At 42.6% G+C, this 111,215-nt stretch overlaps 6 protein-coding genes across 14 annotated transcripts; 2 read left to right on the top strand and 4 right to left on the bottom strand.

The window, feature by feature from the left end:
• Positions 1-10,382: 10,382 nt before the first annotated feature.
• Positions 10,383-14,308, bottom strand: LOC142971928 (replication protein A 32 kDa subunit-like). Of its 3 annotated transcripts, none has more exons than XM_076112672.1 (7): positions 14,088-14,308; positions 13,886-13,987; positions 12,403-12,474; positions 12,193-12,300; positions 11,820-11,933; positions 10,984-11,081; positions 10,383-10,845 (listed from the first exon to the last, which is right to left on the bottom strand). In XM_076112672.1, the coding sequence occupies exons 1-7, from the start codon at positions 14,250-14,252 to the stop codon at positions 10,764-10,766; spliced, it is 741 nt and encodes a 246-aa protein (XP_075968787.1). In that variant the 5' UTR covers positions 14,253-14,308; the 3' UTR covers positions 10,383-10,763. The 3 variants fall into 3 exon arrangements, with proteins under 3 accessions (XP_075968787.1, XP_075968786.1, XP_075968788.1); XM_076112671.1 differs by lacking the exon at positions 14,088-14,308 and adding an exon at positions 12,584-12,697 and having other exon boundaries at positions 13,886-14,071; XM_076112673.1 differs by lacking the exons at positions 10,383-10,845; positions 10,984-11,081; positions 11,820-11,933 and adding an exon at positions 12,584-12,697 and having other exon boundaries at positions 11,957-12,300.
• Positions 14,309-14,445: 137 nt separating this feature from the next.
• On the bottom strand, positions 14,446-24,087 carry pdik1l (PDLIM1 interacting kinase 1 like). Of its 4 annotated transcripts, none has more exons than XM_076112668.1 (4): positions 23,929-24,075; positions 22,651-22,704; positions 21,509-21,804; positions 14,446-18,526 (listed from the first exon to the last, which is right to left on the bottom strand). In XM_076112668.1, the coding sequence occupies exons 2-4, from the start codon at positions 22,670-22,672 to the stop codon at positions 17,786-17,788; spliced, it is 1,059 nt and encodes a 352-aa protein (XP_075968783.1). In that variant the 5' UTR covers positions 22,673-22,704; positions 23,929-24,075; the 3' UTR covers positions 14,446-17,785. The 4 variants fall into 4 exon arrangements, with proteins under 4 accessions (XP_075968783.1, XP_075968782.1, XP_075968785.1 ...); XM_076112667.1 differs by having other exon boundaries at positions 23,822-24,061; XM_076112670.1 differs by lacking the exon at positions 22,651-22,704 and having other exon boundaries at positions 23,929-24,087.
• Positions 24,088-28,063: 3,976 nt separating this feature from the next.
• LOC142971947 (protein lin-28 homolog A-like) lies at positions 28,064-36,435 on the bottom strand. Its single transcript, XM_076112701.1, has 4 exons — positions 36,405-36,435; positions 35,233-35,390; positions 32,130-32,308; positions 28,064-28,301 (listed from the first exon to the last, which is right to left on the bottom strand). The coding sequence occupies exons 1-4, from the start codon at positions 36,433-36,435 to the stop codon at positions 28,064-28,066; spliced, it is 606 nt and encodes a 201-aa protein (XP_075968816.1).
• Positions 36,436-42,632: 6,197 nt separating this feature from the next.
• maneal (mannosidase endo-alpha like) lies at positions 42,633-50,957 on the top strand. The gene is made up of 4 exons (XM_076112912.1): positions 42,633-43,743; positions 44,182-44,291; positions 49,038-49,114; positions 49,920-50,957. Exons 1-4 carry the CDS (start codon positions 43,224-43,226, stop codon positions 50,554-50,556), a joined length of 1,344 nt encoding a protein of 447 aa, XP_075969027.1. The 5' UTR covers positions 42,633-43,223; the 3' UTR covers positions 50,557-50,957.
• A 2,115-nt stretch (positions 50,958-53,072) lies between these two features.
• On the bottom strand, positions 53,073-57,089 carry sf3a3 (splicing factor 3a, subunit 3). Its single transcript, XM_076075275.1, has 17 exons — positions 56,863-57,089; positions 56,712-56,759; positions 56,341-56,393; positions 56,065-56,170; positions 55,908-55,980; positions 55,670-55,761; positions 55,495-55,577; positions 55,174-55,312; positions 55,026-55,094; positions 54,863-54,930; positions 54,509-54,616; positions 54,335-54,404; positions 54,062-54,226; positions 53,796-53,906; positions 53,589-53,679; positions 53,429-53,484; positions 53,073-53,328 (listed from the first exon to the last, which is right to left on the bottom strand). Exons 1-17 carry the CDS (start codon positions 56,956-56,958, stop codon positions 53,251-53,253), a joined length of 1,506 nt encoding a protein of 501 aa, XP_075931390.1. The 5' UTR covers positions 56,959-57,089; the 3' UTR covers positions 53,073-53,250.
• Positions 57,090-58,324: 1,235 nt separating this feature from the next.
• On the top strand, positions 58,325-109,600 carry LOC142972005 (ubiquitin-conjugating enzyme E2 E2-like). 4 transcript variants are annotated; one of them, XR_012959429.1, is made up of 6 exons: positions 58,325-58,473; positions 61,211-61,408; positions 66,815-66,865; positions 98,591-98,723; positions 100,036-102,323; positions 103,609-103,747. XR_012959429.1 is itself a non-coding variant. In XM_076112756.1 (6 exons), the coding sequence occupies exons 2-6, from the start codon at positions 61,218-61,220 to the stop codon at positions 108,944-108,946; spliced, it is 621 nt and encodes a 206-aa protein (XP_075968871.1). In that variant the 5' UTR covers positions 58,326-58,473; positions 61,211-61,217; the 3' UTR covers positions 108,947-109,600. The 4 variants fall into 4 exon arrangements, 2 of the variants coding, with proteins under 2 accessions (XP_075968871.1, XP_075968872.1); XR_012959430.1 differs by having other exon boundaries at positions 100,075-102,323; XM_076112756.1 differs by lacking the exon at positions 100,036-102,323 and adding an exon at positions 108,849-109,600 and having other exon boundaries at positions 58,326-58,473; positions 103,609-103,756.
• Positions 109,601-111,215: the final 1,615 nt, after the last annotated feature.

Consider the following 111,215-nt stretch of genomic DNA (forward strand, 5'->3'; position numbering starts at 1 on the left):
AGTGCTATTTCTACATTGCATGAGAAGGGAAGCTTTGGAAGGCATATTTGTTATACTTTTTGACAGAGTTAGCTGCTTATGGTTGTTGTGCTGATTGACGTTAGGCTAAACACATCCCAGACCAGCACAAGACACATATGAATGACATTGATCTTTAACACGACAAAGAAGTGTATGGTATCAACTGGTTTTGGAAATTCATGGAAGCGGCATGGTAAGTGTCTAATTTGTGAAAGTTGCTGAATATAAAAAAGGGGTTCATAATGGGAAAAAGTTCAATCTTTTCAGAGAAACTAATTGATTTTTTCTTTTGTCTTGACAGTTGTTAGCATTAGGCTGATCACCAACTGGGCTCAGGGTTCACCCTTCACTATTCCACAGACCCGAACACCTTAAGAGTGAACACTAATTGCCTCTTCTCCACGGGTCTCCCTCCTTCATTTCCATGCCTTATCCAGTGAGTCAGTCAACCTGGAGGATTATTGATGTGTTTACTGTTGGAGGGGGATGCCACTCCCTGCCTTGGGAAACCTTCAGGCTTTCAACTGTTGAGTAACACTGACTGCTGCCACCGCCTCCAATCAGGAAAGTTGGGATGTTGCTCTTCTCTGCTCATAATGAGGCAAAACAGAAGGGAAGAGATGGTGGCACCCTGAGTTTTTGACTCACCTGTTTCACTTCATTTAATCATGAAGCTGAATTTCAACCATGGCCCGTGGATGTCTTCATGCCAACCCAAGACAAAGGAAATAAATCTGTCAAGACCTCGCAGCTCCCTCAAGCTGCTATAACCAGATCCATCTTTCAGAGAAAATTTGGTTAAAACTTGGGTCTAACTTTTTTAGTTTTGGCCATTAATCGTATTGTCTGATCGCTTGTTTCTTAACCCATCGGACTTTTCAGCAATCTTACCCTGCTTCCAAATCTCAGCAATTACTTTGGTCAGCACAGTGTTATCATAATCGATGGAAATCATAACCAAAAGTAAGAATACCAGACACAAGATTTGACAAAACAAGTGTGAACGTCTTAGCAGCCAGTTGCCTATTTACATATCAAGCAAAGACACAGAACAACACTAAGTTTGTGTTGTGTTTCTGGACAACATTCCAGCCAACTCTTCTTTTAGCTGTTTTGTGTTGGTCTCCACGAACTACTGAGAAAAACACCTGGCTCATTAGCTGCTAAACTATGTTCACAGCTAGTCGCCAACTTTGTCTGCCTGCTGTTTACACTACAGTACAGATACTGTGGTGTATAGTGGTTTGAGGCATTCTTTGCTAAATAACGTGCTGGAAACAAGGTTAATGAGAACGCAAGAACAAACCAAAAGTTAAAAAGTCACGGGCCATAAAACCAAAACAATGAACTAAAAGATGCTAAACCTCCGTGGAGCTGTGAGGAACTGCAAAGTTGGGTGATACATTTCAGTGTATGACTGTGAGTGAGCCCTTTCGTATTACACACTGTCATTTGATCCATTGTTAATACAAAAATACTGATCAGTGCAGCTTTAAGTCTTAAGAATTTTAGCTGCAAGCTCTAATGAGCCCTGACAGAGGCTAATACAGCTAAAACATGTTGCCTTTTACATTTTGAAGACTACAGCAGCTCAAGTCATTAGTTAGCGTGTGTTCAACCAAAGAACAAGAATGAATCACTGAAATCTCCTACTGTGGTGCTTTTTATAATGAAAACCTGCATTGTCTTTGTCCACTTTGGCCCCTAGTTGGGAATATTTGAGTTCGGCTAAACACTAGCTTTGGGCTAGTCTATTACAGTACTCAACTTTGTTTTCAATGTTCAGCCTTAAACAACCTCGCCTCTTTTTTTCCTTCTCTCCATCAGTCCATAATCCCTCCCTCCAGCCCTCCCTTTTCTTTACAACCCGAGTTACATAAGACGGAAGAAAGTGTTGTTTTCCAGCGGGACTCACTGCTGTGTGCGGAAACTGTGGGAGCGGAGGGTTGGGCATCTCAGCCCTTACACTGCCAGTGGCCATCCCAGGAATGCATCCTCTCTGTGGGTCTGGGCCGCAGCCAACCATGTGGCCTACCAATGTCACCGAGGCACTTAGGCAAAAAAGAGACTGTTTTCTATTTTCCCAAAAAAACAAAAGGCTGCATTTTCTCCCATTGGCTGTACATGTCGAGGTTGTCTAATACTGCACGCGCATCGTCTTTCTTCTGCTTTTTTTATAGGTAGAAACCACAACATTGTGTCACAGCCCTTTGATGAATACAAATACAGTTTTAGTAATATTTAAAGAATCCCCCTCAAGCGAGGTTCAATGGTGAAAGGGTTCGAGCAGACGCAGTGACAGACTTCTCTCTGGTGTACCTGACATAAAGAGGTTTAGCTAACACTACCCGACACCTACAGTTAATCCTATTTCAAATTGCACTCTCAACCATGAAATCCACTCACAAGAGGAAAAAATACACAGTGATGCAGTGCAGAGGTGTTACAAAGATAATCTTTCCCCTGCCACTTTTCCCCCACTGGCTTTAAAGCAACAAAAGCCAGCAGGTACAATTAAGGCACGGGTAGGTTGTTCTGAGCAAAAGGAGGAAGGTTGGGTTGGAATAAAAAGGGGAATGGCATCACACTGTGTCAGCGGGCGGTACCAGACATATGGCAGACATTGGTGGTAACCAAAGCTTGATTTGACCCAGTCCTATAAAGCTTGCTGATGGTGGTTGCAAAAAGTTAATCACATGAACTCTTCCAGGCCTTGCGGTCTGCTCACCGAGAACTGATCCCAGAACGCAGGCACGGGTCTGTACGGCCGTTCTTTCAGCACAACATGGCCTCCGCACGACCGTCACAAGTGAGGGTTCACAGAGAGGAGCAACGCGAACAGAACTGGGCTTCTATCGACATGTCCTCCAACGCAAACGACACATCAGGACCTTGGAAATGGAAGTCAAGAAAACAACCTCACCATTTACTAGCTGTTCTGGTCTGATCCTCGTTAACAGATGGCGCTTGCCCAGTTTTTATGGAGTTGTGGTTGTCCAAATTTAGATTTTTCGGAGCACATTAACGACCTTGTTGCTCGTGTAGGTTCAAAACCTGATGTTCAAAGTACATTCTCAACATATCCACATACAACGATTCATATGATGTTTGAGGAAAAGTGATTTTGTTATTTTTCCGTGTGTTTTCCTATAAATGTCCGGCAACACGAGGGATCGCTGTGCCTGCACCAGCCCCAGCAGTGTTGAGGCAACAAAACTACTTAGGTTAGGTTTAGGTTGCGTTATTATTAGACCCACCTGACCTCCGATGATGTCAAAGGGATGTCATCAAGGTTATGTGTGCTTGATCTTCATCCTATTAGCAAAGTCATTGTTTGAAAGAAATGGGCGTTTATGAAGTTGCATTATGGGAAATGTAGGATCCAGAATTTTGGGGGAATGGCATAGGGAGGGAAAGGCAAGATATCTCTGCCTCTGTTGCTTCCATTTGGACAAATCTTTTGTAAATATGTCTCTTGCAAGTAGTCCGATTTAAGGGAAATGTAATACTAAACCACTTCTTAAAGTACCCCTTTAAAGGTGTGGTTCAATTCAGGCAAATAATAAAAAAGCATTAAGGTTAGGGAAGGATTGTGGCGGTGGTTAAAATAAAACGCTGACATTTTGTTAGATGATGAGATGCAAACTGTGGCCTTTTATTTCTGTCTTTTGGTTTAGAAGAAAGATACCTGTGACCTGAAGTAGTTTCAGGTCAAGAAACTACATTTACTGTTTCTTCTTGATTATTCATGGCAAGGTTGCAAAAGCCATCAAAAAGACACCAGTTGGACAGTGTCCAGTGCTGGACACTTTTCACGCACAACTTCAAAACTTCTTTGAACAACTTTGCGAGGATTGCAGCCAGTGAGGGGGCCGAGGGTTGACAGGAGGCCGTAAAGAAAGGCAGCAGACAGTGCAGGAGGCCGGCTGTGACAGAGGATGGCAGGGTGGGTGTCACCAGGTACGATTCCCCCTGTCTCCCTGTATCTCAGGAGTTTCGCCTGGCTGATCAGGGACGACAGGGCCGCTGCTCCCAACCTTCAGTCAGCTGTCACACGAGGTCACCGCAGAAGACAAAGTATGCGAGTCACACACTGTACAGGCCAGACACACGTCGGCTACATGCGTCGGCATTCACTAGCATGTGCTTGTGCTGTGTGACCCCCCACCTCATTTGGTTCAGCTCGAGAACAGGTTGGGGTGGGCAGAGAGGAAATGATGTGGTGCTGAATTTAATTCCTCTATAATTTCTATTATCTTGGCCGTCACGGGCTAACACTGGGGAGTGAAAATGGAGGAATAAAAAACACAACAACTTGGATTAGAGAGAAAAAAATGAGGGAGTTCAGAGGGTCGTATATCATTAAGCAATTGAGAAAGTTAATTAGGCAGCTCTGATAATTATTGCCATGGCAACCTGAGCGCACTCATGCAGATTTGATTAACGAGGTGCCATTTATCTGTGCTGGCAAGACAGCGGGGCCTGCACAGAGCTTGAGAGACACCTAAAGGTGGAAGCTATGTAATGTGTGCTTTATTCACAGCCACGATGTACGCTTACGTTCCATTTAATGCACCCAAAATACAGATCGCAGCTTCATCTGGAGAAAGAAAACATAATGTGGCACAGTTTATTGCATCACTCATGGGGATATCTGAAGTGAAACAAAGCTTTAATTTTCTGTTTTCCCTCATTGTCTCAAACTGACGCCATATTCGAAAAAATGAGACTGTTGAGAGTGTTTCCCACAAAAATGAATGGCATTTCTAGATCCATAAGAGACTGTCAATGGCATGGTATTGGCGATGGTAATGTGATTTACAACTACAGGAGTGTGGAGTGAATGAGACATAAGGGGTGTTTGTGGATTCCAGTACGCATGTTGCCCTCTGGTGGAAAAACAACATCATTTTAAGCTTGCGTGCCTTTCTGCTGAAGGGTGTCTGGAGTCTTGTTTAGCAGCAGGCAGCGCATTGTCAGGCACAGAGACACTCCATTATGTGGTGGGGACAATCATTAATGGCTGTTAAGAGAGCACAGCACAGCGGTAATGTGAAAAATAAAGCGCTAAATAAAATACTGCATTTGAGACGACAAGCTGAGCCATTTCAAACGCAATACCTGTCACCAATCAGGACTGGATTCAAAAAGAAAGAACAGATAGGTGCTCAAAATCTTCAGAGAATATTTTCATCAACACGGCGAGAAAATGACACATTTAGCATGTGCTAGAGACATGCTATCAAAATCAGTTTGCAGGGAAAAAATCACTTAATTAGCACTCTCAAGGTTTTTTTTTTTAACCATAGATAGGACCGTTAGCAGCATGCAGACAAAAGTGAATACATGAAAGTGAAGTAAGCTCAGTGGGAGATTTCTCCAGGGACCCTCTAATCCTCCTCCACATCATTTCACACACAGCCAAGTGAGAGGTATGGATTATAGTTATTATACAAATATCAAGCATAGAGGAATTCTAATAACAGTCATATCAATTAAAGCCCTTTCACTCCAAGTGTTTCATAAATATCTGACAATGGCACTTGCTTAGAAAGCCACATTCTGGTATAAAAATAGAGAAGGAGAGAAAAAAGAACATTGATTTTGCTGTCACGAATACGGGTTTCTTTATTGAGCTCCTTTGAAGTCAATCCTCACCCGCAGTTCGTAGCCTTGTCACAGTCTATTACAGGTATGTCTACTACTCCTTTCCTGGCTTGTGACATTTTATTCTTATATTCATGAGTAAATAAGCTGCTGACCAAATATTATTCACACAAAGAGGAATTCATACAGAAAGACAAAATGTTGTCTACAGTGGCTAGTACAGTGTGTACTGCTGTAAATCCATAAAACAAACTGCAGTAAGATATCAGTTAAAGATTCAAAAGTGTAATCAGTATTTAGATATTTATTTTTCTCTTTTGCTGGATCATCACAGTAACAGTATTTGTTTGCACTCTCCAGGAGAGGGCTGAATCTCTCAATGCATCCACAAAATGCATGAAAGGTCCATATGTCTCTAATATCAGGCATGTAAGAAAAGGTCAAATGTGGTATTGTTAAAAATAAATATTAAAGCTGCAATATTAAACTTGAGTAATGTCAAGTGGGTTGCCCATAATCTGACAGAGAATAATCACCCAACTCTACACTTCTACGAAGCTTTATAGCCTTTTCAGCCCACAAACTCTGCTCTCATCAACCTCATCTTACGCAACAATCCAGCATCTCCGGGTTAGTGAAAACCAAAACAGAGCTAAAGGTGAACATTGGACTCACACTTTGTCAGGTGGCCAGAAATGGCAAACCAAATAAAACAGGAACTGGATTGATGACTTCCCTCTTCATCACTGAAGACACACAGGAGCTCCTCTGGATGTTGGCTCGGTCAGAGTCAGACCGTCTTATTCCACATGTATTGGAGGAATATATGAGCCAGAGAGGTATGAGATAATATTCAGGTTGTCCTACAAACCTGGATTCACATTTGGATCTGTAAAACCAAACCATTCTTATTTGTTGGACTTTGCTTTCTGGATCTACCTCCCTCCATCTCAAATGAAAATCAGCACAAGCTATGAATTATTAATACCTCTACAGCTGTCAATCATCTGCATTGTCAGATCCCAAGAAACGCATTTTTTTCTTTTGCAAATGCGTCTGGAGTTTGAAGCTGCTCATCATTCAGGAGTTTTGGCTTTCTTTCAGTCCAGACTTCTTTTTTTAAAACACCCTGCTGAGACCCAACAGCAGCAAACAAAGACGTCTATCTGGCTCGTCAGGCAATCCCAGCAGGCCTTTCAGCTCTTCATGCCTGCCTTCAGCTCCCCCGGTGCGGCGCTGCTTTGGGTCTGGGGTTTTTCCCTGAGAATGTAGACGCCCTGAACAACATGGTGGAGTTTAACCTGCTGAGGCTTGTGGCGTTTCAGGCGTATTTGTCCCAGGAAAGCCCTGCGTGCTGAAAAAAGACACACCAGGGCCTAAGACCGTTTTCATTCATGTCTTTATTATGAGTGGACAATAGGGAGAGATTGAGAAGAGATGACAGTAAAACATGCCAACATGATTATATCAGGGATACCAGCACCAGCAGAAAGAGGACTCAATATTACTACGATTCAACACAGAGTAAAATATAAAATGGTAAAAATATTTTGTAAATAATAGGGATCAGAGCAACAGTCCAAAAAAACAGCAAGGGTTCCCAAACACTAAGGGAAGGTAAGAGTCCAAAAAACTGAAGAATGACATAAACAACACGAGGAAAACCACACAGCTTACGGCTGAACCGCTCACTGAAACAGAAGACAAACTGGCACTGACGAAGGGGATCACGCAGACTAAATACACAATGAAAGGAGGGTGATAACGAGGGACAGGTGACAGCAGGGCTAATGAAGGACAGGTGAAAACAATCAGGGCGGGGCAGACAATCACACAGGCGGGAAACACGCAAGGGTGTGAAGTGAAAAACAGAGGAGAGCGGGACATGACAGATTGTGTCTACTTCATTTTGTTTGTTTGTCTGTGGCAAGAGAAATTACACGCAGAACCTTTCATTTCAAATTATGGGATAATTTAAGTTTTAGAGTGAAGTGAATTTAGAAATGTAAACATTACATTTTAGGAGCAGCTTACAATTTTCTGCCATCTACGCCACAACCTGAACGAGAAATATTTTTGTTTTAACGATAATACTCTTTTATGTTCAAAATGAGTATTTTCTCTATGACAAACTGAACCAAGCGTGACTACGACGGAGCGTGTCTTAGTTAGTGCTTAGCAGTCCTGCAGTGTGTTTGGCTGACAGAGCTAACATTACCGGGGCTAAACACAGCTAACAAAGCTAAACGCTAACGGAACAAAATGCACAGTGGGACGGACAGTTTCTGTTGAACACGTTGAAACGTTGAACAGTCAACACGGAAGCCGATGCAGTTTAATAAAATGAGAGCATCGGAGTGAAAAATGCATCTGATACACTTGGTCATCACTGAGGGTTTGTATGCATTCATTCAAAGATTAGAGCAGTAGTCGTTGCAGACACACCTGGTGGAGATCTGCACTCTACGGAGTGCTTTTCTGGGTCTTTATATGGTTTGATATTTCATGAAAAACTGTAAATTAAGTATGCTGTAGAGTGTAGACTGATACTCCTGATGATTTACTTTGGCCCTAGAATGCCCTCGGCACACGTCCTGCCCCGGTGAGCTCAGGTTGCTCGGTTCACGGCTGAGGTCAGCTAGGTGTTTGATGAACAAGAGATAATTGAGCTCACCTCCACCATCTTGGCTCCTTTCATCACATCCAGGTGAAGTCCTGGAGAAGCTTCCCCTGCCCTGGTTTTTCAGTTGTTTCCACATTGTTTGACAAATTACGAACAAATTCATCTGGAACTCTGACAAGACGTTAATTTTTTCCGACAACTTGCTGGCTGTTGAATTACAAAACAATGCAAATTGAAGTCGTATTGTTCCCCTAACGTACGGCATCTTTATTTAAACACATGCATCAAAAACTTCTGTACACACAAAAAGTGAAAGAAATAGTTGTTGGAGCTCAGATGGTTGTCACAGTATCCCAATTCCAACACTAAAAAGGTGTGAAGAGAGGGGGTTTCAGATGCTGTTCAACCCATAGGCTTGTATAAATATTTATATATATTTTTTTAATAGCATAGACTTGAAATGAAGTTGTTTCAATGTATTAAAAAAATAATGCAGCTTAGCTTGCTCCATTTCTCTGGGGAGTCTTCAGTGTAGTGAAGCTTCATTTAATGCAGAGTAACTGGTAGCTTAGCTCACTACACTTTCCAAGCAACTTGACCAACACTGCATACTGATGTCTTTATAATGCTAGTGGAACAAAAAAAAAAGAGATGCACACCAGTACTGGCGTATTGGAAAATAAATTGTATCTGCAAACAAACGGCTTCTCTACAGGGAGGTCAGAGGTCAGACGTCAGTGCCAGCTACAGAATCATGGCTATCTGGCTGGACTTGTTCAGCCCAGGAAGCCAGGCCTTGCTGATGAATAGTCAGTTTCCCTTTCATAGAAGAATTATAATTACTTCCAGTAAATCAGTTCACACACACACACACACACACACAACAAGCCACACCCTTTATGACCACACAGATGTGAGTGTGACTGCTTGGTGTGTGGACCATAAAGCAGCTTTGTGTCTCACATTTAGATTAAAAAAGAAAATGTAATTTCTATAATACATGACCTGTTATCCAAATTAATTAGAATTTTCTCTAAAATATCATAAATCTTTGGGACTGGGTGTAGCCCAGAGACTGTGGTGTACTGGCAGCCGTACCGCCTACAATGCTGCAAAACCTGTGTGATCAGCCAATTACAGATTTCGCATACCTGTTATTGTAATTTCTCTGTCGTGGAAATGTAATGACAAGCAGTGCCAATATCACTTGAAGCGTTATTAAGGAAGGTCTGGCAATGCCCTCTAAGACATTTATAGACACCATAAATCGCATTAGTCTTCATATAAATCATCTCCACAAGTTTTAATCTTTTCTAACAGTGGTAAACCTGACTGCCATAACTGATATAGTGGGTTACTGTTAGAACTCTATGTCCCCAATTCTGCTTAAAGCTCATTTCCGTGACCTATATTAGCTCAGTTTTCTCAATCCAGGTCTCCAGGGGAACCCGTGTGAGTTGCATAAACAGCTCGTATTAAGAAAATAAGCCATAATAAACTCCACAAACAAACAGAGTTCCAGACTCTTAAAAACCGTTGACAGTCTGTGAGTGTCCTGTCAACTGTATCGCTTGCATTAAATCACCACTCCTATAGGACAGGAAGTTATCATGTGATGGACGACACCCAAAAAATATTTAATGGGATTTCATTTGCTCCCCGTTGGGAAAATGATCCCATTAACAAAGCATTGAAATGAGGTGAAAACTGAACACTGGACTCACCAAAACGTGTCATTTTGGTGTTACCTTGATGAAGAGCAGCATTGAATGTGAGACTTGTGTAAATGATAGAATTTAAACTTCAAGTTGGCGATCCACTAAACACATTGTATTTGGTTGGGAGTCACTTGTAGGGTAAGTAAAGTTGTAATAGAATTGTAGGGAACAGGTTTTGGTGTCGTCAGGGTAGCGTGATATGGATATATGGATAGGGCCTAAGTCTCGTCGATAAGCTTGTGAATGTTTTGACAGTTCATCTTACAAGAGCTGTGTGTGTCGTTTGCTTTGCAGCCAACTTCGCCCACTTGTTTTCTACCTTAAATTCTGGGAAACTGAGGACCACAAGGAGACAGACATATGAAGACTGTAGCTCTTAAAGGAAAGCGTTGTAAATAAAAAGGGCACGAGACTTTATCTTTTTTTTTCTTTTATCTTTTATCTTCATTATTTATATACAGCATCAAAATGCAGGGTACCCACAGATTCAGAACACAAATAACGTAAGAAGTAAAAATATATACAGTATCTGGTCAAACATAAGAAGCCTGAGCAATAAATGATACACTATAAACCCTGTGACCGATTTCTAATCTGTCCTACTGTTTAAATATAGAGAGTTAAACATCTTTAGACCAAGACAGACAAAGCCATCTGCTACACTATGTCATAACTAACTAAATCTTACCAAAAAAATGAATGTTCATGTCGACATAAAAATGTGGGTACATCCTGATCGGCTGCAATCCAGGACGACGATGCCTTCGATGCTTCTCAAGCTTCCCGGTAGACCGCTAGTGTTCTGTGGACTTGAAATGATTCTCATCCATGGTACAGAAGACGTGACCGTTATTCATCAGCGAGTTCAAGGAAGATCTGTACAGAAAGAGACACAGGTCGCAGATTTAAGCATTTCATTCTACGTCCTTGTTTGTCAATCATCCATCATCACCCAACGTTTGCAGCCAAAGTTACACGTTCATCCGGCACAAGAGGCACGAGGTCAAGATGTACCTGAGGTCTCTCATACTGAGGTAGTCCAGCTGTGTCAGCAGTTCATGGAAACTGATGCCAATGTCGCCGAAAGAGTACTTCCTGACTACGGTCAACACCTTGTAAAGGGAAACAAGCAATTACTCTCCAACCCTGCGGCGCTGTCATGGCTTTTCACTTAATGCATGAAAGGTTTCATTTTTCATCTTTGTCAACAGCAATGTGACTTTGCAGAGACAACGTCGTCGTGGTTACTTAGGACAGCCTCACTGTGTACTGTGTCTTCATCATGGACCAACAGTGAAAACGGTCCACAGTGAGGACATTTCCTGGAAAGACACTACAGATTCTTCCAAGTGCAGTTTAATAATACTTTGTAGTTATTTGTGGTATTGCAATCATTTGTAAATAATGCGATATCCAATGCAAACGTGATCATTTACAGTAAGCTCCATAAAAGGAAAATCCATTCACCTCACTATACCATGAGTAACTGACTGGTTTGTCACGGAGGCAGTAATAGGCTGCTGTAATTCACTGCTGACGGACTTGTTACAACATGAGACGGATCTCGTCAAAACAAGACACCAACAACAAATTAACTAGATATTTTTCATGACCAGGACATATTTTCTTGTTATTGCTACATGCGAAACAATCTTTACAAAAAAACCTGTTGTGACAATATTGACTTCATCTTGTTATATCATAAACATCAACTATTGCAACCTTGCATATTTTCCATAAATGTCACCATTGCTAACTTTGCACTCTTAACCTCCATTGTACAGATTTGGGGAAATGAGTTGCACTAAACAACACATATCAGAGTGAACTGACCCTTTAAACCCACTCACCTGACCATGGAGGGAGGACAAACCATTCGGTAAGATGTCTTTAAGATCACCACTATGCTTGAGGACTCTTTCAGACCGCGAGGCAGCAGTGGTATTCATATTCACATCAAATTCCTGAATAAACAACATAACAAACGGAGAACAAATCCCAAATACGTGTTTTTGCATTGTTACAAGTGTTGAGGGGACAGAGAATGAAATCAGGTCAGCTGAGGCCAAAACACCTTTATCAACTCTCCAACTAAAGTATTGAGTACATGAAAATGTCAAATCTGGGTTTCAGTGTTGAATGTTTGCATCTCAGTCTGAATTCTGCTCCATAAATAAGTTTTGAGTCCGTTTGCTTGTCAAAAGCTTCCACAAGCGTGTGTACCTTTCCAAAAAGCTGCATATGGGCATGCACCACTTCCAACATGTGGGAGGTGATCTCATTCAGGTCCTCGATACATCGGCTATTTACTGCCAGCAATGACCTTTGACCCTGGCGCAACATTAAAAAAAAAAGGAATACATAAGAGATATTATCCCAAAAGCAATGCTCACATCCTTTTAATCATCTCTTTAAAGTGTTTGCATTGCTTACATTGAAACTGCGTAGACTTCCAGTAACCTTCACATATGTCCCAGGAGAGGTAAATGTCATCAGAGTGCAGTCCTGTGAGAAACAGAGTTTGAGACGTATCAAAACATTAGCAAATATTAGCAAAACAGCGCGGATTGTTTTCTAGATGCAGTCGTGAACAGATCCTGTTGATGCTACTGGCCTCTGTGTTAACCCACTGCTTCACGTTTAAAGGTGGACCAGTCATGTCATCCACAGAGAACTTGATGTTCTTCACAAAGGGAGCAAAGCCTCTGATGATGCCAACGACAGACACCTGCAGCACAGCGAGAGGAAGCACAAGCAGTTATCCTCAGACCAAACTCCATTCAAGAATGTGAATTTTGGATATTCTTTGTTTTCCTGCAAGTGAAAAAAGGCAGCGTTAACTTTTTTTTTTTTTTTTAAATGGAGTTTTGAATGACACCCTGGAAAGCATGGTTGGCACATGATTTAACGTTTCAGAATCAAAAAAAAAAATTTAACATCCATTTTTTAATAATCTGGACATTTTCACATTCTCTCTGTAGACTGTTGGAGAGTCACATAAGAACCATATGCCAGAAGTGGGACAAAGTTATTGTTTTGCAAGTCACAAGTCACTCTCCGGGTCAAGATCAACAAGTCCAAAGCCGTGTCCAGGTTTTAAACTTTGTGTTTCAAGTCATTATTTGAGTCCATTCTTGATCTTGGAAACGGCAAGTTGGCAAAACAATCTCACCTCAAGATCCATTAAGCAGTGCTCTAAAGCTTTTGATAATAATTCTCGTTTTTCTGAGCACATTAAAAGAGATCCCATCCTTGTCTTCAAAGTAGCGTTGTGTAATGTCTGCTGGGCACTGACAAACACATGTCCTTCCTCATTGCACAATATGATTGTCTGGTTTAAAATGAGACGAGGAGTTGACAAACACACTGCACACATTTAAAACACAAATTTGCGGAATATACTCAAGGTCCCCTTGGGGATAGATCTCATTCACTCAGGTCATCCCCCCCGACTTTTCATCCACCAACAGGTCAACTTTTCACCCTGTCCAATACTTTGGTTTATGATCAGAAGCATTGGCTGTGACTTGATCCTCCCAAGTCAAAAGCCTGAAGTTAGTCGACTTGCAAAGTCTTGACTCGAGTCCAAGTGATGCGACTGAAGTCAAAACCTCAGCCCTGTGCTTCATAGGCCTTTTAAACAGGAGCATTTTTGTCCCTGCAGGTAAACACAGGTGTAATTAATGACATCAATTATGGCCCTGTTCCATTTAGGTGAGTCAGGGCCTCGGCTGGGACACACTATGTAGAATGGGAACGATCATTTTCAAATTTGATCAATTACACCAGTTTCATTAAACTTGCAATGAAATGTCAAAATGGCTGCTGTGAAACAGGACTTTTAAACAGCGACGTGCATTCATGTGGCGTGAAATCCGCTTTAGATTTTTTATTTTTTTTGTATTGCTCGTCATACCTGGTTGAGTTCCCAGCCACAGATTGCAAAGGTGTCATTGACGTCTTGAGAAGCAGACAGCAGCTGAGACACTGTGCACGGCAAAATCTGAAGAGTCGTCCTCTGTGGCGAGATCAGGGTGAAGGAATGCATTACAGTCTGCGTCAACACATTTTCTTCAGATCCTCCACACATTATTTCAGTTAACAGAAGGTAGACACACCTTTAATGTCTCCGCTTTCTGGCTGCTCATCCCGTCAGCGGGCTGACTGCAAGCTGTGTAACGTGAAAAAGACGCTTTTAACCATTTTAAGACAAAAAGGAGAAAGATATTGTTCTCTTTGTTGGGGGTGACATCAACATTTGCTACCTTACCTTGGTTCCACATGACAAAATGTCTTCAGTACAAAAACTAGTCAGACTGGAGGCACTGGGAGAATACAGCTAATTTAGCTAGTGCTCTTAATGATCAGGCCATCAGGTGAACTGAATTATAGCAATTACCTGTGATGAAGTGCAGAGCCAGAAGACAATGAGCAGAGGAGGAAATGGACATTTGCATGCTCCATTTCTTCAAGCAATTCAATTATTATTTGAATCCATTTTTATTAAAAATCAATTCCAACAGTGACCGACAGGTATTCACACCACTTTTGATAAACTTCATTTAATCTCTTCAAAATATGTTACAATGACATAAGAGCAAAGATTGTTCATACAAAAGAGTGTAAGAAGACGTTGACCGATTTATTGTCTGGCGTGACTCCAGGTGGTCTCCATCCAACACATTTATTTTATGGTGGGAGTAGCCCTGATCCAGGACTAGTATTGGGCATCACAGTCCTGCGTCTATCTCCTGTAAATTAAGATATCTCAGAGGCTGAGAGGCATCAAGTTGATTAGAGGAGGAATGTTGACCATCTGATCTCACTGAATGATCGGCAATCTTCTTAGTAACCGACAAGATGCGGAAATTAGGTTACACTGGCACAAATAAACAAAAACTTGATTTTCTCCGCACCAAGAAAAGGCTGTAAAAACGAAAAAAAAAAAAAATGGCAGCAGCTGTCTTCCACTGGTGGCCATAAATTGTTACAGCAATATTACTGAAAAACTTTTACTGGGTAAGCTGCCTCTCAATTCCATGCTGCACACCAACTGTGTTCAGTATGTAGCATATATCATTAAAGTATAGTGCAGCAGTTTCATACTAAAAGCAAATGATACTACGGCTGTCCTAAAGCCATACTACACTTTACTTCTCAGCTGAGTTCAGGCAGATATCAACGCAGTGCGGTGGCGCCGTGTATGCTGGTCCTGGATCAGGGCCGGTAACGTGCTGAGGTTTGATTCATGCCCGGTACCAGGCTCTGTATACCAGCTTTGCTTACACAAATTCACAAACGATAGGCAAATTAAGAACACACAGTTATCACCAGCACACCCACAGTATTGACCTGCAAACATATATCACATCTCTTCCATGAAGGAACCAAAAGCTGAATTAAGAGCTGAAGAAAAAAAAATTGAATCCATCACAGCAATTTACAAACAAAGTCGGGCTCTTGAAAACAGAGCAGTCAAATGCACATCAACATTGTTCATCCCGTCGATCCTGTACAGTATGTACACATGTCCAAAGGAATACAACAAATCAAAGGGTGCAATCTCTAAATACCCCAGACCTAGTATTTGTTTGGCAAACGTCTCAAACCTCACACAGGAAGCCAACCACCCCCTTTCTTGTCTAGAAGGGCGGAAGGAAGAAATCTGGTCGGAAATGACTCTACCCATCATCCTCTCTGCTCTGCTCAGAGCTCCGCGGATACGGGTGACCTACTTTGAGTCCAAAACCGGTGAATTTCAGAAATAAGGCAAATCTCAATAAAAAAATTAATTTTCCTATACAGTTTGAGAGCAAAGAAGCCAGGACTGTTTGGTTTTACATGTTCCTGTAAAAATTTGTATAAGTGCACAAATTATGTATGACCTGAAAAGGCAAAAGGGGTCCCGAGCACGATCCTCTGCCAAGTGCTGCAACAACTTAATAGGCTTAGAATTAGCCTGTCGGAAGCATGAAGAAAGGGATTACTGTAAGATCCAGAGCCAAAGGAAACGAGGAGCAGTGACACAGTGAGAGCAGATCAAGTTAAACACAACAGTATTATGTCTCCCCCCCCCCCAAAGAAAAGAAAAAAAAAAGCAGAGATCCTCTGGCTCACGGAGGATTGTGTGCACTGGTGTCTTCTCTCGCTTCCTCCCTGAAGGTGAGAGACACCGCATGCATAAGTAGACTGTTGGCTGACATTGTGTTCGCTCGGTAAACACATACCGACGCAGTTTATCACACCGAGTCCAGCCTCACGGAGCTCCTCCTACAATGCAGCAGGTAGTTATGAGGAATAAATATAAACAACTCAATGAAAGTGCTTTCATTTAGACTCATTCAGGTCTAAATGGACTCGGATGTAAATATTCATGCCGCTGCAGCTCAACCTTCAGATAATTAAATTTATGCTTAAGCAACATAGAGATTTGCCACTCCGCCAAGTCTTTTGAACGTAGGCCAATGTGCTCGCGTTATTGTAGTGTGCTCGGTTGTTTGGATAATTCTGGTAAATTACAACTTTGGTTTTGTTTTCACAGTTCGGGACATTATTTCTATCGGCTGTGATAACAACGGGGCAAGAAGTGCGATCGGACAGGTTGTTTACAAGTAATCAGATTACCTCAACTGGTTTATTTGAAAAGAAGTGCACCAGAAATTTTGGTGATTACACCAACGTGTAGAGTCAGCATGTTTTCACATCTTACTCAGTGAATTAAGGTCGATGATTGTTGGAACAGTGGAAAGATTATCCAAGATGATTTTGGTTATTAATATGAAAATAAGAACCAGTACTATCATTATAGCTCTCTTCCTCAGTTACTGTGTGAAGCGCTTTGTGTTGAAGGCTCTACAGAAATAAAGGGGACCTGTCTGGATCCTTATACATTCTGCTACACTGGTTGGGGGGCGTGTCTGGGACCAGTCCACTTATCTTGAAGTCTGTAGCGAGCAGAAAGAGGAAAGATCAGACCACAAACACCTGCTGGCTGGTCACTAACTGATAAAACGTTCCCCGCCCATAAAACCAACTAAGCAGCCTGCAGAAAGAAAAAGTTATCTTCAAACCAAAGATTATTTTGTTTTTTTCCCCTCAGACTACTGAGCAAAACTCAACGGCGACAGTAGATGTTTGTCTACAAATACCACCATGCTGCATGTTTTACCTGAGCATTCAGGGCATTCCTGCATTTAATGCCAACAACAGAATCGAATCTTGACGTAGATATGAATGCTGGCTGAAATCAGTTTGCAAGTCAAGGTTCTGTCAAAGCCTTCCAACACTCAACACATGGACGTGATTGTGTCTTAATGTCGGCCCTTTGGATAACTGTACGCTGCAGTGATCACAGGATAATGTCTCATATTGCATTTAAGAACAAATTAGCACCGAGTCCAGGGTGGCATTTGTAGACAAACCGTCTCGGTTTCACTTTCGACTTTCTCTTCTCATTGAATCCAGAACTACTGGGGTCATTTTAGCTCTTCCAGCACGCTCGAGTGATTCCGTGAGGAGGAAGAGGAAGCTGTGATGTGATTAGCCTGAGACTAAGCTGCAGCTTGGAGCAGCGGCAGCAGCAGCAGCAGCGACGGTGGGTGTCACACCTCTCCCCTCCAGTATAAAAGACACAGCTAGCAGAGGACTGCATGTGCTCGGACAGTGAATGAAGTTAAGCCATGACCAACACAATGACTATTCAAATTATTGTTCCCGAGTTAAAAACAAAACAAAACGATAACCCCCTGTTACGTGATCTAGGTTAACGGTAGCTAATGAGATGTGTACAATGTCTCTGGTGCCGTGTGCTCGGCCATCACGTGTCCCAGTCCAGCTCTCTGCAGGCGATGCGGACCAGCCGGAGCTCCAGTTCAAAGGCGTCGGGCCGCTCCTGAGGGTTGGCCGACAGCATCTCCCTGATCAGCTGCTTCATGTGGCTGTTCATGCTCTTTTTCCTGGCGGGGATCAGCAGCTCCATCTTTGGGTTCTCCAACAGGGCCTCCCCTAAGGGCACGATCTCCGAGCCCTGCTGCACGTAGCTCCCCAGCAGCTCCTTCTGAGTCTCCACGTCCACGAAGGTGATGCGCTCCACCATGGCCCAGATGATCACCCCCAGGGCGAAGATGTCCGCTTTGGCCGTGTAGTGGCCCTCCCAGACCTCCGGGGCCATGTAGAAGTCCGTTCCGCACGCCGTGGACAGGAAGCACTTGTTGATGCTGGCCGGCTCCTCCGGGTTGAGCCCGGAGGTGGAGCACACCTTGCTCAGGCCGAAGTCGGCCACTTTGAGGGTGGGCTCGGACGAGCCGGCTGGCGTGCAGGCCTGGGAGATGAGGATGTTGTCCGGTTTGAGGTCGCGGTGGATGATCTGGTTGCGGTGCAGGAAGGCCAGGGCGCTGCCCAGCTGCAGCATGAAGCTGGTGTTGGTCTTGCGGCTGGGCTTGCGGGACAGCAGGTAGGCGTTCATGTCGCCGCCGTCGCAGAAGTCCATGACGAACCACAGGTAGTAGGCACAGCACGGGTCGAATGTGATCTCGCCCTTCAGAGACGTCTCCACCAGCTGCATGCAGAGAAAGAAACACTTAAAGTCAACATGACACCACTGGTGATGGTCAGCCTCTACATGCTGCACATGTTGGTTTGCTGGCATCAGAATGTTTTGCTTTGATTACTGTGGCCATAAATATTATGGTAAACAGTATTATCATTGTCAAGCTCTGCTGAAATACAACCTGTAGGAAATAGGGATGTCAGTTTCGGTTCATTTTCCTTTCGACAGCAAGAAAAAACTCAAACCACAAGAGACAACGCTGCAACAAGCAGAAGCAAATGGAAGACATCACTTAGGTCTGGTCTAGCTGACATGATTATTGATAGTGTGAACCAGCTCTGCAGGGTGAGGAGGAAATGTCACTCATAACTTAACAAGCAAGGTTGTTCTGGCTTTGTATTCATAACGTGTTTCCTCACCGTCCTTTATTAAACCAAAGCAGAGTGAGAGGCCTCTCATCTTTTATACCGGCTGCAGGAAGTCATTTAATCTCACTTTTTGACAGCGGACCACGAACCTGTGAGGCTTCATCCATCTCACGTTACATTAAGATTAAACGGGATGTGTTTCTGCAATTTAATAGACGGCGTTTTGTATTAAGACACTGAAAAGCTGCAGGTTTGTAACAGAAAGATGTAGATGATCATCGGCTGCATTTGTAGGAAAATGTCGGCGTGCTTGCAACAAAGACTTTTCATTTGGAAAGTTAAAATAATGCTAGAAGTTGACGCGGCAGTTAAAACGGAAACTCAGATGAAGAGTTAAGTTGATGGGAGTTAAAGCGCTATCCCTCCATGTTTACATTGAAAACAATGGAGGCGGCCTCGACCGATATCTGAAGGCACCTTTCAGATTATTATTTCGCACATCAATATGTATTTTAACTGTTTCCTCATGAATACTACCTCATGAACACTGGAATATTATACATTTGTTTGGTGTTTTTTCATCACTCCTCTGGTGTGTAAAGGCCTTAAGCGACGCTGAAGGTAGATGAAATATCAATTAAAGAGTAAGAGAAGAAATGAAAGGAGTTGATGTGTAACCACTGAAAGCAGTTGAAACGTACATTGTAGAGTCAGAGATGAATGCAGTTGAAATGTCAGTTGAAGAGAAAGAGAAAGACGTGTTTGCACTTTGAATAGCTGAAGTAGATGAAATGTTAACTGGAGAGTAAAAATCAGTTGAAGTGTCAGTTGAGGCTCAACCACACTGAGGCTTCCGACACCAACTGCTTCACAAATGCTCTGAATGTGTGTAATAGACCATTCCCAGTGCAAACTCTGCTGTAAACAAATGCAAATTGTTCGACATGCTCGGAGCCAAAGAATCCCCCCCCCCCCCCCAAAAAAACGAATAGATGCAAATTATCCCACAGTTGGTGCGGTCAGATAATTCCGCCCTATTATCATTTGTTCTCGTGTAAGCACGTACTGGAACATTACAGGGCAATAAAAAGGGATTCTGGGAAAGTGTCCAACGCTAGCGCTGCGGAAAACGGAGCGAGCGGTCTGACAATAGCCCCCGCGTGCCGCTGAGAGGCTATAATCAGGCACCGGCAGAGCGCCTGTGTGCCCGCCGTCAGACAGCAGGGAGGCATCGCAACATGACAGGCTGCAGACAGGTTGACTAGGGAGGGGAGGGGAACCTGACAACACGTTCATGTGACTATGGGGGACATCGAGGCCAAAGTCGACACAGATCCAACCAGAAAACTTCCAGTTCTTCTGCTAATGCTCATCGGCATCACGCAGAGGAATATATTCATTATTCCAAGCGCCAATATTTGTGCCGTCTAGATAATTGTAATCGCCACAATATGAGTTTACACAACAAACAGCATTAGCTTGCTGCTGATGACTCACTTTGAGCTACTGGGTGAATCACTGACATTTACATTTAACCTATTAGCTTTACGTTGTCACAGAAAAAAAAACATCTTTGCCAACAGCAAGATGTCAACAGCGGTGGGTGGTGGATGGACAAACAGGCTAAACACATGTCAGAGGATATCACGGTACACTTTGCCAATCAAAACGAGCTTCCAATTCATTACAAGAAATATAGCGTCGGTCTATTTTAAAGACACCAACAAGTGTTTGTCAAACGGCTGCCAACATGTCACATTACAGCAGGTTGAGCTGGATTCCTCTCCTGGCTGAGATCAGCATCTCTGTGACTTGTGGACCGGAATGTTTGGCCCTTTGTCTTGCCAACCGAGTTTCAGCACACAAGATATTAACAAGATCTGGTTTCGGCAGGCGTGTAAGCAAACAAACAGCCTTAGGTAAGGGGCCACTGTGTAAGGCGGATAGTAAGATAACATTAACTGATCTGATGCAGCCGATTTACTGTTACGGGCACTTTAAAATTGAGGTTTGTGGTTATGTTTGGGCCGCCAGCCGAGCTAAAGACAGATTCATTTTCACTAATCATGATAGACTATGTACATTGGATTCTGTCTCTGAGGTGTCATGTGGTAATGCTCAGACGCAATTCAGTATTTTTCTAAAGCATGCGTTGGCAACATGGACAGCTGCAGGAGAGATGTTTTGTCTGACACACTTATGTGGAATCCAGATCTAGCATTTCTGCTCCCTGTAACTCTCCAGTACTTGACAGTCTGGTTATTCCTCCTCATTACAGAGCAGCAACTGCTGTGCGTCTATGCAAGTGTTAGTTTGTATCCATCGTCTAACCTCGGCTTAGATTCCCTCGGTGACATTTCTTGTTGCACACGACAAGTCACGGTAAAAGTCATAATCAATTGTCTTTGCTGGAAGACTTTTACTCTGAAGAAGCAGCTGCAAGAAGTGTTGAGTATGCACTTCATCAGTACAGTAACAAAAAAAACAACATCAAAGATTCAGTACTTGTCGGGCCACATTAAGGAAGTAATCAATATCCACTCACAGCCTAAATGCTGGGTGACGTTAACAATATTATTAAGCTAGTGTGTGAACCCTGTTCCAGTGAATCCTGTCTCCTCACCTCCAGGTAGAGCGGGGAGCTGGAGCCATGGCTCATCCTCTGGGCCAGCTGGCCCCGCTGCAGGATGCACTCCTCCAGGTGGATGACGTTTGGGTGCTGGCTTTGGATGCTGCTGAGGGCCCAGAACTCCCGCAGTGCCAGCTCCACATTCTCCGGAGAGTGGCAGCGGATCTTCTTCACCGCCACCCGGGCCCCCGTGCGCTTCACTACCGCCTCATAGACCACGCCGTAACTGCCACGCCCCACCTCCTGGATCAGCTCGTACTTCGGCTGGCTGCTTACCATCCTAGTCCTCACTGTGGACAAAGGACATGGGGTTAGTTCACTATTAACTAACTGATCTCACACTGTAGGCTACGACTAGCTGATTTTACAAGACTTACAACATATTACAGTAAGTAAAATTATTTGGCATTTCCACCACGGTCTAGACTCCCCAAAACACCTTTGGAAGCAAACATTATTTTCCTTTTACTCCCTCTTGTGGACCAGTAAACCTGACATCTGTCCCCAACCACAAAATACATTTCCTTTTTTCTGAATCAGTGAATTTCTCTTAAAATTTCTGATACACGTTTCTTGGCCTTGTTATCAAACTCCTCATTACATCTAAATACTCCCCCTGAAGTTTTCATATAGGTGTTAGCTGCCAACAATGCCCACTTGATCATGTTGGTGGTACTCTGATAGATAATTGACATGTGTTCTTGCTCCCTGAAGCATAAACAATCTTTTTCCCTCAAATAAACACAACAGCATCCCTACTTGTGTCTCTTATTGTTACCTAATATGCTGGCGGAGCACATCATACAAGAACACCAGCTACAGGAATCTCTTAACCACTAACACAACACATTGAGGGAACCGACACACCACTCCTTCACCAACACTATCAGCACATTTACAGCACTGCATGTCCAACCACACCTCATTTTAGAGCCACGAAATGTACCACTGTGTTAAAGTGACACCGAGTTTCACAAACTGGCATCTGTTCCAGGGTTATTATGTGGCCTTGTCGAGGTGTTTATGACTGCATGTCACACCAACATGTGATTATCCCCCAGACATCGCTATGCCACCGAGGCCTGGTGCTGCAAAGAAGTTTACATTTAAAATGGGATTGTGTGGAAAAGGCTCACCTCCATCATCAGTGTCACTCATCCTTATTGTGTCGTTGCATAATCCTGATACACCTGTCGGAGCAGAAAATAGCACTGAGGCTGCAAATACTGGTGCTTTTATAATCAGGTATTCTAATAAATTCAGCCTTGATGAAGAGACTTAAGTACTTCTTAAAGAGTAGATGAGAGAGAAGATAGGGCCTGGCCTCTTTACATTAGGGATGTTATTTTTATAGTTAATTAGATTAAATTATTTGAATGATTAATCAATTCATAATTTAGTGCAAGGTGACAAGTACAAAGCCCAAAGACATTTAAGTTACAATGATATAATACAGAGAATAGCAGCACATATTCACGTCTGAAAGGCAGGAAATAGATCATGTTATGTTTTATAAATAGCTTAATCGCTGTCAATTTATTTCCTGATTAATGGGGATTATATATATATATATATATATATATATATATATATATATATATATATATATATATATATATATATATATCATACTGCTAGACTAAATTAATGACGAGTGGGTCATCATATTACATATAAGTAACCTTATTCAAACTATTGAAGTACTGCTTTCAATAACAAACTATAAGCAAAACAGCTGTTTACCAAACTGACGCACAACACAAGTTGGCAATGCAACAAAACTCAAAATTGCTAATCTAACATCGACAGTTCAAACTCACTCCAACACCAGCCTTCTACGTGGCTATTCAGTGGACAAAAATATCAAAACTTTAATGTTTATTAAAGATGAAAGTAAATACACTTGACACCGTCAGATTTGGTGATGAGAAACATGTCTGTCTCTGTTGACAGAGCTGTAGCCAGCTTGCTAAGTGGCTAATTAGACATCCACTTGGCTGATTGGCTAACAGGCTAACAGGCCACCGACAGCTAACGATGTTGTCGGTGAGCTAACGTTAGCTAATCACGTTTAACACCAGTTAACAAAGAGTCCAGCTCTCACCAGCACAGCCGACATATATACACGCGCTAGATGCAGACGTATAAATTCAAGCCTCATAAAAGTCTCTGACGCCTAAACTGTCCTAACGTCTGGGTCATTGGACAGCGTATTGTCCAGTGTGTGCGTGCATGTATATGTGTGTGTGTGCGTGTGTGTGTGCGCGTGTTCCGTCAAGAATTCAACCAGATTCCCTCAAAACACACCTGCGAGCCGAGCAGACGAGTAGCCACAGCAGAAGAAGACAATGGTGTAAACGTAGAAGAAGAGGCTGCTGTTGTTGTGCTGCAAGTTGTCATCTTTTCATTCTCACCTTCAAATCTTTTCCTCTGGGGTTCATTTGTTGTCTTCCTCACTCTCCCTGGCAGCCATTACCGCCACACACGTTCTCTGCTCGCACAGTCAAACCCAAGGAGGTTTGTCAAACACTGGACGATGTGAGAGCGTGCAGCTGCTGAAGCAGAGTGCGTGCAGCGCAGAGGTGGGAAACTTCCGGCTAAATTGTTTCAAAATAAAACTCCTGTGTGTGAAGGAACAATAAAACATTCTGTGATCCAGTACAAAATACATACATATTTTCATAATGCGCAAACATTAAGTAATTTGGAAATATGGACCATATAAGGTATATAGATATATATAAGTTAAGATATATATAAGTATATATATATATACTTATGTTTTAGATTTAAAATCTTTTATCAGAAATCTGAATTTCTTCAGTATCCATCTCTGGTATACATTGCACAGAAGTTAGGTTAATTATGAAATTTGTCAAAGAACTGATCAATACAACAATACACTAGTCGTCTTGGACCAAAATCAGAATCAGATTCCACGCAATATGTAGTATTTTGTTTACTGATTAATACTGAATATTACCCTTTGCTTACTGCTCAAAACAATATTTAAAACGTGAACCTGATATCAAAGTCTCTCAAAAGTATGACAGTCATTAGCATAAAGTCTAGATACAAGAAACTGGTAGATGAAACACAAATGTTCTGTTAGATCTTTAATTACCTTTGTATTGCAGCACAATATATTTCAGTTGCAGGATGAACAATCAAGCATGGTGGGGAGATGATCCAAATTAAATTCAAACTCAAACATCAAGTTAAATACAGTTTGTGGTTACAGTTTGTGTCCAGAACAACCTTGAGTATTGAGAAAAGGTGAAACTTAACCCCAAAATCAACATGAACATGCTCAATCCAAACATTCTTTATCATGCATGTTTACGGTGAGGGCCTTTGGTATTGGAGCGGAGTTCCCAGAAAGACAGAAATGGTGGGTGTGTCTGCTCTGCAAAGTAAAGATATGGGTGTTTCTTCGCAGAAGAATGCAAGTGAACATCTTATTTGTATATTTATCAGTTCTGTTGTGTCTCTCTATTTCCCGGAAAAAAGGCTAAGACGTCATTAAAAAGCACCACTTTGGATCTCTTGTTATATTGGCAGCAACAATGGGCATAAAGATACCAGAAAAGAATTGTAGAGTATGTTCTATGAGGTAGCACACATTACACTGAAAACAACATCTAAAAATACAATGTAATAAATACTTGTATGGACCACTTAATACACAAAAGATTTACAATACATACAAAACAGTTTTTTGGACATGCTGTTCTCAAGCTGTCCAAAATCACACCTGAGGTAGACTTGTATAGATTTTTGACAAGACGAGTTCTGTCTTGGTCACACATAAGAAGCAATACAAACAACAACAAAACAACAAAACACTGGGACTTAGGCTAAATTAGAGTGTTATACATGGTGGATTAGACCCCCATTGCACTGCAGCACGGTGAGCATCATGGTGAACTCAAGCACATACTATAGGCGTAATGATCATTAATGACGATCAATACTGATGCGTTAGAGCATCCTCTATGCTGTGAAATCCCTGGGCTCAGTCGCCGATCCCCTTCTACATGAAACACCTAATCTATTATTCTACTCATTATCATGCAGACACATCATGAACATTATATTAATACAGTGTGGAGAGAAAAAAACACTAGATATATACAATTTTTTTAAAAACAGCTAAGAGGATAGATGTTTCCCCCCTGAAGCTGCTAGCTACAGGAACCATTAGCCTAGCCGATTTTTTAAATACACCATACCAACATCTATAAAGTTCACTAATTTACAGAATTATGTCCTTATATAACATAATATAACATGTTAACTAATGAGTTTTATAAGTGCTGGTGGGCATTTTCTTCAACTTTGGACACAGACAAGCTGGCCGTGTCCCCCTTGCTTCCAAGCTTGATGCTAAGCTAGGCTAAACCCATCCTGGCTCCAGCTGCGTATATGCCTACTTGATGCACAGGCATGAGAACAATACTAATCTTCTCATCTCACTCTCGTGAAGAAAGCAAATCAATAAACAACTTCTTCAATGCTGTAAATGGAGAGTGCATGTGAAGACTCCCTGCATACAAACAAACTCCAAAGCCTGGAAACTAAACTATGCTGATGCCTAGTTAGCAAGCTAACTGGCTAATCTATTAGCTATGTAGCTCACTAAGGCCATGTGGATGTCATGGCGTAGGCCAGGTGGCTACATGTTAAAGCATCGTAACAGACCGTTAAACCTTTTGAAATATACTTCAGCAATCAGAAAAAAAACAGGCTACGACTTCCCTCTACAGCTGGCGGAAAAAAAGTTTCTGCCGTCCCTCTCTATTGTTGCTGAATATCTTACAAAGACATCACATTGTCCATGTTTGACCACTTTTCCATGTCAAATACAATAGCAAAAGAACAACCTCCTACTAAGAAAAGCAATGCACATCATGCTGAAAGATGCACAAAGTGTGGACACAGTACTTCCTGGTCCGTGTTGCGTATCAGAAAATGACATTAAGATAGTGCATGGCTCATTTGGCAGCGGATGCGTCGGTTCTTCCGGCACCCCAAGATAGTAAAAATCAAACATCTAGACAAATCCTAAAAGACACTAGATCAAAAAAGTTCTCCCTGAGTTGAAAATGAAGACGCTAAATAAACTGATTGCAGACTGAGGTGAATGATAAAGCATTAAATTAAACGCTAGAACGCTGTGTGTTTTCACTGTGCCAGTTAAGTTGTAGATTTGTAAAATGACGCCGTTATAAGTGCACTGTCTGCAAACAATTACACAGTAATAGAATCATCAGAATTTGCCCAAAAAAAAGTTGTGACTTACTATCACAGCATGTGTACAAAAGGAAGCCAAAAGATTTTTGAAGATATTTCTGAATCACATCACAAGTCACAAATGAAACTATTACAGCTGTCAAATGTTCAGTCTGCCCTTCAGGGAGAACAACTCTGCATAAATAGGTCATATAAAAAAGATAATATCTATACACATTCAGCCCCTTCACTAAAATAAGTGAAGACAAATTGTTTATGTGAAAACTCCCTGACATATATGTGTGAACGTTTCCTTCGGATTAATACTGTTTTACAAACAAAGTCTGCCATACAATCAATACTGGTCTTGCATATAAGTTCAAATGATGAAATGGCAACTTGGTAATTAAGACGTAAATTTCCCCACTACTGGGAAATAAAAGTTGAATTATTGTTTTTGTGTGTCGAGTATGACAGTTGAAAGCAGTTCTCATCAACCCCATTGGGAAGTGGAGGTTATGGCACTTATGTTGTAACATTCACTTTCACTATAATACCTGAAAATGTTTTCCAATAAAGGCTGACACAAATAACTTTTAGCAAAGTATTTGGCAGCCCGGGATATGTGTTCTCTCATTACATTCACATGTTGGATTGTTTACCTCATCTTTCAAAAGTAGTAATAAAAAAAAACTGTAATAATGCAATGTTTGATTATCGATTTACAACAAAGTATTGGGGATGCTTTTTTTTGAGAATTATATTTTACTTATGTTGTAAGAAGAATTAAGTCATCATTTTGAAAAGAAAATGGCTTATTTTTACGAGAAAAAAAAAAGAAGTGTAATGGTAATGTAATATTTGTCATATTACATATGGGAAAAAAATGTTAAGTATTACTACGAGATGTTTGCTACAACTTTTCACGCTATTTGTGACTTTTATATTTTTGACTTCTCAAAATTATACGATTTTTATTCCCCTCGCGGTCGGCGACCCTAATACTCTGTGGTGTCACTTGACCTGCAAACCAAACCCACATATCAGAGAGTTGTAAAGCAGCAAGATTTTAGTATTTTGTAAGTAAGTCTGATTGTTTCATTCTAAAGCTAAAACACTTATCCGAGGCAGAAAAACAACGTAGAAAGAAAAGTAAAAGTTGTCAAAGTGGACATGTCTGCCAGCGCTCTATTGAACAACGCATCACATCAGCAACACAGTGATGACTCCTACTTTGCCGCTCAATAAATATAACCTGAGGTAGCTCTTTCTATAAGCAGTGTTCCAGTGAAAAACCTCGCAGTTTCCCTCGATCGCTCACTCAGACTTTTCAGAGACGAAGTCCTGGCTCTGCTCCTCTTCCTCGTCCCTCTGTGCGGTTCCCTGAGAGCCTGGAGACGAATGCTGCAGCTGCTGCTGCTGCTGCTGCTGCTGTGCTTTGACCGGACAGCTGGCCACCATGTGGGAAACACTCTGACAAAAATGGCACTTTTTGGGCTGAGGGGGCAGCTGACACTCTTTGGCATGGTGGCCGGGTCCTCCACAGTTGTAGCATCTAAAATGAACAGAAGACAGGAAATGACCTCAGAGGGGTTTAATTTGATGAATTAACGTCATTATTCTCCAGAAATACGTTTCTTGTCATTTCTGTTTGACATTTTACTCATATTAAGGTGTTACTGTGAATAGAGGTCAAGAACTGCAACAGGCTTAAGCTGTTGAGAAAAACTGTAAACAAAAAGGATTTTACTGGATGTTAAATGTTAAATATTAGTTCCAAGAATACTGTAAGATTACATTGAACGCACATTGTAATCAATTAATAATCATTTATTTGTATTATTTCAATTATGCATGTAATAGCTATGACAAGTAGCGGATTTTGAATCTGAACAAAAATAATAAAATTCCATCTGCAGTGAAGTGATTAAATCCCACCATGAGAGGGCAGCACACCCCAACATTGGTTTCAGATCCCTCTGTCTCCATGCATCCACATTACCTGCAGTACCAGAGGTGGGCAGCTGCTAAGGGATTTGGCCAAATTGATCTTCGTGCCTCAAGGGATTGTATAAGAGATATTTTGACAACCAAACTTCAAACTGGCTTTATTGTTCTATACCAATCAAGATTAAAAAAAGGTGGAGCTTGGCACTTGTTCCTTCACTGTGATCTTTGAGCTCCACTGTGCAGGATGACGTACGTGCAGAGTTTGTGTTCACATTCACCTGCTGCAGGGGGAAGTGTATCTGTGCTCACCTGAAATCTCAGTTGAACACCTGAACTGGATTTTTTAATGTTAAGAAGGTGAACTATTTAACTGAACTTTTTGTGAAGAATCCATATCAAATACGAATTATTGTTCAAAGCAAATTATTTTACATGTCTTAAATCAGTGATTCTCAACTGGTGGGTCACACTCAAGTTTTTAATCGGCCGAGCTGCACGGCCAGAATCTGCAACTTTATTGCTCACACTGTACGGATCAATTGTTCGGCAGCGTGGAGCTCAAACAGATAATACGACGTTGCGATCCTCAATCTGCATAAAACAGCTGATCGGGCAAAAAGTCTCAACTACTAAAATGAGTCGTGTGCGACCAATTTGGGGCTGAAATCTGCACAGTGTCTGCTCATCTTCACCGAGGCACCTCAAGTAACAGAGCCATCATTAACGTGATTAATTGCACCTGTGCTTTTTCTGTCCGGTGTGTAAAAGGCACTCACTCATTTCTAATTGCAGTTTAAAGACACATTTCTTAGACAAAAACAAGATATGATCATATTCACACATTAGGATGACACTGAAAGTCAGCAGATGATAACATAAAATGACCATCCGGCCATAATTCGGCAGGTCAAAGCATGTATGAATCTCCACACACAACAAGCTGCTATGATTAAACCCAACACTCCTGCAACCATCTTGATGTGTATTGTTATCAGTAAATCAATGCTGAGAAAGCTAATGATCAGCAGCTAAGTGAAATCCTGTTGGTGAATTCATTAAGGCAGGATAAGTAAGGCGAGTGAGGCTCAAGTACTGTGTCGTGTGACACAAAGAGACACTGGCCACTTAAATAAAGGAGCAAAACCCATTGATTTTTTTTGCGGACAATCTGGTTTTACTACAGGCCCTGGCTTTTCCCCTTTTGCTCTCCATCTGCAGATGAACAAGTAATTAAAAGCAAACAGAGCAAGGGGCATTACACTGTGACAAAGTATGTCTCAGGCAAGTTTCATGTCTCTTTATATTGCTTTAATACTTGTGCAGAAATACATGGAAACTGAGCACATTTAATATAACACGCTACAGCAACCTTTGGACAGCAGCATGGACAGAAGTGTAACTTCAACAAACTGAAACTGTGGAAACTGTTAGTAAAAATGATTATATCTGATGTACTATACAGGTAAATCAAAATATCACCTCCTAGTGTACTTATAATGCTCTGATATCCTCTTCTCTTGTCTCTTCTGCTTCTCTTTTGTCAACAAATCCCATTAAGACCATGACTAACAATACTTAAATCTTTAACGCTGCATTCATTCACGCATTAGCAAACTATTGGCTGTTCCACTAATATGAGAAATAACTGTGTTTTTTGCTGCTAAACGCTCCACTATGTTCACCAGCTAACTCTAGCCCCTTTTCACACACGCACTGCTACCCCGAATCTATCTGGACATTACCCACAGGAGGTGTATGTGAGAGCGCAAATGTCCAGATCATTCGAACCGAACATCAAACGAAATTTACACTGCCAGCTTCTTAGTGCAAAGTCTGTGTTGTGTCCCATTGGTTGTGAATAGAGCTGTTCATTATCCAGAGAATTCACAGCAAGTAAATGGGCGTGTTGATGACGTTTCTGTCATGTGGCAAAACCAGAGGAAAACAAACCCATGAAGAAGATGGGTCTTTTACATGAAGTTGACAGGTTATTAATAGTTTTTATACAGGAATCAAGCTCTATTGCACAGAGGAAGAAGATATATCAAGCTTTGATGCACACAATACTTGTCAGTAGATACATTCGTTGTCGGTGTGTCTTTTAAAGTCAGTCGGTGATACAGAGTGATGAGACCCAGACCGAGCCCTGCACCATCTCACAGCTAACCACCACTTCCTTCCTCTCCTCCCCCCTCCTCCCTGCCCCCCATCAGGGCTCAGTATTGATCAGCGTGGCCACGAGGGCGGGAGAGGGAGCTCCTTTGTTTCAATACAACTGTGACCTCTGAACCCTGACCCCCTCCTCCCACCCTCCCCTCCACCTCATTTGCACACCACATCCCATTGTTGCTATGGCAATGGTGACCTCTGACCTCTCCCAGGCACCTACATCTGTTATCAATTAAATGGATAGGATTCTTTCCTCTGCTGAATACTACATTTATGTTTGGGAGAAAAGAGGAAACATGTGAATGCAATCAAACCTATAGCGGGTATTTAAGGACAGGAAGTTGTTGGGATTATTTTCATCACTGCTTACTAATGAAGTTCAACTATAAAAGATGCTATCGCATTAATAACCTTGTTGGATCTTAAGGCCTACAATCTGCAAATCAAACTATAAGCTTTAACTGACACATTTGTGTTTTGGAACCAGTGAAAAGAAGAAAGTAGGAACGTCTGAATGCAATCAAATCCGAGAGGTATTGAAAGATAGGAGGATGTGGGATTCATTTTATCACTGCCAGCCATAATTAATATGCTCTAATCTAAAAGATGCTATCAAATTAATAGCCTCGCTGGATCTTAATTACCCAAACATGCTTCAAAGACAAACAGAGCAATTGCAAATAAATGACAGTTTCCTCCAGTAGAGTTCATTTGCAGGTTCGTGAAATGAATTAGTGTTTTGTAATAAAGGAATAAACTTTGAACTGATGAAGCTACCCTGTGGCCGGCACAGAAGCCAAAAGACGGAGCGCTGAGAGGTCAAACAATCTATTGATCCAGCTCAGCCTGCTGCTGCTCAAAGAGACGACGTTTAGCCAGCAAGATACTTTCTTTGTTTTTTATTTAGCATAACTTTCAGCTCAAGATTATGAACTTTGAAGTATTTCTGAGTAATCTCTGTCTTTGCTGAATCCTGCGTGTCATTTTGGGACATCCTGTCTCATTAAAGAAGCAACCTGAATATTTTGAGACATTTTGGTTATTTGCTCTCTTTCTGAGAGTGTGATGGGAAGATTGATACCACTATTTTGGCACTTGCGTCAGGACCTGGTTAGCCTAGCTTAGCATAAAGATTGAAAGCAGGGGGAAAACAGTTCTAAAGTTCTAAATGATGTGCGGCATAGTGTAATGTAGACAGTACAAAGCAAGCATAGTTCTCAAAACGTTGACGTGTTTTGGTACCATATGCATAGACTGGACTTACCTATCACCCTTGGAACGTCGTTTCTGGGCACTCTTCGGTCTCCTCTCGCTGCCCAGACATGGAGCTCCGTTGGGCCCGGAAACCCGGAGAGACTCCAGCCCTTTAGATGATTTCTTAAAGGTGAACTCAACAGCCTCGCCTTCTCTGAGGCTGCGGAAGCCCTCCATGTGCAGTTTGCTCTGTCAACGAGAGAGAGGGAGAGGGTCAGAGTTAAACGACCTATAGAGCCCATAGGGTGGATGAGTATACAAGGGATTTAAGTCAACTCCTGAACCTCATAAACAACTATGAATAACTGGAATCAAAGCTCTCATGTCAGAATTGGGAGCGCAGGTGTGCTGAGATGAGAAAGTAGGCATTGTTTAACTTCTCACATGCTCTCCTTTTCATTCTTCACACAACTACTTCTTTCAAGTTTTGCACGTAAAATCAAGTGCAGCACCATGAATGCCTTTGTAGATGGACTGTCCCAAAGTGTGCCCCATTGTCCATCCATTTCTCTGATTATTGGGCCTCTCCCTTCTATATGACGACAGGTACAAGCAGGCTCGTACATTTATTTTGTCATCATTTACTTATAGTTTACCTGTACTGATGCAGCTTTTTGTTCGCCATTTGGCAGTTTTTTTGCAAGTTATAAGTTAACTTGTTGGGCAGTTTAAATATAAATACATTTATTTAGGGGATAGAGGTGATATTTAATCTTAAAAGAAATTCAGGTTTTGGTCCTTACAAGACAAAGAAGCAGCTTACTTAAACTGACCACACACTTAAATGTTGCATTAATAGAAACGTGTAGCCGCTGTCCGAATCCTCAGCTCTCTCGTAAAAATCCAATCCTGTTGACGGCCCTGTTTAAACATCAATGCTTTCAAACACCCCTCCTCCCCTCGCGCGTCTCCAACCCAACCTCCAAAGCTTTCCAATTGTAGTGGTAAATAGAGGGAAGGATGAACTACCACACAGTGAACATGCCAAACACCAGCAGTAATATGACTTCCTCTTCTTGAATTTGAATGTAACATCAAATATATTCAAACTCCATAAAACAATGTCTCTAAGTAAATACAGTTTTAATGTAAACATCACTTCCTTTGTTGTCTCAGTATGACCTGCTGCTATGTTGCTATATTGCTCTGTCAATTTTGAGCTCACATATTAATGTAGTTCATGTTTTCGTGCGGTATTTTCAAATGGAAGTCTCAATTTTCCTGAACAGTTTTGTGCTCGTCCTGAGATTATTTCCCATTCTGGTTCCACCTTGGTGCAAAGCACTCACTGCTGTGGTATTCCTGCGCTGCACTTCCCAGAAATCCAATGTAAATCAAACAAAGTCAGCAGCAGGGTGGTGGCAGAGAAGGCTCGAAACATTATAGAGCTTAAGAACACAAAAGCAAATCGATAAAAAAAAAAACGCCATTAAAGGAAGAAAACATTTTCTAGCATATATCCATCCACCACCGAGCAATGAAAGTAGTCTGTAGTAGTATGCAGCAGCCACAAGCCGACCAGCAATGAGCCTTAATGGTCATTTGTTGCTTAATACACATTAAAGCTGCTGCTGGAAGAGCTGGAGGAAATATAGAATGTAAACCTGCTGATCAGTATGATGACCACAGCTGTGAAAGGCTCTGCTGACTGCACTTTACATGGGAATTAGACCAAAGCTGCTTTCAGCTCAGAGGACAATATGTCTTTATTTTTTCTTTTATACATCTGCTGTGTTTCCTGAGGATAAAAAAACTACACGGAAGAAATTGTAATTAAAAAATGAATAAATAAATTTGGAAAAAAACAGAAGAACTGGATATTTAACACGAGCAGTTAAAAAGGAAATTAAATCTTGTTTTTTGCACTGTACACATGGATTCTTCTTGGCATATCAATGTAAAAAAACGTCTATTTCTGCTCAAAACAAGCAGTATAAGCCTCAGTTAGGTCAAATTGTAGTTTTTAAATATGCTGGGAGGGACGGTTATATCAGAATAACTTCAACTAAGGCCTTAAGCTTTGTCTTTTAGTTTCTGCATGTATCATTTGCTTCAAACATGCTGTGTTACCAATAAGTTGGCCATACATTTTGACTTAGAAAATTGATCACAAACTACCAATCTACCTTAATGGGATTTGTTCAAATTTGGCTTACAATACTTAAGTGCTCATAACAACAAAACCAGACAACAGTCTCCCACTAGAATAAACCTCGGCACATCAACGATTCACTGAGGCCCAAAACAAGCATGTGAAGGGCCCTTATCCCCTCTCTTTCATCGGATGATTTACAGCAACACAGGGGCAAGTAACCCGAGGAGAGGTCTCGACCAAAAGGCTCCACATGGGAGGTGGGACTGAAACTTAGGTTTGGGTGGGCTCCCTGATGCTTTCATGACTTTATAACAGGAAGCAGGGCTGGATGGGGAGAAGAATGAGCCTTATTGTTATATCTGCTTTAGCCTCTAACCCCTTTTAAATAGAAATGTTTGAGCTCAACACCTTTGAGGTTCCACAGCAGATATCCGTCTGGGAGGTGAAGGGAGCGGGGGAGTGGCAGCATTTAGTCGGGCATGGCCGACTTTAAGATGTGTTAATCTCCAGGTAATTTTACACAAAAACACATCACGTGTCTTACACTCTTCTTATGAGCTGATTTTGCGTGATAATTCCTGACTTAAATCCAGAAAGATGACACTGAAGTGCAGTTTCCAAAACAAAAGAAAAGCAGTACATATTCGCATTTAAGAAACTGTAACCAGAGAATGTTAGTTACCATGAAAATACCTTGTTATAACATGAAAATACCTTATTATAACACAACAATATCTTGTTAAAACATTAGAATATTGTTATTAGGTGAAAATCTTGGTATAACGTCAAAATATCTTGTTATTACATGAAATGTCTTGTTGTCAGTATCTTGTTATTACATGATGGTACCTTATCATAATGTGAAAATGTTATTTTGAATGTCTGAGCACCACTTCAGGGCCCAGCTTTTCTGGTTATTCTCAGGAAAATCTGAATATAAGGTGGTTTAGCCAATTATGAAATAAACCTGAAATGTGTGACACGTGAGATGTGACACGCAGCAGCAGCAGCGTCTCACCTGGTGGACGAACACGTCCAGCGGGTCCTCCAGAGGAGCTCCGTCCCTGTTGCTCATGGACAGGAAGCCGAAGCCCATCCGCAGGTTGAACCACTTGCACACGCCGCTGCCCCGGGACAGACCCGCGTCCTCCTCCTCGCTCCGCGGACAGCCCGCTGCTGCACAGAAAATACAGAGATTGTTGGTCAGAAAGCCTGATAAACGGCAGCAAAGTGAAACCCAAGAAGGGCCGCGTGCGTCTGACGTGTTGCGTAATGGCCCGAGAAAACAACACAGCAACAATGTTCTCAGATGATTACGATGGGAGATGCGTTGTAATACGGCTGCAGCTAATGTTCATTTTCATATCAATTAGTCTGCAGGTTTTTTACACAATTATTAATGAACAAGTCCATAAAATGTCAGAAAACAATGGTCAAAGGCTTAACACGATTTCCCGAAGCCCATACGCCATATTCAAATGTGTTGACCGAGTAAAAGTCCCAAAAACATTTTACTATTACAACATATTTTTCAAACATTGCCCACATAATGCATAAAAAAGGATGTAATCGATTATTTCCAGTCGATTTCTTCGCCTTTATTTTACTTTTCTTGTTCAACTTTATTACTACACCCACAATTGCTAACACATGATGAACTGGGGGTGATTAACCCACTACTGACATGGAACCAAACAGAGTAGCCTTTAAAAATATGAGGAAATCCACCATCCACCAATCATTAATCAAGTATAGTTGTTTCAGTCAAAAGTAACGATGCTGATAGTATTTTGATCGCTGTATGATATCATTTGACAAATTTCCCCTTGGGGATGAATAAAGTATATATCTAATCTAATCTAATCTAATACAATATTTATATATATTGTGAATATTCTCACTCGTTTTACAATAACAGAAAACAATATATAAAATGTCTAAATATTTTTAAATAAGCCTCGATGCACGTGCACGTATCTATACTCACCAACAGACCTTCGAAATAAAATGTATCTTCCTTCTTCTCTGACAACATTAAAATTCGTAAAAAGCCATTTCTTTATGGAAGCGAATTATTACAATCCAGCTGTTTCTATTTCTCCAAGGCTTCTCAAACAAAGAGAGAAATTAATTTCCAAACAACATTAATTAAAAGCTGGATTTCTCAGTAAACGTTTGTTTGTGGTCTACCTGTGAAACTCGGATTGGAAGCAGAGCCCATCCCGCCGCTCTCTGCTGCTTTAAAGAGCACCGAGCTGCTGTCCACTTCTTATACCTCCATTCCACCTCCACATTAGAACACGCATACCCCCACCCCCACCCTAGTCACCAAGTCTTGGCAGCACTTCTGGAGAGATGTTTCTGAATAGACAGTCCCCTTTAGAAAGGAAAGAAGAAGACAATGCAAGACGAAGAAAAGCTTCCCCTTTCATCTCCGTTCTATTCATCCTCCTTCCTTCCATCAGAGCATCCATACCTTCTGCCATGGTGGGAGGTTTCCTCGGCCTCCTGCAGAAAACAGCTCCGGCCCACAAAATATCAGACGGAATGAGTTAAATGCATGCTTGACATCCGTGCACGTTCTCTCCGTGATGATTGTGTGTGCGTGTGTCAGTGTGTGTAATCCTCCAGGAGAACGAATGCCTTCTGCCTGCTCCCTTCTTGCACAATATGCAGAAACCCCCTTGACCCTCCTACCTCCAGTAACCCCCACCACACACACACACACACACACACACACACACACACACACACACACACAACCACCTTTTCGGTCAAGTCCACGTGATTTCCAGTCGCAGATAAATCACACATGTTCAATAAGATAGGGAGGCAAAACAATTGACAAAATGACCAATCAGGGCTTTGGACGATTCAGCTTAGTGTTGCACCCTAGGGCCTAGAAAGATATTACCCCGCCCACTGCCACCCTCCATCGCACTCTTACACACACACACACACACACACACACACACACACACACACACACACACACACACACACACACTCACACACACACACACACACACACACACACACACACACACACACACACACACACACACACATATAATAAAATCCATCTGCAAAGCATTTTGCAGCTACTGTTCAGATTAAAAGATGGTGTTTCCATTCCATTTTCATAAATCTAATCCACATTTTTATCTCAAGGTATACTATTTACAAATGATGTGGCAATATAAGCACAGGAAATATAAGAACAAGCCAAAAAATAGGTTAGCCTGTTCGAAATATACAATGAGATTTTAGAGATTTTGGGAGAAGCTTCTGATTCCTGCACAACCCACACAAAATGTTGTACTTCATAAATGCAATGCATGTAATTGTAATACGTAAGACCTACAATGATGCCTTACTTATATACATTTTTATAATAATATACTGTGATGAATGAATACATTAATGGTTTGTAATATTTTAAGTTTGAAGGGCTTTTTATAACTAAAATGAAAGCCATGTGTTCTTTTACACCTGGTGAAAATTCAGGCGTGACTTTTGTCAATTTGAAGGTGTTTTTAAAGAAAACCTTAAACCGTGCAGATAGTCCATTAAACACCCATAATATATTGCCAGCCATTGAATTATGCGTTGATTGCGTAACTGAATTTGGACCTAGTTGGGAATCTTTTATTTTTTATTTTTGAGGAATGGTTTTTAGGTTTTTTTAATGCTATTTTTGTAAATCTAAAGGGGTTCCTAATCCTTAAAAAATACGTGAATTCCTGCGGGAAGCCCATTAAAAAAGCCTTAATAAATAAATAAATACCTTGAATAACACATTTCTTCTGTAAATGTAGTGGGAAGTCATGTATCAATTAAAGTCAGCTACATTTTAAGGGTTTTATTTTGGGCCTTTTGAGAACCCCAAATAACACTTTAAATTGATCATTGATGAATTAGTGAAATATTCATGTTTGAAATTCATATTTAGATTAAGGAGTCATGTACTACATGAATGTAGTTTCAGAGCTTACAATATAAGGAGTTTTAAAGAGGGTTCTCAAATACACAGACAAATGAGTGTAGTGAAGTATTCGACATATTTGTCACCCAGCTGCCATCTTCGAGGAAACTTTGGTCCTGAATGTTCTGTAGATGATCCGGATGGATTTGTTGCTGATGAAATGAAGCTTCTTGCATTGTCTCCGCTGAGGTGATTCACATCCACCTGTTACAAGCTTGTTGAAAAACATACAGTGGCCCATTGGAGTCATTCCCCCACATTCATTAATAAATAATTGGTCGCTCTCAAGTTGCTGTACAGCACCACAAACCTGATCTTATCACCTCTGAGTCATGGAACTTCCTGTAATGACACACACACCCACACACACATACACACACATCAGGAATAAAATATGTGAAGAGATAATGAGCTGAAGTCGGCAGTTTTTCTGACTTTCCTGTGGAAAGAAATGCATCTTATTGTCTGCACATTTTGCGTGTGTGCGAGGTGTTGCCTGATGAAAACAAATGACTACCTCCATTCATGCGTTAGTCTAATAGTCCAGAGGCGCTCTGAAAGTCGCCATGGAAATGGAAAGGCCCAGCGGCTGCTGCACCACAAAACAGGCCACCCTAAGGTGACCGGGGTCACCCAGAGGGGCTTGTGGGAACAAAGCCTTGGCACGCGCTTGTTCAACAGCCATCGCTGAATCAACACACACACACACACACACACAAAGTTGCCTCTCACTAACAGACAGTGAAAGTATTTGAATACATATAAAAGTACCGCTAAGACGCTGCAGTATTTATGCTGTGAATGTAATGCTGTAAGATTTAAATGACTGTGTGAGCCCCTGTGTGTTGCAGAGGGGGGAAATAAGCAGCAGCCCCACGGGAAGCCTGTCAGCTCACCTTTCACCCCTCCTCCAGAGGGAAATCAATCAATAAACCTGATCGATAACAAATCTATAACGTGCTGCCATGTTGTGACAGATATCCCTCCCACAACGAGCCTCTAGGTAGGAGAGGCTGCCGCGGGCCACCTCGGGGCAGCAATGACAGGCTGAAGCCTTCTTTGACAAAGGAACCTGTCCGTTAAAGGAGTATGACCAGATTTTTTTAGGGGCATTGTTACTTTGGTTGAATCTACTATCAAGTGAAACAGAAAACAGATTCATTTTCATCATATGTCAATGTGGAGGACATTTGCAAAGCTACAATGTGTGTGATTTTTATGTGTTTACAGCATATTTCAAATGACCGATGGCATAAATTCAAACAATTCTGATGGAAATGTGTGCAGTCTATGTGTTGCCGTCAGCTCATTTATCTCAGATCTGAGGGAACATGCATTCTCTCTTTCAGTGTCCCTTCTGACACCACCAGATGGCACCAATGTCAATTTGTTTTTTTATCATACACTTAAAACTTAAAGGGAAAAAAGGAACATTTTGAGGAAATACTGCATTTGCTGTGGACTATTTTCAGCGGTGGATTAATCCACATTTGCTGCAGCAGGACGTTGTGTGTGGGAAGTAAACTACAGTGTGTGTGTGTGTGTGTTCATGGTGATGAAAGAACATGTTCAGTGCAACAGTGTGGCTCATTAATGTGATTTTAATAGTTTTAGGACAATAATGGAGCTCTATGGCACTGAGGAATTAGATATATCAGGATTTGGGTACACAAACAAGTCATTGTTGGCTTTGTTCTTATTTGTGTTTTATTTTTTTGTGACAATAAGAAAAGTATAGAATATCTCAAGGAGTTTCAAGGAGGGTTAATATTTTACATTACGTTGAGGGGAAAATAAAGAAAGCTCCATTCTTAGTGTTTGATGCAAAAGGTTCATAAAAGCGTATGGTGACAGGGCCATGCATGAGATGACAATACATGTAAATCCTCATAAATAGCCTTCGTCACACAACGGGTAGTTAGGTTAGTTTCAGCACTAACGGCTCCACCAACAAAACAAACGTTTCCTTTTGTGACATTTTCTGCAATGTTATGCCGAACGACAAAGTCTTCACAGGATAAATCATTTACATTTTTAGGAAAGAACCATTGTTGATAAATGCCTGAAGCCATTGAATTTCCTTTGAAAGATTTGGCATGAAGCTGATTATTGATAATGGACAATTTTCCATGCAAATCTATAGGACACCTTGGAGTGGCTCACTGTCATATTCTCTTATTTCTACAAAAAGATAAAAGATATGTAAAAAATAAATTGCATATACTGTAGGTATAGTGGCCATGTCAAATGTATATATGTTATTTAAGCACGGATATGGATTAAGCATAGATTAATTGGAAAAGATAATGGCAAACCAATCTCTTAACTTAATGGCGACAACCACCAATTATTACAATAATAAATGAAATGATATTATCAGATGTCATTGGGATGCACCTGTCTTCCAAGCATTGTGCTGATGAACAATGACGCCATACACAGACTACAGATTGGTGAAGGCGAGAAGATTTATTTAGGTAATCAATGGGGGACGGTGAAGGAGTGCAGACCAGGCTGGAAGAGGGAGAGTGACGTGGGCAAGGCCGAGGTTAAACGAGGTGAACCTGAAGCACAAGAGAAAAGGCAGTTACTCAGAAAGAGTGGAGAAGCCAGAAGCAGCTGACTACCATAGTCGTGTAGAAGCAACAGTATGGCCCTGAATGGGAGAGGTGTCGGGGTAGATCTGCAGGAGGTGATGTGTTGATTGCAGCCAGGTGAGCAGAGAGCTGACGAGCAGATTGATGGCAGCCGTGTAGGGACCCATGAACCAGTGAGAGAGAACACACACACACACACACACACACACACAGAGGGAAAACGGGGTCATGGAAGACGTGTGAGGAGTGGGGAACACAAGGAAACATAAGGGTTAAGACAAGGGGTAACATAAAGTATATATTAATTCGTGGTCAACCTCTTTTCACAACCTATTCCTTTTAGAAATGATGGTTGTGTCATATGTAATTCAACTTATAACTCAATTGATTTAAAGGATAGACTGTGCCTGTTGATATATACACAATGGACCACTTAATTGTCCTGTATAAATTGCAAAGCCGCGAGATTGATGGCTGGGACTGTGTGGGTGACTGTATGTTTTCTCGTCTTTCTCATCTTTATTTTTTCCTCTTAGTTTTTTCTCACTTTATTATATTTGATAAGTGATTTTTCTTTATGCAAAAAAACATCCATGTCAGAGCAACACAGGGTCTCTCCTGTGTAATCTATTCATCTCTAGATAAATGGGTGACATGTGGACATGGATAATACTCCACTCTCAAAGACTGTTGGGAGATAATGGCCATCCGTAGTGCACTAATACACCCACAATCACGAGTGTTCTAGAAAGCACTACTTTATCTTTGCCACTAGATGTCACCTTAAGCATGTATTCTCCTAGACCAAGAATAAAAAAAAAGGTTCAAACATAATCCAAAGAAAGACTGCCTTTAGATCACCACACAAACATGAATTAAAGGTATGTTTTGCAGCGTCGACAGAGATTGAGCTCCAGTTGCTATAGTGCTTAATAGCACAGCGTTTCTTTGTTATATAACAGAAAAGTACATGATGTATTTCTTTCTATGAGATAATGAAATGGCCTATATATTATATCTATATCTATATCTATATATATATATATATATATATATATATATATATATATAGCTGTATAGAAAAGGCCTAAAAGAAGAAAATGGATTTGAAGTCCTTAAGGTTATAAGTAATGGTTGTCGTTCACTCAAAGTCACAGGAGCATCTGAGGGGTCCTTAGTGTCACAGAGGTGAAAGAAAAGCTTCATTAACAACAAAGTCACAGGTTGTTACTCGTTGTAGTGTCATGACTCATTAAGTGTCTCATCATTATATGAAAATCAAAACACACTGGATCTATTATCTCCTTGTACTTTCTTCAGAAGTGTCCTGAATTAATTAAGTTATTTTGGGTACTAATTATAGGGGAAACAGACCCCAAGGTTCTGAGACATATGCTGATTTGTATGCTTCCCTGCAGGCAAATTTCACATTTTGCATGTTTAGCTGTAACCTTCTGTGCAGTGAATAAAAGATGAGGCTGCACTACCAATTTATTTTTTTTGTTCATAACGTGGACAAGTAAAACCATGGTTTTACCAGATTATAGCGTAATAGAATTTGATCCCGCCCATTTTCAACACTTGATACATGTATTAAAAGGCTACAATTCAGTTGTTTCGGTTGCTGTACTACTAAAACTGGCATTGTATCATTTTGACACACTCTCGTGGGCCACACAGAAATGCTCGTAAGAGATGAATCCCAACAGACACGCGCGAGCTCCGCCTCCTGCTTCTCCTGTGGCATTAATCACCCCTCATACCCGTATTTCCGGTCGGGGTTAATCCCACCCTCCCTCCTTGCTTCGCACCACAAAAACAAATGTTTCACTCTCTCGTCTGACAGGAACATTCAGTAATAACAACAGTGTTCCTCCCATGCTGGGGCTGGTTCCAGCAACAGAACAAACAAAAACAAGACGCAGATGCGATCCCTTGTGATGAAGATGGGATGAACATGAAGAGATGAGAGACAGAAGCCATTGGACGGAATACAAAGGTACTTGCTTTGTTAGAGCTTTACAGAATCCTCCACTGTGACCCCTTCTGTTTTCTTTAGATGGAACTGTAGACTGATAATAATAATAAAAAAATCGATTTCTCACTTTTATCTCGGAAGAGAAAAGGATGGAGCAAAATAAAACCCGAGGTGCGCATCGCGGCGGCGAGAAGGCGAACATGGGGGCGATGTATTGAAGCGTTATAGTGCGAGATGCCTACAGGTCGTGATGATGGAAGAGAAATGAGATTGCGTTGCTTGTCGTGCGTTTAACAGGCTCGATTATGCGCCAGCCTCTGCAGTGACTGAACGCTTTTTATTTGTACCTGCTGAAACACGATGACTGCATTGGTGAGCTGTAGCTGGCGGTGAGAGGAAGGAAACCCGCGCTACTGGCTTGTTCGTCTGCAGCACCACGGACAGCGACAATGACTCGGCTCCGCAGGAAAGCTCTCGTGGCACTTTTCCTCTTCACGCTCTTCATTTTCGGGGCCATGATGGGGCTCAGGACGCTGAAGCCCAGCGACGGCTTCTCGGACCTGGCCCCGGGCATGGACTTCATCGGGGAGCGATCCGACAGGAGGCGGCTGGACGTGAAAGACGCGGTGGCGGCGGCGGTGGTGGTGTCGCCGGGCCAGTTCCACATGGGCAGCAGTGACACTAAGGTGGTTTTCACCAAGTCGGACCGAGATTACAGCATTTTCTACGACGTGCACATATTCTACTACCTGTGGTACGGCTCTCCCGGCATGGACAACAAGTACATCCACTGGGATCACGTGCTGGTGCCACACTGGGACCCCAAGATCGCTGCCAGTCATGCCCAAGGAAAGCACACACCTCCAGATGATATCGCCTCAAGTTTTTACCCTGAGCTGGGACCCTACAGCTCCAGGGACCCAACGGTGCTGGAGTCGCACATGGCCCAGATAGAGGCGGCTGCAGCAGGTAATTCTTGCAACACTGCATGGCTCTATACATGTTTCCCTTTTTGTGGACCTCCAGGGCTGTATAGCCGGTCCACCCAACGCCCCCAACTCACTCATCAACAATAGTCTAAATAAAGTTGCCATAGCTTTTATTGTTGATTTGGTTATTGCCTAGACGCCCAAAGTTCTCAAATACAAGCAGAACTATATAAATTCTTCATAATTTATCATATTGCATAATAATAACTCTAAAAAATATAGTGAGTTTCGGTTATTTTATTAAACTTTTTTGTCAATATCAATGAGGAACACTGGCTGAAAGTCATGATTTACTTTTTAACGCCACATCCCAGAAGTTGACATTTCCAGCATGTTCCTGAATCCCCCAACAAAGCGGTGCTTTAACCTCCCTGACTGTACTCAGAGCAGACTTCCTCCCCATGCTGTGGTGTTGTAGGGGTGCTGGTGTTGTCCTGGTACCCCCCCGGGTTGGCAGACGACCACGGGGAGCCCACCGAGGACCTGGTTCCCGCTGTCATGGACGCCGCCCACAGGCACAGCATCAAGGTAACTGGTGAGACAACCGGTATGTTTTTTTCCTTTCTGATGATTTACTGAATGAATGACTTGCTAGTGGCAGTTAAATGTTAAAGCTGAGGTTTTGTTTTTTTTAACCGAGTGTGACAAGTATATTTCAAACTTTTGAGGGCTTCATCCATTTACTCCTGTTTCATTACTGTCTGCACTTTATACTCCAGCAGAGCAAGGTCATGTAAAAGTGCATGGTGCAACACAGCTAATAGCTATGACCCTGTTTTGGATTCTCCAGCTCTTTGTTGCCTCAAAAGTCAGCACAGTTAAGGCATTTGCTAATGGTTAACAATGCAGATGTGAGTATTTAGCATTCATCATGAAAGTTGAACTTTAAAAGATTGGATTTTGCTTTTGAATGCTGGTGTGACGGGTCCTTAAAACCGCATTTTGTTTCCACTTGAGAAAAAGTGTGTCATGCCCTTTATTGAAAATGTCTTGCAGCTGCATTGCATTCTGGTACACCGAGGCTCCCGACAGTGAAGAAATGGGTGCCTAACCAGTGGGGCCCAGTGGCATCTCCACTTGTGATGCTCAGACCTTAATAATACCTGACATTTACAGTAATACGGAGGTTGTAGAGAGATGAAAGTGTTCTGCTTTCAGACGCCTTTCTATTCGAGCCAAATAGCTGTTTTTAAAATTTGAAGGGCTTTAGGGTAGATTGTCTTTTTCAAAGCTCCACCCCATCGAACGAAGTCTTTAGCACTTCGTGGGTCTGATACCGTAAAGCCCTAAGATGCTGAAGGTGCTTGAGACGGCGGTGGCAAAACAAGCTGAGCACAGCATTCAGCATTAAGGGGACAGAATAGCTTCCCCTCGGTCTACTTTAATGCTCCTTATATGGAAGTCTTAGACGGAGAACTGTGTCTCTCTCTGTCTCAGTCGCACTTACACAACAGTGTGTGTCTCACAGCTGACCCGAGGGCTAATGCTCCAGTGTTTCAGTGCAACAGAGCTGCCGCTGACGAAACACAGGCTGAAGTCACAGTGTTTGTGAGCAGCCATGTGTGTGTTTTCTCTGCCCACATGCCATATACTGTATGTTGTTCGTTACGGTGCTTTTGACACAGGAGGAGATCCTCTGTTATTATTCAAATGCAAAATGAGGTGTGATGAGGCACTGTTGTTCCTAATTCTATCCGAAGCGGACCACCGGTGTCACAGATATCCGTTGAGACCAGCACATATGAGAGACAGGCTGATCTATAATCCCCTCCAGCACTCCATCCTCACTAATTAAGCATAGATTGACCCTGTTTGCCCAGTGAAATGTCAGGGTGCTATAGCAGAAAACAAGCAGAGATCAAATAAAACCACAGCAGAAAAGTACCATCTTTTAACTACAACAAACCTCTCACTAAAAAAAAGTAAGCTCTCTTGTTTTAAGGATAATTGCAGTTTTGTCAGAACATAGATGGGATTTGAATATTTTGAATGAACTGATCATCCCTTTCTTCCTTTTATTTTCATCACCATCAAGTCTCGCAAATAAAAACATTAAAAGCTGCACCGATCAACATGTTTGATGTCAACGGATTATGTGCAATGTGAAAAGGTGTTGTTTTCCGTAACAAAAAGAGAATTATCGGCCAACTCCTCTCAGCTCTACAGAGCTTTTTAGCGTCTGTGGGCTCATTGTTTTCATTTTTTGGGCCACGACTTTACTGTTTTGGTTCAGTCTGGTTCGGTTCCAGCCGCACACACGCACATGATGATATAACATCATCGCCCCGGGTTAGTGTTTGTCATCATCCGAAGAAAAAGCCAAACATTGGGTGAAACACTCCAGGAGTGGTTGTGTGTCGCGGTAGCGTCGACACACCTGAGGCCTGGAATGTAAATACGAGAGTCTGTCGGCGTCGCACAACTCGAGGGGGATCCGAGCAAACAAAGCACTTTTTCATCCGCATCCATCCGTGGTTTCATACAGCCGAGCCAGGAACAGATTGAGCGGCGTCTTACCTCGCTGGCCTTTCATGATTTCCAACCGGTCGAGGCGGCTGACAAACACGAGCCTGTTCGCCAAACACCGCCGCGTTACCATGGAAACTGTTTAAGAAGACCTTGCAGCCTCTTTTGAAAGATGGAGTGGGCGTTGTGCGCTCAGTGTTCGTGGCTCTGTCAATGCTTTAGTGTTCGCTGAGCTGCAGTAGACCCTTTTCTCCCCCTTTTGTGACTGAAGCAAACAAGCGTACCACAGTTGTTCCTGGATGACAGAGGCCATCAGTCACTCAGCTTTCAGCTCAGGAAGAACATGACACAGTGTTTCCTGTCAAATCAGGCTCATGCCTCCAGTTTTAGGGTTTTATTTCATTTACTTCTTTTTTATATCTCAGCTGTACATGAACTAAAATTCCCTCCGGATGACTTGAATCTAAAAAAAAGAGATACTCTCTGAAGCTTGAATTATTACTGAGAAGTAGCTAAAAAGGCTTTCTGAGACTCTTGGGTCAGTGGAGTAGATGTCATCCTGTTTCACCTGAATGTGATGACAGATGAGACGACAATACGGGACGCGCCTGTGGGGATGGTGAGCATCTGCTTCTCTTGTTCTCTCCTCCTCCTCTCAGCTCCCTTATCAAGAGATCCTCAGCATCCTGCAGGGCTAAACTTAGCTCCCTCTTCTGTCGCCTCCTATCTTTGTACGAGAGAAAAAGGACACCGTTTGACCGCCTGTTTTCTCTTTAATGACTGATGACTCTTACAGCAAGGTGCCTTTCCAAAAGGCCGATTATTTCTACACCATTGGTGCAGCCCTGTGTCCCGAAAATGACGTTCCCATACAACAAAACCGCATTGTGAATTAGGTTTCGGGGGGAAACATTTTTTGTCGTGGATTACGTTTGCTTCTGACGTATCACAAATTAGTTTAAAATGAACTTCACCCAGCAGACAGCTGTTTGTGTCCTATGTGAAAGTACTCTTGTTGCCTAAACATTACCAAGTCATTCTGTTGCATTTTTGTTTTGTTTGTTTCTTAATAAGGCCATATCAGCCAGTATTACCCAAACCAAAAGTGGCAGCCGGGTTGCATTGTGGGTAATGGGAGCACCATGTTTTTTGACGGGGAAGATTGTTTGTATTCAAATTTAGCTGGAAAGAAACTGAAAAATACTTTTTGGGACATTACAAAAGATAGTTGAAGAATTAACAGAGAAACAACGAATGTGTTGTTTTGTTGTGTCTTTAAGCCCTTAAAGCAATGTGTTGTGACAGAGTTAAAGTCATTTGTGAACTAATGCTGTAAAGGATTTAGATTTCGGGGCCGGAACAAAGCCTTAATCCTTGAATAATACTAATCTAAAGAAGCAGCAGTTCCTAATAAGATGTCAAATGAGTCAGTCCTGAAATATTGACACTTCACAAAAGCTTAAAACAGTGTTTTATTTTGACTGCAGGTGAACTCTGTTTAAAGGCTATTTAATGCCTGTCAATCATCCAGAGGCACACACTCATCCATAAAGTCTTTGTAGGCGCTGGGCAATAATTATCAGCACAAAAGAAAACCAACGCACCAGAACACTGCCATCTCTCTTGTTCCCAGTTCTTCATTCTTTCCATATTGACATGATTGACAACATGTAATGATTTACTTTGTAGTCAAACAGTTGTCAATCATGTGTCTTGTCCAGGTTTGTTTGTGGTCAAAATGTTGTCAATCATGCCCGTGTAGAATAACAGAAGAATCAGGAATGAGAAAGAAATGTGCTTTTTTACCTCTTTATGTTCAGTGAACATTCGTGAACAAGCAATGGCTTCTAAACAAACTCCCAACTCCTCTCTCTCGACTCTCTTTACTCTCGTCACTCCTGTTACTCTGTGCTGCGACTCTGCTGCTGTACGGAGTCGACACTTTCCGTAAAACACGATTAGCATATTACTAATTAAAGTCTTTTTTATTTGATGAACATTGGTGCTGATAAGTCCCTCCCTTTCTGGTGGACCACCACGGGCCCTTTCTTCAGAAAAATGACCTGCGGTAGTCAAAAGCCAGAGGCAAACAATTCTTTGATCCCATTTGGATTTTGCCATGAATTACACATATGATGTTTGTCAATTAAAAAGACAATTTTACAAGTCAAGAAAGTCACAGTTGACGTAAAACTGTTGACGTAAAATACGTAATGAGAAAGACTGCACACCCAAAACCTTGTAGAGCCGATCCCATGAGCTAGCTCTCGTGGAGCCGACTGACTCTACTTTTGTGTAGCTGCGGTCTCAACATGGCCAGACTTTTTGTGATTTCCCAACTCTTTTAATACTTTTTTTCAGCCATGTTGGTGCTGGTAGAGACGCAGTTCACTGAGTGTTTCTCGCACAAAACTAAACGGTACCACGACAAACCTACGACAAAACCACGTCTTTCTCGACTCGCAAAAGGATCTTTTAAATTGACAAACACCACGTGTGTAATTCATGGCACAATTCAAACGGGATGAAGAAGTTATTTGTCTCTCGCTGAGACTTCGCCTCTCAGTGCCCGAACACTGTGTTACACCGGCAACAGGGACGACCACGACAGGCCTGTAGGTCAAACTAATTAAATGTTGCAGTCATATTGGCTGTCCATCAAAACAAATAATACACTGGAATAAAGAACAACTGAGTGCTCAGTTTGAAATTCACTGCATAACCCCTTATTTTTCAGGTGTTTGTGTGTTGATGTTGCGCTTTCATGATCTTTCTGTTAACATCTGTGTTCACATGTGGTTTGCACAGGTGGCCTTTCACATGCAGCCATACAAAGGACGGACGGACCAGAGCATGCATGACAACATCAAATACATTATTGACAAGTGAGTTGTTTATCTATGCTTCCACTCTCCTCTGTGCCCGTTGTGTTTCCTTTCACTGACCGAAGGGTGCGGCTCTGATTTCCATATCTGACGTTGGAAGTCTAGCCATGTGGTGAAACGTGAAGCCTGAGAAGGGAAGCTGAAGAACAGGTTGTTAAAAATAGATGTCTCCCCTGTGGTCCGGCTGTAATGGATCTGCAGTATAGCTTTTGCTATACTAGCTTTTGCTATACTGTCAAAAGGGAGCCTGACTCATAACATTTGATGGTATTCAGCTTTTCCCAGAACTCAAGCAACGTGTAAAATATGTTAGCTTTAAGACGGAGACATGGGGAAAGGCTGCGAAGCTAATTAGATGGTGTTTTATCCAATAATACATTCAGTAGTAGTCTGATTAAAAAACAAACAAAAGAAGCTCACGATCTCACGCTGTGAGTGGAAACCAGAATAAAGAGTCCAAGCGATGCCATGTTCATAATGATACGAGACTGGAGTCAAATCAAAGCCCAGCCTCGAGAGCCTCCAGTTGAATCTGATTTCTGGACTTTATTTTGCTGCCAGAATTTTCGCAAACCTACTGTGCTGGCCTTCTGTATGAAATAACACAAAAAGTGGAGGGACAGAAAAAGAAATGATGGTTTCAGTAAAGAATAAATATTTTCTGAATGTTAGACAATCTTAGCTTTATTAAAGGTGCTACATTTTAGCATCACTTAATTTGATGAGAGGTGTTACTGGTAGTTAAACATTGTTTTTCCATGCATATTGCAAGAGGTTGAAATCCTCCCTCTCTCGTGTTTCTCAGGTATGGAGAGCACGGCGCCTTCTACAGATTCAGATCCAGCACAGGGCGAGTCCTGCCTCTGTTTTACGTCTATGACTCCTACCTGATGCCACCGGAGTCCTGGGCGGAGCTCCTGACAATCAAAGGCTCCCACAGCATCAGGGGCACACCTTACGACGGCGTCTTCGTCGCCCTCATTGTGGAAGAGCGCCACAAACACGACATCCTGGCCAGCGGCTTTGATGGCATCTACACCTACTTTGCCTCCAACGGCTTCTCCTTTGGCTCGTCCCACCAGAACTGGAACGTCATCAAGGCGTTCTGCGATGGAAACAATCTTCTATTTATTCCCAGCGTTGGTCCAGGGTACGTGGACACAGCTGTTCGGCCGTGGAACAACCATAACACCAGGAACCGGGTTAACGGACGTTACTACGACACGTCCCTGCAGGCGGCTTTGTCTGTCAGACCAGAAATCGTCACCATCACTTCCTTTAACCAATGGCACGAAGGCACGCAGATAGAGAAGGCTGTACCCAAGAAAACAGTGACCCGTTTGTACCTAGACTACCAACCTAACCTGCCGGACCACTACTTGGAGCTCACGCGCCAGTGGGCCGAGAACTTCAACAAGGAGAAGGACAAGTGGCTGATGTGAGCGGGCCTTTGTTTCCCTGGTAGATGCCGAGAGCATGACCAGAAAAGACATTAAGTCAGCAAAAGACAATCCGTTTATGTTTATCTGCCTACCTTGTTTAACTCTGAGCCCCTCTGATGAGATATCCTCTAAATGTTCATTCTACCCTTACTGTTTTTAATCACTAACATGTTTCTGTACAGGTTAATAACTGATAACTGATATGTTGAAGCCGTCACAAGGACGGACAGATGATCGTCGTTTCCCGATAACAGCTCTGTTCAGTCTCTGTTTGCGACATCAAGAAAGTGCGTCTGTGTACAGCAACTCTGCTCTGCGGGCTCTTTTTCTTATTTTCCTATGATGAAAGACTGTTCTTTCCTGTATCTCTTTGAAGACAAATTAAAATGTGTGTCTGTTTACTGTTGGTGAATCAGTGGTGTCATTGCTATCAGTTATGGTAACATTGTACTCACCGAAGCTGAGATCTGGGAACACGGTGACATTGCAACGACAAATTCTGTTCCCCATCTGACAGCTTTTTGTTGCTATGTTGCCACATTCCCAGGTCCCGAGCACGAGGGGATGAAAGCAGGGTCGAATGGGGATAGATGATGGGCAAGGCAATGTCACTGCAAAGAATCACGGGACTGAGACTCAATTAGGCTCGGCCTCGGGTCAAATAGTCCTTTTTGCTTAGGAAGGTTCCAAACTGAGTGAAATGACCCGGAAGTATTTAAGTGGCCGCCATGATAAGAGCTGTACGACTTCACTAAACGCTAAGGAAAGGTGCTGGACCTTCCTTTACGAAAGGAAAGCAGATAATGCCGCCCCACAGTACCTTACAGCAGCAACATTTAAAGTGACGCACCATTCGGCCGTCCATGAAAACAAGGTTTAACAATTATACTCATACAGTCATAGTGTAATGGGATTCATGTTGATGAATATGAACAGACAGTTACAATCCTTACGTTTCAGTTCATATGTATTTATTTTACAACTAAATATAGGAACACACAACGTACACGACGCAGAGATGAGAAACAATATACGTGAGTTAAATCTTCAAAAAGGTTTAAAAAAAAAGTGTTACTGCAAATGCATTTACAGTCGAATAATTTCCCCAAATCCTTTGCATTAACATGCTGTGTTTCACAGTATTACTGTTCCTACAGTAAAATACTGTAATCATAGACAACCAACAGCCATATATTTTAATTATTTTGATCTTCTGCACTTATACAACTTTTAGATGCCCACTGTTATTCAAGGTGTTGTATCCTCTCCTTAAATTGAATAATTCAACAAAAGCTTCCGGTCTCGATGTAATGACTGAGTAAGCACACAGGGGGGTGCTCTTGGTTTTGTCTTAGCTCTGCTACAGTTGTAGGATGTAGTAGATGTAGACACTCAGCTCATGAAGCAGCACAGTCAGGAGTCACATTCATGGTTGACATTTACATAAATTTGACTTTTTGGGTGAATCCGAGCAGAAGAATTTTATGTTCAGCTCCGTCTGTTGACATCATGTGACACGGCACCCGAGCATCAGTCACGACACTCCGGGTCCAGGAGAAAGTCAAACTGGTTAAATCAGACAATCAAGGCGTCTCTTAGATTTAGCTTCAAGTGTTATTTCTGGTTTTTTTAACCTGTAAACACATTAAACATGAACTAGAGCTACCGGGAGGCTATGGGCGCAGGTGATGAGCTTTGTCTCTTTATCGTGATCAACAGTTCTGATGAGTTTGGTATTTCATGAAATATTAAGGTTTGCCACAATTTATGCTGCTATTCAATACCTCACATATTCATTCCAGATGATCCGCCTTGAAAGTCTCCTGATCTTATTTAAAAGACCTCACATTTAGAGAATGATCTCACAGATCTTTGGGACAATCATCCTCTGCATACATGACGGTATGAAGGCAGACATTAGGAGAGTCCACCCAAGAGCCGCAAGTATCAGATCAGCAGAAAATGAATGGGTGAACACTTTGATAATCCCTTACTTTTAATATTTAATGGTTCTAGCATCTTAAATGTGAGGAGTTGCTGCCTTATATTGACTAACGTGATAGTTAAGTGATTGTCTTTCTAATTTGGACTGCAGGTCGGACAAAACAAGCTATTGTTCACTGCCCTCTGTTAATGAGCAGCCTGCATGTGGCACAAAAAGAGCTTCGCTGTATTTAATAGTTTTGTCTTTTGACCATTTTCACAGACTGGCTTTACATTGAGCCTTGATGTCGGTGACAAAAAGGTTTTGGTATCTTATCTGAATCAATTACTCAGCGCCTTGTCATAACATCCTCCGAAAAACAAAGTGGTGGTATGCAACACCGCCTTCCGCAGTATGAAAAAGAATACAATAAACATTTATGGTGAAATATGTGATCTATGCCAGTAGAAAACCATGAAATGTTATATTTCTGTTTCACTATACGTAGCCTCTTTGGCTATATGTAGAAATCCTTTAAGAGGGAAGACTCGCCAGAACATTCAGAGTGAATAAACAGGAGATAACAAAGACAAACAGTTGTGACAAAAGTACTCCGTTTATTATAATCATCAATGGTTGCGACATTACAAAGTCTGTAAAACAACATTACTACTTACAAATAAAAAGAAACATGGGTGATAGAAAATACCGCAAATCTTAAAAGGACGCTTGTTACTCGTAGATTTATTTTCTGTGTGACTCTTGTTCTCCTACAGCAGGCCTTGTCTCTTCAGATCCTCGTAGGTCTTCTTGTTGACCACGTTGCCACTCGAGTCCTCGTACTCTTCCTGAAAAAATACACACGAGTCACAGAATGAGCATTACGATATGAAGCAGGAAGCGCCGTTTCCCCAACCAGTCGTCCTGATTCCATCCGTGTGGACTCACCTCTGTGTCTGGCTGCCACCGCTCTGATGCCTTCTGGGACTTCAGCTTTGCCCACACTGGAGTAACAAACAAACACATTATTGAAACAAACTTCCAAAACTCTTAAAAAAAAAAAAAAAAAAAAAAAGATGTTCATAACGAGCGAGACGAGGACTCTTACAAGAGACGGCGTCCTCGATCTGTGTGACGTTGGCGAAGTGAGCAGTGTTGGGGATTCCCAGGCAGCGCATACCGTGAGCATGTCTCCACTCCTGCAAAACACAAAATACACTTTTGTTGTTCTAGGATGCTGAGCGTGTTTGAAGATGCGCAGATTTCACACTCGCTCCGTAAACAACGAAGACGTAACGTAAAAAACCAAACGTACCGCAAAGTGCCTCTGGAAGGCTTTGGGTCCCCTGTAAGTGTAGTTTCCACAGATCTCACAGTTGTAGTTGATGTTCAGCCCGTGGAGTTTGTAGAGCCAGTATGGAATTGGCTACAGGGAATAAAACGGCAGTCAGAGAACAGGACACGCATCTTTATTCAAGAACCGTACACATGTGTAAGTAAACCCCCCCCCCCCCCCCGCTGAGCCAACAAAGACCCACAATAGTGTAAATGTGTTGGTTTCAAACAAACGCGTGGCCTCACCTTGCCGTCCCAGCCCAGCGGCAGGTTCTTGGGGTTGTAGATGATCTCGTTGTCCTCGTCTTCGCTCTCGCTCTCGCTGAGCTGCTCCTCATCCTCTTCCTCGCGCTCCTCTCCGGTCCTGGCCTGCTTCCTCTGGACGTTCTCGTGAGTCAGCTGCCTCTGCTCCTGTAGCCGCCAAGGACGATGGAAACGGTCACGTTTGAGCCTACAATGAGCCAGCTAACGCTTTTCTCCAGATGTCATGACTGCAACAGTCGATATATATTCACTCACCCCGAGGATCTCCACATATTCATAGACTTGAGCTTCCAGGAAGGCAATTTCCTTGTTACGCTCCGTGTCCCTGCAGAAGTGATGGATGGAATATGTTATGAATTATGAATTAATGAGCGCGATCATAAGACACTGTCGGCATTCGATTGGATTTTTTTTTTTACACCCGCTTACTTTTTAGGGCCTTTGGCTTTGGGATTCTTGGCGAACAGTGACGGGTCCAGCGACTCCAGTGATTTGCCTTTTGTGCTGAAGAGCCTCTGAGCTCTCTCCTCCAGAGTCCTGTCCAACACACACACACACACTCACAATCAATCAGCTGTCCTAACTTCATGCACAATGTGCACTAATAGGTGCATTGCACTTATAAATATCAAATGTCAGACAAAGTGAAGTAACTAAATGCTTCCACTTCTCACGACCTGAACTTTGAAGAACTTACGAGAGTCTTGCATTCAGTTATTCAAGACTTTTCAGATACATATCAGTTTATTGTCATTAGTTTCAGAATGCAAACGACATTCTCACCCTCCACATTTCAGCCCCAACGCCATGAGGGCAGACTTCAACCTGTCCAGACCCAAAGAAGCCAACTCCTGCGGAGAGGAATAAGAGAAACACATCAGTCGTATGAATGAGCAACGCTAGGAGAAAAAGATAGATCTCTGAATATGAGCACTTCATGTTTTACCTCCCAAGAAGAAAAGGCAGAGAGGTCCAGATGAGCTCCAGAATGTGTCAACGCACTGCTCGTCTCTTTCTACAGTTAAAAAAGCAAACGGGTCAGATGAGACGTACGCCCAAACCTCTAACCACCTCCACATGTGAACAGAACTTACCGGCCAGCCTGGGAAGGTCCCATTGTCCCATTTCTTTTCAAAGTCTATCAGCACTTTGCCGTAGAGCTCGTTCTGGTCCAGCAGAGGTTTGACCCGGTCTGTGTAGTCCTGCAGATACTCCAGCAGCATCTCCAAATACCTGCACAAACAACCACCACCACCACACGGGGTTAACACATATCCAACTCTACACACGTGTATGCAGCATTTATAATATATTGAAAAGGTCCATGATACGTCATTAAGTCAAGGTGGGATAATGACAGCTAGGTATGTTTTCTACTACAAGTTCTGTACAGCTGTTAAGTATGATGGACCTACTTTTTGTATTCAGCGTTCTTCCTGTCCTTGGGGATGTCAAACAGCTGGTCGAATGAAGACAGGTAAGAGATGTACTCGAGTTTCTGTCGGGAAAGAGCAAAGGAAGTGGTTCAAACAAACTGCTTTAGTTTGGAGGAAGAGCATGAAGTATGCAGACTTTAAAGGGGGTCTTTACGTCGGCTCCCTTCAGGTTGATGTACTTCAGGTAGCAGTCGTGGAGGTCGAGGTAGCGGCCGTATCCTTCCTCGTCAGAGAACTCCACCAGGTCTGCGGAAGACAAAGACAATCAGAGCAGTGTGTTAGCCATCAGTCTTTGCTGGTTTACAGGGTGGATCCCTACGCTGGTCGGCTGACCCTCCACAGAGCAAATCATCATAAGAAAGCCTGGAGTAAACGTGTGGATTTAGACTCACTCTGAGCCTCCTCGCTGGGGTTTTCTCTGGCCTTCATCAGCTCCTCAAACTCTACAGACATGGGAATGGAAATCTAAAAGAGGCAAATGAAAGCATTAATGTCAAAAGGTTTGCATGGTCTCAAATTAAGACTGTTCAGAAGTAAGAGGTTAAATACCTCATTTGGGTGCTTTCTGTGAAACTCCTTTATGTGTTTCAGTCTGTTGTAGAACTCTGCAAACTCATTCGGTCCGGAGATCGCAGCAAGTTCATCTTTTCTCATTCTGTCGATAAGAAGAAGAAATCCATGTTCAAGTTTACAGGTTAAGAGACTGTCTTTAAATGTTATGGTGAAAGTCCTGTTTCCAGGTTGATAAAAGGACGATATCAACACATCTGGATTAGAGTCAAGGTTTGGTGTCGTCACTTTAACTGGAGCAGGTTAGTCACTCACCCATCTTTGTCTTCATAGGAGTCTCTGAGATTTCCGCTCACTTCCATATACCTCTGTCAAAAGATACAGATTATTCAACATGACCGTAGAACTGACTCGGACCTGCATTACTCTCTGTTACATGGAGAAAACATCTCACCAAACTACTCTCTAATTACTGTCCAATGTAACAATACATTGTAAGTGTGCTTAATTATCGCAGTGCACAAATTAGAGATCCAAAAGTTTTTTAGTTATTCTTGTTGCCATATAGATGATATAAATTAGCTAAACGTACCTAAGGAAATGCTAACCTTCCTATCTAACTTATAGGCAACGTTAGCACGCTAAGTGTTTAACTTTAAACCAAATAAAACTCGTTTTTAACTCACATCCAACATTGCTCTTGTTCGATGGTCAGAGTTTATCTGATCCCGCAGCTGTCGGACAAAGACACAAAGAAAACACAAGTCAACTTACAGTTTATTTCCCATGTTTGCGGTATTGATTAGCAGTCGTTGCTAATGCTAGCATAGCTCTTACCGTGGACTTCTTATGCAACATTTCTTTAGTTTTAGCATCCATTAGCCTCTCTTTCTCCTCGTGATAGCGACGCTGTTGCTCTAAAATAGTCTCCATTGTTTATAAATGTGTCGTGACTTTTATTAAAGACGAAACAAATCCCTCTAACTCGTTGGAATGGAAATGTATCAGCCCCCCGCCGATTCTGCTACGTTTGTTTTTCAATGGCGCATGTCGGGAAGTTTAACGTCCGTCACTGAACTCGGCGTGGAGAAACATCAACCGCATAAAAGGTTCCGCGGTGGTGACTTGGTCCTTGAACAATAGCGTTAAGTATTTCTAAAATGTAAATTAATTAATTTACAAAATATAATATAGTACGTATAGTCAAGGAATTGCAACATTTGGAGGAGATAGTGGTCACTTAGTTATCTATATATACATAGTCACTTAAAATATGTACCTGTGGTGTTTTAAAGCTGTTCATTCCAACTTGTTTTAGATTAATTGATTAATGGGTCCTTTTCCTCCTCACAGGAGCAGGTTGCCAAGCACAGACACCACTAACAACTCCGAGTGTGGACCTTCTTCAACAGTCTATATGGTATGGACTGTAAATTATTATATATATTTATGGTATTTATAGTTATTATTATCTCGAATATAGTTTTTTTTTTATCCTGGCGCACACTTTTCAAGCAAGATGGATCTGTTCCTCTTTTTTGCACACTTCCTTTGTAGTCTACTATCATCAAAGCCTGCCATAACGCTTCAGAGAGCACACACAGTTTGCGCGGACTCGCGTGGGAGCGCGCACGGAGGCGGTCTGATTTGTCAAGCTGCGTCAAACAAAAGAAAAAGAAATCGGAACTGAAGGATTCTCTGCCTAAACATAAAATAATGAAAAGTCCAGTAGTCTGCTGGGTGCAGGATAATGTTATTCCTTTTGTGACAAAACGATTTCAAAATAATTAATAGTTTATTGTAACGTTTTTTCTTTGATGTGATTTTTATTTTATTTTCAAGGTACGGTTTGCCACTTTGTGTCCAAATTTTAGTTATTGTCTCTTCAAGAGCAATCACTGAAGAAGAGCAGTGCAAGGTTGTTGTTTGTTTGTTTTGGTAAATCTTTGCACTGTTGTTTAGTTAATTCATTTTATTATTATTCTATTTCATTGTATATATTGTATATTTTTATATTCAATATGTTTTACTCTGTTGTTTTTATTGCTTTACCTGTACCATAAATGCTGCTGTTGCGAAAAAGTGAGGATGAACCTGTTAGATTAAAGTATATTTATCAGATGCAGTCTGACTTTTTTGAAAGGTGTCACCTCACTTATGTTTCGCTTAAAAAAAAAAAAAAAAAAAAAAAAAAAGATGTGAGAACGTGCCCATTTAGGCTTTTACTTTGCCAGCTTAAACCCGGAAACGATGCGTGTAATTGCTGATAACTTGACCGTCGCGGGATTTTTTTTTTCTTTTTTTTTTTTTAGCACATTCTCTCGCAGTCAGTCAAAGCAACGGGCGGAAAGCAGCGGACAACCAGCGTTACAGATTTAAGGAATACACAGTGGACACATTATCACACCTTTCTCCTTCTGCCGCCGCGCGTCCAGCCTGCTCATAAAGGTCAGTATCCTCCTCTAAACGCTCAACTCTGCAGACGGAATAAAGGGTTATTATGGTGTCTTGTGGAGGGAGGGGGCGGCTGTGGTCGGGGGGTAAGAGAGAGAGAGAGAGAGAGAGAGAGAGAGAGGGGGGGGGGGGGGGATTCATTCCGTCTATTGTGCAGGCAGATTTGGGCAGCGGTCAGCTCGAGCCCCGATCTTGGATCGGGTTTTGTATTAATCGGATGGAGCGTGCTTGTTGGTCTTCTTCTACCTCCATCGAGACGTCTCCTAACGAGGCTGTCTTTGCTGCTCACTCCTCGGGGGCTCCTGCAACATGAGCCCGGTAGAAACGTGCCTTCCTCTGCGTGAATGGAGAGAACGTCTCTCTGCACGGAACTCCGTGCAAAATATCAACCATCTAAAACCTGCTCCCCTGTAACCGGGCGTATGGACTCCATGGGGGATGCCGTAAAAGACAGTTTTTTTTTAAATCGTTAACAGCCACTGTTTTATTCGGTGTACACCCATTGCACCAAACAGCACGAGCAATATAAATTAAACTTCTGTAATAGGTAGTCCCGAAACCCTTTCCAACTGAAATATGTTGGCTTTACAGTGAGAACCAAATGTCAAAGTTTAAATGTTTTTAAATAAAGAACTGGTTTGTTTAGGGTACTACAACATATTTTAATTTAAATAAGGTTTAAAGCAAAATAATCAATTTTTTGTCTTTTAAAATGAGGGGACTGAATGTATTGGGACTGTCGGTTCTCTCTGGGGTGTGATTATTATTGTTTTGTTTTTTGTAGGCCTGCTCAATAACACACACCTTGGTTGATAGTTATGGTTGAGGTGTTTTGACAGTTTCACACCTGAAGGGGAAACAACAACAGCAACAAACATCTGCCCAATAGATGTGCTGCTTTGTCTGCAACTTTTCCTCTCAGTGTGTTTTGTCCTCACCTGACATCTTCCACATTATAACAACAGCTCATCCTGAGAGGATCCAATTCACCAGAGCATGTAAACGTTATCACCTTTTAAATGACGCCCCTCCGTATCACCCTAACCCGTATAATCCCCCAATTATCTCCCATATCGGCTCACCACCAAATGCAGTTAATTGCATCAGATAGCCCGTGTGTGTGCAGTGGCTGTTTGTCAAATGTCAGACGCGGAGTCGGCCTGCCAAAGCTCGCTGTCGTCTTTATTGAACAATCTGTCCTTACTTCTGTCCAATTTGATATTCATTTCGGCTCAACGGCACGCAGCGGAGACGCAGCCGTTCATCTCGTATCATACATCTTTCATGGCAGACGTGGGAATGTAAATAGAGGCGTTCACCTTGACGTTCACACACACACACGCAGAGTGGTGGAGGATTCAGTGAACATGACCTTGTAGGTGTCTTTTTATTATTGAGACTCGAGGCTTGTGACCAGCGGACGTTCAACTCGACTGATTCTGGATGAGTGGTGAAAGACCTGTGGTCTGTAAATGTACTTCTTTACCCTCTGTAGCTAAAAGCATACCTCTGTAGGCGGGTACAAGATTACCCTCTCATGCTTATAATAGTAAACTAATAATCCAGGCAGTGTTGAAATTAGTGCCACTATTAAAAAGATGCACTTTTCTCAAATAAGCGTTTTGCTGAGAGCCGTTGAGAGGCACTTGAGATCCTCCCAATCTTGCATATAGCATTTTAAATATTACATTCTAATTGAGCTTTAAGATATTTAACTTTAATATTGACACATTTGCTCTCCCAAAAGAAAAAACAGCAACATATAAGTCAGTCTCTCCAAAGCAAGATGTTCTTTTAGAAACGGTGCAATTATTCTCTGCAGAGTCAACTTCTTTAACAATTGCAAGGCTCGCATTGAACAAACCTCTTCTCATTAACACAGAACTAATGCACCTCAGTGCATTTAACACAACGTGTGATGGCTCCATCTTCTCAAGGGGGAGACTTGTCTGCTTTCTCTCGGCTTTCCAAAGTGAACTGAATATCTTTGGTGGTCGAACAAACCAAGCAAAAGGAAGTCGGGATCGACATATTTCACACTTGTGATCAATTAATCAAGAAAATAAGCAGCTTGATAACAATAATCATTAGTTGCAGTTCAGTTTTAATTAATGACTTTTCCTCATTCATAAAGAAACTCAACACTATCTAAATATGATGAGATAAGTCTAAGATATGTGCACGATATTACCGACAAACTACACTACTGACTCAGCGATAAACCCTGAATATGATATGGTAATAAAAAGTTGATGGACAGAAAGTTTGCTAACACTTTCTATGACGCCCATGTTTATAATGCATCATAAACATACTTATAATGCATACTCTTTACTTAAAGCACCCATTAGTGTCATTTATAATCACATAATGCATTATATTAGTGATTATAATGCATTAAATGTATCACGACCATGGTCATTATAATACACTCATCCTTGAGTCAGTGAGTGGATTATTATGATACTTGACCTTATGTCAATATAAAATGCCTTATAATATGTTGTTATTGTTATGAAGCATTATGCATATGTATGAGTGCCTATAAATATACGGCGCTTTAAGCTAATTCTAAGGCATCTGAATGTTTGTACTGCATTATAGAAATGGGCAGTTGTTCAGACGGGTCATTTGAAGTTGTTACTGGTAAATCGTGATGAGCATTTTTAAATGCATGCTGTCTTTGTGGCTTCGGTATCCATAACTCTGCATATGTGTTTGTGTGTGTCAGTGTCAGCATGTCCAGTGAGGTGCAGCCGAGGCCGGACGACAGCCCCAACACCAGTGGGGGAAGCTCGGACGCCGAGCAGAGGGAGGCGGCTCCACCGGAGCAGCCGGGCCCCGAGCAGCGGGACCAGACCCAGCCCAAGAAGAAGGAGGCCAAAATCTCCAGCAAGACCGCCGCCAAGCTCTCCACCAGCGCCAAGAGGTAGACGTGCCGCTCTTTCTTCTACGTTACGTTACTGGGTTTCCCCTGAGAAGCAGTGCAGGCTGTCACCTTCTGTGGACAATTAGTTGATCCACAGAAAGTTAACAATTCAATCGGGATGAATGGTTTGAGTCGTTAATCAGGCTGAAGTAGAGACGGTTCTCCGGTTCATGTGAGGATGTGCTGCTTCTCTTTGTGTTGAATTCTTTGTGTGTTGGTTGGACCAAAACAAAAGATTTGAAAGTGTCACCTTGGGCTCTGTGAAATCAATCCCCTTTGTCCCCTTGATTTAAAAAGCTAATGAAGAAATCAATCGATAATGAAAATAGTCATTAGTTACTATGCTAATGACACGGTTTTCTTTGTCCGCTCAGCCGCCGACTCGTATTTAATTCTCCCAAACAAACGAGTGGACGTAAACGCATCACTTCCAGACACCTGTGCCACTTAGTCGCAGCGAGGAAATCTTTGTTTTTTTGTTTAATGAACGTCTTGTTGTCCAGTCATAGTATTAGTTACGACTACAGCGAAGGAACACAGTTCTATATGTGTCCTCTTTGAGCTATTATAAGAGAGCACTGAGCACAAGGTTTAAATAGATTATGATTATGATACAATCTGCTCCATTATGTGTTAATGGCTGTCTGGTGATCACCTGTACTGTAAAGCGCCCGGTCGCACCATAACGTGACATTAACGTGTCTCTGTGACGGAGGTGTTGCTGGACGTTTGGCGGTGTGCTGTTTACTTGTGCTCTCGGTTGCTTACTCGACAGTAATTTAAAGGGATTTCATTTCATCGTTAAAATATGGGGGAATGAACAAAGGTTTTCAGACATTCATATTCATGTTGCGCTCAGTTGTTCACTCATAAAGGGACAGAAATAGTCGTGTAAAGAATGGGGGGGAGAGAAAAGGAGAGAAATTGAAACCCGTGGCTCCTTTTTCTCCTCCACACAGCTGACGAATCATGATTGAGAAAAGTGTTAATTAACTCATAAAAGGCAGGTTGAGACACAATAATCATTCAAACAGAAATAACTGCGCACACACAATCTTTCCCTCACAGGCATACAAGTATACACGATTGTTCTTTGTCTGTATTGAGATCACGATCACACAGGGGCATAAAATGAGAGAATGAATGAATCCGTGGCCCCCAGTGCATGCTGGGACGGTTCTTAACACACCTACCTCGTGCAACCACATGGTTTCAACTCATTCTGCCCTTTTTTTCAAAATAAGAGCGCTAAATTAGGATTGTCGGATTATCAGCTACGGAAACCTGACAGTGCCCCTGAGCGGGCAGGTTTTCACTCGCTGTTTGACCATCAAACGAGCACTTTGGTTGAAGCATGGTGATGTCTGAAGGGTCACACGTGAAAGAAAAATGAGTGCCTTCACGCCACAGTATAATTTCAGTGGCATGAAACTAAATCGAAACCATCTACTCGCTTTGGCCAGCGTGTAGCCAAGTCTGTCCACTGATCTATTTCTATGAAATCCTCTGCATTGTGCTCTCGTAACGAAGAACAAAAACCCTGCGTCCACAGGAGACTGTTTGAAATAAATACAGAGGTGACTTCTTATCACCAGAGTTGGCTACAACATAAAAAATAAGGACCTTGAGGGTAACCATTTTATAGGAAGGTTGACAGGCACGGTGTTATTTAGTTGCTTTTCAGCGCTCGCTCCTGTAATAAATCATCGGCTGCTCCACACAGAAGCCAAAGCCGGTTGTTTTCCATCATAAAAACTAGGCTCCGACGATATTGACTTATTTGCATGTGTCGAGGCATGCAGAATGTAATAGTTTAGCGCTTGCGGTGTCTCGAGGGATTATCAAATGCAATGAGCTGTGGAGCATTGCAGAAAAGGAGTGTTTTGGTTAAAGAGGCAATGCACAAGCATGAGGAACTCTCGGTATAATCAGTGCTCCCCCCCCCCGTCGGATTCCACCGGCCTCTTTCATTGCACCACTCTCCATAACAGGTCCCCAGCTTCTGCCGTCAAATGTGCCACCTCAGGAAATACTGCAGATAAAATTACACAGCACGCACTCGGGCTGAGAATGATTCCATAACCGTGGAGATTGTATTACAGGCTCCTTTGCAAATATATGTCTTTTTTCCCCCACTCCTTCCCCAAGTCATTTCCTCACAGAGGAGAGTTTAAAGAAAAATCCTCCCCCCCCCCCCTGGATACTCTTAGTTTTGTGTTATGTATCATCAACCAGCCTATGAAGTGCACTCCATTCCAGGAGTTCTTTTATGTTGTGTTATTGGCATTCTTGTACTTACAGTCCTTTAGCTGGCCTTGTATTCTGCAGTTACTGTTTTTTTTCCCCAGAATACTAACAAAAGCAGGAACAACAGCAGATTGTACCAACAGTTGTGGGTTTTTTTGTACACAAGATGACATATATTTAAAACACAATATACCCAGTGAACCATCATGCCAGTGTCATCTCAAAATAGGGAACCAGTAGGTGAAATTAGAGTGTGCACCTCTGTGTCTGTCCACGGCTTGTCTCACATTCTGCTGCAGGTAACTGCTTAATATTAATTATACAGTTTAATCATCACAGTGTGAAATAAATCACAATCGTTATTGGGGCAATTTTCAGTGAAAAATGTGCAGTCGGGACATCTGCATTTATCTTTTCTATTCGCCGATCCCTGATAATGTTACATTGTGAACGACAAATCAGTTGAAATTGACAGGAGAGCTCGTTAACGATAGCAGCGCCGCTAACGAACTCAGGTTCCGTTCAGTTACATTGTGATGCGTTCAGGCTCTGTTCAGTGAAAAATGAGTATTGGGGCGAAGGTAGATTAAAACATCATCATGATGTGTTCAAATGTATTGTCGTAAAAAATGTAGTGTCGGTGAGAAACTTGAATAAATCCAGTTTGAAGGGGATGTTTTCACAACAACATAAATAGATATTAGAGAGGGAACTACAACCTGTTTACACTAGCTCTAAGCAGCTTATAATACATCATTAAAACTACTAATGATGTGTTTGTTTTTATCAGTAAAAATACCATCTTTTATTTCATAATCCTTTGAATTATGTTTTTATGCCAAAAAAACAACCTATAAATGACTCTAACAAAGTAAAAGGATAACATTTAGAATGTTTGATGGTTGACACTCACTGCAGAGTGTTTGAAATGATGTTTTCCTTGTTGCTGATCCGATCCGTGACTCAAATCCGTGATTTGATCCGAACCGTGAGATGTATGATCCGTTGCACCCCCCCTAATGGCTGCATGCTCAAGGACCTCTCTTGTTTGCAGTGATTCACACTCTGCCGTCGACTGCCTTGTGACTCCTCCCTCACTACAGCTTGTTGAGTTTCATTTGTGTGTCTTTTTTTTTGTCACTCGTTTTTGAGTGAAGTGCGTTTTCTGACACCTTGCAGCCCCGTTAGTGTCTAGACGGAGGGTTAGCCAATTGTAGGTTGTCCTCATTCAATCACACCGCCATACACTGTTTGCTGCAGACACACCTGGCAGAGCTCTGCTCTCCACTGAGTGCACCTTTCTAGAAAATGTAACCGGCGTCGACACTTTTGTCTTGATAATTACTCGTGATTGACAGAAAAATAAACGGTGCAGCACGTCCGCACACGTCATTATCCCTAATCGCCTCCGATTCCTCCATTCTGCACATTGCATGCAGTAGATGTTCTCTTCAGTGTGCAATAAAGTAGCATTTTAGGACGCTTGACAACGGACTCTTCTCAAGCAGCAAAATGGTTGGAGTGCAATGTAAATGAGCCCCAAATTGCTCTGCAGTGTGACTGTTGCACATCCATTCATTGCCGTGTCGATGCTGAAACAATACATCATGTCAACATCGACAGCTTGTCTTTCCCTCTCTCTCTCTCTCTCTCTCTCTCTCTCTCTCTCTCTCTCTCTCTCTCTCGCAATAGCAGATTATTTGTTACGTCCCGGCCAACAAACAGCTGAGTGAAGAGACGGCACGATCGATAAGAGTACTCAATTATTTTAGTCTTTTTGTTTTAAAAGCGTTCCCTGAGCATTTTCAGTTACAGCAGTAGAGTAAGAACGTGAAAACAAGTTGGAAGGGGAGTGAAAAAGGAAAAAACAAAAAAAAAAAAATGTTTTTGTTTCTCAATGCAGAACAGCTCGCGTCCTTGGGAGTTCAAACTTGAGTCCAGACTTATCAGACTGTGAGGACGCAGTACACTTTACGTACCCTTCATCACACGGACACCATCAGCTCAGCCTCAATCTGATACTCTACAGGTTTGGCTCGGCTCAAGTATACGCTGCAATAGTTTTCACTCTTCAATCTTAAATTGGCAAGTAATTCCTGCTGAATCTAATTGGCTCCTCCACACAGCGCTTTCGCATCCGGCGCGTGGAAGTCGGCAGAATGTGCCGACTGCGATTAACCCAAACATGTCTGCTTCCGCTGTCGGTGTTAATGTGTTGAGTTGAACTCTGCCACTGTGGTAATGGGGGCGCCGCTTGGGAGGGCAACTAATAAATCAGTGGCCGGATTGAGCTACGCTCTCTGGAATATCATGAAATTTGAATTAAGAATTTTCCAAAGAGGGGCATTTTTGGGAATAGGAAATTTGCTTACAGTCCATGGAAAGTTGTGGAAAAAGCATGGCAATACCAGGGTTCCTACGCGGTATGGAATTTTGAAATGGAAAATATGTAGGAACCCTGAATGTAGAATCATCAACCACCGTGATGAAGCTGGTTTGAAACATGCCGAGTTGCTCCATCATCAGTCTGTAAATGAGGCCGAGGTGGCACTCTTCCGCATGGAGAGGATAACGGCATCATTTATAGCTGACTGAGCGGTTATGAAGTTCAACACGCAGCTACTGGATCCTTGTAGGCAAATCACTAACATAGTTTTGTAATGAATACTTAACCAGGGAGAAATATGACCTCTCTCCGGTCTATTCATTAAAACCTTCTTTTTTTTTTAATGTGCCCAGTGTGGAAATGCTCCCTGAGAGCAGGAGGGCTGAGACAGGACCGTGATCGGCAGCCAGATTAATTATGTGGTGTGATTCATTTATCCGACATTTTTTTACATCGATATCAATTCATTCCTGTGCCTGTTTTTTTAAATTTATTGTTTTTAAAGGCAAATATTCAGCCGTGCATCCCCGTGTTGATCTGGCGTGACAGGAATCATTCTTGTGTTCAATCGCAGCGCTCAGGAGCTCATTAGAAAATCAATGAGGTATCCGGTGTATACACTTACAGATTGATTGTACATGCAGGATTTATATAACTGTGTTTTGTGTGTGTGTGTGTGTGTGTGTGTGTGTGTGTGTGTGTGTGTGTGTGTGTGTGTGTGTGTGTTTGGCACTATGAATATGAATAATACACAGATCTTCCTCTCATTTCAGAATCCAGAAAGAGCTAGCAGAGATAACCTTGGACCCACCGCCAAATTGCAGGTAGGAGCTTGTTGACTGTGTGTTTTTTAAAAGAGCTATTTGCTCCGACACCTGAGGCACTGTTGTGTGTGTGTGTGTGTGCGTGTGTGTGTGTGCGTGTGTGTGTTATGAGCCTGTGGGGGCTGTGCGACTGGATCGTGCCAACCCACTGAGTCACATGAATAGCATAGGTAGATTATTGTGCCGTATTTGCACCCTTGTTTGCTCAGGCCGAAGTGTAATGAATGGCCCTTGTAAGCCGTCTGAGGCATCTGACCCGCGGGTAATAAATTAATATCCGCGCCTTTTTGACCTGATTGGCAGTGTTTGCCATTAGGATCACTGTAGCGGCAGCGTTGTGTTTGCTCACACTCCCAACTGGGTGGGAAAGGCACTCCGCTGGGGCTCGACTGGTTTATGTTCCTCGGAGCGTGGTGAAAGACAGACGTACACTCCTGCCAATCAAGATCTGAGTGAGAGCTTTCATTGTGTGGTTTTCTTTCGTTGAGTAAGCGTTTGGTATTCTTCTCAAATCGGAGGACTTTTGGGAGCAGTGTTGAGAGGGCGAGGGGAAGGTGGAGGTGACTGTGCGCAGCGCAGGCAGCAAGTCTCTGAAGTCCAGGCATTTCCTGCTGAGAAAGCAGGGAAGCTCATTGATGCTGCGTGGACGCTCTCAGCCCTGTAGGCAGAGAAATGTTGGCCACAGCTGGGTTCAGTCACGGCGAATGTTTTTTACCCAATGCAAAACTCTGCTGGTTTAAACCTCAAAGAGTAAATCTCAGTGAAACTGGTGGAGACATACACCATCTTACCTTTTTAGGCTTTTTATAGTAAATAGAGATGCACCGATCGATAGGCTGCAGATTGAAACTGGCAGATTTTCAGCTGATCGGACATGACCGGTGACCGTCAGGTCAGTCTCATGTTCCCGTTTTTTAAAACAAGCCGGGGTGGGACAACCTTAAACATTCAAAACAACTAACTTAATCAGATACGTGTTGAAGTGAGCCAGCAGCTAAAGTTAACACAACATAATTGGGATTTTTTTTTACTTCTGGACGTTGAAATAGTTTTTCAGGACAGTAGTGAAAAAAAGTTTGGAGCCTTGCCGTCAATTATAGTTCTTACAAAGACGATCATTTTCAGCTAAAATTGTAATTGGCAGCTCACACTTTTACAAATGCGGGATTGGCCAAGAAAACTGCAATCGGTGTATCTCTAATGATGAATCCACCGGTGGAGATTTTGGCGGTACTATTTCCCCTGCGGCAGCTATTCTCTCATGATCTTGTGATCTTTCGACACCTGCCTTGCAGGGTAACTTGATTTGGGCAGAGTGGCGGAGGAGAGTTAAAGTTATGAATACAGAGCAGGAGGAAGCATCTCAACCAACCCAGACATGACCAGACATTTGCACGCTGTAGTTCATTGTGACAGCGTTTTGTACTGAAATGAAAGACGAATAAATCCTGCAGAAAGAGTCTTTTTTTTCTTGTGAGACCTTACAAACTGTTCTGAGCTGCTGTGATGAACAATGACTCCGGTCAATGCTGCACTTGTTGTCCTCTGAGCTGAGGCAGAATTTAGATTCCTTAAGCACTTCTGCAGCTGTTCATCTAATGACTTTATCTGAGCATGGATCTGTCTATCTCCTAAGACAATATTATGTATTAGGATTGCTGTGCACTAAATAATTAGTTGGTTTGCCTTTAATGAATGTAACCGAGTGGAAAGACAGATTTATTTTTTATGAATAAACTGTATTTAAGGTGTCTCAGTCACACCTGGTAGTCAGCCGATCTGCTTAATTAGGTCGGTATCAGCGCCGAAACCAATCCAGCGGATTGCATCAGCGCTTCTCTAGATTTACTGACTCCTGTCGCTTTAAGGTCACCGTTAATAACTTTGTCCATGCAGTGTTTCAAAAGAACTTCCTAACAACGAGTGCAGAAAATGCTCATGAGAAAACTATATAATCAGTGCAGTAAAGGCCTATCACCACCTTCACATTAACATGCATCTGTTGAGAAACACGTCCAGGAATCGATGCGGATCGGAAGTAGTTTTTGCATAAGATTACATTGAGCCTTCTTGAAAACTGTTTTTGTCAGACTGCTGGATTTGGGAAAGTATACACCACAGGTATTGGATCGATATTCATGTTGCCAAATGCCCTGAGTTGAAGTATCAGAATGTGGAGTTTTTAATACTGTAAGTCTACCTGAAGGTCTCTAATCAACAGTCATTAGCCTCCAGTAGCCAATCAGATTTCTGTTCTGCTCTGCCTCTTTAACAAGTACATCACCGAGTTCATGAAGAATTATTCCACCTGCACGGTGTGAAATGGACTCGGGGGGTGATTGCAACACTATTGTACTTATATTATACTATTTTTGGGAAGACTGTAAGAATGAACCCCCTCTTTCTTTGCATGGATTATTTCAACTGCTGTAATTTGTGACACAATGCTGCTGCTGTTCAGCATGGCTCGCTATGTTAACTCATCAGAAGGATGAAACGTCTTCGAAAGCATCTTCCCATTGAGAAGTTTGTATCTGCAGACGGCTTCATAAATACACAACAGAACAATTGATGCACCGCCGCAGTGTATTCTAGCAGGCGAGGAATGACAGAAAACCTGTTTTTATGAAGGCCCTATCTGTCACAGTCGGAGGAATCTTCTCGACAAATCGCGAGATCTGTTTGCTGGCTCTCCGATCTCAAAGACGAGGCTAATCTGGCTGAAGCGGGGGCCATTATGTTTCCTGACAAAGGGCCAAACGGCAGAACGGGGGGAAAAGAAATTTCACGGGCCGGCGTTTGTATAGAAAATGACATTTTTGTGTAAAGGGAGGCTTCCTTGAAGAATGTCCCAGCTGAAAAGAGCCCTCATGACGAATGGATTGAGCTCGGCTGCAGTGGGGAGCCCTCAGTCGTATGTGAGAAATTAGGCTCAGGCTGCTCGAGCGTGTTTCAGCGAGAGGCAGAGATACGAGCCAGCGGAGGCGCGGTCGCTTCTTGAAATGTAGATTTCTGTATTCATATGCCCCTTGGGGTATTTGCCTCACACTAACGGCTCCCGATTCCCCCACAAGGCTGTCGCATCCCCGGTGTTTGATTGACCACAACAATCCCGATTCAGGCTGCTCTTTTGTACGATAAGCGAAGCACATTGTGAAAAAAAAAAAAAAACTTCTGCCGTGATAAATTCCCTTAAATTCCGCACTGTACCTCCTCGCGCACGGTGTCTGTTGGAACAAAAGGCTCCGCGTCTCCCCCAGTCCTTTCTTCACCTACTAATTGATCTGACAGTGTTTAAAGAGGCCGCGGTCGTGCGGAGAGACATCAGATGTGAGGGGTTGTGAACGGACGCTGTGATGCAGCTCATTACCCCACAGCCTTCAGCTCGTCGCCCGCCAGAATAAAGCACAGCTCGTGATCACAGCCGCTCCTACAAACATCCTCTCTGACTCAGTTTGTGCGTTGCTTTCAGCAGGAGAAGGAATGGTATACTGTAATTCCTCTTGGGATTTGAAAACACAAAACACCTTTAACTTGTACTAAGACATCATGCCTTTGTTTGGAGATCATTTGGCTTCACTTTAAAAGGACTTAGATTTTGTTTTGGAGTGAGGAAATATTTTTCATCATGCTTTTTAATCATCTTTGTCACCCTGCCAGAGAGTAATTAATTGAATGTGACAAGCACACTGGAAGGGTATGTAAATAGCCCCCACACCAGACACATTGTATTAGCCCGGTGCTTGGTCGGCCTTCCTGGCTGTGTGTGTGCGTGTGTGTGCGTGTGTGTGTTCCCCATAATTACCATATCCTTTCATGATGGCCCTGGCAGCGTTTTGATAAGAATCCCGCCATCGGCTGAGGGGAAACAATGCGTGGATTCCAAGGGGGAATTGTCCTCTCTCTCTCTCTCTCTCTCTCTCTCTCTCTCTCTGTCTCTCCCTGTCTCTGTCCTTCTTAATCCCAGCAAGACTTTGTGTGTTCCAGAGGAATATCAGTGAAGATCTTTAGAAATGAAAGCAATAAAGCAGAAGAAAGTGTTGCTGCAGAATGGCATTGAATGAGAGAAATGTAAGTTGATCCGTGACTATCAGGTTGTAGATATATGATCGACTCAAACACAACTCGGATGTTATTGTCTGCCGTGAAGCGCTGGTTCACTTTCTCAAAGTACGATAAGGCAAAAAAAAAGAATTGTCAATTATTTGTCATTTAGATTGATGCAAATAAACTCTCTTTGATTATAGATTAGTGTGTTCATAAGACGCTGACCCGTCTGCCTGGTGTGTTAGGACCTTAAGAGTTTCATCATTCTGCTGTTCAGTGTCGACTTTAAGCGTATTCATGGTCTCAATGTTGTTTAGGAGACGAGGATACGATTCTACAGGACCAACAATCTCAGTTATTACCAGAGCTGCACAACTAAGCGCATTGAAATAGGCCTGCAACTAGTGATCATAATCGAGTAATCTGCCAATTATTTTCTCAGTTAATTGATTAATCGTTCGGTGTAATTAAAGACCCATTTGGTCTATAAATCGTCAGAACACAGAGAAAAATGTCACAGTAACTTAGAGCCCCATGTGACGTCGTCATATGTCCAAAATATAATATCAATATTTTTTTGTTTTTGCTCGAAAAATGACTTTCACTGATTAACTTTTTGACTAATTGATTAAGCAGCTAATCGTTGAAATTGCACATTTTCTAACATCATGGATATTGATACATTTTTATGAAGAAAACAAACAAACAGCCCTGCGGGAAATGGCATATTTAATGAGTGTGAAAGTTGTTTGGGCAGTCAACAACTTATTTAAATAAATTGCAAACAGGGCAAGATGTTTCTGGGTGGCTTACCACTTCTGGTAAAGCTTTTCCTGGAGGAACGCCTGCCGTGCATGCACGGTGCGATTAGCAGCCGGGCTGAACAGTCAACAAGTAGTCCCGCTGAGGAGCACTTGTTGCTTTCTTGAGCTCAGGGTGCTGATTGAAACTGCCTCGTATCGGCTGCAGTGTTCGCTGTACTGAAAGGAGCTCGGAGGTGACGCAGACTGGCGGTGCGGCATGTCAATAAGGGCCCACCAGCTAAGTTTGGCCCCATTTCTCCCCTCACGGGTTAATCCTTGTGTGCAAGAAACAAAGAGCTGCATTGTTTTCTGTGACCAACCAGTGACATCAGTGATGTTACTACAAACATGCAACATGCAAGTCAAATGTCAGTCACCACAATGTGTAAATTCATGCAAGAAAAAAGGAGCTGTGTTTAACCGAACATGTTTGCATCCATTACATGAACGTTAGTCATGTAGTGGACGCAAGAAACGAATCAATTTGTGTCCTTAAATCCCTGATGGTTGTTATTTTGTGTGAGCATATTTAAATTGAACCCGTTTTGTATGAAAAAAAAAAAAAAAATCATTATTAATTTTTGTCCAAAAGTCCCATCTGGTCATTGCAGCAAAGTGCTGGAGATCCTCTGTTTTGCTGGCGCTGGTCTGGCCAGCTGGAGGGTGGAGAGCAGTTTGACTCTCAGTCAAGGTTTCTGTATTGCTGCTATCTTTTCTTTACCATGAATACTTTTGTTGTAATCAAATGGCAGAAAAGAAGTTTTGTTGGTGCTGGTGAGTGTTCCTAGCAGGGACTCTGCTCATAACGCCCTCATAACTTTATGTGTTGTGAGAAGTCGGTTCGTCTCTTAGCAGCTGTTAACAGTTATAGACTCTTTTTACAGTTTGTAAACAGTAATGACGTACGTGCAATAGCTTGTCAAGCTATACACCAACGAGAAATTGCGAGCATGAAAGTCATCGGATGCTTCCAACTACGTTATCTGTGGTCATGTACAGAACGTCAATACCGTGACATAGAAATGGGCCTGTGGAACTTTAGTCCGTTGGAACATCGGCTCTGACGATCAAAGTCAATAACAGGAGTCCTACATCAGTTTCATATATAACTATTTCTAGTCTGCTCCAGTGTTTAATTCTGCCACAAGACACAATTCAAAGATGTCAGTAAAATGGACGATATGAATTACATTCTCTTCACTTTGCCCTCAGGAGCCTCTCAGTGATTGACAGAGGAAAAATTAGTGCAGGGTGTTATTGACTCCTGAGCTGTGCTGCCTGTCGGCTTCTTCCCAGCCATAATAAATATGAAATAAATATAAATGGAGCTTTGACAGAGATGATAAATCCAAAAGCCAACAAAGCCTACGTGTCAGAACCAATGGAAAACCATTTCATCCGCGGACTGTGTGAGACATCTTCGACCAAACACCATTCAAGGTTGTTGTTTTTTTAAAGCGGGGACTTTATGGATTAAGGGGCATTGTTAGCCGCTTCTGAGACTTAAATCTGCAGTTTAGAATCACTTATAACTGGATGTAATGCAAGAACATATTACCCGTCATAAAACATTTTTAAATCTGACACTACGGATGCACCGATCCAATCTTTTCTCCCTGGATACCGATTCCAATACACAAAATCAGGGCATCTGTCAATACCAAATGCCGTTACAAAAACCAGTTCTCTTTATTCCCAAAATGTACAATCAAAGCAAACTTCTGCGTGTGAAACAGATGAGAATCATTTGTCTTAGGTAGTAATGTGATGCTGTAACTGGAGACATTCATACATCAACAACATCCTTGTGCTTCATTACAATGCATCTGCTTCATCACGGCAGACACGCCATCATGTCCGACTTGTCTAGCGCGCACAGCGTTACGATTCCTGGTGCTGTGTCCAGATACAGCAGCTGTGATGAGTCACTGTCCTCGGTGTGTCCGCGGCACAGCTGAGGCGAAGGACGGTGTTTGTTTTCATTACTCTGAATCTCTTTTTCCCAATTTTTTATTTTTTATTTTTTAAACTTAAAATGACCTGCCACAATAGCCGTGTTTCCATTCACGTATTTTTATGCACAATTTGAAGTATTGCTTTAGAAAAACTGTACGAAAATGGCAAAAACTCAATTGCGACCAAAACGTTTGTAAGCTCGCTCGAGATGCTTTTTGCCAAAAACGAGTTGATGCCTTTGCTGAGGAAATTCTGACGTATTGATCAGCTGTCTGCGTCTTCTTTGATATTTCCATAACATGGCCAATGTCAGCTAACATGAAAGAGCAGCAAATTCCTGAAGAGGGTTAGATAGCCGAGCCGACATGTTTTTATTTCGGTTCGCAGCCTCTACTTCTTCTAATTAACTGGCGATTTACAGCCATGCGTAGCCTATAGCGCCAGCTTCTGACCAAACTACGCCGTAGCTGAGTTTATTCGCTTAAATTGAATGGAAACACGGGTGTTTGTAGCTCGTTTGTAGTGTTTTTGATCTGTAGCAGCTAAACATTTGCAAGCCAGCTTTTGACCTGAGGGCCGGAGTGCTACAGCAGCTGCCTGTTTTCTTGTGTTGCAGTGCATCATTCAATGTATTTTAATATTGGACACAATATTAACAAATGTCTGAGAGGCTTTCTTTTTTGTCGATTACTCCTAATCATTTAATGAGGAAACCATTAAACCCCTTTTTTTATAAGGAACACAACAGCAGAAAATAGTCGTGCCGAGTTCAGTCAACAAAACAAGCTCGTAAGAAGACGTGCCAATATTTAGCTATGAATGCTTTGCCAGATATTTGAGAGAACTGCAGCTTCTTATCTGTGGTCCGCTCACTTTCCTCTGGAATGTTTGGGGTGAGGTGGAGGCGGTTGTGTGAAGCGGTCTAGCTCGTAGTTCAGGTCTGCAGTCCAGCCCTGCAGCATCCCGGGGCGAGCTTCTGCAGCTGTAGTGGTCCTGACAGATAAATAAGAGGAGGTCCAGTTTGTTATTAGGAAACGTCCCGCGGTGAAACAGCCGGCTAGTGGGCCTGCCAGCTGTTCAGGCAGCTACTCACTGCTCAGACTGAAAGCTTCATTTGCTCATACACGGACGCGGAGGGGAGGGACGATACAGTCGAAGTATGATCACAAGAAATGCAAAAAACAGAATGAAATGATTGCTTCCATTAACTAAAGGCTATATAAGAAAGCAGCATGTGTACGGTACTTTGCAGCATGCTGTGGCGTTGGTGACGAGTAGATGAGTGTTTTTGGTGCCGAGGCTGTGGTTTGCTGCTGAGAAACACAAGTGTAGCTACCATTGTTTATAGGGGTGGATTATAGTAACAATGAGCTGTTTGATATAACAATGAGGTCTGAAGTGATTTAACAAGGCGGGCTGCATTCCTCTTTGTTGCCACTGATATCTTAAGGTGATGCACATGTCAGACTTTAAATAGCTGGAATAATTCCACGACACAGCTGTTTTATCGGAGGGGAGCTCAAGGTTACAGCTCCGGAGACTTCCTCGCTGTTATTGACAAGGACACTCCACCTGCTTGTCATCCTCCCTCGCCTGTGTAATATTAGAAAGCAGTCATGCCGTCAGTGCTGTTTACTTTGAAAACACACAGTTGACTTTGCTGTCTGTCACTTGATGGCTGCTGTTGAAGAAAAACATATTTGACTATTTTTTTTGTGGTATATATATATATATATATATATATATGCAAAGCTATTACAAAGAAACATTCATGGGCAATGAAAATCTTGGATCTCAGGCTCCCTCCAACAATGCTCATTAAATATGTATAGTTAAAAGAAAATCACGCCAGTAAAAGCAAAATTACAATCTAAGACACAAAGTAGTGCAAGTTAACAGATAAAATATCAACATGAATAAAATATTAAGTATAGTAATAAATGATATAGTATTGCAAATGAATAAACTGAATGTAAACAGGAATGTAGTAAATGGATGTGCATAATTAGAAATAATAAATACACAGAGCTGTGTGGGGATTTGGGTCTCTGGTCCTTCTCCCTACCCTGCTGGGTGTAAAGGTCCTCCCTGGATTGCAGCTTCATTCTGGGGATGAGCTGAGCCGTTTTCACCTACCTCTGAAGGGCCTTGCGGTTGAGGTCGGTGCAGCTGCCATACCAGGTGTCAGGATCTCAATGGTGCACCTGTAGACGTTGCAGTATTCTGGTGGTCCACGTTGACCCTCCTCAGCCTTCGGAGGAAGAAGAGTCTTTGTCTCGCTGTCTCGGTGATTGTGACTGTGTGGTGAGTCCAGGTCAAGTCCTCACTGATGTGAACACTGAAGAACCTGAGGGCCATGGTGATAGCGTTGCCCGTCGATCTATTTGTCCTGAATGCAAATTGGAGATTTGACCAACCATTTAAAGCACTTCATGATGGTGGAGATGAGTGCTACCTCCTGTAGTCCGTGATGGATTTTAGTCCAGCCCACATGTTTCTGGTAGTTGGACTCCACGTTGTCCCTGTATTGGCTCTTTGCACTGCTCATAGCTCTCTTGAGCGCATAGAGTTTTCTGTGCTCGTCAAAAATCACCTGAGTTGTAGGCGGCGGGTCTGTGCTTTTAGTTTGGCACAAACGTCCTGGTTTAGTGTCTGTACTGTAACCCTCAGTACGACGTCATCGATTTGATGACTACATAACATTTATATCCTGAATTCAAATACAAATATGTTTCTGTATGTAGAACGCACGTGGAGTATTCAATCCAGTGGATTATGTGGATGTGCGTCTGCAAGGTTCTGCTTAGGGCCACTTTGTCCTCCTGTAAAAGATTTGAACAAGCAGTAGATCATCATGATCTGTCGAATCACTCCACATTTGTGCAGGGATGCCTCCTGCATTGGCAGAATCCTCAGGGATTTGGACCAAAAAAAAAAATAAAAATCCATTGTATTTGAGTGTTTGAGGAAGAAAAAAAATAAAATGTGAAGTTGAGCTGCGAGTGACAGAGAGAGAGAGGCACCCATCTGCTCCAGAGAGGAAACAGCGGAGGCCCTTAAAGATTTCCGCAGCCGCCCCCCTGCAGGGAGACGGCGCAATGGAAATACTAATTATTCTCCATGTCTTTAGCCAGCGTCGCTCTCCCACTGGCTGACTGAAACCCTTTTTTTTTTTTTATTATTTTCACACCTTGTACAGCTCTCACTTGCTTTACACACCAACCCCCATCTCTACCACCTTTCATGCTTCTGCTACCAACGTTGCTGCAGTATTTTCCATTCTTTACTCAGCAATAAGGAAATCAACTTGCAGCTTGCTAGAGGAGTTTAATCCATCACAGGGAACGTTACGCTCGGTTCTATTCCGTCATCGTCACGTCACACTATTTCTGTCCGGTAATGCAGTTCAACACACAGAATGATTTGTTTAATAAGTCTTGTGCGTTGAAGGATGTTGATTATCTGATAGCGTGATGTCAGTAACCATGGTAGGATAAATGAAACGCTGAGTAGATAGAATGGAATCTGTATGATTTCATCTGCAGACTGACATCATCAACTGACCCAGACTGATCATCCGTCACACCCCAAATCCTAATCGGAGTGTGTGTGTGTCACCTTAAAACGCGTTTCCCACTGGTGATTATCTGACCTGTGGTGCGGCGGTGCGGGTTTATTTTCTCACACGTCAGCAACTGATTGCGGCTAAATTAACTGTTTTTAAAAATGTTCCAAACTCAGAAGGTTTTCTCTTTTTTGTTGTTGTTGTTGTTGTTCTAGACATTGACATCGGCGCTCTAAATAATCGCTGCGGAGTGAACACAAATGCGTGCACGTGATGAATCACCCGTTGAGCGTCTCGTCATCATCAGCGGCGTCGCCTCACTCGTTAAATACGTGTGATGTAGCGACCACCGCTCGCATCAACTTCATCAACGAACAATGTTCGATGACGTTTAATTACCTTCAGAAGAAGTAGGTGTATCTGATGACTTTTGCTCATCTCTTCAGTGTGAGTTCCCATGACTGACGTACTGTTTGTCCATGGACACCGTTTAAAAGGTGAAGTGCTGTGTACGTATGTCAGACTGAGGCAACAAAGCGAAGACCATCAATGTCAAAGAAAAGCTTTAGTAGTCCACTATATTGTGCATTTTGACTGTATTAAATAATGACATTGTAGATACAGAAAGGAAAAGTGGAGAGAGTATGACATGCAGCAAATGACCGTGACTGTTAAACCATAATGTTAAAATGTTTAATCCATGGGGCTATCGACAGTGGATCGAACAGCTTTAATGGTTATTCTGGTCATATCCATGCATCTATATTTATTTAAACAGGTTTTCTTCTGCAGTTTTTTATTTTAAGAAAAACAACACATTCCACTACAGTGACTGCACTTGTACTTAGCATTAGACAGCAGGTGGGGTTTGCGTAAAGGACCCATATGTGACCTAACCAGCTGGTCTAGAATATTACTGCGGTGTTTTTGGAGTCAACCACAAAGGAGGGTGCCCTTGTACGTTTTGTGTGCGGTAGTGGAGTATTCTTCTGTGTCTTCAGCTCCGCTAACTGTGCAGCAAACATTGTATTTGTGGTCTGTTTTTTTTCTTTCTGTGACCTGCTTAAAAACCCTATACTCTTATGATCTGACTTTCTTTGTGAAAATAATCCTAAGAACCTTGTTTATTGTCTATGTGTCAGAGAGGCCCATAAATTGACATGCTATAACTGACACCACGTCTTCCTTGCCGCTTTTCTGCGACTCCATCCTCACTCATTTCCTCCCCTCTCTTGTCTGCAGTTTGCTACAGCTGACTAAGCCTGTGTGTGTGTGTGTGTGTGTGTGTGTGTGTGTGTGTGTGTGTGTGTGTGTGTGTGTGTGTGTGTGTGTGTGTGTGTGTGTGTGTGTGTGTGTGTGTGTGTGTGTGTGTGTGTGTGTGTGTGTGAGAATGAGGTCATCATCACTGTGCGTATATCAGCGATGCACATCGTGTCTCTGTGTTGGATGAATGATTAGCCTCTCATTAGATATGCCGTCCTGTTCTGTTGAGCGAGTACTGCAGTATCCTCCTTCAGCGCCACTCCGTCTCAGTTACATGTTCAGTGTATACACACACACACACACACACACACTCACACACACACGATCTATTCAAACAGAAACACAATTGCACTCGCACATAAATGTACCACTTCCTCTCCTACGCTTAAAGAGGAACTTCATTCATGTCTGATACACAGAAACACACTTTGACTTCCTGAGCATTACCCATTAGGTCTAGACTGATACATCCAGCCGTAATGGTCCTCTATGAAAGGGGCTCTCGCAGACATCTCGTCCACTTCTGATATGATGGTTTCTCCACGAGTCCAGCTACATACCCCGATCTGAAAGAACTGACTCATTCATTTAATTTACAAGTAGTGTTTCTTTGATACCCTCATTTCAAGGGTTAAAAAAAAAGGCTTTTTGTCGTTTAATCAGTCTAGGTTTAGTTGGACAGCTGTAGTGTTTCATCACTGTGTAAATGCAGTTTTATAGCCTTAATACACCTCTGACTGAGTAAGAAGCCGCTGTGAAAAGGATCACATTCCAAATAATGAGTCTCAAACAGGATCCAGATGTAAAGTATCAGTAAAACCCAAACTGGTTAGTTTAAGTTAAGTTTAATAGTAGTAACTGAAACTGACTCTGTGTAGCCTCTCTAAGTCCAAATACATCAGTTTTCCGAAGCTAAACATTCGACTATTTGTAAAATTTAGAATTTAGAACCTAATATTTCGAAATGTGAGGAATTAAACATAAGCCCTTGTGATTGGTAGAGGAGCGGCTGAGTCGTGTGTGTGTGTGTGTGTGTGTGTGTGTGTGTGTGTGTGTGTGTGTGTGTGTGTGTGTGTGTGTGTGTGTGTGTGTGTGTGTGTGTGTGTGTGTGTGTGTGTGTGTGTGTGTGTGTGTGTGTGTGTGTGTGTGTGTGTGTGTGTGTGTGTGTGGGGGGGAGGGGGCTGGTTAGTAGCCAGAGTTCCCTGTCATCACAGAGATAAAGCAGACGGCTGGCAGAAACAGTCCTGGGCGTCTCTTTATCTGCCTGTGTTGTTGCAGCTTAACTCAACCAACCAGTTGTGAGAGAGGGAAGATAAGGTGAGCTGCGCTACACACACCATCGTGCATCGCTGAGGCTGAAACTGCCTCAGAAATGTGTGCAGATACACTGCACGGTCTGAAGTGTTGTTGTCTCTGTTTCCTCTCTTTTCAGGTCAAGGGTCAGATATTGATGTCAGGTTCAACTGACTGGTTTGTTTTTTCCAACAGCTTGTTTATTTCAATTTCAAGATACATGAGGGCTGTCCATTTAAGTTTAATATATGTTTGAATGGACAGAACGTTCAATGCAGTTGGATAGACGGATTCATGACTCTCTATTTAAGCACTTACACTTACTACAAGCTCAGCAAGCCTTACTTCTGATACTGTGTTAAACGGGTACTCCTGTAGCATTAAGCTTGGATCCTACACTTCACATATCTCAATTTCCGTTAGACCCTCCCCTAGCAGACATTTTGACTTGTCATAAAAGGAAGAGCACGGATATTATTAACAACACGATGACTCTGTTCTGAGACCACGCTGTCGTCTCCATTGCTCTCCCTGCGTTTGCCTTTTCATGAGAGCGTATGAATGTACAGCTGCATCTCTGACAGAGTGACGGCTGAGGATAAGTTTGGGAGTCTCGCAGCCCGATGAAAGAAGCTGCTCTGCATTCTGGTGGTACGGCAGCTGGTACTTCTGTATCGCTCGCCAGATGCCCCATCGCATGGTTTTGTTGGTAACCAAACACAATGTCACCAGGGCGATCTGGAAATATAGATGACTCTCCAAGCCTGACCCATGTCCCAAGTTTGAAAAGCAGGCTTTCTCGGACATGACAAAGATCCTGCAGAGCCAAAAAAAAGACTAATTATACAACATAGGCAGAATAGTATTAAGTTTATCTTTGACATGTTCCCTTTTAACAATCCATAAACAATCTTGAAGAAATATTTCAGAGTTTTGTCCATTTTCTGACCCGTCTGTGTGGACGCCTTGTCTGGAAATTGTTTTGTTTTCTTTCAGACTAGTAGAGGAAAAAAAACTTCCATTATGGACTGAAAATTAAAAGGACTGAAAACTTAAAGGACACCTTTTTGAATTAAATTGTCTCTCTAAAACCGTGCGCAGTGGCTAGTTTCTGTGTAACCATGAGTCTTTATTCTTTAACTGGTTCAGTGTCTGTTGGTCTGCTCCCATGGAGCTCCCACAGCTCCCACTTGGTTCCCTCTGTTTATTTTCCATTTCTCATACCCGGCCAAAGCTTCTCTAAACTGCAGCGCTGCTGAATCAATACCGCAGCAAGAGCCAAGCTGCTCCCACAGACTCCACTGGAGCATACACTTCACAGCCGCCTTAAAATCAGCCCATAATGTGTTTCAGTCAGCAGGCAGCTCCGCGGCATGGCGTGGGAAAGATGTCTTTTTTGGGGTTTTTTTTATCACTCTGGGATTGTGTGCCAAATCATCCCCTCTCTTCGCTGCCCATCTGAAAGGTATATCTGTAGCTCTTATCATCAACCACCGAAAGAGTATTTTCATTCACTCGGCCGCCCTCGCTGCGCACACGTCTGCCCTTGATAAGATTAATTAAGCGCTCGGCGCAAAGATAGTTGGAGTTTCCAAGGTAGTTGTGCCGCGGCAAGCCGACTGTAGGTCACCTGCACGCCAGTATGCAGCACGATGGAGCCTCTGGGAGCCATTCACGCCACCGGCCTGCCCGTCCTGACACCAGTCACTGCACTGGCAAGGCCCCCCAGCTACCATTAATCAAAGAGTGTGTTTCATAGGAGACCACGGAGAAGGGGGGAGTGGCAGATTCCCCGTACCACGCCTGATCATCCTTTGCGCGGTAAATCACGGGGGTTAATTGTCTCCGCGCATGGCTCAGTCGGTTTTCCAGCTGATGTGGCTGCGCTAGCTGTTGAATTCTTAATGTGCCCTTTTGTGGTCAGCTTTCAACAGCTATCACCTTCAAGCCTTGGCTCTTAATGGGGGGTGTCTCCTCTTTTATTTTCAAGGCAGCTCAGCAGGGGGGGGGGGGGACATTAATGCTGTTTTAAGATGAGCTAATGGATCAGCGTAAATCATCGCTGGATGCTTCATCTTTTTTTTTCCTCCACTGCGCTGTGAGCACATGTAACCCCTTCCCTGCAGGGGTGAGGCCTCATGTGTGGGTAAACAGTCAAATCTTGGCACCAGGACAAATGGTTCCAATGCAGAGAACCGCTACGGTGAGGTTTCATTACTGTTTTGGCAGAAAAGCTTCGCACAGACAGCCGTGCCGAGACCCGGCCTGTGCAGCCACCACACACACAAACACACACACACACGCACACACTGAGGATCAGCTTCCTGCCAGGGCTTTGATTTCATTCAGGTGACGAATCCCCAGCAGCTGCCACGGCGTAGGGGGGAAAGGGAGGACACCAGGGTCTGGTGTCCAAGAGCCTCAGATTGTGATATATAAGATGTACACAAAATGACATGTTGATGCATGTACGTCCTCATTTTGATACATGAGTCCTGAGCTCAATATACTGTAAACTTAGTTTATTTTGGTTCATTTTCACCATCATTTCCATGTTATTCTAGGCATATTTTAAAATATATAATAATGTACAATCAGCCTAATTACATTCTACATTTCTACAAAGTATTGACATGTTCAAGCACATTGACAGCTTTTGTTGAGAAGTGCAATTGCTTGATTCAGTGTAAGGTCAGATGAAAACCCGTTAGTTACGAAGGCATTTCTAGCTGGTACTGTAATAAATGGCATCTTTAGGAAAGCATTGACGAGGATGTTCAATGCTAATGCTACCATTTAAAAATATTTCACCTTTTGTTAACACAGGTTGGCTGAGCATACATGCTCTTTAGCATGAAATGAGACCTTGCAATGTTGCAGACTTGATACTCCCTTAAGACTTAAAGCTGCAACACTTAGACTTGTGCCTGTTTTTTGTATCGATTTAATTTGCACACATTGACTCAACTGGAATGTATTCGGCCTTTGTGCGCGAGTTAAAGGACTGCACCACTTACAAGCTGTCTTTACCCTCAAGCCCCTTTCAGACATGCACTTTATTTGTAAATGTCTGGGTGATTTTACAGGTCAGTCAAGTCAATTTCCCATGAAAGTCACAATGACAATTTTGCTTTCATCCATGCAAACGTCTTAGAGACTGTATATGATTTGGAGCACAATTCTGTATTTCATGAACGATTAAGTCGAATTTAATTGAAATTTTTATCTGGGCATCCACTGGTGAGTCTTCCCTCACACTCACAATGGTCTATAAGTTTCCTGCAACAACAAAAAAAAAACTGTTATATAATCCATCACAGATGCAGCCTACGACAGAACAGGCAGCACCACTGCTCCCTCTTGCATGTCAGATGCCAAACACTGTGCTAGCATTGTGTCTCTGTCTTTGAACGAGTGCAGCGACTTGCAGCGTTACTGCTCAACGCTCATTGACTCCAGAAGTGAAGAAGAGTTCTGTTGTAATTTTAGTACATCCAGCAGCAAAAGGGATCGACATCCTCGACTTAGTACGCAGAGCCCTGAAGCCCCCCCCCCCCCCCCCCCCTTTATTTTAAATGTGTGTCCAACTTCGTTGCAGCATCTTTGACACCGCAGGTCCTCGGGTCCCCAGCTACACACCCGCCAAGTGTGAAGTAGATCAGATCATGAAGGGAGACGTATGTTTAACAGCGGCTTTTACCGATAGACGTGACAAGTTGCATGTCTGAAAAGGGCTTTATGCTCACATTTTTGTATTAGGAATTTAAAAGTCTCCCAAAGACACGTTCCTTTTATTCCCAGCTCAGAGTCGATGCATCTGCTCAGGGTGGTGAGAGCGATGAGGAGGACGAAGGCCGGAGTGAATAATAGACGGACTGAATGTTTCTGGCTGTGAGTGATTGCGGTCTATTGGAGCCCATCACAATAGAGGAGTGACATAAAATCAATGTTCAGAGTGCAACCTAATCAATGTTGCCATGATGACTATGGGAAGGGCACTGAGAGATTGTTTTATTTGGTTAGCCTGGGAGGTCACCCTGTGTTTCCTTTTGATGCGCCCTCTCCTTTCACAACGAGCTTGCCGCGCGGTGTGATTCATAATACTAATGTAACAGTGCTGCAGTTTTGACTGCGCTCTGCTTGCTCACCCACCAGACTGCTCGACGTGTCTCTTTTTCACAGTAACTCTGCAGTTTACCACAGTCATTTCATTTCGTCCCCGGTGAGAATGTGTTCATTTTAGTGAGAGTGGCCTGCCGTCAGCTCTGCATAGGATATTGAAAAGAACGGCTAACGAGTAGCTCAGGACATTTATTCGCTATAGCGAGCTGAGTCTGCAGGTCTCTGTGACCTTGGTGTGTGTGTGTGTGTGCGCCCCTCTTAAGGACCATGTAATGGCAGAGCCAGACCTCGTAGAGAGGCCCGGGGAGGAGACTGATATATTATTGAAACGTTATTTGACTTCATCCCTAGACTTCATCTTGAATAGATAATAATAGCTACACTCTACTTGAAGTGGTGCTCACAAGGCATCAGAAGTATATTACAGTGTGCGCAAGTGGGGAGTGCATGGGGATTAATGAAATCACAGGACAGTATAAAGCACTGAGTTTGACAAAAGATGAGGTGGGTGAGCGTTTCAATGTGTGTTAGGTCACTTTCACAGCTATAGTTTGAGAGAGAAAAAAGAAAGTGCACGTGTTTTTCTTGCTCCTATAGTTTCCAAACTTCAGAGACAATTTATGCATCACAACACTGACAAAGTCGTCCTCTCTCGCACAACTGAAAAAAAGCAATAAGCGAACCGTTCAACTGTCATATTTACTTACACTTGAACCGATATTCAAATGTCTTCAACTGATTTTTATCCTTCAACTGACAGTTCAACTTCAACTTTTTTAAGTCAGATTTTTGCCAATTCAGATTTTTTTTTAAAGAACTATAATTGACAGCAAGGCTTCAGACTAACTTTTGTCACCACCGTTCCATAAAATATTTTCAACCGTCGCAAAGTTTGTGTGAACCGTCAAAAATTCTAAATGCTATCCTAAGCGTTATTTGCATAACACCTGTCGGTTTGTTCCTCCTCGGCTTATTTTGGACTTGCAGTGGTGACAACATGCAAGCTTTGTCCTCTTCACTCCACTGCCTTCTATCTTCCACACAAACGACATGTTGTGTTAATGTGTGTGCTGTGATGTTACCATCTGTCCTGCTGTGTAAAGCTATCATGCGCCGTCAGTACGTGTCAGTATGTGTCTGGCAAATAAAATATGAGACCGATTGTCCGATCAGCTGAAAAACAGCTGGTTTCGATCGGCAGCCGATCAATTGCTGCATCTCTGTTAATAACTAATACTTAAACTGACACTTCACCTGTAGTTTCACACATGCTGGTCAGTTCAATGCCTGAGTTCTTACTATATTTAGCACATGGATCCAGTAAATTTAATTGTAGTTTTTAATTCATTCTAAAACATCTATCATCGCACATTCCTCTTTGTTGGTGCACTTGAGTTTGTATTGACAGTTTTCCCATCATCCTTAAGTGAATTGAATCAAGCTGTCCAACGCAGACACCACACCAGGCGTGTTCAATATGAAAGCACTCTTATGCACGGACCCATAGGCGAATATAACTGAGGTTGGAAAGTTTCATTCCCGTCCTTTGTTGTCTCCACTCTGCTGGAGCAGTGTCAACATTTTGACTGCACAGTCTGTCTATCGTGCATGCGCTAGCTGCCGATCACTTTGATATGTTGTCACAGGTAGATTATGTCACCACCTGGCAGATGATTCAGCAGCATTTTTCAACAACCTTGCGAGACCAGCATCAACTGCCGAGCTCATATTAGCTTTGTGAACTCTCAGACCAACAGACCGTTGTTTGAAATGCAAGTCAAGATCACAAAGTGTCCAATAGGTCTCATATATGTCAGGCTGATCTGCAGAAAATGCACAAGACAACTATTCTTATCATGAAAATCACTTTTTTCAATTTGTCTCTACTCAAGATCCCCTCTCTCGCTTGTTCTAGAGCTTTCGGCTGTACCACATTGTCTTCCTCGGTCCTAAAATACATGTCACTTCACATCATGTGGTAACTTCAAAGAAGTGTAAGAACAAGCAGATACGTCTACAGAATAGCTAAGCAACGATGCCATACAGTGTGGATTTTCTTTAGCATTACATAAGGGGAAATTTGAGGGGGAACTCCAGGTTTAATATAGCAGAGTTTTGTACCGCATCAGCCTTACGTTGAACCCGGCCTGATGAGATCACAAAGCCCACCCTGTTCTTTGTTCTTAAAGTGGCACTCCACCAATTTCCAGTTTATCAGAGCCGTCCTAAGTTTGAGAAAGTAACCCTGATGACGTCATGGAGGTGCCATCATGTAACAGAAAGTGTTGAAAGTGAGCTTGTGGCATGGAGTTTAAAAAGACGTGGGCATTTACCAGGCAGGGACAAACGCTATAGAGTTGCATTACGACTAAAAGTCAGGATATCTGCTGCTTCGACTGTGACCAAATTCTGTGTCTTGTACTTCATGGAAGTGCAACCCTAAAACACTGGACTACCCTCTTTAATACTCTAGAGTTTGTACTTTATGGGGCAAAAACATGTTTAATGGCATGCCATTAAACAGAATGTAATTCTTTTATTGTTATATGGTAAGAAAATAGTGTTTTTATTGGCCCCATCTGGGTGATTGAGCTCACAGACTCGGCTTGGATTGTGTCATACACTGGACAAAAGTGGCTGCGGCTGTAGCAGTGACTTCATGTCTCCGCTCGTCCTACAGCACAAGAAATGCACTGTGAGTGTCGGATATCATTTTGTCTGAAGGTAAAAGAACAAGCTGCATTTGTGTTCACCGGCTTCCCCGTCACTCCTCGACTTCTCCAGAATTATTTAAAGTGTAGGCACTCTCACCTCGAGCGCTGTCTCAACGTTTTCCTTTAAAGCGTTTATTGCTTGTAGCGTGGAGCATGAAAGGTGGAGGTGGCACTGGAGGCAACGCCGGATTAATTCTGAACAGAGGCGTCACCTCTCCACAGAGCTCGCTGTTGTGATGCAGCTGCTGGATTTTATTCCGTGTCGAGATGAGACACTGCCGACTGCACACAAATCTCCGTCCTCTCGCCGGTGTGGCATTTTATTTTAGAAGAGGATGAAAGCACTTTGACTTAAGACATTTTACAAAAGATGAAAGAGGCCTTTTAGAGGCCCTTTCTTCTGGGAAAGGAACGTCACACATCACACTGGCACCGGTCTGGTTTTCTAAAGGACCTAAACTGAGGCCATGAGGAGTGACCTGAAATTCTCTCAGTGCTGACTTTCCTATTTGTTGAAGATTTCATTAGAACCAGATTCAGCACTAGATTGCGCAGGGCAAATGGTGCTTAAGTAAATCGAAGCAGTCTTGGTTCATGAAAAATTACCTTTTGTCAAATTGAGCCTTTTCTAACTCCCGCCCCTCCAACGCAGAGTGGCCAATCGGAGCGTCCGGCCAGGGTCCGCCAGCTCTCTATCTTTGACCGGATGATGATCGTCATCATCTGTGATTTAGCCCAGGAGTTAAGTTAGCGCTGTTATTTATGGTGTGCACATTTTCCCAACTTGATTCATCCACCTGTTACTGATATAGTGATTTATTACCTTAAGCTTTGTGTCTTCACCAAGCAAAACATCGCCAAACCAATCTCCATTCTCTTTTGATGTTTTCCTCATCTTTATTTTATCATTTCTCTCTCTCTCTCTCTGTTTATTGGCGGTAATGCCTCGCAGCTACGGAGGAGGGTTAATGAATTACCATTTCTGCACTGTGATGGGAGCCATTAATGGCTACAGCAACAGTAAAGGTTATCATTAACACATTTGCCTCCCTTTAGTGGTTGAATGTGTGAGAAGATGAGGGAGAAATTACTCAAATCCAACATTATCATTTACTTAAATTATCACTGTGGATGCAGCATAATAGGCTGTATGGGAGACTAGTTATTGAGAAAGCATCGGGGAGTCATTCAACGCAGTGATGGCCTTTTGAAAAGCAAAACTCTGAAATATGTAAAGGATGTGATTCCAAGGTCAAGAATGACGTGTAATGTGTAAGAAATTGTGTTTAAAAAAAAAAGCTATCTCCTAAAGTATGCTGTAAAATGTCTGTGCACACTGCAAGTAATTCATTATCAGCTGTTTTTAATTCGGAGTGACATACTCCCGATTCAAAATAGAAAAACAAGGGTACAATTTACTGTATTGAAAAGTAGGTCTACATTCTTTCCTCCTCCCATTTCCAGCTGATTTATTGGAAGAGTAAAAACCCATCTGTGTGTCTGCAGAAGACTGTGTTAGAACAAGGCTGGAGACGCATATGGGATGAGGGAAGAGAGGGAGGGGGTGGGAGCTGAAGCGAATACCCAAGCGAACAAAACGACTAACAGAAAATGAAGACACGGAGCCGGAGAATCCCCCTCCTTCCTCAAAGAGCCAGCAGCACGGCTAAACTTAAATAAAAGATGCGTCCTTCATTGACAAAGCAATTAAAGTCTGCGATCTGGTCTGGCACACGTGCAGCTTATGCTGCATCAGGCAACACAAACAGACTTTACTATGTACACCTGTAAAGTCCAATGCAATACAATTCAACTGTTCTTCCATGAAGTCAATGTTCAGTTCACAGAGAGAAAACAGACGGAGGGTATTTCCGCCTCGTATGTTTGTTTTTAAATTAGAACCTGTAATCGTGCGTTTGCTTAAGCACTTGTCTCCGCTGTATTGTTAGTCTGCCCAAGTCACTTTCCGAATGTTTACTCCAGAGACAAATTACATTTCCTGCAATTTATCATACAAGCAAGAAAAGCCGTGGCATTTGCTGGTTTACTGCCTCCACGTAGACGTTGCAACGGAGCCCCAACTACTCGATGACCAAATTCTTTGGTTATCATAATCAAAAGAGTGTGAAGAAGTAACAGTATTGATGTTATGCACAAATAACACGCTCTCTTGTAATGCCACTTGTACCTTGAGAGGCGGTGGTGAGTCACTGTAGCGCCATTCTGCCCTCAGTCCAGAGAACGTAGAAGTAGAGCTGCACCGATGGCTTTTTAGTAATACATCCATGGTCCATGTGCGTTTTTTTTATTGGATTCAGTTCAATGTGGAAGAAGCAAGAAAATGATTTGCCTTGTCCTCAACCAATGGGAGGCTGCTTCGCTTTGGAGCAAGTGGCCCGGTACTACACATTGCACCTTTAAGCATCTAGTCAAGTGTCGCACTTCATCAAGTGAGCACTAACCCATCCACGTCCTCTGTGAAAGACCCATCAGGACGTCCGTGTGTTTTATAAAGATAAGGCGTGAGTCACCTGAGTTGGGGATGATGAGCTTTTTCCCATGACAGCACCGTCGGTGCTCGCCATCAAAGCAAATCATGCACAAAGTCTGAATGGTCTAATTCATTTCCAACTGCTCTATATTGATGCAAATCTCATTTCTCATTTGAGGCATCATTAGATCGAGCACGCGGGCGGTGTGTTAGATTTGATGTGTGCCCATGAGCTGTCACTAACATTTAGAAAGTAATCTGTGTCTTGATGCCTCTCATATGATCTTGTTGGCTAATTTGATAGCTTAATGTTTGTTGATTTGTCCCTGAAGGGCCTATTTGGAGATGATGAGCCATAAGCAAAGATGAATGTGTGAGACAATTCATTTATTAGTCTTTTTCTTTTTATTCCATTGGCTAAACAGTTTTCAGGTGAGTGCAGCAGTTGTGTCTGCCTGTACTGCTGTTGTTGTTTCCATGGAAATTCCTTTTGCAGACACACACACACACACACACACACACACACACATGCACGAAGTCACTGCGGGGATGACATGTTGCTAGGCAACATGTTCAAGACAATGGGAAAGGGAAATTGGTTTAGTGCTGATTCAAAGGTTAGAGGGTGTTGGAGTTTCACCAGGGCTGACCTTCCTCCAGTCGGCCCTTCTGTTGCCTGCTCTTGTCGCCTCTGCTCCCAGTGAACTTGTGCATTGTCAATATAGAGCCGAACCAAATGAAGGGGGACAAAAGCCTGCGCAAGCCGACACTTAGTCCTTTTAGCTAAAGCAACAAAGGAATCAAAAGAGCTTTTATCTCGAGGGGGTTTAAGCAGTTCACCTCTTTCGGGGGCCTTTTAGAAAGGATCATTCCCAGAGACCTTGAGTCTACCCTTCATTAAAAGAACCATTGTGAGGATGCTGGTTAGTGATCGCTAATGAGGCTTTGAAATCCTGCTAAACCGCAAGGAACAGCCTCCAGAGATTTATAGCTTAATAATACCTGCTATAACTAGTCAATACCTAGGACATGTGAGTTTTCCTTAATGAGATTTGGCAGGTATTTTTAAAGCCTTGGGGAGACTAATTGCTTTGTCGTTAATTAGCAATTAAAAATGCACCTGATAAGGTGTCGTACACTGTCCGGTCCGTTGCCCAATGTTGGTTGGGGTTCTACTCAGGACTAAAAGGATCAGCATCCTTGAAACTCACTTTACGAAATCTTGTCAAACCACATCTAAAGGAACAACATTCCAATGGCCACACACTCCCTGCTGGTGGTGTCACACTGCCTCGCTGTTTTGTCACCAAGTCGTTTTCCTGTCTTAGTAGTCATGAAAAGTGATGAATCTTACAAATTTCGGCCACTGTTCGGCCAATCCCTCCTCAAAGGTATTTGAGTGATGCACCCAGTCACACCTCAACTCAGATTGTTGGTTTTGGAAAGTTACAAAAAAACTCCAGCTCCGAGGTTCCCCAATTCCAAGGTTGGAAATGAGTGGTGGAGGGGTATCAGAGGCTGTTGGATTATCCAACAAGAAATGTATCCAAAGCATCCAGAGGCCCTCAGACCTTCCTCACGCAACCAGCAATATGAACTGTGCTTGGTATAAGATGGAGAGTACAGTGCCGGGGCAGAGCGTCGCATAGGTGCCAACAAATGCCAGGTAAGCCTTGCAAAGCCCTTTTTCGTTTTATGTATTTCAGTTTTACACAAAAGAATGCAACTCTCCTCCGATAGAGAAGAGGAATACCTATAATCCTACTGAATTATTCATTGCTGGGAGCTGTGGGGCAGTAGCTCAGTCCGTAGGGACTTGGGGACCGGATGGTGGTTGGTGGACGGTGGAGTTAAGCTCGGACCAGGAATGCAGTGATTGGTACTTGGAAAAGTTCCAGTTCACCTCCTGGGCACTACCGATGTCCCCTTGAGCAAGGCACCAAACCAACTGCTTGGAGCGCCTGACTACAACAGCCCCAACACTCTGACAAGAGACAATAATGCATCTAAAGTCTTAAAGATCAGATTATAGATATAATGGACCTTTGGGAGAGATGGTTTCAAATCAAATGTGTTTTTGAAGCCATTGAAGGCCCTTCGAGTGTGTAGTGGGAATGTTTTTGAGTCAGTGTAGTGCTGTATCATTCATTGTCAGGTTTTAATCCAGTTAGTTTGTAATCTAGAAAGGGTGGGGGGATTAGCCTTCCAGGCTGGAAAGTAAGTAGATGGTAATGCTGCCAGTCGGCTTTCATCCTCTGCTGTCCTCTCCTCTTTGGTCCTGTCTTTTATTGCAGCAAACAGGAGATGAGGCCGACAACGTCCTGCTGGCTTGTCTTTTTGAATCTCATCGTACATTAATATCTAGCCATCTTTATGAGTCACCTCTGCCCTTCATGTCAAAGGGTGCTATGCGATCACAATCTAATCAGTCCCCTGTTAGAGGGTAAAACTGTCTGCATGCCAGGGGATGCTGAGTGAGGGCAAGGACCTCATTTAATCTCACTGCGATTATTGAGTAAAATTTCCTGTTTTACTGAGCAGCAAATTATATATTATATTTTTCCCGTAAATATATATATATATAATATATGTAAATATTCTTATATTTTTACAGTTGAAACCATTTTTGTATTTGGATTGTTTAATTAAATTTTAACCTAATTAAAGGTAATCCTGATTTGTTTTTACCAACAAACATTTGGACTGGGATAAAAACCTGTGTTGGGTGATTTCAGGGTTCAAATTGAATTGAATTGAATGATTTGTTAACATGGTCAGACACATCCACTTAGAGTAATATACACTGCTTTTCAAACAACCGACTCAAGTCACTTATGAACAATACCTAAATGACTACATTCTCTGCTTCCTGTTAGTGGTTCTGACTTTCTCCTGACCGGTTTTCTGTATATGAGCCATGTTTCATATTTGCCTGTTTGTGATAGATTTGTGTGGTGTAGCTTCTCTCTACTACACTCCCTGGTGAGTCACTGACATTTGCACAGTGCCCTTGAGCGTAGAAACATAGCCGAGGTGTTTCAACAATATTAACACTATGCTGGTCGATGTTGAGGTGTTAAAGGCATCAAAGACACTGTAAGCAGACACACTGAGAACTCTGTTAGATTTATTTCACACTTAAAGGACAAAGGTTATTTGGAAGATCGGGTTTAGACATAATAGAAATTTAGGAAAATAATTAAGTTCTGTAAAAACAAACAACTAATGTGTTTGTTACTACCGCTTAAGAGTTTTTTTATCATGCATATTTAAAATGTTTACAGCATCATAAAGTGCCTACGTACTTAGCAAGTATTTTGTTACTGTACGTTTCCAATCTTCACTACTTTCACATTTGCTTCTCACCGTCCACGACCAGCTAGAGTGATGACAAAGTAATTGTAAGAAAAAAGGTTTTGCAGATGTATTTGTGTGCAGCCATCCCTAAATCCCCTGCAACCCCCGAGCTTTTAAACTGTTAGTGTATGTGACTTGACAGAGATGGACAGTCAGGGCTCCTCTTTGTCACTCACCCTCATTAGCTGAATTGATTAGCTAATGCAATCATTGAAACACCTACTGAGGGAAATGATAAATGATGCCACATTGAGCACAGAGGTCACAGAGACGCTGCTTACTCAAGAGACTGGTGCTCTCAGCTGAAACCACAGCGGTTCTTATCAAGGGTTTGTAGGCTTTGTGGAGCTGCTTTTGCTGCTTTTATTTTAGCTGATTTCATGCCAAAAATTTTAAGAAATCAGTCATTTTTGTACATAATATTCCTGCATGACTTTTGGAAATCCTTTCCTGCAGTATTGGTATGACTCTTGTGTACAAAGTCCTAAAAAGATCATATTTATGGCACACAGTTTATTATCTTGTGCACACAAGATATGGATCTTGTGCACATAAGATAATAACTTGTGTGCATACCTTATAGTATATCTATGGTGCTCAGTAGTTGGAGGTCTTTGAAGGATGCAACCGATTTTCGGAAACAATTGGCCAATAACTGGTGTTTTTTGTTACTACCGTATCCTTCAAGCTGACAGAATTCAAGCCACAGTTAATGTAAGTTATTGTTTTTAATTTGAAGTCTTTTGATTTTTAAAAACATTTCCATAATCCGTAAATACCTTTTTATTATGTCGCAAAAAAAACAAACTTGGCCCCAAACAGAGATGGTAACTGGATTTTGTACTTTGCCTTCTGTGACTCAAATATCATCCTCAATACAAACATTTGAATTGGTCATGGTTTACCATGTTTATCTTTGTATAGCGTGTTAGCATGCTAACATTTGCACTAAACACAAAGTACAGCTGAGGCTGATAGAAACGTCATTCGTTTTGCTGGTATTTGGTTATAAAGCAAAGTATTGGACAGGGTGAAATGTTCACCTGTTGGTGGCGCTGCAGGAAAAGTCATTGCCGAAGTTATTCGAAATTAACCACTTACCAAGACTTTTTAAGCAAATCCAATCACATCAACCTGATGGTGGCGCTAGACACGTCAGAGAGTTACTCAAGTCATTAGGATACGTTCTCTCTGGGAATCACGAAGGTTTTTACTCAACCTAATACCAATCCGTATTGTAGTGTGGATCAAAGTGTTGGACTTCTGGCCAGCATTGCATCTTTGGATTCATGCTGCTTGTCTGGCGAAAAAAACATTGCAAGGATTTTGTGTTTGCCCAAAATTTGATATGTGAAAGGATGAAAACGCCCATGAAACAGCAGTTAGATCGATGGAAACCAAGGACGATGCTGTCTCTTCAGAATCGGTTGATTCCGTCTTCCCAATGCCAACCAGTGTAGAATTGATTAGTTGTACATAAAGATGGCAGCCATTCAAACTTGATTGTGTCCATCTTATAACAGGTGGACATGATTGATTGATACATATCTGATTTCTATTCTTTGGTGCAAACTACCATCATTAAACTGACCCTTTCATATCCTCAATAACCAACCATTTGCCAAAGTGCTCAATCGCAGACTAGAGATGAGGATTAGGAGAAAGCGCTGTGTGTCCTATGAGAGATCTTTGAAGACAGCGAGCGATCAATGCCCTTTGGGGGGGGACGATGAACGCATGAATACATTTGCTCATCAGTTTGCCTTCTAGCTCCTGTGTGTGTTTGAGCACTCTGTTTGAACTGCAAACGGTCTTGTTTGTGCTGCCCCCCCCTCCCGCTGCGAGCATCACTGAGTGGGTTTGCGGCAGTGGAATGCGGCTCCACTGGTCTGGACATGACACAGAGATTTTAACAGTGTTTATCGTTGTGGCTTCACAGAGCTGGAGTCTGTCCCAGATGTCTGTCTCTCTCACTTTCTCTCGATCTTTTTTGTGCGGCAGCGATTGTATTCAACTGTCGATGTAATTCAGGAAATTCAAAAAACAACAGGCGTCTTCATTTTTTCGAAAAAACACTTAGTCAGTGAAAAAATGTAACATCTCCTTCCTGTTGTTGTGTTGCTGATGTTGACCATTCCTCATGCTGGGTTGAAATTCATAACACAGCAGCACAGCAGCGGAGTTGATCTGTGAGATCATGTTTAGGTAAATGATTTTTACACCTGATGTCATTTTTACAGATGGATTGATCTTCCCCAAAGGATGAAAGGCACAAATCTGACAAAAGATTGTACTGATGGCTCCTCGCAATTTCAACCGAGCAACATTTTTGATCTAACGGAGGTCATCACGAGGCATTGTCAAGACACCATTGCAGAACGAGCTATAGACGCAAACATGTTCGTCACCCAGATGAGGTGGGATGTGCATGATTGAGGGTGTGAATCAATCAGAGTTGAGCTGGACAACACTGTCTGGTACTAGTGCAAAGGGGACAAAGCATGCCTCCATAGAAAGGGCAAAAACATCAACAGAAATAATGTAGAGGCGCATATTAAATCCAGCAGGTTATAGCACACATCGATTTATACAAAATACTTTTTATGCTTCATGTTCTCACTTTAAAGTTGGGTAGTTTCAAGGAAACTGCATGTCAATTATTTATAGAAAGTACGGATTCGTCCCGCATGAGCTTTTGTGTTGCCACTGAGTTAACAATCTGGAATCAGCAGCAGCCTTGACGTTACAGATGGTTACCATTTCAAATCCCCAAACATTTCATCAAATCCCCAAACTGGTGGGGAAAACTGTGTGTGAAGAAAAGCGCTCTGTGCTCCCTTAACAACCGCCGTGGAGGTGCCCTTGAGTGGGGCATTGAGCCCCCCAGCTGCCGCCGCTGCAGTACAAGGCTGTGATTGTGTACGTCTGAATGTGTGTGAATGTGCAGCAGGGAGCTGCTGTGAAAAGAGCACAGAGCTCACTCGACTCTTCCTCGCTAAATAAAGGTTTAAAAAGGTAATCTGACATCTCTGTAGTAATAAGCGTCTTAATATTCTGCTGTTTCTCTGTGATGTCCAAACAAGTTGTTACATTACGGTTCGCATCTCAGCCACAACTGACAAACACCCACTCGGTTCAAACATTAGTCACATTCAGCATATCTGTGCTGAAAAAAGACTGCAGAGTGGCTCCGAGTTTTTTCTCTGCGGCCCTGCATGGCCGAGGATACGCCAGTGAAAGTGCTTGTATTTTATGTTGTGTTTGTGTGTGCGTGTTTGTGTGTGCGCGTGTTTGTGCCCTGCCTGAGTAAAAATAGTTTTCAGCAAGAACTACAAAAGCGGTGGAAGGGAGGAACGGTAAAAGATAGTCTGAGGTGGTGGGGTTGTGTGATCCGAGGAGTGTTGCATGGCACAGCAGTCAATAGTGAGAGTAAGATAATATTGGATTTCAAATATAAGCTCTATGTTTCAGCAGCCGTAAGCAGTCACTGCGGAGACTCCTGTTGTTTCTGCCCAACGATAACATAACATCTTCCTTCCAACTACCGTTTTAATTTTGACAAAGAAGATGTTAGGACATCCAACTATCTCAGCTGCAGGTGTGTTTCCAAGACTTCAGCAATGTGAGAGTGCAAAACCGTGGTAAACCCCCGTTTGCATAGCATCCTTTCCATAATAACACTGCTTAAGGAGCAACGGAAGTCAGTCGGCGGTTGGCCGGTTACTGCAATTTTGCAACAAGGAAAACTACGATCGCTCATCAATCCAATCTGACTCCTAACTGTTAGCATGATGAATGTGTGGGATGGGGTAGGAGCACAGCATGCTTCTGGCTATTTCGGAAATGTTCATCGATTTTTCTTTGTTTTTGTTTTTGCAAAACAACCTTCTTCGGTAAAAATAAAGAATCGCTTCAGAAGGTACCATCTACATTTTTCAGTTGATGTGCTCAGTTCCAGGCTGTATAAAGAATCCACCATAGCGAGGGAGCTAAAGGACACAGAAACAGCCTTGTCTCAATCGCTCCTCCAGCGGGCTGCGCTCGGCGCTCCGGGGTCGTTATTAATGGCTTATAGGGTGGAAATTGACACCGTGGGAAATAGCGGGATCCATCATTGTTATTTAGCCTTCATTATGAGCCGCACCGTTTTCCCCCCAGCTCGAGTTTTGGTATAACTGAAGCAGCTTCTTAAAGATAACTCCCATAGCAATTGAACATAAAGACAAGCCGAGTTGCAAGTTGGTAAGAGAGCACGCCCTGAGGTGAAGTTTGGAGGTCTGTCTCCTCCATCATTCTGACACGCCAAGGGAGGTGGTAAAAAATATAGATCCTTCTCTCCTGCATCGCAAATCTGTCCTCCCATCAGCGCAGATTGTACCAGGCTGCAGGAACATTAAAAAAGGAGGGTGGTGCTGGCAAAGCTCTAAACATTTCCAGATGCTGCCGACTGAACTGTCTGTGGGAACGCAAGTGGAGAGAAAAATCAGTGGTTGGCCAACCTTTAAGAGGCCTAAACGTCTCCCTTGCAATAGGATTTGACTAATGGCAGGTTTTTCAAGACCGACACTGGTAGTTTGTGGATTACCAACAGTTGCTGTAATGTGCTGATATTCATTGAAATGAACCAGGCCTGTGTAACAAACCTAACTTGGTGGTTTGTTGCATAAGGTAACATGAGGCATAATAGAGGAAATCATAAAAGCAATAATCACTGTAATAAAAGCGGTTCCATGTTATCCTTGTCTGTGTAATAAAAGCCTTTAAAAGAGCAGTTAAACCATTTAAAATCATCTTAACTCTCCACTTAAACTATTTATAATAATACTATTAATAATACTCTTTATCCATGTAGCGCTTTTCAAGAACAAAAGCTTAGTTTATCCAAGATATGGGGCACAGAAGACGGTTAAAAAAATGTCTCTACATGCTTCAAAGTTGTGGGTCGAAGTTTGGTGTGTTTTAAAAATGGATGTGCTTGTTTGACGTATTCAAACTTAGTGCCAAAGTAAATAGAGAGAATAGATCAAAAGATCAATAAAGGCGCCACATTGTGGTTTCACCAAATATGGCAGCACTGCTCTACAATCATTGGCATTTAGAGAAGCTACTTGACACAGAAACATAGATTTCTCTTTCGACATGACATCGGTGTCACGTCAGGCCACGGCCGGCCTGCGGAGCGATTTATCGGCCCTCTTGTCCCCCGTCGGCCCCAGAGAACGGCCGCTCTCCGGACTATTTTTATCCATCCGGGAGAACGTGTCGGCATCCTTTTCCCCGGCCCGCTCCCATAATTCCTCTCTGTGTCCAGACACACGTTGACAAGAAATAGGACTGCGGTGGCCCCGGTGCTTTACAACAGGCTGCTGTTTCACATGAACAACTCCACTCACATCTCATCTTACATTTATGTGCCTCACACATGCTCCCTCTCTCTCTATCTCTCTCTCTCTTTCTGAGTGTGTGTGTGTGTGTGTGTGTGTGTGTGTGTGTGTGTGTGTGTGTGTGTGTGTAAATGATGAAAGTAAAAGTAATACAAGAAACCGACAGGGGCATCTGGCCTAATTCCAATAGAAACTGGAATTGGATTAGTGCCTCCCTTCTCTCACAGCTGTGTGTGTTTTTGTGTGTGTGTGTGTGTTTGTTGCGTAAAATCGAGACAACAATGGAGCTCGGCGACAGCCAGCTGCCCAACGGTGGAGCGCTGATGAACAGTTAGGAAACAGCCGCTTGCTGCTGCTCAACACCTTCCTGTTTGTTTGTGTGCGTGTGTGTGTGTGTGTGTGTTGGTTGTTGGTGTGTGTTTCACGCTTGCCGGCACATCCCAGACGGATCAGTCCTCCACATGACATTGATCATACTCGTCATTTCTCCCGGCTCGCAGCCTTTGTTACATATACGCCGTAGTATTGTTGCGTAATCTTCCCATGGATAAGAACTTTAAACGGCAGCTTTGTGCGGCTGATTTAACAGCTGATAATCACACACTTTATTTATTCACTGCCGTGCTGCTGAGGAGAAAATTGAGTTACGCGATTAGAGTGTTTTTTTTCCTCTCTAAACCTCTGCTGGGAGATTAAATTTCTCCTTTTTATTTTATTTGTTTTATTCTAGTGCCGGTCCCAAAGGAGACAACATCTACGAGTGGAGGTCGACCATCCTGGGCCCTCCAGGCTCCGTGTACGAGGGGGGAGTGTTTTTCCTGGACATCGCCTTCACACCAGACTACCCCTTCAAACCACCCAAGGTGAGTGGTGCCCTGCAGCTATGCCCCCCCCCCCCCCCCCCCCACCATGCTTCTCCACCTAGAGCTTTGAACAATGTCGTCCAGTTGTCCAGCAACAATGGCTTGTTTAAGGCTCGTTCACCCACAGCGTGTTGACAAAATAACGTGACAGCAACACAGAGAACTGGAGCTGGTCTGAAGACAAATGACAGTATAATGGTGAAGGATCAGGCAGGTGTTATTGCATATCTTTCTCATTGTCAAATAACCCTGTCGTGTTTCCGACTGGTTCCTACCGAAATGGAGTGAATTTCATTAACGGAAACTATGAAGAAAAATACAATTTGACAACCTTTTGGCTTCCCTCCAGTGAGGCTCTGGGTGGGTGTGTGTGTGTGTGTGTGTGTGTGTGTGTTTTGCTGATGCAAGTGTGTGTCAGTATTTACAGGAGTCTGGCTGACAGCGGTTGCCACCTCCCTCGGTTTTGAGTCGTGCTTCTGTTTTTGCCCAGGGTTTTTGGTTTTTGACTCTAGAAATACTCGCTACTATTTAGAGAAACATGATAAAAAAAAATAAACAGAAAAGAGTATGGAGAATAACTTGTCTTGCTATATGCTATATATATATATTAAAAAAAAGGTTTTGTTTAGAGAAGCCTTTTCATACAATATATTAAATATTAGAGGTTGTGGAAAGCGAGTAAGTTGACCTTAAATTAAGAATTATTTTTGTCATAGAAAAAACAACCTTGAGCTGTGTATAAAACCTTAAAAATCCCCGACATATTCCACAGTGTTGCTTTAAAAAGAAAGACGCTGTCGACTTGTGTGAATGGCTCCCCGGTGCGTTCTCAATAACTAGTTGGCGTGTGTCTCCCATTCAGCCTATTGTGCTGCATCCACTGTGATAATTTAGATTAATGGGGATGCTGGATGTGAGTCACTTCTCCCTCATCCTCTCACATATTCAACCACTAAAGGGAGGCAAATGTGTTCATGATGACACTGACACATTTAGGAAGTTGGGTTTATTTTGTGAAATAGAAAAACAACAATTGAAACGCTTCAATGTTAAACGAGTACTGGTGTTCAGGCGTCTTTTAAATTACATCCAGCCCTGATTACCACAATGCCGAGCAGAGACTTGGGAGCTCCAATTGCACAGAGAAAAACAAGTGACCTAACCGTCTCCACCTGTAGACTGAATACAATTGACTTATGGTTTGATTCGCTATTTCCTGTTGACAAAAAAAAAAGAACGTTTATTTTTATTTTTTTACAACAAATCAAACTTATTGTAAATTGTATTACAGCTTTGGGTATTTGGTTTGCAGTCTGGTGCAACGCTGTTCTCCTCATTCCCTCCTGACCAGATAAAACTGCCTCCTTCCTGGCAGTCCGCGCTGAGGGTGGAAACAGAGCCTCGTCTAAACTCTTGGCATCCTGCTGCCATGTTTTTCCAGTCTGGCTGCGAGCTGTGCCATCCAGCAGCTCACCGGCTCACATCCGACAGCTGCAGCTGCTCACTACACTGGCTCACTCACTAATGTTAGGATGATAAGGCCAGTTAAGGCGGACACTGATACTCTTAGATAGAGGTTGAAGGTGGCAAAGGGATCGCTTCAGTCTGCTGTATTTTGTTCCGCTGCAGGACCCGTTCAGCAGAAACACCCAGCGACGGGCTGAGCGATTAGACTCCTCCAACTAACATTATTCCCCTCTATCAACTCTAATTTCCTCACGGCTTTGAACTAAATTCCGGTGCACGCTTTATCGTCCTCTGCATGATATCATTCTCATTTTCAAACTGTCTAACGTGCCGTGAAGAGCCATAAAGTCAAGCTTGGACTTGCCGATGATCAGCCATTCAATACATTCCCTCCTCTAAACCGAACCTTCGTGATGACTGCTTTCTCATAAAACTGCCAATCAGTTCAATTGCTTTCCATTCCGCTTGCCCAACATGACTATTTTTACTGTTGCGTGCAGACATTGTAAATGAACAGACCTGAGGTAAAGATAGACGAACATGCTTTATCATAGCTACGCCACATGTGTAGGGAACTTCTACGGCCGGCAAAACCATAAGAAATGCTCCAGTATTTACTTTTAATGCGATATGATGACATGCACTGTGAGATGACACACATTTGTAAACTGTCAGAGATGATTTGATACTGTTATAGCAAGGTAGCTTTCCTTTTAACATCTCTGGTTGTGTTAGACCGCTGTGAGCAATTCTGCAAATCAGCAGAGTTAGTGACAATGGCAATATTCAATTTACAGGATTCATGCGTCCATGTGATGAAGTACCTTGATTTTTCTGGTACTTAATTCACAGAATTAGCTTAAAGACGGGCAATGGAAACTTATTCCCATGGCGTTTGCTTTGGGTATTTATATTGAAGTATGAAGTGTTTAATTTACTCTAGAATGTGATCATCAGAATGAGCGCTGCTGTGATACAAAATGAGGATGCAGAGGTTGTGTTTAGAGGCTGAGGGATGAATCCGTAACACAGAGGGGGGAAGAAGGATTAGACCCGCTGCTTTTGTTATGCGGAGGCAGCATCATAATCTATTAGCATCAGCCGTGATGGGATTACAGGCTGTTAATGAGACCTCACAGGCTGGAAAAAGGATCTTTTTCACGGCTGCTGGGCGGCCAGCTTCAGCGTGCCACCGCCAAACCCGTCTCAGCGGAGGTGTATGAACAGAAGAGGGGGCGACTCGGGCCTCAAACCCGCCCTCAACCAGTCACCGTCAACCCCCTCGTCCGTCTCCCGTCTGCCTTTTCTCGCCACATCTCCGGAAAAATCCTTTCATGTGATGAAAAATCCTTTCATGTGATGAAAAGCGGCCCGTTTATTGCTCCGTCCGTCCGTCCGTCCATCGCGAGTCAGTAACGCCGGCGTGGAATGTGAGGAAGAGATGGCTGCACTCTCATGTGAGGGTTGTTTGTTTCTCACGAGGAGATGTGAAGGGAGGAACCGAGCGTTGATGAGAGGATAAAAGAGGGAGCAAAGAGGGGGAGGAAAGGGCTGCGGTTGCAGAGCAAGCAGAGAGGGGGGATGGAGCGGCGAGGGCGCCTCGACTGCCTGCTCTGGTCGGCAACCTCCGTTTAAGGAAGCGGAGAGGTCAAAGGTCACTCCTTAATGATGTTGTGCTCCTTGTGCTGATGTCTGCAGGACTGGCTTCACTTCGCTGTCGACTAAAGCGGATCCACAGGGACTGTGTCGGTATCACACTCACACTCACACACGCGTATCTCAGTCGATCTTCCAATAAAGTGACCTGAGCATTTACTGTGGAGCTGAGATCAGGCAGATGTTTATTAATGCATTAGTATATTGGCAGACATCCATTATAGGCTTGTTTGGACTTTGGAAATCAATCAGAATGTGTTTTACAGCTTTGACTGTTAAAATTGTTTCTGTGCGGGCAGCCTGTGTGTTTGCAAGGTTGCGTTTTGAAACTATGAATTGATTAGTCGATAGACAGAAAATCACTCAACGGGATAATTTGGGTGATTTGAAGTGGGGTTGTATGACGTAGTTTTCCATAGTGAGTGTATTTCCTACAGTAGATGGCGGTCAGCACACAGTTGAAGCAGCAGCATGGAGGTAAAGCAATACGTATTTTAGGCACCTTCAGAAATCTATATCTGTTTAAGTGTACGCTATATTTAAACTATTTTCACAGCTTTATCTTGCCTTATCTCTGGTTCTTGTAATTTATGAAGGAAAACTGACAAGTAGCTGTTGTCAGCTTCCCAAATAAATATCATTATTTAGTGTTGGTCGAAGAAAACTTGGGCTCTGGAAAATTACGATTCATACAGTTAGTGGCCTAACAATTACTTAATTTAGTGGTGAAAGTTCTTAATTGATAATAAAAATGATAATTTGGTGCAGCCCTAAAGAAATGTTGCTCTAAGTACAAAGCATACCAACTACGTATATATAGTAAGTTGGTAAACGACTGGTTTTGATCAAATTAGATTGCACTCTGTTTGTATCTGTATGTGTTATTTCAATAATGAAAATGTTTAGAAATGTTGATTTTCATCTTATCTTTCAAGATCTGGAAAATACTCTGTGATAGGCAATCATGACTCTCACAATGTTACGTAATATTGGCCTAATTTTGCAATATGCAATCAGTATTTATATATGAACAATGGATCCACAGAGAATCATCACAAACTCTGCAGGTCCCCTCAGCTCCAGGGAGCCATGTAGTGTGTTTCAGCTCATTGTTTTGCTCTCACAGCCCTCGACTTTGATGTCTGATTCAGTCTCCACCTGGTCTCCAGCAGCAGACAGCTGTTTTCAGGGAAAAGAGCTTTGATAAACCCAGACAACGTTATCAACTAGCTGATGAACAGAGTGGAGCATTCAGCAGCTTAAGAGACAGATATTCCCCTCAGGACTTGGTGGAGACCACAACAGAGCTGAGAGTAAAAGGTGTAGAGTTGTGTGGTTGTTTTGCAGGAGCCTGTCGTTGTTGTTTACATGTAATCAAATGAAGGTAAGCACTGGTGGTGGTGGTGCGTAATCGCACTGCGATTGAGCGCAGCGCTTCTCAAAGCAGAGGCTGCAGATTTATTTATTTATTTATTTAACATCTGTCCTGATTCCTTTAGATGGCTTCAGGGATTTAGTGAACTGAAGAAGAAGCTTTTCATACATATCACATATATAATATGCATTTATACTGTAGAATCTACAGTGTAGATAAATGCAGACAGAGATTTTTGAAGCCAATTGAAACACATTTACATTAGTCTATAAAAAACTCTCAATAGGCCGCAAAATAAATGGTATGCATGCAACTTGAAACCACGATTATTCGTGGTTTTCTTTTAGAAACCAATGTTGCTCTAACCCTCTGACTGTCCGTGTCCAGGTGACGTTCCGTACGAGGATCTACCACTGCAACATCAACAGTCAGGGGGTGATCTGTCTGGACATCCTGAAGGACAACTGGAGTCCCGCCCTCACCATCTCCAAGGTCCTCCTGTCCATCTGCTCCCTGCTCACTGACTGCAACCCGGGTGAGAGCTGCAACACACACACACACACACACACACACTTCTCCTTGTCATATCGCCCTCTACGTTTATCAGTGGCAGGTTGAGTGACACGTCCATTCTGTGTGGATAATGTACATGGAAGCGTGTCACTTTGAGGCTTGAGTCGTACTCTTTGTAGCACAGCAGCAGAGACGACAGACAGGAAGGTTGCAGTGATGGAAACACGGCTGGTTTGTGTAACATTGCTGTCTCCATCTATCTGTTAAAGCTTCTGAGATTTCAAATGAGGGTCTCCATTAAGTAAATGTTCTGTAACGGCTTTATTCAAATGAATAATTATAAATGAATTACAGTGATGATAAATAGGTGTATTACCTAAATCTATGTACATGGACCTTGTGCTTCTGGAGCCTTTAATGTGATGACCATGATGTTTTTGGAGATAAACATGTATAAATAGAGTTGTTTTCACAGCAATGTAAAATAGGGATTAAAAAGGGAATTATGGTCTGTTTAACATCCTAAAACTAAACAGATTTGGAGGAAATGTAAGTTATTTAATCGTCAGTGTTTAATTATGAACAAACACAATGAATTTAAATTTTCCATCAAGGAAAAGTGGCAAAACTGTTTGTTTATGCTGTCAATTATAGTTCTTATTAAAAAGAAAATTGGAATCGCCAGGTTGAATTGGAAATCATAATTGTCCAAGAAAATTGCAATCGGTGCAACTCTAGTGCTGAACCCTTGTTAAGAAAGTGACAGAAGTATTTGTGTGATGAGTAAAAGAAAAAAGAGACAGCTTGAGTAAGAAGTTTAAATCCTGGTCTGCTTGCTTCGGGAATCACTGCGCAAAGTGGTCATGATTGACGCTTTGTCTGTAATTTGAACATAACCTGGCCTGATTCTTCCAAATGAAATAGGGTTTCAGATGCTATTAGCACTTTGTTGGAAGCAAACTGAGGCCCTTTTGAAAGCAAAGTACGGCCACTGTGGGCATGAAACTAAATATTGTTGCCTTTTCATAGCATTAAATTCATCCTCTTACAATCCTCTGACAATGTTGTCTCACAAACAGTAAGCCTCACAAACAGTAAGCCTTGGTATTCATACGTCAACAGTTTTAAAGCTAATTCGATCCATTACGGTCCAGTTTACCAGCGGAGCTTTTATTTCATGGACCAGTTAAACCAGTCCTTTCCCAGTAATACGACTCCTCAGTTGCCAATCCTATTAATGTCTGTTGGTATGACGGGTTAAGTTGAACAAGCAGAGGTGGTAAAAGCAGCTCTTGTAAAAATAAATCTGTCCAATATCACAGCAATGAGGTTCAGAGTGAAAGAACGGGGAGAAATGTGCCAGAGCAAGAAAGGTAGGGGGGGGGGGGGGGAAAGGGGAGTGACGGGGGCAGAAGAAAGACAGGTTATTTCACATGTGAATAGTGGGGAATGAGATGGCAACAGGCAAGAAAGAGCGAGCGGGGGAGGGGGAGGAGGAGGGGGGGGGGGGGGACTGATAGTGCTGATTGTGAAGACCTCTGATGATAGCTTGTGTCCTCTCTGCGGGGATTGCTCTTTGATAACGTAGCCGTGTAGATTCTCCCTCTGTGGGCGAAAATGAGAATAGCTTTTCCTCTCCTCCTCCACCACGTTTTTCAGATGTTGGCGAGATGAAATGAGCCGATTCCTTTTAAAGTATGATACAAAAGAGGCTTGATCGACGCCCTGTCGTACCCGCCAAAAAAAGCTGTCACCCCTCCTCCCTGTTACCCACGCACTTTCTATCGCTCTTTCTGCCTCTTGCCTCATCAAAATCAGTCCAATCGCTGCATTTCTCACCACTTGCTTAAGTTTTTTAAAACCCAGCCTCAAGTGCTGAAAGTGGGCCCTGGATCTGAAATAGCCTAAAAATATCTTTCCTTCCCTCTCCACCGCCTTCCGTCTGAAGATTTTCTTTCCCGTGCAGGCGGAGATCATTGGCATGGAGCTCATTAAAGCAGGGGAAGAGGATGGAATGACAGTTAATCAACCCTCCCAGGGGCTGCCGTCATGCCACATTTAACCCTGTATTAGGTCCCACAAGCAGATCTCTACCTGGGGCAATCCTCTTGGCATATGGGGGCTGAGCCACATGCCATGTCAAAGTGTATCTAGGGCTCATATCTAGCCCAGGGCCTCTGTCCAATGTCATCCCGTTCCCTACCTGTCTTTTCCTGTCGCAACCTCTGTGGAGCGTCCAAAAAGTAACCTCAAATTTTTCTTTTTTAACAAAGCCAGAGGGATTTCTGCAGCTGCTGTCTGGGCTGGATCGTATATCAGGCTGATATGTGCTGATGTTATTCGGCTAGTCATTTAAAATGAAGGTATCCGCTTTTTCCCCTCAGTAGCTTCAGGGGTGTCGGTTTGTCAAACCTGTAATAACAGACGCCTAACCCTGAAGGCTTTGCTCTCTGGATTGATATCAGGATATGCTCCTGTGTGCCTTCTGTTCACCACCAAGTGGCTGTTCCAAAGAAGGCGTAAATGACCACAAAAATAATCCTGAACATCTCACACGGCGTAATCTGGTGTTATGATTGCGTTGCTGGTTCCAACAGTCCCAATAGTTGCCTCATCATCTTCTGGACCGTACAAAACTGTGATTACCCTGAAGCCACCTGGAAGCCTACAAACCTAAAAAAACTAAAAAGTATAGCGTGTCATCCAACCAGTTGTTCACAGGCAGAGCCTCCTCCTGGCTGCATTCCACTGCATTTCTTTCTTTTGTTTGTCTTTGTGAACTTGACACAATGAATTGTATAAATAATAAAATAAAAAATGCTCACTGTCAGTCTCTCCTCGCAGGCATTCATGGTGTTGCACTTGGTTGTGCACATGAAAAGCGATGCAAAAAAAGAGATGTTGTCTGAATCGTAAAGTTGGCTGCAGTGCAGGTTGATTCCATATTTGCAAAAAGGGGGTTTCAGATACATTTTGGATGATTTGACAAGCATTTAGTTTGAAGCCTACTGAGGCCTTGGGCTCCTACTTCCATGTTTGGAAGTCATTAATTCAACTTTTTGCGTGGTCAAGTTGTCAAAGTATCTTTTTCTATGAATGTTTTTGTAGTGATTTGTGTTGCCACAGCAGAATATGTGGGTCGAAGTGGTTGTCAAAGTCACTGTACATATTTGAGAAATGGGAAGCCATTGATCGTGGATCGTCATCCATCAGTTTTTCCTCCATTTGTTTAAAGTGTTTCTACGTTTTGTCCATTTCACCAGGGAATCAAAACAAGCGCGATTGGTTGTCTTTAGGTTATAACTAGCATATCTTTTGGATGGTGTTGCGTCTCCAGATTTAGACGGCAGAGAAATGCTCGAAACAAATTCGCTTGCACGAAGTGTCGTCCAAGGTCAAAAGATTTTATAGTTGCGCAGAATGCCTGGAGATACACAGTCTCTCCTCAAAGACATTCACAGTGTTGAACTCATTAGGTACTGAACAATGGAAGGGGTTGTGTGAAGAATGAAAAAGAGAGCTCGAGGAGGGTTCAGACCCGACGTGGGGAGGCCTGCTTGGCTTGGTTGCGGCCGCTGCTTCACCCAGAATGCCGCTCTTCGGGAGCCCTAATCTAAAAAAAAAGGCCAACCTTAGTTTTTGCCATCAAAAACATAAATTGGTCCGAAAAGGACAGAATAACATAATGCAGTCTTTGACGTGATGATTCGCGACACTAAATCATTCACAAGCTTTCACCGACCAGCAGTCCCAACGGGATTTCTGTCTTTGGCTCAAGTTGTCACTTAAGAAGTCCGATGCTTCCCGCTTCGAGCTACAACGCCATGATATGTGGGGGATCCATTCATCCAGAAATATGGGAATAAGCCTGGAAACCCCCCCCCCCCCATCATTGAAACCCGAGCAGGGATTAGTGCTGAGGGGTGTTTGTGCTGCTTGCTCAGCCAAGCTCATCACACTGCTCCGTCAGCAGGCTGAGCCCTGCAGGAGACGGTCTGAAGCCAAGCAGAGTGAATGTGAGGCTCGAGGAATTTGTTTTCTCCTCTCTGTCCCCTCACTGAGAAATTGACCGGCGGCACGACGAATTGAGCAGCGGCACGATCAATAGGGAGAACCGGCAGGGAATTCATAAGGGTGGCTGTTGACTGACCGGACGTGTGCGGTGTATCAACAGACAGGACAGCTGCTGCTGGAGCCCACCATGATCACCTCTGATTTACAGCGGCATGCATATTTTACCGGTGCTGTCGATAAAAGTGTTGACCGCGCGCTGTACGGCATACGATACAAACTTCCCTTCCGACCACAGGGACGATAGAGCTGCATTTGTTTGACTTATGTCTCTTCTGTGGTTTTCGCTGGATGTTGTAAAAATCCCCATGAATGCCGATGAGCCGAGGTGGTCGATTTTCAGGTTCCTGCACCATTTTAGACTTCGATACTCTGCGTTAAGTATCTCCAAAACTATTGCCTGGATTTCCAGTAAACTTCCTGGAGATATTCTTGGTCCTCAGTGGATGAATTCTAATGTTTTTGACGAACCTCCTGACCTTTCTTCTAGGGCCACCATCAGAATTTCTTCTTCTCTAGAAGAAATATTGAAATCTGACAGGGAAATTGCCATGACATTTTCTGACCACACTGGGGCTCCCAAGGAAATGAAGTTACAATAAAAGTACTGTAGCATCCATTTAGCAGCTAAACAGTCTGGGGTTGGTGGAGGCCAAAGACGGAGGTAAAGGAGATTGGAAAGTGGATTTATATTCATCAGGTGGCCACAAACACAAATCCAAAGAAATGTCAATGTTGCTCTGTATATGCTGGGTGTGTAAATAAGCAATTGTTTGCTAACATAATCACCAACAACATCTTTATGAGGTGATAATATGTCAATTTTCTGTTTACAGCTTGTTGCACTGCACTCAACAAACCTGTTATTGTTGATTTAATAGACAAAGCAAACAACCACTTGAAACAAAAGTTGATTCAGTAATTAACAATTAAATGCTAGTTAAGACAAGCGCAGCAAATTAAGCTAAATCTCAGGTGAATAATCAATGAATGCGTTGTTTGTTGTACTGAGTCTCACTGAGTTCCTTCCTCCTGTGTTACAGCCGACCCTCTGGTTGGAAGCATCGCCACACAGTACCTGACCAACAGAGCTGAGCACGACAGGATAGCCAAACAGTGGACCAAACGCTACGCCACATAGACCAGCAGCAGCCCTCCAGGATCCCTCACCCTACTCAACACACACACACACACACACACACAAACACACAAACACCTCCCCTCCTCCGAAATCTATGGAAGCACACCCGCTCCTGTCATCCACCCTACCCCCCAAACCCAGAGAAATGAACTGTTATTTGTTCCATGCTGACTTGAAAAGCTTCTTTTTTATACAAAGAGTCTATTGGGATTGTATTTTCCAATACACTGAATGTTGATATGGTCATGAAAAGCTTTAATACTGTTATTGTTCTTGTCGTCGTTGTTCTTATTGTTATTGCATTGTTTATAACATTGTCGCCCACCCTCGTCATCTTCTTATCTAAAAGCGTGCGTGTACTATTCCCGTTTCATGTGATGGTTCCATGTAAAATGATCATACTGAGTGAGTGCATTTAGTTTGTTTTCTTCCAGTGGTTTTACAGCTAATGGTCAATATTAGTGCATGGCATCAGGATATGTGTTCAAGCAGTGGACATGTAGTCATGTAGTGTATTATTTCTGTCCCGGCAGAGTTCTGGCATGGAGTGAGCCCATCATCATGTATGACGATAGTGGTAGTTTGCTGTACATTTAATGCCTTGTGAGAATACATACTCATTGAATACTCAATTAAACACTGGCTGTAATGTGACAGGCCCCGTCTCAGTCTCTTGTTTTAATACGACGTATATCTGCGTGTGATTACGGGGTGTATACATGCAGGCTTATCTCTAGTCACAGGCAACAAATAATCTCAAGAAGTTATCTCAAGACGCCTTTTTTATTGAGCAGGTCTAGACCGTAGTCTATATTGCAGAGTACTATCGTACTAGAAGGCCACTCAAACATGCCCCCAAATGTAATTGGTTCTTCCTTGTTTCATGCTACACTCTTCTTAAGTTTCATGAAGATCAGGCCAGTAGTTTTCCCGTAATCCTGCTGACAAACAGACACGCAAACCAAACCCAAACCACCTTGGTGGAGGTAACTAACACTGATTTTGAAACTTTGGAAATTCATCACAGTGGTAATCACTTAACCCTCCATTAACCAACCAGGTTACCGGTGGATTTATACGGTTCAAATTTACAAAGTAATCTAAAGGAATGTCTGCTTGTATGTATGTGATTGGCAAACGCATTGCCAGATGACACTGCATTGCAAAAGTTGTCGGGTTAAATCAAGCAACCATGGGATTTGATGACATTTTTCCAAACCGTGGAATTATAACCTCCGGGTCCGTCACCTGATGCCATTTCAAACGACCCAGAAATACTTTTTTTCCCATTGACTTACATTGGAAAATAGACACCTGCAACTCACCGGATATTTTTTAAGATCATTCAACTTTCCACTCCGAACATTTGAATAGCCCTTAATTAAATCATTAGGTCCCAAATCCAGAGTTATTCTTTGTGCTTCCGTTGATGTGAATGAGCCTGAGACCGAGCAGTTAAAGGAAACGCTACTGTGATTTTATCACTCTGCATTCGATCCATTTTGGTGTTAAAAGACATTTCCTACATCATCGCACTGCCCAGACCAGCCTGCAGACACAAAAACAAGATGGCTCCGTCTGCTCCTGGTGCTTTAAAGTAAAAATGCTGGTCCTCCTCTCAGCATGACGCAAAAAGGTATCTCAATCTGTTCTACCAGGCAAATGTTATCTCCTCTGAAGTGCTGCGTTTTGATGCTCCTGTGCTCACTGGAGACACTTTCTCCAGCTGTGTGAAAAAAAAAAGATTTCATTTTATTAAGGGTACACAGGGTCTCTTGGTATTTTCTCATCCACAAGTTGTCACCAGTCATATACTTTGATTTTCTTTCCCCTTCATTCTCGATGAGTCATCACCATGTGCCGATACACATGCCACATTCAAAGTCCCTTGAGGTCGCACATTTTGCCCTTTCCGACGCACGGCTGAGCGCTAACTGATGCTGGAACCACCGGTTGTCTGAACAAATGAAATGTCAAGTCAGCGTATATCTACCCTACATTTCAAACCAAAGTCCAGACATGCACAAAAAATGATGTGTTTCTTGGTAGAATATGGATTGATATAACATAAGCCAAGAGCTGAAATACTGAAAATCACTTAAGTGACCTCCCCACCCCCACCACCCTTAACGCAGCGCTGACATTATGTCCAACACTGTGGACAAACAGGCCGGCTTTAATGTGTTGCAGGTTTTCCACAAAAGCTCCGTGGAAGTTAAAGCAGCACCTGGACTGTTAGCTGAGGACATGAACGCCTGAATGTGAACTC

Source organism: Anarhichas minor, unplaced genomic scaffold, assembly GCF_050575085.1.
Source record: "Anarhichas minor isolate MPS153535 unplaced genomic scaffold, ASM5057508v1 ptg000051l, whole genome shotgun sequence".
Classification (NCBI taxonomy): domain Eukaryota; kingdom Metazoa; phylum Chordata; class Actinopteri; order Perciformes; family Anarhichadidae; genus Anarhichas; species Anarhichas minor.

Bases quoted from the DNA above. Each gene is read 5' to 3' on its own strand.
- sf3a3 (XM_076075275.1), bottom strand. From the start codon at position 56,958: ATGGAGACTATTTTAGAGCAACAGCGTCGCTATCACGAGGAGAAAGAG. The intron at 56,760-56,862 runs GTAAGAGCTATG...TTTGTCCGACAG, and splicing joins TGTTGCATAAGAAGTCCACG to CTGCGGGATCAGATAAACTC. The intron at 54,405-54,508 runs GTAAGCGGGTGT...TCACTTCTGCAG, and splicing joins AAAGCCAAAGGCCCTAAAAA to GGACACGGAGCGTAACAAGG.
- LOC142971928 (XM_076112671.1), bottom strand. From the start codon at position 14,059: ATGTGTGGAGGATCTGAAGAAAATGTGTTGACGCAGACTGTAATGCAT. The intron at 12,301-12,402 runs GTAAGCAATGCA...ATGTTGCGCCAG, and splicing joins GAAGTCTACGCAGTTTCAAT to GGTCAAAGGTCATTGCTGGC. The intron at 11,082-11,819 runs GTGAGTGGGTTT...TCCCTTTACAAG, and splicing joins TGTCCTCCCTCCATGGTCAG to GTGTTGACCGTAGTCAGGAA.
- pdik1l (XM_076112668.1), bottom strand. From the start codon at position 22,672: ATGAGTGACACTGATGATGGAG. The intron at 21,805-22,650 runs GTGAGCCTTTTC...CTTTGTCCACAG, and splicing joins GAGTGACACTGATGATGGAG to TGAGGACTAGGATGGTAAGC. The intron at 18,527-21,508 runs GTGAGGAGACAG...CTCTGCATGCAG, and splicing joins GCTCCCCGCTCTACCTGGAG to CTGGTGGAGACGTCTCTGAA.
- maneal (XM_076112912.1), top strand. From the start codon at position 43,224: ATGACTCGGCTCCGCAGGAAAGCTCTCGTGGCACTTTTCCTCTTCACG. The intron at 43,744-44,181 runs GTAATTCTTGCA...GTGGTGTTGTAG, and splicing joins GATAGAGGCGGCTGCAGCAG to GGGTGCTGGTGTTGTCCTGG. The intron at 44,292-49,037 runs GTAACTGGTGAG...TGGTTTGCACAG, and splicing joins CCCACAGGCACAGCATCAAG to GTGGCCTTTCACATGCAGCC.
- LOC142972005 (XM_076112756.1), top strand. From the start codon at position 61,218: ATGTCCAGTGAGGTGCAGCCGAGGCCGGACGACAGCCCCAACACCAGT. The intron at 98,724-103,608 runs GTGAGTGGTGCC...GTCCGTGTCCAG, and splicing joins ACCCCTTCAAACCACCCAAG to GTGACGTTCCGTACGAGGAT. The intron at 103,757-108,848 runs GTGAGAGCTGCA...CCTGTGTTACAG, and splicing joins GCTCACTGACTGCAACCCGG to CCGACCCTCTGGTTGGAAGC.
- LOC142971947 (XM_076112701.1), bottom strand. From the start codon at position 36,435: ATGGGCTCTGCTTCCAATCCGAGTTTCACAG. The intron at 35,391-36,404 runs GTAGACCACAAA...TTTTCTGTGCAG, and splicing joins TTCCAATCCGAGTTTCACAG to CAGCGGGCTGTCCGCGGAGC. The intron at 28,302-32,129 runs GTAAGTCCAGTC...TGTTCATTTTAG, and splicing joins CGACGTTCCAAGGGTGATAG to ATGCTACAACTGTGGAGGAC.